The following is a 123,780-nucleotide window of genomic DNA, read 5'->3' on the forward strand; positions in this document are numbered from 1 at the left end:
AGACTGTCCACACCAGGATCTCTGCCACCTGCCAGAAACAATTCTGCCAGCAACTCCGCCCCCTTAAGGTCCCAGCTGGACCCTCCCCAGGCAGTTGACTCACTACTTGGTGCCACTGGAGAAACAGGGGTCGTGGGAAGCTCTGCCCAGGAATCTGTGCCCAGAGCAGGGGCCAAAGCAGAAGCTCCCGCCGAATGCGAGACCTAACACAAGGGAGCGCAGTCTCTAGGCCTGGGACAGAGGGACAAACTGTGCCAGCTGTTGAAACCGCAGAGCGCTTCTCCCAACCAAGTTCAGCCTGGGCTGGGTGTGTTCCCGCCAGACGAGCACCTGAGGGGCTGAACGCGAGGGATCGGGGGCGTTAGGGCACCGCCGGGGCCTCAGGCTGCGGACAGGACAGGCCTGAAACCTAAAGTGAGTCAAGCAGTTGTCTCCCTGGCAAACCCAGGAGGACCACAAGAGCCGGGATCTGGCTAAAGCCCTTCCCGTCTGCAGGAGGCCCCGCCCGCCCGCGCACCCGGAGAGCGCCGTTCCGGACGGGCACACGCTGCTGCAGAGGTGGCTCAGGCGCAGGCGCCGCTGTAGCTCTGCAGACTCCTCTGGGTCCGGCTGGGAGGGCCTGAGGGGCCCCGGCAGGGACTCCACTACCAGGGAGGACGCCGCCCCGGCTCACCCCTCCCACCACCACGACGCACGCAGGCTCAGTTCCTCTGTGTAGACCGCCGGCTGCTCCCACGGCGCGCCGCGCTCCGCGGGACTGCACTCCTTGAGGGGCCGGAATCTCCGGATGGCCCAGGGCCCGAGCCCCGCCTGTCGTGGTCCCGCCTGGGACGGACAGATCGCCTTCCGCGCGAGGGCCCTCAATTGCTTACTCCTGTCCGACTCTTTGCGATCCCAAGGACTGCATGCAGTACGCCAGGCTTCCCTGTCCATCACTGTCTCCCTGAATTTGCTCAAACTCATGTCCACTGTGGAGAAGGAAATGGCAACCCACTCCAGTGTTCTTTCCTGGAGAATCCCAGGGACGGGGGAGCCTGGTGGGTTTCCGTCATGGGGTCACACAGAGTCGGACACGACTGAAGTGACTTAGCAGCAGCAGCAGCAGCATGTCCACTGAGTCGGTGATGCCATCCAAACCTTTTGTCCTCTGCCGTCCCCTTCTCCTCCAGCCTTCAATCTTTCCCAGCATCAGGGTCTTTTCCAATGAGTCAGTTCTTCGCATCAGGTGGCCAAAGTACTGGAGCTTCAGCTTCAGCATCAGCCCTTCTAATGAATATTCAGAACTGATTTCCTTGCAGTCTAAGGGACTCAAGAATCTTCTCCAACACAGTTCAGAAGCATCAATTCTTTCCGCACTCAGCTTTCTTTATGGTCCAACTCTCACATCCATACATGACTCCTGGGAAAACCATAGCCTTGACTGGACCTCTGTCGGCAAAGTAATGTCTCTGCTATTTAATATGCTGTCTAGGTTGGTCATAGCTTTTCTTCCAAGGAGCAGGCGTCGTTTAATTTCATGGCTGTGCTCACTGTCCACAGTGATTTTGGAGCCCAAGCCGCCTTCAAAAATCGCTTTGACTTGCATTTCCTCGTTTGAAATTCAAATGAGGGGGAAACTAGCACCCTCACTTTACGAACGTGGCTGTGAACACTGAGTAGGTATCCGTCATGCAGTAGTGGCGGCCGGTTCGCGTTGGTTGGGCTCCTCCAGTGTCGGCCAGGGCGGAGTGCTTTACGCACACACACAGCCCCTCTGTGGGGCCGACACTACAGTAAAGCCCATTTTACAGATGAGGTGCTTAAGTCACTTGCACAGGTCAGAGGGCTTCTTGGGGAGTCCACACACCCATCCCCGCGGTGCCCACCTCCTCCAGGAGCCCGACCGCACGCAGTTTGTGCTGGAATTTACCAGTGTTGTTGTGAGTCGCTGCCGCTAGGCGGGCCGCGGGGATCGAGGCTTCTACCACAGTCCCTTCCATCACGGCGGCAGGAGGGCGGTTAGGGACGGGGTGACCCACCCTATCCCCACTCCACCCTGGGCGGAGAGCTGGAGCTGCGTTCATCAGTGCCCCTAAGGCCCAAATTAAGCGTGAAGATGGGTCAGCGTGTAAAGAACCTGCCTGCAGGGCAGGAGATGCAGGAGACACTGGCTCGCTTCCTGGGTCGGGAAGATCTCCTGGAGAAGGAAATGGCAACCCACTCCAGTACTTTTGGGTGGAAAATTCCATGGACAGAGGACCCTGGAAGGCTACAATCCACAGGGCTGCAAAGAGTCGGACACGACCAAGCGACTAAGCATGATCAAGGCCCGCTCACAACAGCGATGGGGGCTGGTTCGAAGGAGGAACTCATTGCAAGAAAAGGGCGGCATTCCTCGAGGAGGTAAGACCTCTCCTACCTCTTGGCTACTCCTGCTGCTGGGGGGAAGCAGATAAGAGTCCTGCCTGGCCCCAGCCTCACGGACTTTGATCGGCCCGTCCTGGATAAAAAGCTGCTGCTGGAGTCCGTTGCAGATGCTGCCCGGGAGGCGCAGCGCTCCAGGTCCCCCAGGTCCTGGTCTTCTGCACTGTCCCCATCCCCGGCGCAACAGGGCCGGTTGAGGGAGAGGCCCCCAGGCAGGAGCAGAGCCGGAAGCTGCCCCAGGACCCAGCTGGACCCCCTCCACCCAGCAGCCCCTGCTCCCGGCTGAAGGTGAAGCGCGTTCGGGGCCGTTCTGCGTCTCCTCCACTTGCTGTCCCTCCCCACACGAGGAGCAATGGTGCCGAAGAGCAGCCAGCATTTGCTGGGCCTTCGCTCAGGGCCTGGCCCTGCGTTTCCTTGTTCCAACTCAGAGGTTAAGTGAGGGGAGCTACTGCTTTCTCCATCTCACAGATGAACACAGAAGTAAAGTGAACAATTCAAAGTCACCGTTTCCACCTTCCTTCTGGGTCACTATCCCAAGCCTCTGTCAGCCTCCTTTGCTCCTAGAAACCACAGCTCTCCCCTTCACCTTGCCCCCACCATCCCAGCCTCTGGGTCTGAGGTCACAGGGAGGGAGGGGTCCCCCTAACACCCCCTTGCATGCACGCCTGCCAAGTCCCTTCAGTCGTATCTGATTCTTTGCGACCCCACGGACTGCAGCCCGCCAGGCTCCTCTGTCCATGGGATTCTCCAGGCAAGAGTTCTGGAGGGGGCTGCCACACCCTCCTCCGGGGATCTTCCTGACCCAGGGATCGAACCCGCATCTCTTAGGTCTCCTGCATTGGCAGGCGGGTACCACTAGCACCAGCTTACCCCCAGCTTGGACTCTGGTGATCTGCCTCCATGTACAACTCTAACTTGTCCTGGTCCTTCAATGCCATGCCCCACTCTGGGCACTGTGCCCCCCCCCAGTCTGTTCCATGGCGAGGGGAGGAGTATAGGGGTGGGGTGGGGTCACAGCTGCCACCAGGGTGCCCAGCGGGTAAGGAGACCCTGGGCAGGACCCGGAAGCCACCCGTCTGGACTCACCCGTGATTCTGGAGGCTTGCCTGGCAGACTCTGCAGGTCTGGCCCCCTCCTCCCCTTCCTCACCCCGGAACCAGGCACCTTGCCGGGGGCTCCACATTGTCTACAAGGCCAGGCTTCGCTGGCAACCAGTGGGAACCTCACCTACCTCATCTGCGGCCTGGGAAGGGTGGGGGAGGTACAGTGTTGTATTTTCCCTCCTGCAGGCAGCCCCAGGCTTCTGGCTGGAAGAGCAGGACCAGGTGGGATCCTGAGGAGCAGGACCCAGCAGACGCCCCTGGAGGGTGAGGGGGTCAGTCTGGGGGGACGGGGCACAGCTAAGAGCATCAGAGCGGCTCCGCAGCCTCGGAGGAACACCTGACTTAGCATTCCACCCTCAGTCCATTGAACTTATGTAACAAACCCACAAACTACGTGGCTTATAAACAACAGAAATGTATTTCGCACTGGAGGCTGGGAGTCCAAGAGCAAGGCATCACCACCACCCAGCTCTGAAGAGGGCCCTCCGCCTTGTCCAGTCAGCACTTTTTCTGTGTCCTTATTGACGGTGGAAGAGTCTAGGGGGCTCTCTGCGGTCTCTTTTATAAGGGCACTAATCCCATTCATGAGGGCTCTGTCCTTATGACCGAAAAGTGAAAGTCACTCAGTGGTGTCTCTTTGAGACTGTCGTCTGTCCATGGGATTCTCCAGGTAAGAACACTGGAGTGGGTAGCCTATCCCTTCTCCAGGGAATCTTCCCGACCCGGGGATCGAAGCTGGGTCTCCTGCATTGCAGACAGATTCTTTACTGCCTGGGCCACCAGGGAAGCCCCCTCATGACCAAATTCCATCCCAAAAGCCCCTAATGCCATCACAGTGGGGATTAGGACTTCAGTGTATAAATTTGGGGGGACGTAACCATTCATGCCGTTCATGATGCCATCACTGAGCCAATGGGCACGAGCTTAAGCAAGTCCGGGAGGTGAAGGACAAGGAAGCCTGGCGACTCTTCGAGGTCGCAGAGTTGGACACAGCTGAGTCACTGAACAACAAATCATTCAGTTCAGAGCATTCCCCATCTCCAGGGAAGGGGGCTGGGGAGGGAAGAGGAGCGGTCTGGGGGTCTTGACAAACAGCGCCAGGGTGGGCTGCAGCACACAGACACACCCATCCCACCCGGGAGAGAACAGTGCCTCCTCCCACCAGCTGCCCGCCAGAGCCCTCGTGTCTGTGGGCTCAGGGCCCCGAGGGGCAGACATGGCCACTCTCTTCCTGAGGGTCCCTGTAGTCAAGGCTCAGCCCTGAGCTAGCCTGGAGCACCACCCTTCCCTCAGGGCCCACAGAAGGAGCAACAGGATATCTGGCTTTGAGCTGTTGTGAGGTTTAACCTAATGCTGGAATTTCTGGCACCAAAATGGGGAAGTCACCTGGGGTGAGTTGCCATTTCCTAGTCCAGGGGAATCTTCCCGACCCAGGGGTCAAACCCATATCTCTTGCCTCTCCTGCACTGGCAGGAGGATTCACAAACACTACAGCGGCTCGGGGCATGGGCTTGGAGGGGCTAAGAGAGCAGCTGGGTTGTCAGGTGGCCTGCTCAAGTCCCAGCCCTGCTGTGGTCTCCGCTTTCTTCTTACCCAGAGACGGGAATTGTCAACTCTCTGAGTGGAGCAGTGCTAGCCAGTGCCCTGCCCCGCTGTGGGGAGGATCGGAGTTACTTCTCCAGAACAGCCTCTGCTGGTGGAGCCGGTGCCCAAGAAAGATGCTGAAGAGATAACTGGCCGGGATGCGGGGCCCCCAGCACGGGTATCCGTGGCTGCAAGGTCACATTCAGGTCCAGAGGCCACCTTGCACTGCCTGGTGGGTAAAGTCTACTGGAGCCAAGAACACAGAGAAACGGGCCACAGCAGAGCTGAAGGCTGCAGTAGGACATGCTATGGCCCAGGAGCGGGCGTCGGCCTGTGGGCTGTGCAGGCTGCAAGGCCTGGGTCCTGCCCAGGGACATTCCTGCCCTGGGGCGCGGGATAAGCTCTGGTCTCAGCTCTGAATCTGAGTCAGGGGTAAGAAGGTGCTAAAATCAACGCTTTAGGGCCTGGGAAGTGTTGAGAAGCCTGCAGGCAGTGCCCAGGGTGGACAGACTGGCAAGCAGTGCTGGGCAGGCCACCAGGGTGCTTAGGAGCCTGCTGTGTGCCGGGGGGAGAGGGGAAGCATCTGGTGAGGTGTGTGTGGGTCTGTGAGTCCACATGGTCCGGTGGGCCATGCCTGAGAGTGTGCAGTGTGCAGAGCGGCCCTCTCTCTCTCGAGAGGGGCCTTTGAGGGTCTGCGGGCTGCCTGGCCATCCAGGGCCCTTCCAGCTGGGTCAGACTCAGGCTAGCCCTCTGCCTAGGGGCCCATCTATGGACCGAAGACGGTGTCATCTGGGAGAGAAATTCTAAAGGCCGGCTTGTAGGCACCTGTCCCCAACTCCACCACGAACTTGAGCCTGCATTCTCTAATGTCTGGTTAACGCAGGGACGCAGGTTTGATCTCGAGTCAGGGAACTGAGACCCCATGTGCCGCAGGGCAGCCAACCCACACACCGCAACCAGAGAAGGCCGCAGGCCACAGCGAAGACCCAGTGCAGCCAGAACAAAAAGGCACCAGAGCGCAGAGTGCCTTGTGGACACACAGGTGGACTCCATTTCCCAGCGTCCCCGCATCTCTCCGAGGCCATGTGACTAGGCTTTAGCCAATGAATGGCGGGCAGGAATGAGTCCCGCGGCTGCGCCAGCCCTAGGCCGGGTTACAGAGACCTGGGGGGCGACCTCCCACCTGCGCGCTCCCCTCCTGCTGACGGGGTGTCGATGGCCCAGGACAAGCTGGGAGGAAGCTCACCCAGGATCTCAGGCCCGGTCTCTGAATGCATGCTCGGAGCGGGGCCCACACCCATCTCCACCTCCACGGGGGCTGGGACACAGGAAGGGAGAAATCTGTGAAGGGAAGCCACGGAGAGCGCAGGGCTTATCTGGGACAGCAGACGGCGTCACCTCAGCCAACACCGGCTCCCGACTGCAGGCGCTTGAGATGCGGGGCCCAGCTGAGGCACCCGCTCCTGCCACCCTCTGAGGCGCTGCAGGCGGGACTGGAGGAGACACGTGCGCCCTCGGGCCTGCGCGAACAGGGCCGCGGTTTCCAGCAGTCCGGCGCCCGGGGCGAGGGAGGAGGACCTCGGACCGCTGCTCTGAAGGGCCGTGTGCCCGCCTCCCTGCGCTGAGCTCCACGAAGAACGAGCCTTTCCAGGCCTCCGCCCTCCCTGACAGGCCCCCTGGCCGGTCCTGGGGGGAGATCCGCTTTTCAGCCCCAGCCCGGGGCCCGGGTCCCGGGTCCTGCTCCGGGTCGCCCGCCGGTCGGAGGTGCCCGTTCACGAGCCCGCCACCCCCGGGCTGGGGCAGCCCTCTGCGGGGAGCAGGCCGGCTGCCACCTGATCCTGGTGCCACAGCTGCTCCGCCAGGCCGTTGAGCAGGTGCGCGACGTCGGCCAGCCCGGCCCGGCCGTCCAGCGTGCGTCCGTCCGCCAGCCGCCGCCCCGTCACGCTCTTGACCCGCAGCAGGGGCAGTGGCCAGGCCTGCCGGAAGGCCGCGAGGTCCCGCTCGGGCACGTCCGTGTGCACGTACTGGTCGAATCTGGAGGCAGGTCAAGGAGCCTGTCTGCGCGCCTCGGCCTCCGGGTCAGAGCCAGCCTCCTCCCCGTCCCTCGTCCCCTGCACCCCGGTCTGCGGCAGGCCCTGATGCAGCCTCCAGAGACCCCGCTGGTTGGACCCCACCGCACGGCCCAGGCAGGCTGCCGGAGCCCCGCTCCGCGCCTCCCCAAAAGTGGCCTCTTAACAGTCCTGGGGCCCCCGGAGGATACTTGGAGCCGATGACCATCCTGACCACGCCAGGGGCCTCGCCGGCTACTCGCGCCAGCTGTCCAGGGAGGTCTTCAAAGGAGGCCCGGTCGGTAAAGGAGAAGAGGAAGAGGAATGCGTCTGCGTTCTCCTTGCAAGCCTGGGGAGGGGGAGGCCCATGAGAGGCTGCTGAGAGGTCGTCACCTTGGGACCAGAAGCTGTCGGCCCCAGAAGTCTTCCCTCTGTCCGTCCGTTCACAGCTCGGGAGACTGAGGCCCTTTGCGGCGGCTGCTCCCGGGGCTGGGCCACGTCCTCGGCCCTCCCGTCAGCCGTGCCCCACCCCAGCCCCCCGCCCGGCGCCTGCAGACCGGGGCTCAGACGCCCCGCCCCCAGGCCCCCAGGCCCCACTGCCCGCTCACCGGCAGCATGTGTTCGAACTTTTTGAGCGCAGACTCCCCGCAGTCCCAGAACTCGAAGCGGAACATGACGACACGGTCGCTGGCCTGCAGCTTGGCCGGCCAAAACACCACGGTGGTCTGGATGCCTGGGGGGCCAGGTGGGTCAGGCGGCGGTGGAGGGGAGGAGGGGGCCGGGAAGAAAGTTCTCAGTCTGATGGGGAAAGCACAGTCCCTGACGGGAGAATTCCTGCCCCAGGAGCCTCCAGCCTTCCAGGGAGAGGCAGCCCTAGCCATAACCATATCGAAGCACTGCATCGACCAAAAAGTTCGTTTGGGGGCTTCCAGGGTAGCTCAGCTGGTAAAAAAAAATTCACCTGCAATGCAGGAGACCCTGGTTCGATCCCTGGGTTGGGAAGATCCCCTGGAGAAGGGAATGGGTACCCACTCCAGTATTCTGGCATGGGGAGTTCCATGGACTGTATAGTCCATGGGGTCGCAAAGAGTTGGACGTGACTGAGTGACTTTCACTTGCCATAAGGAGGTGCAGAAAACTTGGAATGAACGTGTCCAACCCAATAGTTTGTCTTTTATGCACTTGCATGCTAAGTCACTGCGGTCATGTCGGACTCTGCAACCCTATGAACTGCAGCCCGCCAGGCTCCTCTGTCCATGGGATTCTCCAGGCAAGAATACTGGAGTGGGTTGCCATGCCCTCCTCCAGGGGATCTTCCCACCCCAGGGACCGAGCCCAGGCCTCCCACATTGCAGGCAGACTTTCCCGTCTGAGCCATGGGGGAAGCCCGCTCTAGTACTGACCCCACTACAGTCCCAGGGGGCTGGTCCTATTATCCCTGTTGGGCAGAGGCGCTTGTGCAGGCTCTGAAAGGTGCAGTGACTTTCCAGGGTTGCAGAGTGACAGGTGGGGCTAGTTACAGAGTCCGACTCCTGTGGTCCAGGGCGCGTCTTTTCTCCACCCCAGGGAAGGCCTCCTCGGAGGGGCTCACCAGTGGTCTCGTGGTGCGCCACGGGCACCTCCAGGCCAGCCAGCTTGGCCACCAGCGCTGTCTTGCCCACGCCACTCTTCCCAGACACGAAGATCTTGTAGCTGGCAGTGTCGATGGCCACAGGCGGGGGAAGCACTGGTCGCTCGAGCAGCCCTGAGGCAAGGAGGGAGCCAGGTGGAGTCAGGGGGCCAACCTGGGGCTTTCTGGTGCCAACCAACCCTTCTCTATACAGTACCCGTGACAGAGGCCTGCCATACGAGCAGCATCCCCAGAGGAGAAGCTCTGCTGGAACCCAGTGCTCCCTGAACCAGGCCAGTGCCTACTCCAGATAACACCTTTTTTTTTAAAGTTCGATGCATGAGGTGCTTTTTGTTATTTTCTGCTGCACCACAAGGCTTGTGGTATCTTAATTCCCCTACCAGGGGTTAAACAGGCCCCTGCAATGAAAGAACTGAGTCCTAACCACTGGACCATCAGGGAATTGCCTCAGATGGTTTTTATTAATATTATTATCACATATCCCAGGTTTTTCACAGGTGAAAGCAAGGTTTTTCCTAATTTTTCCTCAATGGAGAAATAGCAGCAAAAGTATTCTTCAGTTCAGTTCAGTCGCTCAGTTGTGTCCGACTCTCCGCGACCCCAACTGTCAGATCTTTATGAATGTTTTAAATTAGTTAATTAACTTAATGAATTTAGTGTTTCTTTCTTTTTGCCAACCCATGTAATTTGCAGGATCTTAGTTTCCTCACCAGGGATTGAACCTGGGCCCACAGCAGTGAAAGCACTGAGTTCTAACCACTGGACCGCCCTGAGAGTTTTTAATTTAAAACTTGCAACAAAAAAAAGTATAAACAAGGAGACACCATAGTGTAGGACCTGGAAGTCTTAAAGTGTGGGCTGCCCTCTCACTCTCCGGTCTCAAGCATTCTGGCCGTTTGTGTCTCCTGGCCAAAGCTGGACTCGGTTAGGGTTAGGGTTAGTGCAGTCCATGCCAGGCCCCTCTGCGGGACTGTCAGCTGGATGAATTAGCTTCCTCCTGGGGAACAAGGGTGTCTTATTCTGGAGACAGCAGGATATGGAAGAGGCTTGTGTTTACTCACTAGGGGAGCTTGGACAAGTCCTATTGAGAAGGTTAAATTGGCGTCCAGGGTACAAAGTGCCCAGCAGAGGGCCTGGCGCCGGCTGAGGGCTCAGTCCAACAGCCTCTCTGGTGACAGGGGTTCCTGGCAGTGTTTTGTCTCTTTCCATGTTCCTGGCTCTGCTGATGGAATTAGCTCTAAGGAGATTTGGGGGTGGGGGCCCCAGGATGGGGCTTCTAAGGTTCCCAAGGATGGGGAGAGCGGTGGAGCCGGCCCTCATTGCCCTGTCTCTGCCCCCAGCCCTAACCCCCAGGTGACGCCCCCGACCCGGGACAGGCAGGGGACAGGCAGCGGAGGGGGCGCTCACCAAACACTCGACGGCGGCTCTTGCGCAGGACGCAGGCCAGGTACTCCTTGCCCTGAGCGCTCTCGTGCCAGTCTGGGACAATCACCGAGCCCGGGGCGGCTGGCCTGGCCATGGCTGGGCGCCCTGACGCGGAGGGAAGGCGGAAAAGGGCACGGGGGGAAGGAGAGGGAAGCTGGGTCTGTGGCCTTCACCTGCCCCCGGGCTCCTCCCTGGAGCCCCCCGCCCCCCGGAGGACGGGGCGATCGTGGAGCCCTAGCTTCTTACTGTTCCGATTGAGGCCTCTGGCCTCCAAGCCCCCTTGCAATACCCCGGCTCCCTCTCATCGCGCAGACCGCGCAAGACGGTCACCCCATCGCCGCCCCAGGCGGTGTTCGCACGGCCCCCGAGCCGCTTGTCACCTGCGGAGAGGTCACACGGCCTCGCTTCTCCTCCGCCTCCTCGATCTCAACTCCGGAGGCCACCAGCGCTCACATCTGCGGCCCCCGCGGAGCCCGCTTTGAAGGCCGGCCGCGCGTCCAGCAGGCCAGGGCCGGCGCTCGAGGCGCAGGCGCGGAGGCTGTCGTCATGGAGACGCGGGGCGGGGCAGGTCTGTCCGTCCCTGCGACCGCGCGGGCTCCAGGGCCGGGCCTTGCCTTCTCCATTGCTCTGTCCCAGCCCCAGTCTTCCTTCCAAAATTTGACCAAATCCCCCTCCTGCCTCTTTGCGCCTCAGTTTCCTCTTCTATAATGTGGAGGTAAAATGCTATTACCTCCTAGGATTCTTTACAACAGTGACAAGTCCTTAGCAGTGTTCAGTGCGTTTACTTCTTATTGTTGTAATAATAATATCATTATTATTGATATCGCTCGGCAGGAGCCCGACATGAATTAAACACCTGTGGCTTCACCGATGGGGAAACAGCTGCTGAGAGTGGTCAAGGGACTTGCTCAAGGCCTTAAAAATGAGTCTGAGTCTTTCCAGTCACTCATTTCTCGATTGATTGATTGATGTCACTTATTCAACAAATAATTACAGAGCGCCTGTTTTAGGCCGGGTTTGTTCTAGCTGCTGGGAATGCAATGGCCACGAGAAGTCTCTGCCCTCCTGGAACTGACATTCCATTCCATTCAGGGGCTGTGAGCCCTCCCTAGCGTCCCCACACTGGGCAACAGGCCTGTCACCCAGATGGGTGCTCAGTAAATGCCCCTTAGCTGGACAGTATGCAAGATAGCTCATTACTGAAAAGTTGTCTACTACACTTTTTACCAGTACCTTCTCGCCATGCCTTCAAGTAGGGCAAATCACTGTTTTGTAAATTCTATGAATTAGCCTTCCCAGGTGGCTCAGCAGTAAAGAATCCACCTGCATCAATGCAGGAGAATCAGTTTCAACCCCTGGGGCAGGAAGATCCCCGGAGAAGGAAATGGCAAGCCGCTGCAGTGTTTTTGCCTGGAAAATCTCGTGGACGAGGGAGTCTGGTGGACCACGTTCCTTGGGGTCACAAGGAGCACACACGCTATGATTAACCTTCACTGGAGGCCAACTGAGTGCCAGACGGTGGGGGCTTTAGAGAGGTCAGTTATTACTTCCATAAGCAAACTTGTGTAGGAGTTACTATTACCCTTCTTTTATTTTACAGATGAGGAAACTCAGAGGCAATGGGATTATCTGAAGTCACACCACATAGGTGGTCAGTGGGAAAACTCGACGCAGAATCCAGGGTGCCTGGACTCTGAAGGACGTCTCTGGTCTGCCGCACTGAGTCTTGTGTCTTTGTTTTTTAATTATTTACTTATTTATTTGACTGCACCAGGTCTTCGTTGAAGCATGTGGGATCTAGTTCCCTGACCAGGGATCGAACCCAGGGCCTCTGCATTGGGAGCTCAGAGTCTTAGCCACTGGACCACCAGGGAAGTCCCTGGGTCTTGTTTTTAAAACTTTGATCCCCAGTCCCTAGGACGGACATTCCTAGCAAAGCTGAACGCAGCCAGAGGGCCATGAGCCCATAAATCATTGAGGCGGGTTCTCAGGCCCCGGCAGGGAGTGGGATAAGGATGTGTAAGCCGGGGCACTTGCCTTCAGCTTGCTTACAGCGCAGCAGAAAGACATGCTCGCAGCCACCCCTCAAGAGCTCCGCAGCTGGAAGCCACTGCCTGTGCTCCCAGGCTGCTCAGTTCCCTGTCCCGCAGGTCCTAGCGCGTCTGTGTGGAGTCCTCACAGTGGACCAGGGGAGCCTCAGTCATGAGACTCAGACCTGATGTATGTCTAGGTTTCTGGACTTCGCAGCCAGCCCTGCCCTGGCTTGGCTTGTGGAGAGCTCAGGGAGTGTGAGGAAACAACTTAGCCATGTGAGCTGGCTAGTTAACCTGGATGTGCAGTCCTCCTGGGCACAGACAGGGAGGCTAGAGGTTGGAGAGGCTCATGGCCAGAGGGTCGGGGGGATCAGTCTTCACGGCCTCGGGAGCTCGTGGAGGGGACAGTGCAGTGAGCTGAATCAGGAACCTGTTCAAAACGCAGATTCTTGGGCCCGGACCCCCAGAGAGTCTGCTTTGGGAGGCCGGGCAGGTCTGTGAGCCTGCATGTTTAACAAGAGCACTCGGCAGTTAGAAGCCAGGCTCTGCATCAGTCTGCTTGGGTGCCACAGACTGGGTGGCACGAACTCTCTCCGCAGCTCTGGCAGCTCGCAGTCCATCACGGCACCAGCAGGGCTGTCTGGTGAGGACGGTCCTCCTGGTTTGCAGGCAGCTGCCTCCTTCCTCCCTGCATCCTCATGAGCCCTCTGCTCTGCTCACACACACCCTTGGTGTCTCCTCCTTTTCGTAAGGACACTAGTAATATCGGATTAAGGCCCCACCCTTAGGACCCTATTTAACCTTAATTGCCTCCCCAAAGGCCCAACCTCCAAATAAGTCTGCTTGAGGGGTTAAGGCTTTGATCTATGGTGGGGGTGACACGTTTCAGCCTGAATCAAGGCCCAGGACCTCACTTACACAATCGCCACTGCTCAGCTCAGGACAGGAACTGGTCACAGTAGGCGCCTGGCCTTGCAGAAGGATGCTGTGAGCACAGTCTAGGGAGCCCCGCTCCCGTGCTCCTCTGACCCCTAAACTGCATGTCCCATAAGGGTCTCCTCTGTGAGTCTCGGGTGAAACAGGGAGACACGACCCACTTAACGGCCCTTCCAGTGTAGAACCTTCTGATTAATCCACTCGTTTCTTCATGGTTTGGACTTCTCCCCAGACTGAGCACCTCCTGGACAAGGCTCCACAAGGGCTCACGAGGAAAGCTTGTCACGGCAGGGACACGGAGGGCCACGTGAGCAGACAGATCAGAGGACCTGCAGGGCGGGAGGGCGGGCAGCCTCTGTGCCATCGCGCTGGCCGCGGCCGCTGCTTCCTTCAGGGCTTCCCTCCTCCCCCCGGCCCCCGAGGGACCTTTTTGCAAATAAATCACTGCTGTCCCTCCCATGACTGCAGCCTCCAGTGGTCCCCACGGCGCTCAGAGTGAAATGCGAACTCCACGTCTTCGAGGCCCTCCGTGACGGACCTGCCCACATCCTGCTCTCACTCCAGCCACTGCCCTCCTCCCCGGCTGCTGCACTCAGCGACCCCGGCCTTTTTCTGCCCCCACTGAGGGACTCTGTGTTGCACTTCCCACCCCCTGGAACTCCCTCCACCACCCCAGGGCCTCATGAGGCTGACTGACTCAGGTGAGCCCTTGCCCAGGTCTCGGGTGGACGTCGCCTGCACAGAAGTGCCCCCTCTGCCACTCAGGGACTTGCCCATACACCCCAGCTCCCTCTCACATCGTTCTTTCTTGATCCTGAAATTTTATCTATTCACTCACTTGTTTCTGGCTGTGCTGGGTCTTCACTGCTGCGCACAGACTTTCCCCGGTTGCGGCGAGTGGGGGCGACTCTCCAGATGCGTTTACGAGGCTTCGCTTGTCTCAGAGCCCCGGCTCTGGGTGCACGGGCTTCAGTACTTACGGTGCAGGGGCTTAGTTGCCCCGCCGCACGTGGGATCTTCCCAGCTGCTGCTGCTGCAGCTAAGTCGCTTCAGTCGTGTCCAACTCTGTGTGACCCCACAGACGGCAGCCCTCCAGGCTCTCCCGTCCCTGGGATTCTCCAGGCAAGAACACTGGAGTGGGCTGCCATTGCCTTCTCAGGGGATCTTCCCAGACCAGCGATCAAAACTGTGTCCCCTGCGTTGGCAGGCGGATTCGTAACCACTGAACCAGCAGGGCAGTCCTGATCGTGAAATTTTAAACTGTATTGTCTGTCTCCCTCACCTTGGCCATGCGCTGGGGTTGGGGGCCTTGCCTTTTCTGTTCTGTCCCTGTGCTGCCACAAACTGGGTGGCTTAAACACAGACATGTATTTTCTCGGTCCAGGAGGTTAGAAACCTGAGATCAAGGTGTTAACAGGGTCAGTTTCTTGGAGGGCTGAGCGGGAAGGACCCACTCCAGGCCTCTCTCTGGCTTGGCCACCTTCTCCGTCATATTCCTTCCCTCTGGGTAAGCCCCTGTTCCGTTTATCCTTCTTAGGATGACACCAGTCCTGTTGGATTGGGGTCCACCCTGATCTCATTTTAACCACTTCAGTAAAGATCTTATCTCCAGGACTTTGCTGTGATCCGGGGGTTAAGATTCTGCTCTTTCACTGCAGGGGGTGAGGGTTTGATTCCTGCTTGGGGATTTTCAACACATGTCAGAGAAGGCAATGGCACCCACTCCAGTACTCCTTCCTGGAAAATCCCAGGGACTGAGGAGCCTGGTGGGCTGCAATCCATGGGGTCACCAGGAGTCGGACACGACTGAGCGACTTCACTTTCACTTTTCATTTTCATGCATTGGAGAAGAAAATGGCAACCCACTCCAGTGTTCTTGCCTGGAGAATCCCAGGGATGGCAGAGCCTGGTGGGCTGTCATCTATGGGGTCGCACAGAGTCAGACACGACTGAAGCAATTTAGCAGCAGCAGCAGTACATGAAGTTTTTCCAGGGTAGGGGAGATATAATTCAGCCCATAATCATCCCTACTACCTACAATATGTCTGAAATAGAGTAAAAACTTAATAAAAATGTGCTGACTGCCTGCCTATGGCTAAACATGAAGAATGGCTTGCAGAGGGAAAGCCTAGAAGGACCCGTTAGGAAGCAGGGTGAACATTCTAGGAACAAGTAGTGGACGTGCATTTGTCAGATATTTATGAGCCAAGAGTGGGAAGACAAGAGTGAAAGCGATACAACCGCTGCCCTTGTGTGGCCCACACTCTGGTGGAGACTGGTGAGCAGGGCGTAGGGTGGACAGGAGTCTGGTTGGTAGCTTTCAAATGTCCAGATTCCCCTGCCGTGCCGACTTTGCCGGAGCTGGGTCGCGGCCGCTGCGCACCTGGCTTTCTCTGGTCTCAGCGAGCCAGGGCTGCTGTCTGCTGCCGTGTGGGCTTCTCACTGTGGGGGCTTCTGTCACTGCAGCGTGGGTTCTAGGCAAATGGGCTTCAGTGGCTGTGGCCCATTGGCTCAGTAGTCGTGGCGAGTGTGCTGAGTTGCCTGGCAGGCTGTGGAATCTTAGTTTCCGGACCAGGGATCGAACCTGTGTCCCCTGTACTGGCAAGCGGATTCTTAACCACTGGATGACCAGGAAGCCCCCCAGATCCCCTTTAAACACAGAATTTGGCCAAATCACCCCCCAGAGGTGGGGATCTTTTTTTGGCCCACCATGCGATCTTAGTTCCCCGATCGGGGATCCTACCTGGACCCTCGGCAGTGACAGCAGAGAGTCCTAACCACTGGAGCACCAGGGAATTCCCCGAAGGAGTTCTTTATCAGCTGAGATGTGATGGGCTCGGCGCCAAGGCTTGTGTCCTTCCCCCGGAAAACCTGTCGCTCCCTGGCTTCAAACTCTCTGCCTGCCTCCCGCAGGCCTGCCGTGCACACTGCGCCCGATCAGCAAGGCTGCCTGAGCACCCTGCCCTGGCTCAGCACGCCAGCCACACGGGCCTTCCTGCTGCTCGCTGGACTTGTCAAGGTCACGCCAACCTCAGGTCTGTCTTCCCGCTCTTCTCCCTGCGTGGAAGGCTCTCCGCCCATCTCCCCGTGGCTGCTGTTGTTTACTTTCAGGTCTTAGCTGAAATGTCACCTCCTCAGAAAGTCCACGCGGATGACCCCAACACCATCACACTTTGTCACGGCCCATCTTAATTCTCTTCATCGTGTTACTCAGAGTCATCCTGCTGAGTTCTTTACGCATGTCTGTCCCTTCTCCCCACCCTCCACTGAAACATAAATTCCACAGGGCAGGACAGGGCCTGGCAGTGCCCCTGACAGAGGGAACTACACAGACGTGAGTGCCACGTCGCTTCAGTGATGACTCTGCGACCCCGTGGACTGTAGCTCGCCAGGCTCCTCTGTCCGTGGGATTCTCTGGGCAAGAAGACTGGAGTGGGTTGCCATGCCCTCCTCCAGGGGGTCTTCCCAACCCAGGGGTCAAGCCCAGGTCTCTCACGTCTCCTGTGCTGGCTGGCAGGTTCTTTACCACTAGAGCCGCCTGGGAAGCCCAAGATGGGGCTACAGATCTGCTTAATGCAGGGATCCGTGCTGGCCAGACATCCCCCCTCCAGATGTCAGCTGCGAGGCTGGTTTTTCTCCATTTCCCACAGCCTCTCTTCGCTGCCCGTCTGGGTTCAGGCCCCATTTCTGGGCCTCCAGCTCATCCTCCGGTTCCACCCCGTCCCCTCCGGTCACACCAGACCTCTGTGCCTTCTCACAGGCTCCTCCCTCCACGGAGGGCAGCCCCTTCCTTCCCACCCTGCAGCACTCGCCAGGCCCCCTCTCGTCCTTGGTTCTCGTGGACCCCAGGCTCATTATCTGCTCCTCTCCAGGTGGAGCAAGTTCAAGTGTTGCCTCTGCTGATTCATACACTTCAGAAGCGGGGCTTTGTTTCCCGTGACTCAGTTTAGTCTGTCTCTGCAGATGTTATAATTCAGTGATTTCCTGGTAAAGTTAAATTCAGTGATTCTTCATTCGTACAGCTTCAACACTCAAGTCTCCTCAAAGCTGTCTGCTCTCATCGCCGCCTCCTCTGGCGCTGGGTTCATGTTCAGTGGGGGGGCGGGGGGCATCCACCTGAACAGCAAGGAAGCACGGTGGGGCGTCCTCTCTGGGCCTCTGTGGCCGGCTGCCGTGGCCTCACCCGTGTCCTCTCTAGGCTCTGTGACTGGCTGCCATGGCCTCACCCAGCTGGCCCATCAGGGGTGTGCTCTCCTCCACTGTGGGTCCTGGTCATGAGCTTCTCTCCCTGCTGCATCCGAGACGATGACCTCTGCTCACACTGCATGGTCCTCGACCCTGAATGCCGGCTCCTCTGGACAGGCCAGACACCCCACAGCTCTTCCGCACTCTTCCTGGGACACAGGGGTCTGTGTTCCCGGTCTGAGACCCACAGGCCTGCACGTTCTGTGTTCCTGACTGCCGGAGGCCAGGCCTGGACCCCACCGACCTGGGGTCTCCCAGAAAGGCTGTCTGCCCCTGCCTCAGTGTAGCAGGGTGAGGACCGGACAGGGAGAACGACTTCGCAGATCTCTGGCTCCTCGTCCACCCTCTTCTCGCGTTTCAGTGACATCATCGGACACTCTTTTGGCCCTGGAAGCTCAAGACTTGTCGTTGTTCAGCCGAGTGACACTCTCTGGTGTGTGATGAACCTGAGAGCTGCTCCCAGGGCGGGTCTCTCTGCCTCGTCTGAGCACAGAGCCTTAGGGACGAGTCCACACTCAGGGGACACGCAGAGAGTGAGTGACCCCCAGGGCAGCGCTGGGCCTCCCTGGCCTTGTTGGGTGGGGGGCGGGCAGCAGCCCAGGTCCCCGGCCCCCGGGCAGGAGCTTGCTTTCCCCCAAGGCTTCTGCCTGATTAGGGCCCGGCCCCCACCCTCCTTCCGTCCCTGCAGTGGGCGGGCAGACAGGCTCCCTAGCGGGGGCACGACACATACCCCCAGGCCTCTCAGGCGTCTGGAACATCAGCTCCGCTCTGTGCGTGCTGACAGGGTCCGGGCCAGAGCCTAGCCCACGGGGAGAAGGGCCGGCTTCCCCACAGCCGCGCCGGGGCAGAGAGCCAGTGGGCCGGCAGGGGCCGCGCTTGGAAGGAGACCCGCACTTCCCCGGTGCCCGCTTCCTTCTTAGGAGGCTTCGGACGGGGTCTGGGACCCAAAGCCTTTCCCAGGGCGCCCCCCTGCTGGGCTTTTGAGGAACCCGTGGTTCGAGACCAGCAGCGTCACAGCCACGTCTGCCCTTCCAGCTGAGGCTCAGGGAGGCAGGAACAGCTTTTGAACCGATGCTCCCCTGGTCCGAAGTCCACGCCTGTCCCTCACCTGTAGTCTCTCTGGGAACTCCTTTCTGAACCCACAGGACCACATCTCAAGGGTTAGAAGGGCAAACGGAGGTCCTGTGGTCTCACTCCGCTCTGTCGTCTCCTCCCACGGGCTTTATCAGTCTCTGGCTCAATACTTGCATCAACAGTGAGATCAACAGAAAAGGGAAAAATTCTGTAAAGCAATTATCCTTCAATAACAAATAAATTAAAAAAATACTGAGATCATCACCTCACAAAGAACCCACAGGCACGCTGGACTGCTCCTCTCCACGGTACAGAGTAGGGAGGAGGGGAGCAGGGTACATACCGCAGCCCCTCTGGCGCCGTCCCAAGCTGGCCAGCCTCAGGATTTCGGGGGGCCTTTCCCAGGCTCCCCAGGTGAGGGCGACGCGGGGCCTAAGCGCAGGGTGGTGACAACATGCGCAAGGCTGTGGTCTCCTGAGTCGGGGATTCCCGCACACCCTCCCACTGGACGGCCTGCGGAGCCCTGGGAACAGGAAGGACATCCGGTGTCGCCCTTTTGCGGGCTGGGTGCTGCAGTTCAGACCCAGACGGACACAGGCCTCTGGCCCTTCAGCAGCCAGGGGCGGGGTGGGGCGGGGGCTGTGCTGGGACCCCCACAGGCCTAGGGGAGCCACGCTCTGCACTGAGCTGAGCTCTCACTGAGGATTTCTCCCCAGACTGGCACGTGTCCTCCTCTGCCCCACACAGCCTCTGACCTGGGGTCGCTCACGCTGCCTTCTGCAGGCTCCGACCCTCCCGAGCTGGGGCCTGCTCCCCCACCGTTACTGAGGCCCCTGGCCTGGGTGGACTGCGTTATGAAGCTGGCGGGAAGCCTTATGGGACTGAGCTGCCCTGAAAGCCGGGTCTTCCCCAGGACCAGCAATCACCACAGGCACCCTACCCACCAAACATCACCTCCTCTACACCCCCTAGTCTGCATGTCCAGGCAGTGCTGGAACCCCGCCAGTGACGCCACACTGGCTCCAGGCCTTACACAGGGCTCTCACTGCTGAAAGTTCTTCCCAGTGACCCTTCTCTAGAACTCCTACCTACTGACCCTGGTGAGCCCAACAAGAGGCTAGAAGGAGCCGCAGCCTTAAGGAGCAAGTCTGCTCTTCCATAAGAGCAAGTGTGGAAGCATCCAGAACAACCATTCTCCCGCTTACCACCAGCAAATCAGTGACCTGAGACCCTTCCGTACACTACAGTCTAGTTTGCCAGATGCCTCAAAGTACGGAACACAGAGCAGACAGCATCAGACCACACGTTGTTAGACGTGGAGAAGTTTCACCCTACAGCTTGGGAAACACAAATGGGCAGGCAGGATGAGCGCTGCAGGCTCACAGCACCTTAACCCGAGACAGGGCTGATCCTCAGTCTGCGCTGCATGAAAACACGACGGCGCAGAAACCCAGGAGTGTAAGAGGCAAGTGGCAGACCACGGAAAGGTCCAGAGGGGGACGCAGCTGCCGAGACCATTCTGACCCAACTGACGGCGGCAGCTGCTACGTTCTGCTCGAGGCAAAAAGTCTCAGAGGTTCCCATGGGGACGGGTTACGAGATGACTCACACAGCTGCGGACGTGCCTAACCCTTAGTCAGGGGCGTGATCCTAACAGTTTACACACTGTGGCCAGCGCTTTCCTTCAAGATCACATCTTTTCTTCAAGGGCTAATTGTAAACAAAAGCCACCAATTATTAAGTGCCAGTCCAGCACTGGGCTAGTGCTTTTCATATACAACTTCCAATTAATCCTCATGATCCTATAAAGATAGAAACAACTAGATTTATAAACGAGGAAACTGGTATCCGAGGTTGAGCAGTAAATAGGGGATGGCAGGATGGGCCACAGGGCTTCAGGCCCATGCCTCCAACCCCCATCCGCTATTTCAAGAGCCCGAGGCCCTCATCTTTGCTGAGGCGGCCAGCGATGGCACAGATGGCGCCCTGGTCCCTGGGTGTGCACTCCAGGCTCGTCACCTCTCTGGGGCCCCACTGCAGGGTGGCACTGCGCATGTGAAACTGTGCCCTTCAAGCACGCTGGAGAAAGCTGCTCTATCATTACACGACGTCCTCGGGGGCGCGCCACCCTCCTGGAGGAAGAGTATCTTTCCCACTACTTTGCTTCCAACTCCAGTCTCCAACTGCTTTTCATCAGGGCTTTCTTTCTTTCTTTTATACTAATGAAACAGTTAAGATAATTCGGTCCATTTTGTTTTATTAAATCGCTAAAAAGTCATCGGGGGAAAACATTAACAAAAAATAAAATCGACAAGAGATTTAAATATCAATGAAATCAAATCCACTTTTCATTCCTACACTGTTATGTGCCTACAGTGATCATCTCAGAGTAAGCCACCAGGACCCCTGAGTCGCGTGGGAAACGTCACTCACAGCACCAGCTTTGTCAGGCAGGACACTGCACGCGTGCGCTGACGGGAACCCTGGTTGTGGGAGGGGAGAGAGTGAGCAGAGAGCACAGCGGCGCTTTCATCTGACAACGATCACTGGTGACTGTGCAGAACATGCCTTCTGCAGTTCACGGGGAGGCTGCCTGGGGTGCGGGCCTGGAAGTCCAGCTGCCTTGCCCCTGGGTGTGTTCAGATCCCTGCCACTGACTTTTGCGCTGGTAAGAGACCACAGATAATGCAAAGCAGAGCACGTCACCATGCCAGGACCACCACAAGGACAAGGACAGACAAACCAACCAACCAACCAAGAATGTCACTCTGAAGGGGAAGGAAAGAAGCGAAGCAGACGGAAACCCAGAAAGATCAACTGAAATGGAAGGGAAGCATCCCCTTGTTCTCCATCAACTGGCGGCTTTCTGTCCTCCGAAGTCGACTTCAGTTGCTTTTCTTCCTTCTTCCTCTTCTTTTAAACAGCTTCAACATGGTTCCTAGGATAGTTCATGGTTTCAGCTCTTGATATTAAACTCAAGTGTTAAAACCAAATCAAACTGTAGAAGGCTGGGAGGAAAGTAAACCCAGGATTGCTTTACAACTGAAAGTTAAGCTTGTTGTGACATCAAATTTGTGCTCCCAAAAGAGCGGGGTGGGTGCAGTGGGGTGGGGGTGGTTTTTGGAACCCACCATTAAAGCACAGAAGCAGGGCAGAAATATGAGCAAAAACACCGAGCCCTCTCTGCTGCACAGCCTGCAAAGTGAGGGGACAGGAAGCTCTGTTCAGAAGGAAAGAAGAGACTAAGCTTCTCATGAAGTCAACGCGGTGGCCAGTGGTGTCAACGTGACGGCCGGTGATGTCAACGCGGTGGCCGGTGAGGTCAACGTGACGGCCGGTGAGGTCAACGTGACGGTGTGGGGCTGCCAAGGCACACTTGCAGGAACGGAAGGGGTTAAAGCTTCAAGTAGAGACAAATGTATCTTAAATACTTAAATACTGATAAATATTTACTTTAGGTGCTCCTGAGGGTTTAAAAATATATTTTGTCTCAGCTTCCTCGGTGAATCTTAAGACAAAATTGGCATCACGTCAAAAGCGGAGTGGTGGTTCAGTCGGATCTGACTGAAGTGTCCGCGGCGGTGCGGAAACGGCCCCTTCGGCTGGGACGCCTGGAGCCCCCCTGCACCGGAGGCGGCGGCCACCGGGGCTGTGCCGCGTCGCTCTCCCCGGACACATGCCCACAGTGCCCAAGAGCCAGCGGGACCAACGCAGCGGGGGCGGCAGAGGCAGAGCTTTCCTAAAGGAGCTGTAAACAGTCTGGTTCCAAGCGGTGTGGGTAATCCTGGGAGGCCACGGAGTTCCAAGGAGCCAGGCTCCTTTCTACAAGGAGCATCAGCTCTGCTGCCTGCCTACTTGGGGACAGCAGAAGGAACCGACAGGTTAACAGCTGGCTTAGGAAGGCCACAGGACAAAGCAAAAGATCTCCAAGTTGAGACTCAGAACTTTCGGGTTTCCAAACACTTTATATTTAAGTAGGAACTGAGTGAACTCGGAGGCACTGTCCGCGCACAGACGCAATGTCATAAGCAAGGTTCAGTAACAGCAGTAACGCCAAAATTGCTAATCTTCCAGGCTAGATTTCTCTTGTGAATAAGGACCCCCGCACGATCTAACTGTCTCTGCCAAAGAAGGCCTGGCAACGGGCCCAGGGTAGAGAGTCTGGGAAGCTAAGTGCTGAGCTGTGAGCAGCTGGACACCTTAGTAAGTAGGCACATGGTAGTTTCCTCACCCGAGGGAGCACGCAGAGAGGCCTCTGGAACACATACCCCTCCCCGTGAGCTGGCCCTTTCCCGGGCTTGGCACCAAGGGCGCTTTCCCACCAAGACCACATTGTAAAAGGTAATGGCTAGGGGAAAGGATTTAACATGATGTAACAGGAGAAAGCACACTTATCAGACAGGCTGCTGAGAGCTGGCTGGGCGCCAGGACCCAGGGCCAGCTGCAGCACGCTTCGGCTTGGGAAACGCCGACAAGAAAACGGGGAGAGTGGGGCTGAGAAACGAATTCAAAACCTGCAGGCAAAAGAACCCTCTTCTCCTGATGAGAAATCTCCAAAATGATCCACACTTAAGTGGTGCCAATGCATGTTTGTCCAGGTCATGGTTTAGAGACTGGTAAATTATAATTTCCTGTGTCAATCCCCAGCCCCCCACCCCACCAACACTGCTCTGGTTGGAAATGTTATCTCAGAAATGACATGAAAGTGAAAACCCAAGCCGTGTTTGGGCGACAGCTGAACAAAGAGCTGCCCCCGAGGTCAGCCACGCTTCAGAGAACCCAGCACCAGTCCACAGTCAGGCAGAAGAATGCACACCACAAACAAGGGCAAAGACCGTTCCAGAAGGAACTGCTCTGCCAAGATCAAGTCCACAAACATGGATGGGTGTGTCCAATGTGCTTTGGAGATAAACAGAAGCCCACAGCACCTACTGACGCGTCAAGGATTTCTCATGATACTGGTATCTCAGAACTCCCTGCTGGTCCCCTAATGACTCAAGAAAAAGGGTTCCAGAAATATTTCTGAGAGATTTCTCTAGACATCCAAACTTAATAAAAGAAAGTGAGAAAGGTTTTAGGGCTTAAAAAAATTTCACATATCAAAGAAAAAGAGGGCGGGGGAGGGAGGAGGGGAGAACAGCAGCTGTAAACAGAAAAGGCGGCCTCTGAGCATCAGGTTTTAAGGGAAAGAAAAAGAGAACAAATACAGACTTTGGAAACTGCGATGAGATATGATTATTAGAAAATTCCACAATCAGACCCCAGAGTGTTTTCTTAGACATGGAGGGAGCACGCAAACAGGCGCTTCTGCGTGAACGCTGTTTCACGGTGACCCTGGCACACACGTGGAGCAGATCCCCGCTGCGTAACTTTCCTCAGGGAGAAGTGGGCCGGGCAGAGGGCATCCCTGCAGAGAGCAGCGGCCACAGGTCCTCTGCGGGCAGAGAGCAGATTTCTACACGTCACTTTACCTACCAGCACCGAAAGCCTGTGAATCGGAAACCTCTGCTTGTGCATTTCACACGTGCCCTTTCTTTATCTAACTCTGAGAAGGCCAAATAAGATTTACAGGTGGCTCTTCAGTTTCTGTAGGAAGGTTCTGCCATTAATCTGTGCCCTAAATTCTTGGTCTAGTTACCAGTAAAGTAGAAAAAGGCGGCAGAGCCTCTGCTAAAACACAGCAACAATTTTATCTGAACCAGGATGGAGCTCTCTCCCTCTTTGTGAACAGAGTTGGCTATATAATATTTCTTTATAGATTTATATAATTTTTTTTTTCTTAATGGAGATTTGATCCCAGCCTGGAGTGAGTGAGGCTGGGAATTGGGGTTTGGTTTATGAGAGTAATTTTGTCCTTTGTTTTCTCAATTCTCAGTCCAAATGCTTGCACGCTGGAAAATTCCAAATTAAAAGCCACAGAAAGGGGAAAGGTTTTAGAACATATTATCTCTTTGCTCGCACAAAGTACAAGGCATTTGTTTTTGGATAGTACTTCACATTCTGTTTCTTGTCCATGAGTCCTCCAAATATGATGAGTTCACCCCTGCCTTGTACCACTGTGTGCAGGCTGGTTTCGGGAGGTCCGACCACAGAGCTGCTATTAAATACTTTCCACTTGACGCGGCCCTTCTCCTTGGTGTCCTTGATGTCCAGCACGTACATCTGCATGGGCTTGCAGTTCATGCTCTGGTACAAGGGCTTGCCCACGTTCAGGGACTGCGGGGGGTGGTGGCCCAGGCGACGGGCAATGGGGGGCAGGGCGTGTCCATCTCCCTGCGCGGGCCCGGGGCGGGGGACAGGCACTGCTTCTCCGCTGCCCAGGTTCTGGCTCCCAGGGGAACCCGGAGAAGACCCCAGGGGAGGGCTCAGTGCTACGGAGGCGGGGGGGCCTTTGGACGACATCGCTTTGATGGCTTCCAGGCTGCGGCGCAGGGCGCCTGGGGAAACGGCTCCCGTGAGGGCGCTGGCCACGTGTGGCGGGGTGTGCACACCGTTTGTCTGCTCAGGAGGGTGTCGCAAGCCTCCACCCGCTGTCCTGCTGTCCACGCCATCCACGTGATTGCCACTGGAAGCAGGTTTCAGGTCCCAGTTCAGATCTATTGACCCTAACCTTAGATCCTTCTGATCGGGGAGTGATCCTCGTCGAGGGGCCAGGGAGAGCCCCATTTTCAGGTCATACCCTTCAGTGGTGGACGGGGTGCTCGGAGACACAGCCTGCACAGGGCTGTCCAAAGAAGAGCCACTCACAGCTGCTGATCCCGGAGATAAACTCCCACCATTCAGGATGGGCGAGCCATCGCCCCTGGCTGGGGAAAGGCTTCCTTCTCGGGAACTTGAGGGGGTCTGCCTTTGCGCTCTGGGCCTCAGTGTTCCCCAGCGGCCATTAACACAGGGCGCTTCATCCATACTCCTTACGGGAGACTGTGAGCGGTATTCTCGGGTTTCGGGAACCAGGGCTGGAGGGGTGGCACTGATAGGTGACGGGCGGGAGTTCAAGCTGGGGCTAAGTGGTGCTCGCCCACTAGGCGCCTGGCTGAAGACCACCACACACTGCCCGACCTGGAAGACAGAAGACCTGCACTCAGCTCTGATCATTTATTCAACTATCAAACATTTTACCATAAGCGTCGGGGACGGGCCAGGCATTCTGCAGGTATCTGAGATCCCTACAAAGATGAAAAGAATACAGCCTGCCCTCCAGGATAGATGGGATAATTTATATATATAAAGTGGTTGGTTATATATACATAAAGTGCTTTATATATATAAAGTTGGTATAGTGAGACATGTGCTATCATTTGAATTATGTCTATAGAACAGGGGTAAAGGGAAGAACCGAATATTTGTGTGGGGGACCTGGGGCAAGTTTTATAGACAGAGATGCTTAAAGCTAGGGTGCTTAAAGGATGGGTGGGCCCCATATAGGTTTTCCGTCCAGTGGCTCATGTCTGTGAGAAATGCCTGAAGAGCTGTGGGCAGTGTCCACCTCTTTGGGGACATCAAGGTGTTTTCAGTTTCCATACAAAGCTGCTTAGCCATCTCACCAGTTAACCTGGCTTTCGCGTAGAGGGCCTCCCCCTCTGCTGGCCCGCCGGCTCTCCACTCACCCGGCAAGCTGGATGGCACCACAGCTCTGGGGCCCCGTGGTCTTCGTTCTCCACCCTGAGCGGCTGCCAGGCCCAGGGACCTGAGTGCATGTGCAGCAGCCAAGCATCCTTGAACAGCTGCAAGAGAAGCACCAACAGCAGGGCTCAGCTGCGGCACAGGTGACAAACACACACACACGCGGGGCCGCGACCTCCAAGCGGCACGCCTGTCACAGCGTGAGCGCTGCGGGAAGAAGGCCATTCATTCCTTCGTGCGTGACCACTGGCCGGGTACATCAAACTGTACTCGGGACCCCATGAATCAACTTTACGTGGTTTTGAATTTTGCCTGTGGTTTTGTGTGTGTGTGTGCGTTGATAGAAAGGGGAGTAGATAAGACACACCCACAACGTCTGAACCTGCATTCTTAAGTAAATTTCACGTGAATTCTGGCCACGATCCTTACTTCTCTCTACTCCTCTTCGCAAACCTCACAGCCTGAAGCCTCGTGGAAGCAGGCAGACTACGGAGATGAGTATTTCAGAGACAAACGTCTCCAATGAAAAGCTCCCCCTCCTCCCGCAAGAGTGGAGAAAAGGGCCAGAAACACAGAGACGACACATCCAATGGAAAAGGCATTTTCTAAATGAAAACGCTACTGAAAGGGCCTTGCAGTTTTACAAGGTGAGACAGGGGAAGCAGGTTCTGAAAGCTCAGCGGCGTACGCATGGGAACGCCACAGCAGCCATACTCACAGCATTGGGACCGCCACACCCTCCAAGGATTAAAATAGTTGCATCATCTATGACGATCTGGGAGAGGAAGAAATTTAAAATAAACCTACAAAGACACAGGCGTCCGACCTCTGCTACCTCAGTGGTAAATGAAAATAGTCTACTCGGCTCCCAAATGAGAGCATTCTATTCACCACAGGCGCCCCAGTCCCCCAAACCACGTCAGTTCTGATCCTTGTAAACAAACTACTGCTGATTCACCTGAATGAACTTTTTGTTGATTAAATACTACTAACACAAGAGTGCCAACCACAGAAAATGCAGAGTTCTCTCAAAAAATAAAAAAGCAAAGTAAATGCTTTGGGGAGAGGCACAATATAAAGCCAAAAAATTATTATAACCCATTAGAAGCTGAAGAATCAATGCCAGCAAACGAGAATGGCACATTCTCCCTGGCCTGTGTGCTGGCACCTCAGCTGGCCCCTCCTCCCTCTCCTGTCCTGACGGGCGCTGCAGCGCTTGCTGAACAGCTATCGGAACTCCCGAGCACCTGGGACTGGCCGCCGCGGGGGTGAGGACCGGGCCCGGACACGCTGGGCTTGGACCACGCCCACTGCTCGAGGTCCAGGACCCAGACGTCGCTGCTCCTGTGAGAGAAGGACACGAGTGAAGGAAGCGGGCAGGCCCGGGGCCGCGAGAGCCGACACGAGGGGAGGGGCGTTCATCAGGCTGTCTCCCACAAGGCCACGCTCACAGTCAGCACTTAACCACAGGAAAGCAGACTTTCAAACCTTTGCTCTTTCCATTAACCCTTAAGGCCGAATTTGAGTCGTGTCTGTAGCCAAACGGTAACTAAAGGAAGTTACTTAATTGGTGACAGCACAAAATAGCTACTTGCTGTGATAGTCTTTCAAAGGGAAAACCCACAAGGAAGAGAGCAAAAGTACTCCAATGGCAGTTCTATCCCTGTCCAGGAGACAGAGGGTTATCGAATTTGGCTACAGAAGGTATCTCACCACGGTTAACGGAAGCTGCAGCTTTTGTGTCAAGGACAAACGGGCATCTGCAGCCCTCAGGGGACCAGTATGGCAAGGACAGACTCCTCCACGGCAGTCTCTGCTTTACGGCCCCCTCTCTAAGGGCATTTATTTACCCCTGGGGACACGGGAGTGAGAACCCCAGGACCTTAAGCCCTAATGCTCTGACCTGGAGGGTAGAGCTCACACACTCCGCTCCACGAGTGCTCTAAACTAAGAAGATGCAGAGGACCCTGAGGGAGCAGAGGCTTGGGTCTGGACTGGTTTGACTGCCGTTTCAAAACACAGGGAAAACGACCACGCCTGCTGCTGCCACCACAGCAGACGAAGCACTGCAGGCAGACTGCTCTGGGCAGAGCGGCAGGGCCGCAGGGAGCAGGAGACAACCTTGCAGAGGGCGCCAGGTCGGGCACAGCGTTTTTGCTCCCACCCATCCTCCCAACTCACGCCACTAGGCCTCTCTCCTTCTCTAAAGCTCCAGGGGGCACGGGCTGGGCCTTAAGGAACAAGGGAAAGTTCTCTGCTTCTTGGAAGGTGGCCTTCTGAGGGCACAGGCAGACACAGACACAGTGGAGGCCCGTCAGAACCTGATCCCACTGAACTAAACCACATACTGGACAACACAGAGATTCTACATAGCCCTGGTTTTCTTTTGACATTTGAAAAATGAGCTTTATTTTAAAATTAAAGACACACTGAAAACAAATACTTTTTACAATTTATATCAAACACTGACAACATAATTTAGGAATGCTGAACATTAATTCTTAATTCAAAGTAATGACATTCATAGAATACATCTTGGTGCCAGCCAGTATGGGACTGACAAATCTAATATTTCATATCAGCTTAACCATTAATCCCTGCTAAAATTCAGTGATTATGATTCAACTTTATAAGTTAAGCAAGTCTTCCAGGCATTACCCTCATATAACTTTTTCAAATACAAACATTTATAACAGCAAGGCAATTATTAAAATATATATAAATTATGCTGAGGGGCTTGATTAAAAGGTTGTCTATATAGAGATGCACCTCACCTTAGAAAGGACATACACACAAAAACACTTAATCGACTATAAGATGCCTGTAGCCCTGATTTTACAGAGCAAGTTTCTCAATTTATTGGTCTGTGACTAGAACCAAAAAACAGAACACCAGGGTGAGATAACTAACTGGAATACTCAGAACCACGCTCAGGAATCTTGACCCTGACTAGTTTACTTTTCTGCCCGAGTTGACCTTTCCAGGAGTATTTATCTTTAGGGTGACAGCGAGCTAACCAAATGTACTTACATCTGCCGGGATCCTAGGGAGCCACCAAAGACGATCATTTTATCATCTATCACACAAGAGGAATGTCCGGCCATGGGAGGTGGGCCATGGGTGGTCACAATGCAGTTCCACCTAATACAGAGAGACAGGGGGAGGTCAAGAAGTCAGCGCCTCTGCTTCTGGCCTTCCGTGTTTAAGACAGAAGACAGGAAGCAGGCATCCATCTAAAATGACAATCCTATCACCTTCAGTAGAGAAACTGTTAGACAATAAATGCAGGATGGCACAAGGCACTTATGATGCCTTTTCTACGATCTGCTGAAGTTCTATTCATTCGGCCTCCCAGTGGGTAAGGCTGGGACAGGAGTGGAGAGATGAGGAAAGAATGGCAGGGACTCCACCTCGACTAAGCCATTTCAGCCTTGCTGGCTGAAGGGGCACCACTTGCTCTTCCTTTCTGCAGGTCTGATTTTTGGACCAGTAGTAGCTGCCAAGAGCCCTGTACTGAGAAGCTGAGCAGTCCGTCACAAGGAAACAGAGGTGACTGTCATCTTAAAAAGACAAGTTTGTACAACAACTGGGAGTCAGCCTGGGGACAGAGCAGGCAGTGTCCTCTGGATCCACAGCACTCCCAGGGCGCTGGCAGCCAGAGCTGAAGAGCTCTCTATTCTTCAACTGGCTCATTCATTTTTCTTGGAAGAGGAATACATGTCTTTTCTCTTTGGAATGCGCATGCTTAACTTCAAGTTCTTGGGAGGGTCCTGTAAACCCTCTGAAATTGTAGGCAAAATCTGTGCATATGTAAAAAAAGTTTTATTTTTCTGGGAAGAGTCCAAAGCTTTCAACAGATTCTCAAAGGGATTTCTGGACACACACAAAAAGATAAGGAATCCAGTCATTTTAAATCTTCCTATTCCAGATTGAAAGGATCTTATCTTTGTGGCTTACCAGTTTTTAGAGGGTGAATAAGTGTGTATTTCATCAAAGAACCTCTCTGGTTGGTGTAGGGGGTAAGGGCTTGGCCGTGTCCAGCCACCAAACAGCACCAGCAGGTCCTTGTATACAACCAGAGTCGCTCCAGCTTTGGGGGAAGGATAGGACCCTGGGAGAAGTCAACAACAGCATGGTTAGCATCAGCGCCTCACGACAAGCTGCAGGCAGGTGGTCTACAGATCACCTTTTCCTGACAGAGTGACAGAGCAGGAACCAGTACTACAAAGCGTCAGGGAGAGGGGGAGACAGAAGTGGGTTTGCAGGTCTGAGAGAAAACCATCACCGACTCACACTTCTTTTATCACGGACGTAGAGAAACCTGAGTGAGCGCAAAGCTGCCTAGCCTCTCCCAGACTTAGTTCCTGAGTGCGCTGCCCTGAAACCAGGATGAGAGTATCTGTCCCATCAGGTTGCTCCATGTCACTGAGCAGTGGACTCAGAGCACCGAGCCCAGTGCTGGGCACTCAGCTGGTACTCAGTGAACGCTGGCTCTCCTGTCCGTGCCTCCAACAAGCCTGACAGAGGCCAGAGAGGAGGGCACGCACAGGACCCAGGGAGGAGTGCACGCAGAGGCAGACACGACTGGCAGAGAACTGCCGCTGCCAACCACCGTGAGAGGGAGGGCAGAGTGCAGTGCTTCTTTGTCCCGCAAGTCAAGCGGCAGCAAGTGACCTCTGCGCCCCGAGCCACGGGCCTCACCGGCACCAACGGAAGCAGACTGTCAAGGCTCCATGTGAAAGTGTTCCAAGGACACTGCAGCCAAGCGTGGCTCCTAAGGCCTCCAGGCTGCACCTCTGAGCTATTCTGACAGAATTTCAAAGCAACAGAAATCCGGCTTATACTGGAAAACTTTAGGGATAACACATGTCCCATGGAAGCACCACTTTTCTGAGCGTTCTGCCTTTGATAAAACTGCTGAGTTCTCCCAACCCCTTACTCTCTGCCACCTGCAGTTTGCTTAAGACAAAGCAATTTGTCCCACCCAGCTATCAGCAAATACTGGAATATTAAAAAGTACTTTTGCTGTTGTTAAAGCTAAAGGATCTATTTTTCAAAGGAAATCTCATGCAGAAAGAACCCCAGCAGTATATTAACCTGAGAGCAGGTGAGGCGCTCTGACTGACATGAGCAACTTGGCGCACCCCTTCAGCAAGGCTCACGGGAGTGCGGTGTGAAAAGCCCGCTCAGACTGCTTTACTGCTTTTGACTACACAGCTCTGAGGCTGACAGCTGGCGATGGGGACTGTCTTCTGTGGGATCCAACTTAAGAGTAACAACTTAACGGAAGAACTCCCTGGTGGGCCAGTGGTTAGGACCATGAGCTTTCACGGCCGAGGGCCCAGGTTTGTGCCCAGGTCAAAAAGCAAACCAAGGTTCCCTCAAAGAGCAAAACATGGAAACACACAAAACAGAATCTTTAAGGTACTTTAAGCAGTTGGTTTTAAAAATGTTTAAGTGCACATGCTTTGACTCCTAAATTCCATTTCTAGGGATTAATCTCATGAGAAAGCTGGGCAAATGAAAAAAGAAAAGATACAAGGATGCTTACTTGCAGTGTTTAAATAGAACAAGGAATAGCCATATAAGAGAGTGGTTGTGAGAATTAAATGACTTAAATCATACAAGGCATCTCGAGCAGTGCCTGTTATTATCATTGCTAGAGCAAATTAATATGAAGTTCACACCAGGCCAATTAGCCAGAGGCATCGAACAGAACTGTTTTCCACATGGCACAGAGCTTACGGGAGCAGAGCTGAACCATTGCGCATGCTTCCCTATTAGAAAATGGTTAGAGGATTCCTGGCAGAGCAAGTATTTAGCTCAAGAAAGTACAACAGAAATAACATAGTAAGTGACGCTTCAAGATATGAGAGGAGGCTATGATTGGAAACAATAGTTAACATGATGAGACTAGTCGGGGTTTGCTCTTCCACGTGTACTATGCATTGCCTGTAATACCTTTTGACATAAATTACCAATACTTCGTGAGGCGAGGCAGACCAGTGTTCACCAAGGCTGGGCTCAAAGACGTTACACGTGTAGTATAAGAATACAGACCTCTTTGAGGGACAAACTAGTCACAGAATTAAAAAGAGAGTGTTTGAAAAACATAATGATAAGTAAAATCAAACCCTGAAATGACTTCTCAAACATGACCTTTGAGAAAGCCAAAATATTTCCCTCTACTTCTTACCCAAAGCAACAGGAGAATCCCCTCATTCAAGGTCTGCTTTATGTCACAAGTGGAGGCTTTAATTTCAGCATCTGACTACCTTTACAGGGATACAGGGTCATACTAAAGTTAAACTCTGCTTCTCCACCTCAGTTTATGAAGAGGGGTGGGTTGCCCTACAAGAACAAACAAAGGGGAGAGGGGAAGGGCACAGAATCCAACAGCACAACCTCTGCACGGTCAGTTCAGCAACAAGAGGCCACTCAGTGCTGCATCAAGTGTTCTGGGGGCCAATCGTGCACGTCACGTTTACACGATTCGTTGCAAACTGGACACTAAAATTCTTATTACTTGAAGAATTCAGTATTGTGACTTTGCCAAGAGCCCCTAATTTTATCATGTTCGAAATTTATTTCCTAGTTTGAATTTGTTTAAAGCAAACGGTCTTCAACTCCCCTCCCAATTATCTTAATGCAAGGTCCACAAGTGAAATGAATCAAATTTATGGTGAGATCAGAGACTGCAGAGGTCAACGAATTTTAGCAATTTCTTTACCTTAAAGAATAAACACTCTCTAAGCAAATTCTGAGAAGCAAATAATATCTTTACCAGAATTCTTAGAAAAACAACAAAATTTATTTTCAAAGTACATACCTTTATTTGTTGCTTTAAAGTCCCAAGAAAAGCAAGCAATTTAAAGAGTAGCAGTATTTACAAATTTAATTAAAAAAAAAATACAACACACGACCATACATTATTAGACAAGGAAAATAACTTTTATATAGACTAGCCCTCAGTAAAATATTAGGTCTTAAACTTTCAAGAACTGTACCGATGAGCAAGCAATTCATTCCATACAGTAGCTAGAATGGTAACACGCTGTTTAACACATTTTCGTGAAAACACACTTATGACATTGGAGAGGGAATGAGTCACTGGAAACCTTGTACAATATAGGATAGTCTGACAACAGAAGACCTTCCATGGTTAAAAGGCGCCTCATCAAACTTATAAATGAAGGTTTTCTACTCTTTAGGATACTCCTTGGCCTGTCTTTAAAACATGAGGCCACTGGGCCTCTAGACAGTCTAAATATTATTGTATCACAAAAGTGGAAAAAGAAAGGGTGTCACTCCAAGTAGGTTTTCATCGAGCACCACCAAAGGACCAAACATGCCCACATCAAACTTAGACAAAACACTACATAAGCCTTTCCTCCCAGAGGCGGTAGTTATCCTCATACACTTCTTTCCCCAAATACCAAAAGCCTCTAATCGCACAGCAGATATGATCAATGGAGCAAATTTCAAAACAAGCCAAAAAGGCATTTGTGGGAAACCGGATAATCAGATAGGCACCCTACACACAGAACTAACATTCCCCAAAATCACTAACTGGCTCAGATGTTTCCCAAGGCTCCCATGAAATCAGAAGAGATTTTCACATATGAGAGACAGTGGTAGAATTACAAGGCCCTCTCATTTACTTTGCGAAGAGGATGGGAAAGCAGCGAAACAACGCCAAATTCTGGTTTGCTTTCTACGCCACTATCCCACAGCTGTAGTTTCCACTCGTGTAGAGAACCCAGCACTAGAAGAGAAGCTCAACTGTTTGATACAACACAAAACAAGCATTTGGTTTAATTGGGGGTGTCTGCATTTTATGCATGACTAAACAGTAATTTTACCTCTCCATACTAAGACCATTATTTCTTGATACTATGAGTTTATTATCAAGACATTAAAGTTCAGTTCAGTTGCTCAGTCATCTCTCTTTGCCACCCCATGGACTGCAGCACGCCAGGCATCCCTGTCCATCACCAACTCCCGGGGTTTACTCAAACTTATGCCCATTGAGTTGGTGATGCCATCCGACCATCTCATCCTCTGCCGTCCCCTTCTCCTCCCACCGTCAATCTTTCCCAGCATAAGGGTCTTTTCCAGTGAGTCAGTTCTTTGCATCAAGTGGACAAAGTATTGGAGTCTCAGCTTCAGCATCAGTCCTTCCAATGAATATTCAGGACTGATTTGCTTCAGGATGGACTGATTTGATCTCACTGTAGTCCAAACGACTCTTAAGAGTCTTCTCTCCAACACCACAATTCAAAAGCATCAATTCTTCGGCGCTCAGCTTTCTTTATGGTCCTACTCTCACATCCATACGTGACTACTAGAAAAACCATAGCTTTGACTAGATGGACCTTTGTTGCCAAAGTAATGTCTCTGCTTTTTAATATGCTATCTAGGTTGGTCATAACTTTTCTTCCAAGGAGCAAGTGTCTTTTAATTTCATGGCCGCAGTCACCATCTGCAGTGATTCTGGAGCCCAAAAAATAAAGTCAGCCACTGTTTCCCCATCTATTTCCCATTAAGTGATGGGACCGGATGCCATGATCTTAGTTTTCTGGACGTTGAGTTTTAAGCCAACTTTTTTACTCTCCTCTTTCACTTTCATCGAGAGGCTCTTTAGTTCTTCTTTGTTTTCTGCCGTAAGTGTGGTATCATCTGCATATCTGAGGTTATTGATATTTCTCCCAGCAATCTTGATTCCAGCTTGTGCTTCCTCCAGCCCAGCGTTCCTCATGATATACTCTGCATATAAGTTAAATAAGCAGGGTGATAATATACAGCCTTGACGTACTCCTTTCCCGATTTGGAGCCAGTCTGTTGTCCCATGTCTGGTTCTAACTCTTGCTTCTTGACCTGCATATAGGTTTCTCAAGAGGAAGGTCAGGTGGTCTGGTATTCGCATCTCTTTCAGAATTGTCCACAGTTTATTGTGATCCACACGGTCGAAGAATTTAGCATAGTCAATAAAGCAGAAGTAGATGTTTTCCTGGAACTCTCTTGCTTTTTTGATGATCCAACAGATGTTGGCAATTTGATCTCTGGTTCCTCTGCCTTTTCTAAATTCAGCTTGAACATCTGGAAGTTCACAGTTCACGTACTGTTGAAGCGTGGCTTGGAGAATTTTGAGCATCACTTTGCTAGCGTGTGAGAGGAATGCAATTGTGCAGCAGTTTGAGCATTCTTTGGCATTGCCTTTCTTTGGGATTGGAATAAAAATTGACCTTTTCCAGTCCTGTGGCCACTGCTGAGTTTGCCAAACTTGCTGGCATATTGAGTGTAGCACTTTCACAGCATCATCTTCGAGGATTTGAAATAGCTCAACTGGAATTCCATCACCTCCACTAGCTTTGTTCATAGTGATGCTTTCTAAGGCCCACTTGACTTCACATTCCAGGATGTCTGGCTCTAGGTCAGTGATCACGTTATCGTGACTATCTTGCTTGTGAAGATCTTTTTTTGTACAGTTCTTCTGTGTATTCTTGCCACCTCTTCTTAATATCTTCTGCTTCTGTTAGGTCAATACCATTTCTGTTCTTTATCGAGCCCATCTTTGCATGAAATGTTCCCTTGATATCAGAGATCTTGAAATCTTGAAGAGATCTCTAGTCCTTCCCATTCTACTGTTTTCCTCTATTTCTTTGCATTGATCACTGAGGAAGACTTTCTTAGCTCTCCTTGCTATTCTTTGGAACTCTGCATTCAATTGGGTATATCTTTCCTTTTCTTCTTTGCTTGTCGTTTCTCTTCTTTTCACAGCTCTTTGTAAGGCCTCCTCAGACAGCCATTTTGCCTTTTTGCATTTCTTTTTCTTGGGGATGGTCTTGATCACTGCTTCCTGTAAAATGTCATGGACCTCTGTCCATAGTTCTTCAGGGACTCTAGCAGACAGATCTAGTCCCTTGAATCTATTTGTCACTTCCACTGTATAATCTTAAGGGATTTGATTTAGGTCATACTTGAATGGTCTAGTGGTTTTCCCTACTTTCTTCAATTTAAGTATGAATTGATCTGAGCCACAGTCAGCTCCTGGTCTTGTTTTTGCTGACTGTATAGAGCTTCTCCACCTTTGGCTGCAAAGAATATAATCAATCTGATTTTGGTGCTGACCATCTGGTGCTGTCCATGTGTACAGTCTTCTCTTGTGTTGTTGGAAAATGGTGTTTGCTATGACCAGTGCGTTCTCTTGGCAAAACTCTGTTAGCCTTTGCCCTGCTTCATTTTGTGCTCCAAGGCTTAATTTGCCTTTTATTCCAGGTATCTCTTGACTTCCTACTTTTGCGTTCCAGTCCCCTATGATGAAAAGGACATCTTTTTCGGGTGATAGTTCTAGAAGGTCTTATAGGTCTTCATAGAACTGTTCAACTTCAGCTTCTTCAGCGTTACTGGTTGGGGCATAGGCTTGGATTACTGTGATATTGAATGGTTTGCCTTGGAAACAAATAGAGATCATTCCATCGTTTCTGAGACTGCATCCAAGTACTGCATTTTGGACTTTTTTGTTGACTATGATGGCTACTCCATTTCTTCTAAGGGATTCCTGACCACAGTAATAGATATAATGGTCATCTGAGTTAAATTCACCCATTCCAGTCCATTTTAGTTCCCTGGTTCTAGAATGTCTGTGTTCACTCTTGCCATCTCCTGTTTGACCACTTCCAATTTGCCTTGATTCATGGACCTAACTTTCCAGGTTCCTGTGAAGTATTGCTCTTTACAGCATTCGACCTTGCTTTTATCACCAATCACATCCACAACTGGGTGTTGTTTTTGCTTTGGCTCCGTCTCTTCAATCTTTCTGGAGTTACTTCTCCAATGATCTCCAGTAGCATATTGGGCACCTACCGACCTGGGGAGTTCATCTTTCAGTGTCCTATCTTTTTGCCTTTTCATACTGTTCATGGGGTTCTCAAGGTAAAAATACTGAAGTGGTTTGCCATTCCCTTCTCCAGTGGACCACGTTTTGTCAGAGCTCTCCACCATGACCCGTCCGTCTTGGGTGGCCCCACACAGCATGGCTTAGTTTCATTGAGTTAGACAAGCTGTGGTCCATGTGATCAGATTGGTTAGTTTTCTGTGATTGTGGTTTTTAGTCTGTCTGCCCTCTGATGGAGAAAGATAAGAGGCTCATGGAAGCTTCCTGATGGGAGACTGACTGAGGGGGAAACTGGGTCTTGTTCTGATGGGCGGGGCAAGGCTTCAGTTCAGTCTTGTCAGTCAGCCGTGTCTGACTCTTTTTGACCCCATGGACTGCAGCACGCCAGGCCTCCTTGTTCATCACCAACTCCTGAAGTTTACTCAAACTCTGGCCCACTGAGTTGGTGATGCCATCCAACCATCTCATCTTCTGTCGTCCCCTTCTTCTTCTGCCTTCAATCTTTCCCAGCATCAGGGTCTTTTCCAATGAGTCAGCTCTTCGCATCAGGTGGCTGAAGTATTGGAGTCTCAGCTTCAACACCAGTCCTTCCAATGAATATTCAGGACTGATTTTCTTTAGAATGGACTGGCTGTATCTCCTTGTAGTCCAAGGGACTCTCAAGAGGCCAGGCTTAGTAAATCTTTAATCCAATTTTCTGTTGATGGGTGGGGCTGTGTTCCCTCCCTGTGGTTTGACCTGAGGCCAAACTATGGTGGAGGCGATGAAGATACCGGCGACCTCCTTCAGAAGGAGTCCCATGCCGCACGGCCACACTCAGTGCCCCCGGCGACCCACGCCTCCGCCGGAGACTCCTGGACACCCCCGGGCAAGTCTGGGTCAGTGTCTTGTGGGGTCACTGCTCCTTTCTCCTGGGTCTTGGTGCACAAGGTTCTGTTTGCGCCCTTCAAGAGTCTGTTTCCCCAGTCCTGTGTAAGTTCTGGCAGCACTATGGTGGGTTAATAGCAACCTCCTCCAAGAGGGCTTATGCCACACCCAGGTCTGCTGCACCCGGAGCCCCTGCCCCTGTGGCAGGCCACTGCTGACCCGCACCTCCTCAGGAGACAGTCAGACACAGCTCCATCTCAGTCTCTGTGGGGTCTCTGGGTCCTGTTGCGCACAAGGTATGTTTAAGCCCTCTGAGCGTCTCTGGCGGGTATGGGGTTTGATTCTAAATGTTAAAGTTACCATTCCCCCAGCTGTAGTTTTCAAATTTCAGTTGTGTCAGAAGTAGCTGAAGGGCTTGTTCAACGCAGCTTGCTGGGACCCACTTTTGAGTTTCCTGTCTAGTAGGTACGGGTTACGGTCCATGAAGCTGCATTTCTAACAAGTTCCCCGGTGGTACTGATGTTTGATGACTAGACTTTGAGAACCACGTTGCAGAGAATTAAATAATCTTCAGGTGAACCTGTTAGACCAGTGGTCCCCAACTTTTTCAGCACCAGGGACCGGTTTCATGGGAAAAAAAAAATAAGACAATTTTTCCAAGGATTGGGGTGTGGGATGAATCAAGCACATTACATGTACTGTGTACTTTATTTCTATTGTGATTACACCAGCTTCACCTCAGATCACCAGGCACCAGCCCTTGGAATCTGGGCACTCCTGCAGTTAGACAGTGCTCCAATATGACATTAAAGCCCATGTGGCCCTCCTGTTGCCCTTTCCCCAGTTTGGAGGATTTTCCTGAACACGGACTCTGACCAGACTCTGTTCTGTGCGTGTACTCTGTGTACGACCACACGAACAGGTGCCAAAGCAGGTTTTCCCGGACAAGTGCTTTGATTAAAGGGGCACTGAAAGGAGCTACTTTAACAGTTTCAATATATAAACATTTCCCTGGTCATCCTCATCTACATGTTACTGAACCTACACTGCAAAAGAAATGGAAAAAAGTTATTCCACTTACTGCTTTCAGACCAATCACTTTTAGACTTATTTACAGCAACATAAATGACTTGCTAATAGCTCTCCATGACTATGAAAATAGATCCAATACTAGGAGTTAGGTACTTATAAGAGGTAAAGTTTGAAAACAAGAAAACTATGAGTATGAAAATTTTTACTATGAGAGACTCACTAGCATGCCAGTGAATCCAGAAGAAAAGTACTGGACCAAAGAACCTCCACTTTGTTCATGGAATGCTCTGGTGTATGATTTGCTTTTTTAAAAAGGGGGACATGGTCTAAACTGCTTTTTAACTGGCAGTTAAAAACTTCTCCCTGGACGCTTTCAGACAGTTTTATTTTACAGTAATGATTCCAAAGAGGACATTTACAGAATGAATAATAGGACTGATGTCTGACGCCATGCTCTCCAAGTCACATTAACAGCCCTTCACACGCACTCACTTCTCAGGGCAGGTCCGATGAAAGGCATTCACTCGCAGCTCCAAAGGAGGTTCACTCGTCCTTCCCACACAAAACTGGCCTTGAGGGCAAAATAAGACCAGACAGACCAGATTAACCAACAACCCTACCTCATGGCTTCTTTTGTGTGGGTACTTCTCAGTGGTAGTGAGAAGCTTGAGTTGGTGTGTGTGTAGGGGGGTGGGAGAGATGAATTTTGCTGATAAGACCCAAGTTGGGTCTTGGGAAGCAGACCAAGCCTTTGGTGAACAGAGCTGTTACTATGGTAGTGTGTGAAGTAACTGACCTTGATAGCAAGAGTCAGAGGTCAAGAGAATAATTTGGAGAGCCATTTCCCAGAACATCATATTAGCATCTGAATCAGAAAACCTACAGGGTACAAGAAGCTAAGCTGGCACTTATAACTTAGGAGGCAGGAATCTCTTTAAAGGAAAACTACTGAAGTTATAATTTAACTGTGTGTATCTCTAAACTGGTTTGATTTTATAGGCAAAACTTTGTGAGTAGAACAAGAAATGTATGTTTCATGGTTTTATGGTTTGAGGAAGGGGGAGAAAAAAGGAAAATTGAGAAGAACACAATTTATGAATATAACGTCTGTTGTAGGCTATAAACACCTTGAAGACAAATAACTATTCAGAATGGTCTCCAAAGTATAAAGCCAGGACCACAGAGGTTCTGTTTGGAACAGATAGATCAGTTTCTCTTCAGCTGATGAAAATGTTTCCAATTTAACTTCAACGTGGCCAATAATAATTACGCCGAAATTACTCAATATTTAGATGTCCAGGGAAGATGCAAAACTATAATGCTAAATTTAAAAAACGAAACTTTAAATATGAATTTACTCTTTGGCAAAGTCACTACAAAACCCCTGAAGCCCTGCTTTCCAAGACTGGGTTCCAGCCAACTATGCTCCTTCCTTCAGTCTAAAGTAGGGGTTTAAACTGGTCGCCACGGACATGGTACTGGACACAAAGGAACGGAATTCTTCCAGACGTGGCTTTCCTCAGGACCTCTGCCAGCAGAGCCCTCCCCAAGCTGGGCTAAAGACCCTCCTGGAGGAGGGAGGGGTGAATGGAGAGGGATGTCCTGTGTCCAGCCTCAAATCTCAGTATACGCCGTATTTAGTACAGTGCTGAAATGATCCATTCAGAGCCTCCCAATAAGGTGTTATTATATTTAGCCTAGAAGACAGGAACTATCTCTTATGAAAATGCTTGTGGAACTGAACCCATTCATGGAAGCCAAGTGGTTGTGGATCCCTCAGGGGTTGGGATGAGACCTAGCTCCAGTCAGTCACAACCTCCCGGGACGTCTTTCACTGGGGGAAAGGCCAAACGCTTCTTTGGGTGTTCCCCTCACACTTCTTTTTTTTTTTGCTTTTCCTATTTTATTCTTCAATTGTAGCATGGTCAGAAAGTTACTAATTGATATCAAAATAACTCACCAATAACAGACAAAGCTAAAGCTTGTCTGGATAGCAAGCCTCTGGGCACACAGTTTCATTATTGCTATTATACCCACATCTGTAACAACATTGCCCATTGGGTCATCTACAGAACATCCAAAACTAGAGGGACTTTTGTAATGGGCATGAGAAAATTTTAGATACTGTATAACTATATATGCTATGGCTTCCCCAGTGGCTCAGCTGGTAAAGAATCCGCCTGCAATGCGAGAGACCTGGGTTCTATCCCTGCGTTGGGAAGATCCCCTGGAGAAGGAAAAGGCTACCCACTCCAGTAATCTGGCCTGGAGAATTCCGTGGACTGTGTAGTTCACGGGGTCGCAAAGAGTCGGACACGACTGAGCGACCTTCCCTCACTCACTCACAACTATATATGCTACAGGCACGAATAAAAAGAAATGCCCAGTTGGCATTGTTTTCACTTCTAAACAAACCCACATGAAAGACCACTTGATAAACAGGGTGGCACTTATCAGCTAAAAGTTAACATGAAAACCAGTGACAGTTCCTTGTTTCTATTTCAAGTAGTCTTTTGATTCAATTTCTGGGGAAGGAGACAAGGTCCAGAATCTGAATTTAATCTGATAACTTGTTAATTGCAGTTCTGATGGTAGGAGTGTGTACCCTTTTAAGTGGCTCTGTTTAGAAGTGAAAACAATGCTGCTAGTCATAAAGTTTCTGGCCTGGTATCAAAACAGGAAAATCTCAGGCAGGAGAGAGCTAAACTGAGATATGGTATGAACGGACTTCCTCTCCCCCTTGGAGGACCAGAGCTTACCCAGGTCTGTGCTGCATGAATTTCTCCACTCTTCTCTCCACCAGGAGAGAAGGTGCATCCACCTCAGAAAAGCATGCATTCTTGGAAAATCCCAGGATCTGAACTTTATAAACAAACAGAAAGCATGCCTTCCTTTCCCAGGGGAACCCACTGGCTCTGTTCTCATTCACATCTCCCGGGACCACCACAGATCCAGGCTGCTCAGGACCGCGTAGGGCTAGAGAGGACAAGGAGAAATCACTGGCTCAGAGAAGAGTAACCAGGAATGGGGCCCAGGAATCAGGAAGGAGCTAATACAGCAAAGAGTTTAAGGCAGTCACTTAGGTAACACCCTACACCTTCTTTGTAACAACTGGCGCATCTAAGTGGTATCTGGGCCCCAGATGTCTTCCTCCTATGAAAACAAAAAACTGGAGCTGGAAATTCAAATATTTCAGAGTCATTTTAAGCAAAAGCATATAACCTTAATAAAAAAACAACTGGTCTTTAAAAACCAAATTATAATAGGGAATTCTGCCGCGGTCTGGTGGTTGGGACTTGGTGGTTTCACTGCCAGGGCCGGGGTTCGCTTCCTGGTCGGGGAACTGAGACTCTACAAGCCACACAGTGTGGACAACTGTGACCAGAGCCCTCTCCCATCAGTTTACTACCGCTCTCCTCAGAGATCACAGTTTCCTTTAAAACCCATCCATCCGTGGAAGTCCCGGCTCTACAGCCATTTATAACTTACCTCCATCTACTTTCTTGTAGGTCTTCATATTTTCTTTGTATTGATTTGTTTACTGTCTTATAGACCCTGCTGCTGCTCACACCTACAGCTGCAGTACTCAGAACAGCACTGGGCATAAATACTCAATTAATGGGCTTCCCTGGTGGCTCAGATGGTAAAGCATCTGCCTGCAATGTGGGAGGCCTAGCTTCGATCCCTGGGTCAGGACACCCTGGAGAAGGAAATGGCAACCCACTCCAGTGCTCCTGCCCGGAAAGCTCCATGGACAGAGGAGCCTGGTGGGGGCTGCAGAGTCGGACACGACTGAGCAACTTCACTTTCACTCAGTTAATAAAGGCACGGAAATGAACACAGAAATGAATGCAGGCACTTCTCTCAAGCTCTGGGAACTCAGGGACGGCTTATGACCGGTCACTCTCCTTCTTGCCCAGTCCTTCCATAATGCATATATAAAGGTGTCTGCTCGATCAGCTGCTCCAGCTGTGCATTGTGTTGTGTGTAATACGGACAAACACTATGAGAGGTAGACAGCACCATGTCTGCTTGAAGGCGAGGCGAGTGAAACGCTAACCAACCTAAGGCCATCCAGTCACCAAGCAGCCTCAGTGTGAGGAGACCAGACGCAAACCTGCTTGCTCGGCACAAAAGCCGCATCTCAGCAGGACAACCAACAAACTGCCCTCCCTTCAGCAACACGCTCCTTCCATTTCTTCAGGCCATGTTCAGTTCAGTCAGTTCAGTCACTCAGTCGTGTCCGACTGTTCGCGACCCCATGAATCACAGCACGCCAGGCCTCCCCGTCCATCACCAACTCCCGGAGTTCACTCAAGCTCATGTCCATAGAGTCGGTGATGCCATCCAGCCATCTCGTTCTCTGCCGTCCCCGTCTCCTCCCACCCCCAATCCCTCCTAGCATCAGACTCTTCTCCAGTGAGTCAACTCGTCGCATGAGGTGGCCAAAGTATTGGAGTTTCAGCTTTAGCATCAGTCCTGCCAATGAACACCCAGGACTGATCTCCTTTAGGATGGACTGGTGAATCTCCTTGCAGTACAAGGGACTCTCAAGAGTCTTCTCCAGCACCACAGTTCAAAAGCACCAATTCTTCGGCGCTCAGCTTTCTTTATGGTCCAACTCTTGCATCATGAGGCCCTGATAATACATACAACCTTTACCACTAGCTGAGTGGTCTTCCCTCCTCAAACCTCTAAAATACTCAGTCATATCATCACACTCTCCTACTTAGAGCAGGAATAAGTGAGCAGAGAACTCTCTGGGCACTGACCGCGTCTAGAATATTCCTGAACGCTGACAAGGAGACCTTAAGTAAGAAATGAGTGCATATGTTCACAAACTTATATAAGAATGTTGACTCCAGCTCCATTCAAAGTGGAAATAACCCAAGTAGCCATCAACAGAAGAATGGGTTCAAAGAAAGGTGCTGTATTCATGTTATGGAACACTCAGAGCAATGAAAAGGAACAAGCCACGGATAGATGCAGCCTATGCATGAATCTTAAAAAAAAATCTCTTAGCAGTCACAACGGTGGTTCCCTCTGTGAGGAGCGGTACTGACAGGAAAGGGCCACAGTGGAATTTCATGAAGTGATAGAGATATTTTGCGTCTTGCTCTGGGCGATCATCACACGGCTGTATACGTGAGTGGGGCACTGAAGATTTGTTCGTTTTCCTACATGTAAACTGTCTCAGTGTATTAAGAAAGAAAAAATGGCTGATGTCAAAGCTAATGTCACACTACTGCCCCTTGGCATCACCCACTGCTTTTACCAGTAAACAGAAACACCAGCCATCCATTGTCAGAGCTAGCATTCATTACGTGTCTGACAGCCCATTCCTCACTTAATATCGAATCACACCGTAATATACACAGAGTGATTATATATTACATATATATATATATATATATATAAAATAGCAAGAGACATTTTAGGACTGGGCAAGGGGGTTTCAGAAAGCTTACTAAAATTGGAAGAAGATCCAAAAAAGGAACACAGTGTAAAAGTCAACAAACCACATTCAAAATCTAGAGCCCATAATCACTCTCAAGAGAACTATGGAAAAGAGAATTATCAGGGTACTACCATCGCCAACCAGGTTCTTGGCCGTCATCAACCGACAGAAACCGACTGGAGGCCAGGCAAGAAATTCAGGACAGACTTTGCTGGGCCCTGATGAAGCGGGTGGGCTGAGAAGAGACAGCAGCTTCCCCTCTTGCTCACTGGCTGAGGGCGGGCTGGGGGAGCAAGCTTCTTATATGGGGTGAAGGTAGGGGTTTCCGGGGTCTGACCAGAGGGGTGGCTCAGGTGTTCTGCCTGCCCCTCTGGTGGTGCTGAGTGCAGGGGGCATACTCAGTACCCTGCTGTTGCTCCCATACCCTATTTTGCTCCTGGCTCTTCAGAAACGGCAGTGGGTTGGTTTTTTTATTTTTTGGTTTTTCTGCAGCTTTTGTCCAGAGTTTGCTCCAGCTGAGCATGTAGTTATTTTTAGTTAGTCCCATACAGTTTCTTTGTACTTCATTGCTGGAGGAGAGGTTTGTCCCGGTGCAAGCACCACAGCAAAGCGAACTAGATCCCGGCCTGTCTCACTACTTCTTTGATAAGCAGAATCAATTAAAGCTCAAGAGTTCATCTCCCAAAGAAAAGATGAGAGGTAGCTTCTGAGCTTTCAAAGGATAGTTTTCCAGAAGTTTTTAAGTTAATAAATGACCAAACACCGCTTTCACCCACCTAGGAAGAGCATCCTGTAGATTCTTTACAAAATCTCAAGGTAGTAAGACTTGGAAAACTTGAGAAACTGGCCTGATCCTAGATTTCACAGAGAATAAACAGACAAACCAGTGTGCATGGGGCACGAGCTGGTACACAGCACTGCTGGATGCCCTGGAAACCAACAGTGTCATTCATGGAGAAGGAGTGAGAAGGACTCAAGGACAACACCTTTTGTGTTCCCTCATACAGGACTGGCTCTCTAAAATTTCATTCAGGACATAATGTTAATAAATCACACAAAGTGAAGTTTACTGTGGTCATAAGACATGAAATGCTGTTGTGGGAGGTGGAGGGGGCGGGGCAGGGGGTATGTGGACGCCCGACAGTAACAGAAACACTGGAGGGTCTGAAAGTCTCGCTGCACAAGGAATCCAAGAGCAACCAGACACTGCTTGTCAAGACAGCACACATGACCCACGAGGGCGCAGGAGTCTAAGGAAGCCCCTGCGCATTCTCAATGACACTCTGAACTTCTGTCTAACATATTAGATAGAAGAAATCAGACGGTTTTAAGAAAGAACAGAAAAGGCTCATGGATTGGACCAAATGAATAAAGTTGAAGGATGCAGAATTTCCAAAGTGGAAGACTCAGACTAAGGACAGAATGTAATGTATTTTGGTAACCAAGGAAAGACTCGCAGGGAAGCACCAACTGGGATTTCTTCACAAAGGAAGTACTTAAGCAGTGAGAGCAATGATTTGTGTTTAAGACAGAGGACAGAGGCTTGAAGCGCATTTGAAAGGCAGGACACAGCGTCCTGTTACTACAGTATTTACCAGTTGGTAAGCGTGGGAGATCGATCCTGGGTGTTCATTGGAAGGACTGATGCTAAAGCTGAAACTGCAATACTCTGGCCACCTCATGCGACGAGTTGACTCACTGGAAAAGACTCTGATGCTGGGAAGGGTTGGGGGCGGGAGGAGAAGGGGATGACCGAGAATGAGATGGCTGGATGGCATCACCGACTCTGTGGACATGAGTTTGAGTGAACTCCGGGAGTTGGTGATGGACAGGGAGGCCTGGCGTGCTGTGATTCATGGGGTCGCAGGGAGTCGGACACGACTGAGCGACTGAACTGAACTGAACTGAAGCGTCCACTTCTCCCCCATCTCCACAGACGGGCATTCTCAGAACACACCTGCACATCATGTTGATTTAAACAAAATGTATCAAGCGTTCACATGCAAAATGACGCTAAAAAAGCAGAACCCAATGCCTGTGAGTAGTGTGCTGTGATTCATGGGGTCACGGAGAGTCGGACACGACTAAGCGACTGAACTGAACTGAACTGAATGCCTGTGAGTACACTTATGTATTTTTTTCTAAAAAAACTTCTACACCTAGCTATTTCAATGTCAGCACTGACATCTGGAACCTAAGGCAAGGGAAGCATTGGGTGATCTTCACCAGAACAGACTCTCTGTCAGCTGTTTTGGTTACACCTGGGGCTAGGTACCCCAGACACCTTCCATTCTTGGTGATATTACCACAGGCTCAGGGAAGGGCAGTAAAAAACTAGACAGAACAGAAAGCTTCCTCAATGGATGCAAGAGCCCTATGTGTATCATTTGTAAGGCATCACACAGAATAGAAACAGTGACAGTCTGGGCAGTTATTTCTGGACAGTTCCAGCACTTCCCAGCTTCTAAGGATATTCTGGCCTTCCTAAAGACATCTGATATGACCATTACTTTTTCTTTTTCCTGCCCCTGACTCCAAAAGTAAATTGGCTGTTCTGCAAGATTACTCAGTGATTTTGTAAAATGTGATTTTTTTTTCTCTTGGGGAATGGTCCTAAGGAAACAAAATTATTTCCCGCAGAGCTTCTGACTCTGGATAGTTGTAAGGATCTTGATTTTTTAAGATCATAATATAAGGTCATAATATAAAACAGAGATTCTGTCTTCAGCAAATTCCAGCCTGCCACCAAAAAATTTAAAAAGGCAAATCATGTTGATATTTTAAAATTTTCTATGCTATGAAAAGGTTTCTGCACTGACACACCCTCTGTTCACCATCCTTTCCTGACTCTGATGATAGACATAACGGCCAGAAAGTTATTATTATTATGTTAGTAATATCTAATAAACACCACCTCAAGCCAAGTGATAAGGTTAACACCAACAGTGAAAAGTCACGTTGACAGTGTGTACCCGTGTTGGGATATGATGGAAAGGGCACTGTGCACTGCAGTCTTCCTCTCCCCAATCCATAACTCTAGTCTAACTGTAAGAAAAACATCAGTAAACCATAACTGAATGATAGTCCTCAAAACATCTGACAGTATCTCCAACACGGTCAAGATCATCAAACAAGGGAGTTTCTGGGGAACTTGTCATAGCTAAGAGGAACCTAAGGAGACATGAAGAATACACGTAATGTGTCCTGGATGTAAAGTTTCCCAGAACAGAAAAGGGACATTGAAAAAATTAAGGAAATCTGAATAAAGTACAGATTTTAGTTAATAATATATCAGGATTGGTTCATTAGTTGCCATAAATGTACTAGATGTTAAGAGGAAAAACTGGGTGTGAGAATTCTGTTCTAATCTGAAACTTCAAAGTCCATTTAAACAGTGAAACTGAATGGGGTGGGAGGCGGGAGGGGCGTTCGAGAGGGAGGGGTCTGTGTACACCTACGGCTCACACTGACTTACGGCAGGAACCGACACAATTCCCTAAACCAAACATCCCTCGACTACGATAGATAAAAACAAAAGTAAACTTGATCCTGTGAGACTAGGAAACTACAGAAACAACCAAAACTGCTCACAGCACATTACGGTCTGAGAAGCGCACACTTTAATGACAAAAACCTTGTGTTTCAAGCACTGCTCCAGCACTTACTGACTGTGTGATCGCAGGTAAATTATTCGCTGGCTCTCTGAGCTTCAGTTTCCGCACCCGCAAGATGGGGATAACAGAAGAGCCAACCGAGTGGGGTTGGTTTGAAAGTTAGTGCGTAGCAAGAGGCTGGGGCGACAAACACTCCACCTCCAAACCCTCCTCTACAGTCATTTCCTTGCAGGGTCGGCTACTCTTGACTAGGGTGCGTGTGTGCACGCTAAGCCGCTTCAGTCAGGTCCAGCTCTTCGCGATCCTGTGAACCACATGCAGCCTGCCAGGCTCCTCTGCCCATGAGATTCTCCAGGGAGGAAAACTGGAGTGGGAGCCGTCCCTCCTCCACCTGACGAGGCTCACAGGCAGCTGTTCCTAGAGAGCAGTAGCTCAGACAGCACGGAGTGGCCATCCTTAAGAACAGCTCGGGAGTCCCGTGTGGCACACACTCACTAACAGACTGTGAGCACAAAGGGAGATCACAGTCTGCCCAGGAAGAAACCAAGGGGTTTCACAGCGATCCAGGGTTTCCAAATGTAGCGAGGTTTGGAATCAACTGGGACGTTTTCTCTTTCAAAATGCAGATCTACCACTCTATCCCCAATCCCTTGAGATTAGGTGACTGACTCTGTTATGAGGCTGAGGAATCTAGAATTTTAGGAATTCCCCAGGTGATCTGCTGTGTGGTTTTACAAACAGTGGTCTTATCTTTTCCTCTTTACAAAGGGAAGGAAATTGAGGCCCAGAGAATGCAGATGTGATTAATGTCAAAGGCTCGCAGCTCTGGAGCAGCAAGAAGATTAGAACAGGCATCGAGTTTGTGTACACTAGATGGAGGTGTAGACTATGATGCCTTTTTCTAAAACAAAGGGTCTGAACCACAGGCCATCATTTGGGATTTCATGTGTGGCTGAAAGGGAAGAAATTGGAGGGATAGGGTGGGGAATTCTTGGGAAAGAAGATTCTATGGGCAGAACGTGATAGGAAAATCAACTGTGCCCAGGCCTAGAGTTGACAGGATGTGCTTTATGATATCATAGGGCTTCCCTCATGGCTGAGATGGTAAAGAGTCTTCTTGCAATGTGGGAGACCCAGGTTCGATCCCTGGGTGGGGAAGATCCCCTAGAGGAGGGCATGGCAGCCCACTCCAGTATTCTTGCCTGGAGAATCCAATGGATGGAGGAGCCTGGCAAGTTTACAGTCCATGCGGTCACAGAGTCGACACAACTGAGAGATTAACACTTTCACTTTCTATGATATCATATATTAAACAGATGCCAAAATTAGCCTCAGTATGAATAAAGGGTATTTTAGAAAGAGTGGTTTAAACATTAGTCTTTTGAAGTACCTATAGAACTGCTCATTTGCTTTGTGAACTGAACACAGGCTGAGTCAAACAAACTGATTAAGAATGAAGGTGTTACCTTAACACAATACCAAAAGGTGAAACATTCAACTTGCTAGAACCACCTGGCAAAGACTACAATGAATATAACTGTACACTGAGAATCGCTGGCCAGGATTTCCAACAGCTCTGTTCTCTTCCACCCTTAATTATTTTATCTGAGTATGATAAAGCGGTCAGGAGAGAACTTCCACCCGTCCCCACATCTAGCCTCCCACCAGCATCTGTTATCATAGACTCCTTGCTCCATGGATAAAGGGTCAATGCTCCTGTCCACAGTCAGCCCTCTCACCTGCAGAGTAAATTCTGTTTTGTCACTATTCAAAGACACTGTCCTAGCAATTATTTCTTCCTCTCTATCCAAGTCAGTTCCTCTCCCGAGATTCCCATCAGCATATAAACATGCTGTAACTCCCCTCTTAAAACAAAACCCTCTTAATTCTACATTAATTTCTACTAGGCAGCCCACTCTCCTGCTCTCTTTCATACAAACACTCTTAAAAAACTGGTGGACTGTTCACATCACCTTCAGCTCCTCTCTTCCCATTCTCTTAAAACCATTCCAAGCAGGCGTTCATCCCTGCCTCTCACTGAAAAGACTCTTGGCTGCATTCAAAGCCAACTCTCAGTCATTATATGACTTGACTGCTTAGCTACATTGCACACAGCTGACGATTTCCTCCTCCCTGGAAAGGAAACGTGCACACAGGGCAGCTCGCAAGATGCCGCACGCCCCCGATTTTCTCGTCCTGACTCCTCTGTCGCATCCACATCCAAAGTGTGGACTCGATCTAATGCAGCCAATTTTTATCTTTCTGTTAATAGCCTCATCCAAATCACCATCATTTCTTGCCGAGATTATCGCTACCATTTCTTAACTGATCTCATTTCTATACCTGCCCACTTACAGTCTTCTCAGCAACCTAAACGACTAGCCATTTCACTCAAAGAATATGACACGACCCACAAAGTCCTTGTAACAGCCAGAAAGCCTTGCGTGTATGAAGCTTCTCCTGCATTAACCTGAGTATGCCCTCCTTCGTGTACTGCATTCCAGCCACGGAGGGCTCCTCATCATCCCTTGACTGTCCCAGGCACACCTCCGCCTCTGAACCCTCGCACTGGTCTCCCTGTTTGGAATGTTCTTTCCTTAGATGCCCTCGTGGTTCACGCCCTGTGCCCATCAAGTCTTTGCCCTGCTGTCACCTTCTCCGTGAGCTCCACCCTGATCCCTGGTTGGAGTCTCCCCTGTCCCTCACCCCTTCTCTATGCTGTCGTTTTGTTTCGAGAGCATTAATCGTCTTCTATTATATACTACTATTATATTACTTGTCATTTAAATATGTCTTCCCTTATTTGTGGCTCAGCTGGGAAAGAATCCGCCTGCAATGCGGGGGACCTGGGTTTGATCCCTGGGTTGGGAAGATCCCCTGGAGAAGGGAAAGGCTACCCACTCCAGTATCCTGGCCTAGAGAATCCCATGCACAGTTCAGGGGGTTGCAAAGAGTTAAACACGACGGACACAACTGAGCGACTAAACTGAACTGAACTGAGTGACTTTCACTTTTACTTTTCCCTTATTTGAATTTAATCTCCGTTAGGAGTAGGATTTTTGTCAGTTTTATTCACTCATGAATCCCCAGCATCTAAAGGAATACTGGGCACAGAGTAAGCAATCCATAAATATTTGCAGCATGAACAAAATGAAGAATGACAGCAGAATTAACTGAGCAAAAGGACTGTGCCATCATTTAAGGGAAGTCAAGCCCTCTACTTCAAATGCCAGGCTCCCCATAACAACGAATTACCTGATACCACCACTTAAATGTTTAAAGAGATTAAAAAAAAAAAACCTCTTCCAAATATTTCTTCTGTTTCAGCAAATGGCCCCACTATCGACGTAAGTGTACATGTCAGCCTTGATTGCCCTTCTCACCCTCCCATATCTAATCCATCAAGAAGTCCCATCAATTTTAACATAAAAATTCAGCTCAGATTCATTCACTTTCTCTTTGTCTCCACTGCGGAACTCTAGTCCACGCCATCACATGCTCTCACCAGTGCTATTCTGACAGCCTCCTGTCTGTTCTCTCTGCTTCATCTTCTGGCCTTCCTTTGATTCGTTTCTTAAGTAGCAGCAGCATTGTTCTTTAAAATGTATGTAGGATCACAATACCCTTGGCTCCCAACTACACCTCAGCCCCGTCGATGCCACGCCGCCCCTTGGCTGCCTCCAGCTCCTCCAACACGCCCTGTTCTTCGCACATGCCACTTCCGCCACCTTCCGCTCTGCACCCCCCGTCTCAGCAGAAAAGGCTGTCCCCCTTTCTTATTTTACACCCATTCCTCGCTTACCGTTTCTCCCCCATCACTGTATAAGCTGCACGAAGGCAGGACTCAGCTACCCTCATGTAAAAGGGAGGAGGCGGTGCCTCAGCGGAAGTGTTGGAGAAGTACCACAGGTCTCCCTCAACTCTAAGAGCCGTCATGCCAACATTCGTCACCACCACCCTCCCTCCAGATGCCCCTCCTCCTATCATTTCAAAAGAAAGGCAGGACAAGATTTTGTTGACAAAACACATTATTTCCAACTGCCATGGACTGAGCTGTGTCCTCCCCAAACCCACGTGCTGAGTCTGAATCTCAGTGTGACGGCGTATGAAGGTGAGGGCTTTGGGAGATGATTTGGTTTCTAAAAAGAGGAAGAGATACCAGGACTCACTCTCTGCTACATGGACACACAGCAAGCTGCCTGGTTCTCCGAGCCAGGAAAACAGCTTCACCAGCACCCGGACCTCGGACTCCTAGCCTCCAGAACCGTGGGAAACAAGTTTCTGGGGTTGGAGCCCCCCAGACTATTGTATTTTGCTATGGCAGCCTGTGCTAAGACACCAAGCAAACTGAGATGCTCCAGTCTCGTGTGCAATATAACCAGCCACACAGGTAAACAGATACCTGATACAGGAGTGTTCTGTGTCAAGACTCTGCTCCCAACCAAACTGAGCCACTGTTTGTTTGATGCCCTTTTCCAAAGAGCTACACTTGACGACTGAACATGGTGAAAACTATCACTCAAGACGATCTGCATCTGCAGACACTCAAATGCTGGAAGACTTTGCATCTGGTGCCAAAGGGCAGTAGGCAGCACCCTCCCCTCGGGCGCCATCCAACTCGCCTGCCTCCAGGCGCTCACGTGGGCGAGTCAGGCACGTCAAGACAGACCGAGGACTGCGCTTCACTCAGCAAGTCCCTGGCGTTTGGCTGGGACTCGTAACAGCACAGAGGAGCATTTCCTCAGGCAAGCTTCCCACAGGGTTTCTGCCGACCTGAGAGTCTCACGCTTCTGTGTGAGTGCGCTCAGTCGTATCTGACCTCTGGGACCCCGTGGACGGTAGCCCGCCAGGCTCCTCTGTCCATGGGGTTCTCCAGGCAAGAAGACTAGATTGGGTAGCCAGTCCCTTCTCCAGGGAATCTTCCCGACCCAGGGAGTGAACCCAGGTCTCCTGCACTGCAGGCAGATTCTTTACCATCTGAGCCATCAGGGAAGCCCCAGAGGCGTAACGCTTAGTTACAAAACAGAGAAAGGCAGTATTGGTATTTTGTTACTGGGACATCTGAAATGGGGCCTGGACAATAAGTACAATGGCAATAAGATGCTTAAGCTAAAAAGACCCTCTGCATTTTATAATCCATGATTCTATGTATGAATCAATGCTGTGTTAAGTGCAACAGGGGTTACAAAGTGCTAGAAAAAGAAATGCTCCAAAGTACAAAGTTCTGTAGGCTCTAAAATAGTCCTAATGTTCAAAAAATTTTAAAGATTAACACTTTTTCATCTTTCCAATAATTTTAAAGAATTTCGTGTGTTCGAAGCCCGGCTCCAGCTCTGCGCACCTACTGTCACTGTGTGCTTCCCTCCTACATCGTCTGCTGCAGAGGGAAGCTACAGGGGCTGACAGCTTTGGGAAAGCAGAATGCAGCTTCTTCTCACAAAAAGATTTTAAGTGCCTGGCCTAGACACTCAGAGCAGTCATTACGGAAACACAGGGAGACACAACGCAGCTTTCCCAACTCGTTTAAAAACAGGACCTTCTGATCCGCCTGCACACGCCTCCCAGAGAGACACAGTGGCTTGGTCATCGTCACGTGCAGGATTGGTGATTTTTCCCAGGAAATGCAACTCACGTCTCCTCACTCTTAGTCCAGTGCCCTTTCTAATATACCATGTTGCTTTCCGTTTAGTAATCAGAGCAAACAAGACCTAAATAAGTACGATGAAATGCAACCCTGCAAGGCGGAAAGAAGAATGTTTGGGAAAAGCTTGCCAACAAGCCAAGCAGGATGCTTCACACTCAGTGGACTCTCTTCGTCCGTCACCCGGGCCCTCCAAGCTTGTAACTGTGCCTCTCCAAGTCATCCGGCTCTGTGCGTGCAGAACAATCGTGTGTGTGTGCGTTTTTCTTCCCCAAGAAAGGTTAGGTCAAAACAGAAAATGACCCAGTGGCTTCCTGCCCGGATTTTGGCGCAGAGGGACGATGCTGGACCACACCGATTGTGGAATCTTCCCACACTCCTGAGTAGTTAGGAGGAACCAGCAGAGGCATGTTTCATACACTCCCCAAATACCTGAGCTGGCAGCAACAAAAGACCTTCAGAGATCTTAGCCCTGGGACAACAGCTCCTGTCACTCAACTGCAGTTCTCATGACTGTGCTGCTGCTGTTACTTCACTTCACACCAAACAGCATATCACACCTGTACAAGCACTTGAGAAAACCACACAAATGAATTCACACAGTAGCACAGCAATCCTGGCAGGGTACCAATACTAGTGATAAAGTATAATTTAGGACAGATACAAAGACCTTACCAAGAGTATCACTCTTTAGCATTTACAAGTGGGTTTGACAAAGGACCTGGGGCCCCAGTGATTTGTTCCTGAGACCAACAGCAAAAGGATCATGAGTTTCCATGCAAAGCGAGTTACCTGGTAAGGGGCAAAGAGCAGCATTTTCTCTCTTACCTGAAGCCAAAGGTCGGATCCACTCTTTGCTATTTAGGTCAAGTCTCCAGAGGTCATTGAAGGCAGCATTGCAACTGCTCTGGGTACAGCCTCCAAACACATACATAGACTGATTGGCATCATAATAGCACGCACCTAGAAAGAAAACAATTAATGAACAACTGGTGTCTAATTCTGAAGGTACTCTAACACCTTAACTATAGTCTGTATCTTTCAAAGATCAACTATTTCACGCATATTGTAACTGTCACCAGGTACCAACCTTTCCATAACCAGCCTCGCGTCTTCAGGTTCATCAATACTACATCAACCTTTAAGGACCAGAGAGAAGCTACGGAAATGTTATTTCTGAGCACACTAAGCAGGCTGCCAATGATATTACATAAGACAGCATAATTCTAGCAGGCGCACACGAGAACTTAGATTCGGGGTGCTCCATGCGTGAAACGTCGGCACAGCCCCGTAACGAATCTGCATCTGCACCCTCATCCTCACGGGCTGGCGGAAGAGCGCCACTGCCAGCAGAGGAGTCAGTCCTCCCTTCTCTCCACCACTCCTCTTACTGCTTTCGCTTTCAAATGAAATGTGAAGAAACAAAACAATAAACATGACTTCATATGAAAGAGAATGACAGAAAACAATTTTAGTCAATGCCACAAAGTAACCACACATACGGAACCAACGTAGCGCAGGGATCTCAGAGGCAGTATGGTCCCCAAACCACCAAGAGAAAAAACGTGAACGTCATTAAGCTCCTTGGTGTATCCAAAAGCCACGAAGGCTGACTGGTCAGTGCCGAACAGAAAACCAACGCGGTGAGTAACATGTAAAAAGCAGCAAGATCAGCCTTGCCTGGTGGAACAGCAGGTAGGAATCCGCCTGCCAGTGCAGGGGACACGGGTCCAAGCCCTGGTCCGGGAAGATCCCACATGCCTCAGGCAGCTACAGCCCCGGCACCACAGCTACAGGAGCCTGCGGGACCCAGGGCCTGAGAGCCCCAGCTGCTAGGCCCACACGCCTGGGGCCCCGCTCCACAAGAGAGGCCCACGCACAGCAACAGAGACCCAGCACTACCAAAAGCTCTCTAAGAAAAGCCTTTTTAACCAGGTGATTAGATACACCTCACCAGCGGACACTATTCTGAAGGCTGTGAGAGGGGCTGTTCGCCTAACACCAGGGAGACCAGAGCCAGGGCCTGGACAAGACCCATGGAAGCTCAGCTCTGCCACCGCGCTTCTCCCCAGAGAGCGCATGCGGCCTCTATCCTGCGGGACAGATGGCCATGCTCCTCAGAGCTCTGTGTTCACCGTCTTGGGTTTTAGGGGAAAGAGCAGAGCAAAGCTTTTCATTCATCCCATGCATATCAGTGGGAAAACCAGACCTCTCAAAGTGAAGCTAGGCTAAGACAGCTAAGCGTCATGTAAAAGGAAGTGGAAAGAGAAAAGGAATTCAGAGGTTCAGCCCACTAGGGCGGCATGGCTTTGGTGATCATCCAGCCCATCGGTAGGTCCAGCTGTTTAGCTCACCACTGTTTCTAAGATCCCTTCTGAACTCTGGCACCATTACTCAAGTTCAGAAAAAGGGAAATGCTACTGCTATAATTACCTCCTGTGATACACAAACGCTCTGGGAATAACCCTCCTTTTTAATTTTTTCTAAACTCAGCCCACTTGATAGCCTTTAAGGACTCTCCACACTAGGAAAGCCACATCTGAAAATTGGATGAGTTGAGAGATAATAAAAGCAATGTGTTCAGTCACCTATACCCTGCGGTCTCAGCCAGTGAAAGGAGTAAGTCCGAAACATCTGACCTCTAACACTGCACAGTAACAGAGCCACAGACTTTTCAAATTAACAACGAAATTAAAGAAACCAGAGATGTGAGGAAATGAAATGCCACTTAATTGTCAATAGGCTCACATCCGCCAAATACTTAATTACTCCCCGAACTCAGACATGCTACGATGGAATATGAAGGGAAACATGATTTCACACTTTCCACTGCTTTCTTTCTTTCTTTTTTATTTTCTGATGATGCCACGTAGCTTGAGGGATCTCAGTTCCTTGACTAGGGATTGAACCCAGGCCCCTGCAGTAAAAGCATACAGTCCTAACCACAGGGCCGCCAGGGAATTTCCCCACTGACTTTCTTTGCCTTGAAAATAATTTGCAATCCACATCTAAATCAGTTTTTACATTAACAGCCAATAAGAAACTATTAAGGAGTGTGATCCTGGGAATTCCTCGGCAGTTCAGTGGTTAGGACTTCATGCTTTCACTGCCCACACACTGTGCAGTGGGACCCCCCAAAAAGGAAAATTCTATGTAATTCCATTGCTCATGTTTCAGAGTTGTTAAGCACTGCAAATAACAGTGGATCAAGTTAGATGACATTCAACAAACAAAAAGGATAATGACTGAAGCCACACTTTCATCTCCACTAAAGCCGTTAAGCTTCAAGTATCTTGATCTTATTACACCTTTTTTGAACTAGCTACTCCAACAAATCAGGGCAATTTTAAACTGACCTGACTGGTGCCCAGCATAAGAGAACATTTTATTCCTCTGGATAATCTGGAACCCCAGAACAGAAATTAGCCACATCCCTTGTTTTCTGAAACTCTAACTGAGGTCCATTATAACAATGTTTGATAAGACAAATCCATGATTTCATAACTAAAACAGTCAGGGGCTCATTTGTGTCCCACTATTCCTCAAAGACCAACTCTCGGCAGCTGCTTCCTCCATGTAGTAAAAGAACACAGCGCCTTTATTTTTCAAAGAGGTAGCAAACATTCTTCTGCTCTATTTGGATTGAAAACCTAGCCAGCAGCTGGCCCCGTGAGATCTTCACCACGTGTATTTTAATCCTATACTAAAATAAGGCAAATGGCATTTTCCTGCTTTCTTTGAGCAAACAAAGGCTTCTGGGAGAGGAAGGCACAGCCCAAACTCCATGCAAAGCTAATGGGACTGAAACGACAAGTCTCACACACTCTATTTTCAACGTCCAGCAGGCATTATCAACAAAGCTGGGAGAGGAAGAGAGTCAATTTAGGTGGCTATGTTTAGAACTCAGATATAATGAGAATGAGAAAACAGCCATCAATAACACACTCAAATATTTTAAGCATCCTATTGAACTATGTGTGTCTATTTTTATTTAAGGCGCCTACATGTTGGCCTGAGTAGGGGTTGGGGACCCAACAAATTCAATGGGCCTTTTAGAAAAAACTAAGAATTTAAGCAAATACCAGTGCTCAAGTAGATATTTCCTTTTACCAAAGTTCTCCACCCAAACAGAACATTTTCCTTTCAGAACATACAGACCATTGGAATGTGCTATACAGAAGTTACTGTTCATTGTTAAGGTATGATTACCCTGCTAAAAAAAATTAATAATATTGAGAATATGATTATTCCAACTGCTAAATCTCTTCAAATTTTCTGAAATGTGCTTGACTGCTCCATGAACAACTACTAAAAGTCACATGCCTAAGTTAGAATCTAATAATTCCTATCTGAAGACAAATCAAATATTCACAATTACACATACAGTAAGCAAAGAGTTTTCAGTGTTCTGAATACTATCCTACTATACTATAATTCTCTGAAGTTCAAGGTCTTCCGGTTGTTTCATATTTTCCATGGTGCCTGGTAGTCACTAAATGTTCACTGAACTCCAATTTTTGCACTTTCAGAGGTTAAATTCTCCAGTTTCCTCTCTTGTGTCCAGGGAAAGGTCCTGAGGCATTTATCCCATGGTTAGGTTGTCACGTGTCTAGCATCTGCAAGCCAGGACATACTTGATAAGGCCTGTAATTACATAACTATGGAATAAGACAGGTTGGTTATCCAGTCTGGGCCTGCTGGCTATTGCAGGAACAAGATTAGCATGTGTATGGAATGACTCGACCATATATGCAGCCTGAACACCAAAAGGTTTTTCAAAACATAATGCTGGGTACTCAACAGACCCCTATGTCAGTCTGAAAGGGACATTCTACCTTAGTCAAGAGCTGCACGTCTGGCCATACAAACACTCATCAAATAACTAGCGGAACTGGCTTCATTTACTTCCCCTGCATTTTCTGTCTCGACTCTTACATAAGAAAGAAGCTCTATTGCTCACATCTTTGCTACACAATTCCACAGAATTAACAGATGTCAACTATGAACCAAGTGTTGTGAAAGGCGCACAAGATGTCTAAGACATGGGACCAGAGTGTTCTCAAGTAGACAAGAACCTTGTGGAGGAGACACCATCACTATCCTATCTTTTTGCAGGTTAAAACGTATTTCTACAAGTGTTTCCTCAATTAAATTTCCTAGTAACCTGTGGCACAAACAGAATTCGTTATATACATTTTGTGGAAGTGTGGATTAGAGAAGCCAGGGAACTTGCTTCCCAAGTCTAAAGTTCTTCTTTGGCATGTAGCCTCTCCTACACAGATAATCATGGTCAAAGGCAGATGGTAATAAACATTAAGAGACAGACCACCTTACATGTCTCTTGAGAAATCTCTATGCGAGTCAAGAAGCAACAGTTAGAATCAGACATGGAACAAATGACTGGTTCACAATTGGGAAAGGAGCTCAACAAGGCCGCATATTGTCAACCTGCTTATTTAACTTACACGCAGAGTACATCATGGGAAATGCTGTGCTGGATGAATCACAAGCTAGAATCAAAAGTGCCACGAGAAATATCAACAACCTTAGATATATAGATGATACCACTCAAATGGCAGAAAGTAGAGAGAAACTGGAGTTTCTTGATGATGGTGAAAGTAGAGAGTAAAAAAGCTGGCTTGAAACTCAACATTCAGAAAACTAAGATCATGGCATCCAGTCCCATCACTTCATGGCAAAGAGAAGGGGAAAAAGTAGAAGTAGTGACAGACTTTATTTTCTTGGGCTCCAAAATCACTGCAGATGGTAACTGCAGCCACGAAACTAAAAGACGCTTGCTCCGTGAAAGAAAAGCCATGACAAACCCAGACAGTGTATTAAAAAGCATCACTTTTTCAACAAAGGCTCGTCTAGACAAGGCTGTGGTTTTTCCCGTGGTCATGTATGGATGTGAGAGTTGGACCATAAAGAAAGCTGAGCGCTGAAGAATTGATGCTTTTGAACTGTGATGTTGGAGAAGACTCTTGAGAGTCCCTTGGACTGCAAGGAGATCCAACCAGTCCACCCAAGGGAAATTAGTCCTGGATGTTCACTGGAAGGACTGACGCTGAAGGGGAATACTTTGCCCACCTGATGCAAAGAACTGACTCACCAGAAAAGACTCTGATGCTGGGACAGAGTGAAGGCAGGAGGAGAAGGGGACGACAGAGGGTGAGATGGTTGGATGGCATCACCGACTCGATGGACATGGGTTTGAGCAAGTTCTGGGAGATGGTGAAGGACAGGGAGGCCTGGTGTGCTGTATTCCATGGGGTGGCAAAGAGTTGGATACAACTGAGCAATTAAACAACAACAAAGGGTTCCAACACTATTTGTTTCAAAACACCATCCTCAGGCTTCCATGGTAGTCTAATATTTAAGAAGCCACCTGGCAATGCAAGGGACACTGGTTTGACCCCTGGTTCGGGAAGATTCCACATGCCTCAGAGCTACTAAGCCCGTGCACCACAACCACTCAGCCTGCATTCTGGACCACTCCAGCCCCAACTACTGAGCCATGGTGCTTAGAGCTGCTCCGTGCAATGGAGAAGCCACCCCCAACGAGAAGCCTGTGCACGCCACCCGAGTGAGCCTTGGTGCGGCCACAAAGACCTACCACAGCCAAGAACAAATAAATCTTGTCTCTGCTCCTCATACCAAGCATCTGTAGACAACTGAAGTTACCCCTCCTTCAACAATCATAGTGGACCTAATATGGATCCTCCCGCAATTTCATTAAATATTTTCAGCAAGGATCCGTCTAAATTTTACTGCAAAGAATACGACTACGAACTCCTGAAAACATTCGAGACTCTTTCAAAACTGTTTCTGTAATCATAACAAGTAGCAGGAGTTGAAGAAGTAGTCACTGTCTTTCACTGTGCTGACAGCTGCACTGAGGTGCCAAAGCAGCGCCAGGGACCTGCTATAGCCTGTGCACGGCTCAGACACAGGAACACACACCGTGACCACATGCTCACAGACAAGAACGCGCGAAAGCCAGTCCTGACCTCACAGACCCCCGGAGTCTCACAGATGCCACCCTGCCCCAAAGTCCAACAGTCACACTTTTGAGCTCTACTGCTCCAGGGGGTTACAACAGCATGAGTGAAAACAGCTCCCTGAGAGAACTGGAAAGAGCCAACAGTTCGACTCATTCCTTTCATCTATTTAGATTCAGTTCAAAGACAACGATGAGCCCTCGTTTTTCACGGAACACCTCTGGATGTAAGCATATGGCGTATGGTCTGGGGTAGTCAACCTCCAAGAGACCACCAAGGATCCTCACTTACACCCTCGGTCAACCCCTGTGTGACCTACAGGATAGAGCAGAAAGGACGGTATTCACTTCAGAGATCAGGCTGTAGAAAACACCATGGCTGCCACCTTAGCGTCTCCGTTTCTCTCTCGGATCATTCATTTCGTGGGAAGCCCGCTGCCAAGTTGTGAGCAGCTCTGTGGAGAAGTCCACGTAGTAAGGAGCTGAGTCTTGTCTCAACAGTTACTAAGTGAGCCTGGAAACAGATTCCCTAGGCGTCGGTCGAGCGCTCAGGGGACGGGAGCCCTGGCTGACAGACTGACTGTAACCTCACGAGAGACCCTGACTCAGAACTTGCAGCTAAGCCTTCCCACAGTCTTGACCCTGAGGAACTCTGTGAGACAATAAATCTCGTTTTAAGCCGGTAACTTTGCAAGTAATTTTCATGTAACACAGATAACCAATAACTCTCCTTCCCCTCAAATTTCAAAATATGGCTTAAAAAGAGACACTAATAGAACAGTTAACAGTGGAAGGCGATCTAAAGGGCCAAACCGTACCCCAGACGTAAGTTCAGATCAGGAAAAACATTTCCGTGGCCCAGAGAGCTGAGAAAAGCTTTCCCCGAAGAGCTAGAACTTGAACTGAGCTTTCAAGAAGCAGGCTTCAGCTAAGTGGACGAGAATACTCCAGGGGGAAAGAGATGAGTACAGCAAAGTGACAACTTAAGATGCGGTGAGCTCTTGGGAAAAGTCAGGAGATGAAGCAGTAACTGTAGAAGTAAGTCAGCTTAAAGAGGATTTTAAACATGACCAAGTTCAGCTTCTATCACTGGACAGACACTCAAGGCTTCTGAACAGGCAAGCAATATAACTAGAGCCGTAATTCCGAGAACCTTCTCGAAGGCTTCCCTCTCTTCTCAATGAACTTTTGTAAAGCCACTGGTAAGTGTACACCTTTCCTGGCCTACAGAGCAACGCAGCTCAGTCTCACTCCGATGGGCGGATATGAATCACCAATGGGCTTCCCCTGGTGGCTCTGGGTGAAGAAGTCACCTCTGCAGTGAAGTGATACTGGGAAGTCCCTGGCGGTTCAGAGGTTAGGATTTAGTGCTCTCATCACTGGGGTCCGGGTTCCATTGCTGGTCAGGGAACTAAGACCCCGCAAGGTGTGGGGCACAGTCAAAGGAAAAAACACATAAAGTGGCATCTATAAAATCAGCTAAAATGGAGAGCTAAGCAAGGAGACCCAACCAGTCCATTCTAAAGGAGATCAATCCTGGGTGTTCATTGGAAGGACTGATGCTAAAGCTGAAACTCCAATACTTTGGCCACCTCATGCGACGAGCAGACTCACTGGAAAAGAGTCTGATGCTAGGAGGGATTGGGGGTGGGAGGAGACGGGGACGACAGAGAATGAGATGGCTGGATGGCATCACCGACTCGATGGACATGAGTTTGAGTGAACTCCGGGAGTTGGTGATGGACAGGGAGGCCTGGTGTGCTGTGATTCATGGGGTCGCAAAGAGTCGGACACGACTGAGCGACTGAACTGAACTGAACTGAATTCTAAAATAAGTCAAAAACTCTATGTCTATTTGCCAGAACATTTTACTTATAATTTTATTACTTAAACTTGTATTTTATAATCAATATCCTTCATGTTTAAAATCTGTGTGTGACCCCAGTTAAATTCCGTGTTTGTCGAACACACACCATGTTAAAATAAACAGTTCTTGCTAAACTCTGGCTACTCCCTAAGCAGGATCACAGAAACACCCTCATGAACACCTTCCGTTCATCCTTCTCTTACCTGATGTCAAGTGTTTAAAAGCCCAAGCATAACACCTCTTTGGAGTACAGATACTAGAAAAATCCAATGAAAAAGCGGACCAGAAAATTATACCACAGTGCCTACAATACATTTAGGCTCATGCTCTTCCCTAATTCTGGCTGTAAAATTAATATGAATCCTCATTTTATATTCTCTTCATTAAAAAGTCAGACAAAATACAAGCCTCAAAAATAGTTCTTGCAAACATGACTGCTGGCAAGATGGGACCTGCTTTCATGATAAATACTTACTGTGTGAGAAGCGCTGGGTGATGGGGGTCCCGGGATAAGGGTATGTCCGACTCTCCCACTGGATGTTTCCTTCCTGAACAGCCTTTATGAAGCCATGGTAACACTGGTGGGCTACACCTAAGGACAAAAGTAACGAATGCCTCAGCCTGGACTCTTCACTTGTAAATCAAATGATTAAAATTGAATCCATTGTCTTGTCACTTTTTTAAAATATAAGTTTCTCTGAGGAACTCCAAATTTCTTTGATTTTTTTTTTTTCATTCAAAGACAGAAAACAAAATCACGTAAGTTCAAAACTGGAAGATCTACTCTTTAGATTTTAACAAGGTTAAATGACTCCCTCAAGGTGACAAAATCAGCTCATACTTTAACTCTGCTCCACTTACGCCACATCATGAGGAAACATATCAAAATAACTGGTGCTATTTACTCCAAAACAAAGAGACCTGGGAGATAATTTAGTTTTGCAAGAAAAAATATGGTAACACGATCTCTGGAATATAACAGCTGTGCAGTAAGTATCTATGGCTAGACCACAGACTCTCCGTATTAAACAAGGAGATAACAATTAGCTGACAGTGGATTACAAAATGATGAATTGATAACTAAGGAAAGTTGTTTAAAAAAAAAATCAGAGTTTTTACTATAATGCTGAATACATGTCATTATATACATGTCCAAACTCACAGAATGTATCCCCTAAAGTAAACCACAGATTTCGAGTGACAATGATACATCAGTGTTATCAATGCAGGATCATCAATTGTAAAACGTACCACCCTGGTGAGGATGTTGAAAGTGGGAGAGGCGGTGCGTGTGTGGGGGCAGAGGGTATATGGGAAATCTATGACCTGCGCAATTTTGTTGTGAACCCAAAACCACTTTAAAAAAAAAAATAAAGTCTATTTTTTTTTAAGTGAGAGCTTCATACTTCTGGAACAATCTGTTTTTCCAACACATGAAATTACTATCTTATTTCAAAGAGAAGCATTTTGAATGAAGTGTACAATCAATTATTTACATTTTGAAAGAATATCATTCTGAATTTATGCCATGTTGTGGATCCTTAAGCAGGATCAGAGAACATGTTTTCCAGTGATGATCATTCTCCCTTGGTTGAACTCACAGATAAGAACTGGAGTAATAAAAAGACACGGCCATTTTTAATGTGTGACCATACTGCCAACTATACACTGGTGAAGTAATACAGAGTTTCAAACCCTGGATAGAGAAAAGGCAGTAATGAATAAAAGAGATACGTAACGACTGGGGTGGAGAAGGCGATGGCACCCCCTCCAATACTCTCGCCTGGAAAATCCCATGGACGGAGGAGCCTGGTGGGCTGCAGTCCACGGAGTCGCAAAGAGTCGGACATGACTGAGCGACTTCACTTTCACTTTTCACTTTCATGCATTGGAGAAGGAAATGGCAACCCACTCCAGTGTTCTTGCCTGGAGAATCCCAGGGACGGGGGAGCCCGGTGGGCTGCCGTCTCTGGGGTCGCACAGAGTCAGACACGACTGACGTGACTTAGCAGCAGCAGCAACGACTGAGGAGGGAAAATCCTGTCCTGTCCTGACGCCCCCAGAAGAGCTAAGACTGTCAGTACTCGGCTAAGGGTCTTTCCTCCTAAAAAAGATCACAGTAAGAATGCCAAGAATAAATAAATATCTTTGATTGGATCACCACCCCGATGTACGATTCCTCCTCTATTTTAGAGGTGCAACCATCCGCCTCCATCGTGCAGGAAGCCAGTCTCTCTTGCAGAGTTCATTAATTCTGCAAACAGAAGCAGGCTGTGCAAACTGATGTTACCAGTTGTTTGAGCAGATGTGCGCAGGGCCCGGGGCAGTTTCAACACAGCTGGTCCTTATTAGCCATCAAGGCTGCACTCTGGACAACTGATAAAGACCCTACTCCTCAGAGAACCACTCTGGTTCTAGGAAAGATTTTAAGACTGATTCTGATCTAAACGTTTTTCTTCTCTCATAATCTCTGGCTGCCTTGTTCACACCAGCAAAGAAAAAGTCAATACAACCCTTGCTCTGATCAAAGATTATTCAACTGGCTTGCTCATCTTCATTCAAAAAAAAAAAAAAAAGGTCCTTTCCACCTAAAATGGAATGAAACAAAAAACTGTTATTAATTAAAAATACAGGGGACTGCTCTGACGGTCTGGTGGTTAGGACTTCAGTCTCCAGCGCAGGGGGTGCAGGTCTGATTCCTGGTCAGGGAGCGAAGACCCCACATGCCTCACGGCCAAAAAACCAAAAACAGAAGCAATATTGTAACAGATTCAATAAAGACTTGAAAAATGGTCCTCACAAAAAAAATATTTGAAAAAATATGGTATAACTAGTAACCTCAACATTTAGTTAAAGCTGAAATCTTGATTAGAAAATGGAGGGGGAAAAAAAGAAGAAATTCATTTTAAAAAGTAAAATACACACATAGGACCTGGGCTGTTTGGGGAGAAAACCAAGCATCAAACGCTTTCGTGACGCCACATCTGCCATCAACAGCTGCTTTAAGCTGTCCCCAGTTTGCTGTGGCGACTGTAAAGCAGTTGCAGGCGTCCTGACAATGGTAAGAGTCACATGAAGGTTAGCTCTGACTGTCAATCCATATTCACCCCTACTCTACCTACTCAAGAATAATACAATCTACCAGATCAACTTAAAGAACATGCAGGAAAAGAATCCTCATTTTAAAACTGCAAATTGGCTTAAAAACTACAGTATTCAAGTTGTTCATAAAACTAGGCAGGATAAAGAGAAAAGAAACATGTACAGAGCTGACTGTTGCTAAGTTTTAGAACCAGAATAAATGGACGGGAAAAGAGAGAATGAAACTGAGAGATTAAAAACCACCCAAAGAAATCCTCAGTAAGTAAACGAACCGTCCCCTTCCCGCAGTACCTTTAATCAGCCGGTACCACTGCTTGCAGACCAGGGCTGCGGTTTTGTGCTCCTGGTACGGGGAGAGGAAGGACAGGATGTACTCCAAAACCTCTTCCGGCAGCTCCGACATGGACCTGGCGTGTCGAGTCCCCTCAGCCGCCAGCACCGCGCGGGGCTCCTCGTCATGCTCCATCGTCCCTTCCAGCACGCTTTCCTCTTGGTCCACAGCCATGAAGCTGTCATCTTCGCTGTCTGAGGAGCTGGCCATGACATCCCACTTGACAGCTGCAGCAGGAGAGAAGCCCCCATCAGCGTACTCGTGCTGACGTTCTGAACTAGCTCAGGCACATGCAGCCAAGCTGGCCATGATTTCTTTCAGATGCTCAGTGTGAAACCTGTCCTTCAGCACTTCCCCACACTAGTTGCGAGCTACCTTAATTTGTCAGGCACAGCTCAAATACCAAGCCCATCCCAAATATCTAATAAATCTCTAGAGGCTTTCTGATAGCGCTTTTTTTCCCTCTTCACTGAAAACCTAGACTGTCAGCCAAGTTCTGGTATAACCATAAAACCCAAAGACTTGTTCTCAACAACTCCTCTAACTCAAGGATATGATCGGCAATAGTAAAGGGAATAGCAACTAGCTTCCCTTAACCAGTGATATGATTTAAGACCTCAAACTTAGAAGAAAAAACTAACAGTGTATCCTAAAAGAGTAAAAAGAACATTCTGAGGATATGGGACTAAGAAATGATAGGCTGTTTTTTTTAGGTTTTACACAAGACAGTTCACTTAAGAGGATAATAACTGTCCTAATAATAAGCTTCCGTTCCGTTCAGTTGCTCAGTCGTATCCGACTCTTTGCGACCCCATGGACCGTAGCCTACCAGGCTTCTCCGTCCATGGGATTCTCCAGGCAAGAATACTGGAGTGGGTTACCATTTCCTTCTCCAGGGGATCTTCACGACCCAGGGATCGAACCCGGGTCTTCCGCATTGGAGGCAGACGCTTTAACCTCTGAGCCACCAAGGAAGCCCAATAATAATAAGCTTAACTAGCTGTAATACTAAATACAAGGCGATATTTAAAATAGGAAACATCGAAACAGATTCAAGGAGCTAAGAACTGAAAACAATATACATACCCATCAACAAGCAAACAGACAGACTGTGCTGTGTTCACACAACAGAACACTGAACAGGAAGGAACCACAGACGCTCACACGGGCGAGCCTGCATGCTGAGCAAAGGAAGACAGAACCGCACAGACTGCATGACCACGCGTCCCTCAGACTGAGCACCAGGCAGAAACAATTTATGGACGGCATCTTACAAACCCGAAAGAGTGATCACAGCAAGAAAAACACGAGTCAAAACTCATGAAATTGCTCCTAACATAACGCACCTGCCACATTAGCTCATGATACTGCAACGCATCCTAACCAAGTGGCTGCCGATGAACTGATGGTAATTACAACTGGGGCTACTGAGAAGCAGGGGAGCAGCCTAAGTGCTCATGGCCGGGAGAGGGGAGCGCTGGCAGAGGAAGGGCAGCAGCAATCCCTTCCATTCCTCAGAAGCAGAGAAGAACTGTGATGGGTTTAGTATAAACTGTGCTAAATAAAGATCCTAGATAGCCACCTCTGCTCTACTCTGAGCGAACTCTTTTCCACATGCTTAACTTGCTGGAGGAAGGCCTTTCCATTTCCAGCCCTAACTCCTAGGCTAAAGAGTACAGTTACATATCAAAATGACTATACTACCCAAGGCAATCTACACATTCGATGCAATCCCTATCAAGTCACCAATGGCATTTTTCAAAAAACTAGAACAAAAATTCTTAAATTTTGTATAAAGACATAAAAGAATAGCCAAAGCAATCTTGACAAAGAAAAACGGAGCTGGAAGAGTCAGGCTCCCTGACTACTCTCTATTCAACAAACCTACAGTAATCAAAACAGTATGGTACTGGCACAAAACCAGAGACACACGTCAATGGAGCAGGACAGGAAGCTCAGAATAAACCCATGCACCTCTGCTCAGTTAATCTATGACAAAGTGGTGCTGGGAAGACTGGACAGCTCTATGTAAAAAAAAATGAAATTAGAAAACTCCTTAACACCATACAGAAAAATAGACTCAAAATGGATCAAAGATAAATGTAAGACCAGAAGGAAAACAGTCAGACCACTTTTTAACATGAATCACAGCAATATATTTTTCAAGCCATCTCCCAGAGTAATGGAAATAAAAACAAAAGTGAACAAGTGGGATCTAACTAAACTCAGTAACTTTCACACAGCAAAGAAAATCACAAACAAAACGAAAAGAAAACCCAGAGAACAGAAAGAAAATGTTTGCAAATAATGTGACCGACAAACGGTTCAGTTCAGTTCAGTTCAGTTGCTCAGTCACGTCCAACTTTGCGACCCCATGGACTGCAGCACGCCAGGCCTCCCTGTCCATCACCAGCTCCCAGAGTTTACTCAAACTCATGTCCATTGAGTCGGTGATACCATCCAGCCATCTCATCCTCTGTCGTCCCCTTCTCCTCCTGCCCTCAATATTTCCCAGCATCAGGGTCTTTTCAAATGAGTCAGCTCTTCACATCAGGTGGACAAAGTATTGGAGTTTCAGCCTCAGTCCTTCCAATGAATATTCAGGACTGATTTCCTTTAGGATGGACTGGTTGGACCTCCCTGCAGTCCAAGGGACTCGTAAGAGTCTTCTCCAGCACCACAGTTCAAAAGCATCAATTCTTTGGCGCTCGGCTTTCTTCATACTCCAACTCCCACATCCATACATGTCCACGGGTAAAACCATAGCCTTGACTAGACGGACCTTTGTTGGCAAAGTAATGTCTCTGCTTTTTAATATGCGATCTAGGTTGGAGAAGGCAATGGCAAGCCACTCCAGTACTCTTGCCTAGCAAATCCCATGGATGGAGGAGCCTGGTAGGCTGCAGACTGTGGGGTCGCTAAGGGTCGGACACGACTGAGCGACTTAACTTTCACTTTTCACTTTCACACACTGGAGAAGGAAATGGCAACCCACTCCAGTGTTCTTGCCTGGAGAATCCCAGGGACGGGGGAGTCTGGTGGCCTTCCGTCTATGGGGTCACACAGAGTCGGACACGACTGAAGTGACTTAGCAGCAGCAGGTTGGTCATAACTTTCCTTCCAAGGAGTAAGCGTCTTTTAATTTCATGGCTGCAGTCACCATCTGCAGTGATTTTGAAGCCCCCCAAAAATAAAGTCTGCTACTGTTTCCCCATCTATTTGCCATGAAGTGATGGGACCAGATGCCATGATCTTAGTTTTCTGAATGTTGAGCTTTAAGACAACTTTTTCCCTCTTCTCTTTCACTTTCATTAAAAGGCTCCTTAGTTCCTCTTCACTTTCTGCCATAAGAGTGGTATCATCCGCATATCTGAGGTTATTGATATTTCTCCTGGCAATCTTGATTCCAGCTTGCGCTTCCTCCAGCCCAGCGTTTCTCATGATGTACTCTGCAAATAAGTTAAATACGCAGGGTGACAATATACAGCCTTAAAGTACTCCTTTTCCTATTTGGAACCAGTCTGTTGTTCCATGTCCAGTTCTAACTGTTGCTTCCTGACCTGCATACAGATTTCTCAAAAGGCAGGTCAGGTGGTCCGGTATTCCCATCTCTTTCAGACCCCTTGAGTTTAGCCACATCTTTCATGTTTGAATTAAACACAGAATCTGAAACACAACTGCCCCCTTACGCATCTTGACAGACTGTGAGCTGAGGGTCTGCTTCTGAACAAATCCAATCAATGAAGGCTGCAAAAGGTTCTTTATATAACTATTTTTTCCCCAAGCAAAATAAATCTGTTTGGCTCAATAAAATAACTTCTGACTCTCTTTCCAAATCTTCTCAAAGAACAATTACCAAGCCTAAATAAAGGGACTCACATTTTTGTTTAATCCCCAGTTTTAAGCATTCAACCTGAATGAGTTGAATTTTCTCAACTGAATTTTCAATTCAATTGAAATTTCTCATCATTCAACCATTCTGCTGTCCACGAAAGTATCAAACCTGACACCGCGAGGGCATGTTTGCTAACTTGGCCCTCAGCACAGGTGCTGAGGAGAACGCACAGGCGTGGCTCAGACGCAAGTCCTCTGTGACCACAGGCGCAGCGGCGGTCTGCGGCCTCCCACGCCCACCGTCAGGTGCTGAGGGCGCCCTCGCACTCCGAGAGGAGACAGACGTTCTGAGACAGTGCTTCGTTTTCTCATGCCGAAAGAAGCCCTGCTGCTGCTGCATCGCTTCAGTCGCGTCCGACTCTGTGCGACCCCACAGACAGCAGCCCACCAGGCTCCCCCGTCCCTGGGATTCTCCAGGCAAGAACACTGGAGTGGGGTGCCAGTGCCTTCTCCAAAAGAAGCCCTACAAAACACTTTACATGGAACTGTATTAACTCGATGAATGTGGTTTTCATGAAAGTTTTCAAAAGAAACCTTCCTCACCCTTCACATTTGGGTTAGGCCTTCTTAGTTTTCCCAAAGTGACCAAGTTTTTGGGAGAAACCACAAACTGAAGCTAATTTACTAGCATTGCCTAGGCATCTTGTCTTCTTAGCACCAGACATTCAAATAAGGGCAAAGCTTATTGACATTTCTACTCACAACACACTTCTCATTATTTTATAATAGAAATTACATCAATAACATCAACACATTCAGGAAACAGCAGACCCTAGCCTCATTATATGTCACTGGATGCTGTTAAGATAGCTTATTGGTCAGAGAGAATATACCCCTCTGATTCCATGAATTTTGACCTTTAAAAAGCAAAGACATCACTTTGTCAACAAAGGTTCAGATAGTCAAAACTAAGGTTTCTCCAGTAGTCATGTATGGATGTGAGAGTTGGACCATAAAGAAGGCTGAGTACCAAAGAACTGATACTTTTGAACTGTGGTGTTCAAGAGAAGACTCTTGAGAGTCCCCTGGACTGCAAGGAGATCAAACCAGTCAATCCTAAAGGAAATCAACCCTGAATACTCATTGGAAGGACTGATGCTGAAGCTCCAACACTTTGGCCACCTGATGAGAAGAGCTGACTCACTGGAAAAGACCCTGATGCTGGGAAAGATTGAAGGCGGGAGAAGGGGACGACAGAGGATGAGATGGTTGGAGGGCATCACTGACTCAATGGACATGAGTTTGCGCAAACTTCGGGAGTTGGTGATGGACAGGGAGGCCTGGTGTGCTGAAGTTCATGGGGTCGCAAAGAGTCGAACACGACTGAGCGACTGAACTGCACTGAACTCCTTGAGACTGGGAGATGTGGTTACTGTTTCTAGCTATAGTGCTGTGTGACCCAAGGTAAGTCACACAGAGTTAAGACAGGAAAAATCTCTCTATCCCTAGGAAATGAAAGTTTCCCTCCTGCTTCATAAAGATTCTGTAAAGACAGCAGATGGCAACAAACTAATCTGAATTTATTGGCGGAAACAGATTAACTTGTGAAGAGTTAAAATCGATTCAAAGAAATTCAAGATGGGAATGAGATTACTTTGCTATTCATGTAACAATCACTGCCCAGAATAATATGTGACCAATTGTACTTCTGGTTTCTACAGAACTAGACATGTGACAATCCTCTTGGAGTTAACACACTTTCTTTTCTTAAGAAAATCAGAATATACTTCACTTACCTAAAAGGAAGCTGAACATTTAAAATGTAATCAAGTTTATTCTTTACCATTTCAAAAGGTGAAAAAAATGCAGTTAAGGAAGAAACTTAATGATGATGGTAAAATAAAGCACTGAGACTTTAAGCACTGAGGCTTTCCTGATTGAATGGAAAACACCCACAGTCATCTGTCAGCATGAGGGCCTCTCAAACTTCAAGGACAAAGAAGCAACCCTACACAGATATCATTATGAAACTTGTGAAGTTACCACAGTCACACTAATGTGAGCTAAGGATTAAATACTATTCTTGGAAATGTAAAATACTGCTGAATGAAGATTTACAGACCACGATATGATCCAATCTAAGATGACAATGTCTTCCTATTTTCCACCATTATCATCATTGTACTAGGTCAAATGAAAAAGTTACAAAAAAAAAACTGTCAAATTATAAATTTTACCTTACTTCGCGCACTCAGTAAATACCAATGGAACATTTGCTATATGTGGAAATACTGTACTTAGATCCCAGTTCAGTCGCTTAGCCATGTCTGACTCTTTGCAACCCCATGGACTGTAGCACGCCAGGCTTCCCTGTCCATCACCAACTCCCGGAGCTTGCTCAAACTCAAGTCCATTAAGTGGGTGATGCCATCCAACCATCTCATCCTCCGTCGTCCCCTTCTCCTCCTGCCTTCAATCTTTCCCAGCATCAAGCTCTTTTCCAAAGAGTCAGTTCTTCTCATCAGGTGGCCAAAGTATTGGAGCTTTGCTGTGGAAACACAGCAAAAGGACACAGAAGCCAACTCAAAAGAGGCTTCCACTAGCCAAGCTCTTTTCCAAAGAGTCAGTTCTTCTCATCAGGTGGCCAAAGTATTGGAGCTTTGCTGTGGAAACACAGCAAAAGGACACAGAAGCCAACTCAAAAGAGGCTTCCACTAGCCAAGCTCCATTCGGTTAATTCAGTTCAGTCCCTCAGTCGTGCCCGACTCTTTGCGACCCCATGAATCACAGCACGCCAGGCTTCTCTGTCCTCCACTATCTCCTGGAGTTTGCTCAAACTCATGTCCACTTAGTTGGTGATGCCATCCAACCATCTCATCCTCCGTCGTCCCCTTCTCCTCCTGCCCTCAATCTTTTCCCAGCATCAGGGTCTTTTCCAATGAGTCAGCTCTTCACATCAGGTGGCCAAAGTATTGGAGCTTCAGCATCAGCATCAGTCCTTCCAATGAATATTCAGGACTGATTTCCTTTAGGTGGACTGGTTGGATCTCCTTGCAGTCCAAGGGACTCTCAAGAGTCTTCTCCAACACCACAGTTCAAAAGCATCAATTCTTCAGTGCTCAGCTTTCTTTATAGTCCAACTCTCACATCATTACAGGACTACTGGAAAAACCATAGCTTTGACTTAGATCCCACAGGAGTCATAAAAAGAAGATATGCCACTAACTCATCTCAAAGAGATTAACCCAGTAAGAGCCAAAGACACATAAAGAATACCAACACAAGACAGACTGTGGTACCAAACAAGAAGTTCTAGCAGTTCAGGGAAGGAAGAGATGGCTTCCAACTAGTTTGAGAAGGAAGTTACACAGAAGGATGCCTTTGGGCTTTGAAGAACAGGGTTAGAGTTAGAATCATCCCAGAGAATGAAATGGGGGAAGGTGGAAAGATGAAAGATTTTCAAGTTACTGTCTCCTGTACCAATGTTCTTTGTCACTTACAGAATTACTTTTAGGACAAAGGGCAAAAGCTATTTTTTACGTGATGGGCATTTTATCACAAGTACAAATTACTTAATATCTTACGTACATTAACATAAGTTCATAATCTACAGACTCCTTAACTCCTGACAGTCAATATTTTGACCAAAAAAAAGTCTAGAAATAGAGAAATCTGGCATAACTACAGTTGCTATTAGCAAACTGTAAGCTATTCTGACAAGCAAATTCAGAGAGCTGTTTCTAGAAAGCATTCCAAGTTTAATATCAGCTACAGTGAGGTTGTTTTTTAAAGGTTAACTCATCTCTCTGTGTTACCTAAGAGTCCTTTTAATGAAATAGAAAAATGAAGTGTTTCCCCCAAGTACTCATCAGGATACTTTATCACTCTTTGCAATGGCTGACGTTAAATGAAAGTGGTTCACGACTACCAGAGAACAGTAGCAGAAATGCGCCATTTCTCAGGGCCACGCCCCATGTCCATATGCAGCCAGCAGATTTCACTGCGTATAAATGGCTGAGGAAAATGTACTGGTTTCAATCAATGAAGATATTCTAGGTTCTGAAAATTCCATATATTCTAGGTTCAGCAAAATGTTTCATGTGGTATAAACCGAAAAAGTATAACGGAACTTTAATGCCCAAATTTGTATTTTGTGAGAGCTTGAATTTTTAGATTTTAAGCAATAAGGTACAAAGTACAGAACCATTCTAATTGTGTAATTTAGCTATAACACTGATGTGAGACAAAAGACTTCATCGGAAGTCCAGTATGAGTCAGAGGAGAGTCAGAGAGCAGGCGCATTAAAAGGTGCAGTTTTCTCGGCTTAGAAATTATTCTTCTCTCGAAAATAATTATTTAAGAAAGACAATGAAGAAGAGGCAGATAGTCATGCTGTAACAGCAGTGAGCGGCATTAGCCCAGAGTGGTCCGCCCCAGGCTGCTGCGAAGCTCACGGCGGCCCCCTCTCCCCTGCCTTCTGCAGCCCTGGAGACCCGCCTTCACTCTAGCGGCTACGGCACTGCTGCCTGCCTCCTCCCCCTCTTCCCCAGGGCACAACAGCAAACAGCTCGTGTCCTGTATCCACATACACACTCAGCACAAGGCTGCTGAATGAATAACCAGACACAGTCTCAGGAATTCATTTCAGAGTCAACAACAAAACCTAAATGTTCACTTCCAGATACTGTGGAAAAAAACAGAAACTTCCTATCAGAGACTTAAATAAACCTAATAAAATCAGAGATTTCAGATAGTTAAAAGAAACTAGAGAGTAAAAATGAAGCATGAGGACTTCCCTGGTGGCCCAGTGGTTAAGACTCTGCACTTTCACTGCAGAGGGCATCGGTTCCATCCGTGGCTGGGGAACCAAAATCTTACAAGTTGCTTGGTGCTGCCAAAGAAATTAAAAAAAAAAAAAAGATAAAACGTACAGTTCCTAAAAAAATGCATACTAAATTTAAAATGTTCTCATGTTTTCTGCTGTTACATATCCTCACTTTGACAACGAGACAGGAGTAAGGACAATCCACTGCATGCCAAGATTCTCTTAGGCTTTTGGGGAGAGGTTCTATTGCAGTGGTTCTCAGACCTCTGAATTTCACAGATCAGCAAGTTTTTTTGGACTCATATAAGGTCAACAAATTTTTCTTTTCCCAAATAAGGCAAAAAAAAAAAAAAACCCTCCAAAAAGCGAAAACAAAAAAACCACATACACACACACAAGTCCTACCACCTAATTGTCACAGTTTCATAGAAAGGTGTTTAAAAATTTAAGCTGGAAAATCATAATCTCTGAATAACGGCTTTTACTTCCAAGAAAGGAAACCTGGACTTCCCTGGTGGTGCAGTGGTTAAAAATCCACCTGCCAATGCAGGGGACACAGGTTCGATCCCTATTCTGGGAAGACCCCACATGCCACAGGGCAGCCAAGCTCATGCACAACTGAGCCCATGCACTGCAACCACCGGTGCCCGTGCACCCCGAGCCCGTGACCCGCAGGGTCCCCTCGAGGAGAGACGCCCTTGCACCATGACGGGAGAGCAGCCCTCCACTTGCCGCAGCGAGAGAAAGCCTGCGTGCAGCAAGGAAGACCCAGCGAGTCAGAGAAAGAAACCTCAGAGAAACACGCGTGCATAAACCCTCCAGACAACCTGGACCTGGACTGCGACCTCACTACCAGGTCATCACACTAACACTTTGGTTCACTGCTAATCTGATTTGTGAAGAAAGCCTACAACTTAAACAAGTTATATAGTCTGAAGCTATTAAAAGGCTAATTTGAATTAAAACTCCCAGTATGCTGGGAAACCATTTCCTAATGCTAGAAAAAGACAGTGATGGCTACTGGCAAGAATGCATGAAAGATGAATGTAACCTAGTTTCTTTGAGAAATAGCTTCACTGCTCTTTTGTTTCACTGGCTGGTAAGTTTACAACGCTTTTTACTCTGTGTTTCCCCTACTAAATTCTTAAGGTCTATATTTTTAACAAGACTTAACGGTAGCACTTTTCTTCTTTAAACTGCAAAGAAACATATCAATTCTTATTACTGCTATCTAGGGGTGTTGCAGTGAAACTTATAATTTCAAATTTTCCACAGAAGCTAAAGCTTAAAACATAAGATACTATTTTAGGCTACATTTAAAAAAAAAAAAAAGTAAGAAAAGAATAAAAAGGAACAAGTCCTAACCTCACTCCAAAATGATTTAAGTTGGAAAACTCTTCAGGATCCAGAGGAAAGTCTAGGAAATAATATGGAAAACAAATGTCTCCCCTGGGGTAAGGATGGCTGGAGCAATCACCACTTCACGGCTTCAGCTTTAAGAAGGGCTAACATCTTTCTAGTTCACTCATCCACTACAGAGCTATTTCATTGGAAGGAACACATTTTTAAAGTTTTATTATTATCATTGTGGCCGTGCCATATAGCTTACAAGATCTTAGTCCCCTGACCAAGGATACCACCCCTGGCCCCTGCAGTGGAAGAGCTCAGTTCTAACCACTGGACCACTAGGAAATTTCCAGAAGGAATAATTTTTTAAAAATCAGAAGAACTGAACGAGATCTGTATACTCATGTTCAGAGCAGCACTGTTCACAACAGCAAACAGGTGGAAACAACACAAATGTCTATCAGAGGATAACGCATAAATTCAACAGCAGAACATTATTCAGCCTCAAACAGGAAGGGGATTCTGACACGCTACAAGAAGCCAGAAGACACTACGTATGCTAAGCGAAACAAACCAAACACACCATTCTGACGCTACGTGGCACCCAGAGCACTCAGGTCATACAGCTAAGGAGAGTGGCAGCTGCCAGGGGAGACAGCGAGCTACTGTTTAACGCGCACGGAGTTTCAGAGGAAGACTAAAACATGCAGGGGTGAGTGACACAACAGTGCCAATGTACCAGTGTCACCTAACTGTAGTTAAAAATGATTAAAACGGTAAACTTTGTTACATAAATTTACAATTTAAAAAGCTGCATAGAACACAGATGCACATTTTTTTAAAAAATTAAATAAATCACTGTGTACCCACATCTAAGTCAGAAAGCAGAACATCACCAGGACCTTTGGAAGGCCTCTGCATGCCCTGCTCAACCTTTCGTTGTTGCTGTTTGGTCGCTCAGTCATGTCTGACTCTCTGTGACCCCATGGACTGCAGCACGCCAGGCTTCTCTGTCCTTCAGCATCTCCTGGAGCTTACTCAAACTCACGTCCATTGAGTCGGTGATGCCAACCAAACATGTCATCCTCTGTCGTTCCCTTCTCCTGCCTTCAATCAGGATCAGGGTCTTTTCTAATGAGTCAGCTCTTCACATCATGTGGCCAGGAGTTTCAGCTTCTCACCATCAGTCCTTCCAATGAATATTGAGAACTGATTTCCTTCAGAATTGACTGGTTTGATCTCCGTGCAGTCCAAGGGACTCTCAAGAGTCTTCTCCAACACCACAGTTCAAAAGCACTGATTCTTTGGTACTGCTGCTGCTAAGTCACTTCAGTCGTGTCCGACTCTGTGTGACCCCATAGACGGAAGCCCACCAGGCTCCCCGGTCCCTGGGACTCTCCAGGCAAGAACACTGGAGTGGGTTGCCATTTCCTTCTCCAGTGTGTGAAAGTGAAAAGTGAAAGTGAAGTCACTCAGTCGTGTCCGACCCTTAGCGACCCCACGGACTGCAGCCTACCAGGCTCCTCCATCCATGGGATTTTCTAGGCAAGAGTACTGGAGTGGCTTGCCATTGCCTTCTCCGGATTCTTTGGCACTGAGTCCTCTTTATGGTCCAACTCCCACATCCATACATGACCACTGGAAAAACCATAGCTTTGACTATACAGACCTTTGTTGGCAAAGTAATGTCTTTGCTTTTTAATATGCTGTCTAGGTTTGTCGTAGCTTTTCTTCCAAGGAGCAAGTGTCTTTTAATTTCATGGCTGCAGTCACCATCTGCAGCGATTTTGGAGCCCAAGAAAACAGTCTGTCACTGTTTCCATTGTTCCCCCATCTATTTGCCATGAAGTGATGGGACTGGACGTCATGATCTCAGGTTTTTAAAGGCTGAGTTTTAAGCCAACTTTTTCACTCTCCTCTTTACCTTTACCTCCTTTCAAACTTCACCCTGACTCATCCAGAAGTGCCACTTCCCTGGTGGCTCAGATGGTAAAGAATCTGCCTGCAATGCGGGAGACAGGGTCCTGATCCCTGGGTCAGGAAGATCCCCTGGAGAAGGAAATGGCAACCCACTCCAGTACTCCTGCCTGGAGAATCCCATGGACAGAGGATCCTGGCAGGCTACAGCCCACAGGGTCGCAAAGAGTTGGACACGGCTGAGCGACTGACACTTTCACTTTCAACCGGAAGTAGTCACTATGCTATTGTAGTTATCAAGCCCTTACTTTTCTTTACAGTTTCACCCCATAAGGATGTGACATAAACAAATACGCTGCTTAGGTGTTAGACATAGCTGCAATTCACTGTAGTGTAAAATCTCGTGTATGAATCAGTCATAATTTATCTGTTGAATGAAATCAGTTACTTCTTATGAACTAACAAGCATTTATAGCTTCTCTAGAATAGTGGCTTTCACATTTTCTTGACAGCAACCACAATAAGAAAAGATAGTTTACCTCACAGTCCACCCACATATACAGATACACAACTAGGAAAAGTTTTCACAAAATAATACCCTTACAGTAAAGTACACTGATGTTTTCTACTGTATTTATCATTTAAGAAAATTGTTGGTCAGATGCCACTAAATGGTCTTCATTCTAATGCGCTACAAGCCCAGGTTGAAAAACAATTCTCTAGAGTATATATTCAGGTGTGAAATTGCTGGGCATGGGTAATACATATTTACTAGATAATGTCAAACTGTTAAAGTGAGTGTTCCAATTTACACTCCCACCTGCAGTGTATACAGCCGTTAATTTCAATTTGATTTTAAAATCATAAAATGGGCTGTAAAAGTTTATTAGGGGCTTCCCAGGTGGTCACATGGTTAAGAATCTGCCTGACAACGCAGCGGGCATGGGTTCGATCCCTGGTCCGACCAGACCCCACAGGCCTCAAAGCAACTAAGCCTGTGCCCCGCAACTCCTGAGCCAGGGCGCCCGGTGTCCGTGCTCGGCAAGCAGAGAAGCCACTGCAGTGAGCAGCCCTCGCACCCCAAGTAGGGCAGCTCCGCCTGCCCCAACTAAAGAGAGCTTGTAGGCGGACAGAAAGCCCCAGCGCGGCCAAAAATACATTAAAAACAAAATAAACAGCGGTAACCTCAGCTTCATTAAAAAAAAAAAAATCAAGTATGCTTCTGGCCTTCTATTCATTCTGTATATCTTGATTATCTGAGAGTTTTATAAATATTTGTTGAGTTAGGTGGCCACCAAGACCTAAGCCAACATTAGATAAATAATACAGATAGTTACTACTTTTCACCACTTCACAAGTTACAACTCCCCTCATTAATAACTTACCTAATTAAAACTCATATTTCACGTCTTATTTCTAGGACTTCCAATAAAGTCCAGACAAAGGCAAGAGCACAAAAGCCAATCAAGACGCAGCATGCCCAGCCAGATTCTCGGTTTTCGGCAGAAAATGTGCCTTAAGACAGAACGTCCAGGAATAAGTGAAAACTGCCAATGCCAACAGCCCTTTTTATGTGTTGTATCATACCATATTCAGATGGATAGTGTGATGGCTAAAAATCTTTTTAACACCCTAATTTAAGAGTCCACATTTAAAAGGATGGAGTGAAGGAAATTAACTTCTATCTTTGACTTTCTTTAAATTTGCTATAATCTCAGGGAAACTGATTCTGCATACTATATCAATTGCCTGTTTTTTTAAAAAAAAAAAACAAGAAATGTCAAAATACAGTACTTTGTACCACTTTTATAAAAATAAGACTGTACAGAATACAAAAAAAGATTGTAATATTAAATTCCAGGTAGAAAGAAATATGCGATGGTGAGATTCTGTGCTTGGAGCCAAAGGTCAACTGAATGATCTGTTCTAAACAGCTGACTTTTTAAAAAATAATCTTATTTACTTATTTACATATATTTTTCAGTTGTGCTGGCCTTTGCCGCTGCACGAGCTATTCTCCAGAGCTTTTTTCCAGTCCTGGCGAGCAGGGGCTGCTCCTCAGCTCCAGGTGGCTGGGCCCCTCCCTGCACTGGCTCCTCTCCTCGGGGAGCAGAGGCTCGAGGCCTTGCAGGCTTCAGGCTTGAGTACAGGCTCAACAGCTGTTGCGCATGGGCTTAGCTGCTCTGAGGGATGTGGGATCTTTATGGACCAGGTATCTAACCTATGTCTCCTGCACTGGCAGGTGGGTTCTTTGCCACTGAGCCACTAGGGACAACAGCTGACTGTGAAATATTCTTTTTAAAAAAATTTTATTCAAATATAGATGATTTCCAATGCTGTATTAGTTTCTAAATAGCCCTTCAAAGAAATCCACAAGTGAGAACATACATAAAACTAAATACCCGTAATTTAACTGCTTCACGTTACTACTTCTCATCAGTTCACAAATTCTAAAGCCAAAGTGACTGACACTAATAGAGTTCCCAGCCACACAGTAACAGGATCATACAAAAGAAAGATAATACATAGTTTGCTAGGAGTTACATACTTCCGTCACTTCTTTTAAACTGCAAACCGTAATCAACACTTCAAAGAGGAGGCATGTTAAATGGAGAAGGCATGAAGATGAGCTAAACAGACAAACAGGCGCGCGGGAACAGTAAACTGCTCCGGAAGAAAGTAATGTGTTACACAGAGCTTCAGGATGCAAACAGTGATCCTGAGAGACTATCAAGGCAGAAACACTTGAAAAACACTGTCACACTAACTGTGCAGCGAATAGGTGGCATAACACCACGGAGACAGAAATTAGCTCAAGCAGCTTTAAAAAGCAGTATTTCTTACTACACATCACTTGTCCGTTTTAATTTCAACACAAAAAGCAACCCATAAGGAAGCTGCATTCAGCAGTCTTACTTACAGTAACAGTACTGCCACTGTTCTTTATTTTTTAAATACTTCAGGTGCAGCGTAAAGCAAATAAAGAACGGTGTTCGCTCCATTAAAAGCTAAACAAAAACAAAACCAAAAACAGACACAAGCATAAAATTAGAGAGATAAAATAAAACTCCTGCAATTATAAATATACATCAAAAGTATCAGTAGGAACTCTTTTTTTCCCTTCTTAAAAGAAAGTATTTCCTAGCTTGGTTCATTGAAAAAGACTCAGAACACAAACGACGACGTCTCAGGGGCAGTGAGCACCCGACCACCTGGACTGTGGCCTCTATATAGTACGTTCCCACTAAAAGGAGGTAGGTCTCCTACAGAAGGGCTGTTTCTACAAGTTGGGTAGGAAATGCACAAGAAGAACCTGGACTATCTTCCTGTGTCCCAAAGCAAAGAGACTATTTAGGACAAAAGCTGTCAAATCAAAAGGGCATAGGACCCAACTTGAAGGCGCTCCCATACCCCTAAAGGAAGACAATCTGAGCATAAAAACACAAAAGCCTAAGAAATCTATTATGGATTTAAATGTAGCAAACATATTAAAATTTATCAGTTCACATGATACCAGAGAAAATTCACTGGTCACCAGGAGAGACTGCTAAGGGATTAACTCATGATTACTAAAACTCAACAAAGGAAAAGAATCAAGTTCTTTTCCTGCCTTTCCTATACTAACCATAACCAAACAGTTAATACAGGAAAGAACTTTGGGAGGAATTCTACCTAGATGAAGAAGGAATGACAGAAAATCACCATTTTGTAAACTCTAATAATTTATAATCAATAAAGGGTGCTAAAAGCTATTATATAAAAGACTGATGGAAAACATTCTCATGAGAGAGATCAGGCAATAAATACCATCTGAACCTAGAGCTCAATCTGTGAGCCCACCGGAAATTACACCTCATGAGTAATACAACGGGAAGCATGCAGAACTGACTGTGAAGCACGCTTGCTCTAACATTTTAATTGAATCATGGCTCTAAATCAAGCCAAAAAGACTAACTGCTGAGGCCTTCTGCCTGAAGGCAATTTTTGGACCTCGGTAAAAGTGAGGGGGAGCGGAAAGAGACAGCGGCTTCTCTGAGTTGAGGAGACAGACAAGAGAGTTCAGGGATGCTGAAGAGGCTAGACCACGTGGGGCAGAATTCCAGAAAGAAAAGAAGCCACACAGAAAAAGAACTCCAGAAATGTCTCCTGTCCTCCTAAATCTTTGCTTAGTCCTCCTAAATCTTTCACATATATGGTGAAACTCCACAAAATCAGGAAAAGAATTACAAAGAAGTTGAAATCTGACCAATTCCCACAGCTCAGAAGCAGAAGACACTCAAGTTCTACCAAGTCAGGCTGGATAGCCCTTAGTAATCACCTGGAATACTCAGTGGAGACCCCAGAGAGCTCACCCCAGGGAGAAGGCTAAACTGTCCCTGAATTGAGGAATAGATCCACCTTCAGTTCAGTTGAATCGCTCAGTCGTGTCCGACTCTTTGCGACCCCATGAATCACAGCACGCCAGGCTTCCCTGTCCATCACCAACTCCTGGAGTTCACTCAAACTCACGTCCATCGAGTCGGTGATGCCATCCAGCCATCTCATTCTCTGTCGTCCCCGTCTCCTCCTGCCCCCAATCCCTCCCAGCATCAGAGTCTTTTCCAGTGAGTCAACTCTTCGCATGAGGTGGCCAAAGTATTGGAGTTTCAGCTTTAGCATCAGTCCTTCCAATGAACACCCAGGACTGATCTCCTTTAGAATGGACTGGTTGGATCTCCTTGCAGTCCAAGGGACTCTCAAGAGTCTTCTCCAGCACCACAGTTCAAAAGCATCAATTCTTTGGTGATCAGCTTTCTTCACAGTCCAACTCTCACATCCATACATGACCACGGGAAAAACCATAGCCTTGACTAGACGGACCTTGGTTGGCAAAGTAATGTCTCTGCTTTTTAATATGCTATCTAGGTTGGTCACGGAGAAGGCAATGGCAAGCCATTCCAGTACTCTTGCCTAGAAAATCCCATGGATGGAGGAGCCTGGTAGGCTGCAGTCCATGGGGTCGCTAAGGGTCAGACACAACTGAGCGACTTCACTTTCACTTTTCACTTTCCACTTTCACACATTGGAGAAGGAAATGGCAACCCACTCCAGTGTTCTTGCCTGGAGAATCCCAGGGACGGGGGAGCCTGGTGGGCTTCCGTCTATGGGGTCACACAGAGTCGGACACGACTGAAGTGACTTAGCAGCAGCAGAAGCAGCAGCAGCAGGTTGGTCAAAACTTTCCTTCCAAGCAGTAAGAGTCTTTTAATTTCATGGCTGCAATCAGCATCCGAAGTGATTTTGGAGCCCAAAAAAAATAAAGTCAGCCACTGTTTCCACTCGTTCCCCATCATGAAGTGATGGGACCAGATGCCATGATCTTAGTTTTCTCAATGTTGAGCTTCAAGCCAACTTCTTCACTCTCCTCTTTCACTTTCACCAAGAGGCTTTTTAGTTCCTCTTCACTTTCTGCCATAAGGGTGGTGTCATCTGCATATCTGAGGTTATTGATATTCCTCCCGGCAATCTTGATTCCAGCTTGTGCTTCCTCCAGCCCAGCGTTCCTCATGATGTACTCTGCATATAAGTTAAATAAGCAAGGTGACAATATACAACCTTGACGCACTCCTTTTCCTATTGGGAACCAGTCTGTTGTTCCATGTCCAGTTCTAACTGTTGCTTCCTGACCTGCATACAGGTTTCTCAAGAGGCAGGTCAGGTGGTCTGGTGTTCCCATCTCTTTCAGAATTTTCCACAGTTTATTGTGATCCACACAGTCAAAGGCTTTGGCATAGTCAATGAAGCAGAAATAGATGTTTTTCTGGAACTCTCTTGCTTTTTCCATGATCCAGCAGGTGTTGGCAATTTGATCTCTGGTTCCTCTGCCTTTTCTAAAACCAGCTTAAACATCTGGAAGTTCACGGTTCATGTATTGCTGAAGCCTGGCTTGGAGAATTTTCAGCATGACTTTACTAGTGTGTAAGATGAGTGCAAAATGGCTGTCTGAGGAGGCCTTACAAATAGCTGTGAAAAGAAGAGAAGCGAAAAGCAAAGGAGAAAAGGAAAGATATAAGCATCTGAATGCAGAGTTCCAAAGAATAGCAAAGAGAGATAAGAAAGCCTTCGTCAGCAATTAATGCAAAGAAATAGAGGAAAACAAAAGAATGGGAAAGACAAAAGATCTCTTCAAGAAAATTAGAGATACTAAGGGAACATTTCATGCAAAGATGGGCTCGATAAAGGATAGAAATGGTATGGACCTAACAGAAGCACAAGATATTAAGAAGAGGTGGCAAGAATACACAGAAGAACTGTACAAAAAAGATCTTCATGACCCAAATAATCATGATGGTGTGATCACTCACCTAGAGCCAGACATCCTGGAATGTGAAGTCAAGCGGGCCTTAGGAAGCATCACTATGAACAAAGCTGGTGGAGGTGATGGAATTCCAGTTGAGCTATTTCAAATCCTGAAAGATGATGCTGTCAAAGTGCTGCACTCAATATGCCAGCAAATTTGGAAAACTCAGCAGTGGCCACAGGACTGGAAAAGGTCAGTCTTCATTCCAATCCCAAAGAAAGGCAATGCCAAAGAATGCTCAAACTACCGCACAGTTGTACTCATTTCACACTCACTATACATGAATAAACAGTAATGTATTCAGCCCTGCACAGGGATGATAAATACCCAATTCATTATGGTTATTTTAGAGAGAGATAAAGACAATTGGGATTGGAAGGGGAACACACAGGGTTTCAGCTATTACCTGTGTCTTATATTTTCCTTTAAAAGAAATTTCTGAATCAAATATGGAGAAAGGAAACTTGATAAAGCTAAATTGAAAGGTTAAAAAAACTTACTGCCCCCTAAACTATTTTTCTGTACAATGTGGAATAAAATATAAAACATTATAGTTCTTTTTTAAAAGTCAACAAGGAAAAAAGAAGTACTTTAAAAAATTTTTATTGAGGTGTAGATGTATAACATGTTAAGTTTCAGATGTACAATACAATTTAAAGGGTGCACTCCGATTACAACTGTAAACCGCTGGCACTACTTCACAGGCCACACAACAGACCCCTCAGCTCGTCTCCTGTGTTTTTATTTTACAGACGTTGGCGCTGCTTCATCCCCTAGCCTCTGTCACGGTCCTACCCCCCACAGCTTCCACTCCCACCCCCGGGTAAGAGCTGTTCCCAGTCTCTCTGAGTTTGCTTTTTTGTTATATTCGTTAGTTTATTTTAGTTGTTAGATTCCACACAGAAGTGACATCATAGAGTATTTGTCTTTCTTTTCCTTCTTTCCCTAAGTATAATACTCTCCAAGTCCATCCATGTTGTTACAAACGGCAACATTTCATTCTTTTTTTTTTAAGACTGAGTAGTATTCCAATGTGTGTATATATATCACATATAATCCCTGAATCAATCCACTGCTACTGCTGCTGCTGCTGCTAAGTTGCGTCAGTCGTGTCCGACTCTGTGTGACCCCATAGACCGTAACCCACCAGGCTCCCCCGTCCCTGGGATTCTCCAGGCAAGAACACTGGAGTGGCTTGCCACTGCCTTCTCCGAATCTACTAGGTACTTCAAATTTAAAAAGTTAAACTTTATAGTGAAATTAAGTAAAGAGAATCAATTTTCTATGTGGGAAAGATGAAAAACTGTTAGGCAAGAGGTTTGACTTAAAAAGCACTAAGCAATCTCCCTGCTGGTGCAGTGGATAAGAACCCACCTGTTAGTGCAGGGCGGTCGGGGTAGAGTCCGTGCACCTCAGAGCAACTAAGCCTGTGCGCCAGAGCTGGAGAGCCACAGCTACCGAGCCCACACCCCGCAACTGTCAACGCCCGGGAGCCTAGAGCCGAGCACCGAGAAGCCCCTGCCATGAGAAGCCTGAGCGCCGCAACCACAGAAAGTCTGCATGTGGCAACGAAGACCCAGCACAGCCAAAACTAAATACAACTGTAAAAGCAGTAAGAACAGATAGAGGTTATTATTACATTAAAAATGTGAATACGCTTAATGCCACTAGACACGTAAAAATGGCTAAAATGGTTGATTTCATGTTCTGTATATTTTACCACAATAAAGAAGTATATTATGAGCTAGGCCAATTTAGATTAAAGGAAAATAATATTTTAAAGGTTAAAAACTAAGGACTAAAGTTCCAAGTAGGAACTTCTGCTGCTAACAGCAGAAATCCAAAGCTGGAAGCACAGCTCACTGGCACACTAATGTAACTCTATCTCAGTTATAGATCAAAAAATATGAAAAATCGTAAAGAGAAAAAGGAAACTTAAGATTACACTGTCATCACTGCTGTGGACAAAATAAAGTCAAATAGCAAAACTTCAAATTCATTTCACAGAAATTTCTCAAATTTTCCAACTTCATTTTAGCACTGTTTTGATTCTTCAGATTGGGCTTCCCTCGTGGCTCATATAGTAAAGAGTCTGCCTGCAATGCACGAGACTCAAGCTTGATCCCTGGGTTGGGAAGATCCCCTGGAGAAGGAAATAGCAATGCACTCCAGTATTCTTGCCTGGAGAATCCCGTGAACTGAGGAGCACAGCAAGCCATGCTCCATGGAGTGGCAAAGAGTCAGACACGACTGAGTGACTAACACTTTCACTTTCAAATTCAATTTACTTTTAGATGGCTATACATGTTCCCCTTGGTCGCTACTGAGAAAAGAAGCTAATATAGTGAAAGCTATGGTTTTTCCAGTAGTCACACATGGATGTGAGAGTTGGACTATAAAGAAAGCTGAGTGCCAAAGAATCGATGCTTTTGAACTGAGGTGTTGGAGACTTTTGAAGAGTCCCTTGGACTTCAAGGAAATCAAATCAATCCTAAAGGAAACCAATCCTGAATATTCATTGGAAGGACTGATGCTGAAGCTCCAATCCTTTGACCACCTGATGTGAAGAACTGATTAATTGGGAAAGACCCTGATGCTGGGAAAGACTGGGGGCAGGAGAAGGGGACGACAGAGGATGAGATGGCTGGATGGCATCACTGACGTGACGGACGTGAGTTTGAGCAGGCTCCGGGAGCTGGTGATGGACCGGGAGGCCTGGCATGCTGCGGTCCACGGGGTCGCAGAGTCAGGCAGACGGAGCGACTGGACTGAAGTGCACTGGTCTCTGCTACCTCTCTCACCCCTCAGTTTCTCCTCTCATACTCTGAAGGTGGAGGTAACCCACAAAATCCCAGATTTCCTTGCCCTTGCTCGGTCTTCTCCTTAGGGACTGCCATGGTCTCAGATATGACTGCTAAGGGTGGCTCGCTGGACTGTGAGATCCCTGAGGTTAGACTAACTGTGTTCATCTTCTGTGCCTGGTATAAGGCAGATGCCATAAAATATTTGTTCAAAAAGATGGATGGATGGGTGAATGGATAGGTGGACAGAGGGACGGACTAATTAATCCCTCCAAATGCTAGGCCTAATTTTCCTGAACTACCTCTCCACATTTTGATTATTCTCAATTGCCTTCTAGACAGCTGACACCAAACTCATTTTCCCAGGCATCCACTTATCTTCCTTCCTTCCATTTACCTGACTCAGAACCTAGGAGTCATCTTTTATTTTTCCTTTTCTCTTTCCTCTCACATCTAATTAACAGATTTCTCTCATATTATCCCTTCCTTCCAATTACCTTGCTGCTGCCCTAAAGGCAAAATCATCTCTTAACTAAACTATTGCGATGAAGAGAATTAGCTGATTTTTCCATTGCTTACTCCTTCCTTTCTTCTCCAATCTACTTTCATTTCACTTCAGGATTAATCTTCACAGTGCAAACATACATCAAAAACCCTCACTGATTCTTTAGTGCCAATTCTTTAATATTTACATTTAGCATTACTTTTTTGGTATTCATTTTTATTGTAGTAAAATACACATAAAACACGTTAATCAGTTTAAAGTATACATTTCAATGGCATTAAGTGCATTCACTTTGTATTATCATCACCACTATCCATCTCCAGAACTTTTTCATCACCCTAAATGAAACTCCGTATCCATTAAACACTAACTCCCTATTCCACTCTACTCCCGCTATTCTACTTTGTCTATGAACTGTTCTCTCGGTATCTCACATAAGTGAAATCATAAAACACTTGTCCTTCTGTGTCTGGTTTATTTTACTAATTAACGCAACATTTTATAGCTTTATCTGCGTTGTATGAAGCCAGAATTTCATTCCTTTCCTTTTTTTTTTTTTTTTGTTTAATCCATTCATCTATTGATGGACGTTTGCAGTTTTCACCACTTGGCCACTGTGAATACACTACTATGAACACTGACAGATAAATACCTGAATTCTTGTTCTTAGTTCTTTTGTACAGACATCTACCGGTGGAAAGGGTATATCATATGGTAACTCTTTGTTTACTTTTTGAAGCACTGTTTTCCAGAGCGAGCGTTATCATTTTAGAGTCACCACCGGTCTTTCCTGGTGGTCCAGGCAGCAGACAGGATGCCGCGGAGCCACTGCGCCTATGCGCCACAGCTACCAAGTGGAGCGCCTAGAGCCACACGCCGCCGCCAGACGGGCCCCGCCCACGGCAACCGGAGACAGCGGCGCACAGCAGAGACCCTCAGTAAGCAGGGTCACCGCAAGCCGAGTCTGACCCTTCTGGGTGCCGCTTTCCACTGCAGCCTAGGTCTCTATCACCCAGCCAGACGGAGTCTCAACAGAGCCTCTTCCTTCCCACCCTAAACCCTTGTCCCTGGTCTTCTTTGTTTGGGATACAATCTACACGCAGACCTATCGTCCTGTGAAGGCAGCTCAAGCACCACCTACTTCGGAAAACATTCCCCAATCTCTCCAATTAGAAGGAATCTCTCTTTCTTAATTCTCTTTATATTTCTTCTCACTTTCTACCATGTATAATAATCAGGCACACATCTTTCTTAGCAAGTATATGTAACTGCTGCTGCTGCTAAATCGCTTCAGTCGTGTCCGGCTCTGTGCAACCCCACAGACGGCAGCCCACCAGGCTCCCCCGTCCCTGGGATTCTCCAGGCAAGAACACTGGAGCGGGCTGCCACTTCCTTCTCCAAGCAGTAAACAATGGGTAAATGAACAGAATGAATTAATGACGAAGGAATAAAGATAAATTTTAAGATCAAAATAATTTAAAATTTCCAATCAAGCTGAAGACTGTCAAGGAACACTAACCATACTTATTAAAATCTCTTTACAGTATCATCTTTCAACATTTTAAAAGCACATGTCAGATGACCCAGACATTCTAATTTTAGAAATATGTCTGAAGTAAACCCGGGCACAGTTGCAAAAAAGATGTTCTATGCAGCACTGTTTCAACAGCAAATGTTAACAATAAAATGTCCATTCATGGGAAGTAGACGAATTATCGTACAAACAAACTCTCAAGGAGCTATTAAAAGGTGGGTTCATATGCAGTAACAATACTAACTCCAACATACGGCTGTTGTAGCTCAGCCATGGAGTCACGTCTAACTCTCTGCGACCCATGACCTGCAGCACGCCAGGCTCCTCTGTCCTCCACTAACTCCCGGAGTTTGCTCAAATTCATGACCACTGAGTTGGTGATGCTATCTCACCAACTCATCCTCTGTTGTCCCCTTCTCCTCCCGCCTTCAATCTCTCCCAGCATCAGGGTCTTTTCCAGTGAGTTGGCCCTTTGCATCAGGTGGCCAAAGTATTGGAGCTTCAGCTTCAGCATCAGTCCTTCCAATGAATATTCAGGACTGACTTCCTTTAGGATGGACTCGTTGGATCCCCTTGCAGTCCAAGGGACTCTCAAGAGTCTTCTCCAACACCACAGTTCAAAAGCATCAATTCTTCAGCGCTCAGCTTTCTTTATAGTCCAAGTCTCACACCCATACATGACCACTAGAAAAATCATAGCTTTCAGTATATGGACCTCTGTTGGCAAAGTGATGTCTCTGCTTTTTAATATGCTGCCTAGGTTGGTCATAGCTTTTCTTCCAAGGAGCAGGTGTGTTTTAATTTCATGGCTGCAGTCACTGTCCACAGCGATTTTGGAGCCCAAGAAAATAAACTCTACCACTGCTTCCACTTTCCCCCGTCTATTTGCCATGGAGTGATGGGACTGGGTGTCATGATCTCAGTTTTTTTAACACTGGTTTCAAGCCAGTTTTTTCACTCTCCTCTTTCTCCCACATCAAGAGGCTCTTCCATTAGACTGGTATCAATTGCATATCTGAGGTTGTTGACATTTCTCCCTGCAGTCTTGATTCCAGCTTGTGACCCATCCAGGCCAGCATTTCTCTTGATGTACTCTGCATGCGTTAAATAAGCGGGATGACAACATACAGCCTTGACGTACTCCTTCCCCAATTTTGAATCAGTCTGTTGTTCCCTGTCTGGTTCTAACTGTTGCTACTTGACCTGCATACAGGACAAGTAAGGACACGAAGACAGGACAGGTGGTCTGGTATTCCCATCTCTTTAAGAATTTTCCACAGTTTGTTGTGATCCACACAGTCAAAGGCTTTGGTGTAGTCAATAAAGCACATGTTTTCCTTGAATTCTCTTGCTTTTTTCTCCATGATCCAATCAAAGTTGGCAATCTGACCTCTGCTTCCTCTGCCTCTTTGAAACCCAACTTGCACATCTTGAATCTCTCAGCTCATGTACTGCTGAAGCGCAGCTTGAAGGATCTTGAGCGTAACCTTGTAGCATGTGAGATGAGTGCAACTGTACGGTCGTTTGAACACTCTGTGACACTGCCCTTGAGACTGGAATGAAAACTGGCCTTTTCCCAGCCTGGGGCCACTGCTGAGTTTTCAAAATTTGCTGACATATTGAGTGTGCAGCACTTGAACAGCATCATCTTTTAAATAGCTCAGCTGGAATTCTGTCTCCTCCACTAACTTTGTTCATAGTGATGCTTCCTAAGGTCCACTTGACTTCACACCCCAGGATGTCTAGCTTTTGGTGAGTGACCACACCACCGTGGTTATCCAGATCATTAAGATCTTTTTTGTACAGTTCTTCTGTGTATTCTTGCCACCTCTTCTTAGTATCTTCTGCTTCTGTTAATTAGGTCCATACTGTTTCTGTCCTTAGTGCCCATCTTTGCATGAAATGTTCCCTTGGTATCTCCAATTTTCTTGAAGAGATCTCCAGTCTTTCCCATTTTACTGTTTTCCTCTATTTCTTTCCATTGTTCAGTTAAGAAGGCTTTGTTATCTTGTCTTGCTATTCTCTGGAAATTTAAAAAGCCATTTCTGCCTTAAAATATAGAGGTGAATTTTTTGTATACTAAGTCGGGTCCAACTCTTCTGTGAGTCACAAAATGGAAATATATCCTTGCAACTGGTTTATTTTATACAAGGTATATTGTATATCTGTATATTGTATACAATACTATCTATAATCTGCATATTGTATATCTGTACTTCGTACTTTCCTACCTCAATTTTGTCCCTCTCCCCATGGGTAACCACTAGCTTCTTCTCTATGAGTCTGTTTCTTTATTATTAAATTCACTAGATTGTCACATTTTTCAGAATCCACGTATGATATCATACAGTCTTTGTCTTTCTCTAACTTATTTTACTAAGCATAAAACCCTCCAATTCCATCAATGTTGTTGCAAATGGCAAAATTTCATTCTTTTTTATGTCTGAGTAGTATTCCATTGTGCGTGTATGTACGGAAACCACATTTTCTTTATCCATTCATCCTTTGATGGACACAGGTTGCTTCCATATCTTGGCTACAGTAAATAGTACTGCTGTGAACATTAAGAGGCCTATGTCTTTTTGAATTAATGATTTTTTAAAAAATCAAGGTGTAACACTACAGATAAAATTATTCAACACTTGCTAGAATTTTGGGGGGGTCTTTATTACTTTAAAAAGAAAATCTATACAATAAATGGATACATCTCTAACATGAAGCAAACATAACAAAAGCATGATTCCATTTATGTAAAGCTGACAAACAGGCAAAACTAAACTACTGTTTAGAGATACACACACAGGTGGTAAAACTATCAAGAAAAGCAAGGAAATTATCACAAGACAAAACAGCAGTTACTGCTAAGAGAGGAAATGGTTGCAATCAAAGAAGGGCACCCTGAAGTACCCTGAAGCACTACAATACTCCATCACTTGACCTGGGTGGCAGTTCCACAGATGTCTGCTTATAATTATTCTTTAAACTGCACATATTTGTGTGCAGTCTACAGAATTTCTCACACTAAAAAAAACACCATTGAACAACAATAATGTAAATAATTCTGCAGGTAGATTTTTATTCTGAACATGTGCTTACATATTGATCTAAAATAGTTTCAGCTAATAGTGTACAACAAAACCAAACTGCCAAAGATACAAAGAATGAAATCATTAGGAACTCAGACAAAAAGAAAGAGGAAATCTCTCTGGAAATCTCTTAAGGTTCCAACGCTTTTCAGATTTTACTGTGGGTCTCAATCTATAGATAGAGACTCAGTGGGCCTGGAGTGGGGCCTGACGCTCCGCACTCTAACCCTGGTGACGCCAAGGTCGCCAGTGCACGGACTCAGTGCCAACACTTCAGAAGCCACTAAAATCTGGCTGATGTGAAGGCCAGCTCAGAGGAAAGGGAATCAGAAAGTACTGGGAGCGTGTGCCAAGCACCGTGTCTCATTTAAAGTCAAAGTGAAAGTCGCTCAGTCGGGTCCCACTCTTTGCGACCCCATGGACTACACAGTCCATGGAATTCTCCAGGCCAGAATCCTGGAGTGGGTAGCCTTTCCCTTCTCCAGAGGATCTTCCGAACCCAGGGATAGCACCAGGGTCTCCTGCACTGCAGGCAGATTCTTTACCAACTGAACTATTAGGGAAGCTATCTCATAGATAAGGATAATGAGGCCCAGATAAATTAATCTGCCCACAATTAGCCAGCTCTGTTCAAAAATAAAAAAAAAAGGAACCACAATTGGAACCCAATATGTTCTGAAGTCTCTAGGAAAGAATTTATTAAATGTGAGTAAAGGAGAAGCATGGTGAAAAGTGTTTCAGGAAGCAGAATTCAAAGCACTATACAATCGCACAGTATTCCTGTCACATCTCCCAGTTTGCATATAGAGAGCCAGCTTCCTCACTGACACAAAAATATTCTGCAGAGAACATAATACATTTTGACAAGATGCTGTAGGAGAAGGGAAATTTTCATTTCCACTTATATTTTTTCTGGTGGTGGTCAGAGCAAAGGAATTCATGAAGAGTAAATAATGTCCCGACTACTCCCTATCCTCAGGAAACCTAAAGGACAATAGCATATGCACATGAAGTAACTCCTGTTTCACAAGCTTGCTTGATCATTAAAAAAAAAAAAAAATCACCTAGTAGGTACATTTCCTAGAGACTGTTTCAGAAAACAGGGGTGGGTCCAGGAATCTGAATTTTTTTAACAAGCACCCGAGCAGATTCAAGTCCAGAAAACTCTCAGTAGTACTTCTAAAACTTAACCTGATGCTCTCATTCATACTTTTCCAATGCCTTATATACTCTACTGAGTAACAGGTTTAAAATATGGCGAATAAAACTTTCAGAAAAATATAACATATTATATATAGCAGGCAACCTTACAGATTATGGAGCAATTTAACCTTTATTTTACATATGAGGAAACTTGAAGTCCGAAAACAGGTCATATATTTAGTGTCAAAACAGAACCTGTATCGGCTCAAAGCTCCTTCTAACACACATACGCACATACCAACATCTATTTTAAGTAGTGAGGTGGTCTTTTTTTTTTTGGCCATGCCTCATGGCCTGTGGGGTCTTTACCTTGACCAGGGACTGAAATCTAGGCCCTCAGCAGTGAAAGCGTTGAGTTCTAACCACTAGACAACCAGGGAATTCCCACCAAAATTTATTTTTAAAAGATCAGCAATAAAGCATTAATTACTGATGACCATCAAAAAGTGACTAGTTGGGACCTCCCTGGTGCTCCAGGGACTCTGCACTCCCAATTTAGAGGGCCTGGGTTCGATCCCTGGCTGGGAAACTAGATTCCACATGCCCCAGCTAAGAGTTTGCATACCACAACTAACCATTCTGCAGGCAGCAACTAACGATTCTGCAAGCCACAACTAAGATCCAGCACAACCAAAACAAATAAATGTATATATATTTTAAGTAACTAGTTGAACAAATCTGGCACATTCGCAAAATGAAGCTGTGGAAATAATTAGGCATTACCTCTGTTCCAAGCATGATCTCCAAGATACATTAACTGAAAAGAACTGCTGAACAGTGCACATAATATGGCAATCTTTTATGTAAGAAACAATAAAAAAAAGACTATACTTAGATATTTACTTTCGTAAAAAGAAATACTGAAAGGATACACTGAAAATTACTAAAAATTAGGTAGAGATGCAAAAGAAAGTGCTCACGAGACACCTGGAGTCACAGCAACTTTGTCCTTGGAGTACAAAATGAAGCAGGGCAAAGGCTAACAGAGTTCTGCCAAGAGAACACACAGGTCATAGCAACACCCTCTTCCAGCAACACAAGAGAAGACTCTACACATGGACATCACCAGATGGTCAACACCAAAATCAGACTGATTATATTCTTTTCAGCCAAAGATGGGGAAGCTCTATACAGTCAGCAAAAACAAGATTGGGAGCTGACTGTGGCTCAGATCATGAACTCCTTATTGCCAAATTCAGACTTAAATTGAAGAAAGTAGGGAAAACCACTAGACCATTCAGATATGACCTAAATCAAATCCGTCATGATTATACAGTGGAAGTGAGAAATAGATTTAAGGGACTAGATCTGATAGATAGAGTGCCTGATGAACTCTGAACGGAGGTTCATGACGTTGTACAGGAGACAGGGACCAAGACCATCCCCATGGAAAAGAAATGCAAAAAAGCAAAATGGCTGTCTGAGGAGGCCTTACAAATAGCAGAAAAAAGAAGATAAGCTAAAAACAAAGGAGAAAAGGAAAGATATAAGCTTCTGGATGCAGAGTTCCAAAGAACAGCAAGGAGAGCTAAGAAAGCCTTCCTCAGCGATCAATGCAAAGAAATAGAGGAAAACAGTAGAATGGGAAAGACTAGATATCTCTTCAAGAAAATTAGAGATACCAAGGGAACATTTCATGCAAAGATGGTCTCGATAAAAGACAGAAATGGTGTGGACCTAACAGAAGCAGAAGATATTAAGAAGAGGTGGCAAGAATACACAGAAGAACTGTACAAAAAAGATCTTCACAACCCAGATAATCACAATGGTGTGATCACTCCCCTACAGCCAGACATCCTGGAATGTGAAGTCAAGTGGGCCTTAGAGAGCATCACTACGAACAAAGCTAGTGGAGGTGATGGAAATCCAGTTGAGCTATTTCAAATCCTCAAAGATGATGCTGTGAAAGTGCTGCACTCAATATGCCAGCAAATTTGGAAAACTCAGCAGTGGCCACAGGACTGGAAAAGGCCAGTTTTCATCCAATCCCAAAGAAAGGCAATGCCAAAGAATGTTCAAACTGCCGCACAGTTGCACTCATCTCACAGGCTAGTAAAGTCATGCTCAAAATTCTCCAAGCCAGGCTTCAGCAATACATGAACCGTGAACTTCCAGATGTTCAAGCTGAATTTAGAAAAGGCAGAGGAACCAGAGATCAAATTGCCAACATCCATGGGATCACAGAAAAAGCAAGAGAATTCCAGAAAAAACATCTACTTCTGCTCCATGGACTATGTTAAAGCCATGACTGTGTGGATCACAATAAACTGTGGAAAATTCTTAAAAAGATGGGAATACCACCCACCTCACCCCCTTCCTGAGAAACCTGTATGCAGGTCAAAAAGCAACAGTTAGAACAGGACATGGAACAACAGACTGGTTCGACTGGGAAAGGAGTATGTCAAAGCTTTACACTGTCACCCTGCTTATTTAACTTACATGCAGAGTACACCATGAGAAATGCTGGACTGAGTGAAGTACAAGCTGGAATCAAGACTGCCGGGAGAAATATCAACAACCTCAGATGTGCAGATGACACCACGCTTATCACAGAAAGTGAAGAGGAACTAAAGAGCCTCCTGATGAAAGTGAAAGAGGAGAGTGAAAAAGCTGGCTTAAAACTCAACATTCAAACAACGAAGATCATGGCATCTGGCCCCATCACTTAATTGCAAATAGACTGGGAAACAATGCAAACCGTGACAGACTTTACTTTCTCGGGCTCCTGCAGACGGGGACTGAAGCCATGAAATTAAAAGACGCCTGCTCCTTGGAAGAAAAACTATGATAAACCTAGATAGCATATTAGAAACCAGGGACATTCAACAAAGGTCCATCTAGTCAAAGCTATGGTTTTTCCAGTAGTCATGTGTGGATGTGAGAGTTGGACTATAAAGAAAGCTGAGCACTGAAGAATTGATGCTTTTGAACTGTGGTGTTGGAGAAGACTCTTGAGAGTCCCTTGGACTGCAAGGAGATCCAACCAATCTATCCTAAAGGAAATCAGTCCTGAATATTCATTGGAAGGACTGATGCTGAAGCTGAAGCTCCAATACTTTTGGCCACCTGATGCGAAGAGCTGACTCATTAGAAAAGACTCTGACGCTGGGAAGGATTGGGGGCAGGAGGAGAAGGGGACAACAGAGGATGAGATGGTTGGATGGCATCACCAACTCGATGGACATGAGTTTGAGCAGGCTCTGGGAGTTGGTGATGAACACGGAGGTCTGGTGTGCTGCGGTCCATGGGGTCGCAAAGAGCCACACATGACTGAGCGACTGGACTGGACTGGACTGACGGAGGAAGACATGATCCAAGCAGCAGCCACGCGGCGCATCTTGGCAGTTCCCCACACGGCCCCAGGCCTGAAAGGAGCCGCCAGCCACGCTGCGCATCTTGGCAGTTCCCCACTCGGCCCCAGGCCTGAAAGGAGCCGCAGCGCCTGAGGTAGTGGGGCCCCTCCCCTCGGGATTCTTCACAACTTTTGTCAGTGCCTTTTGTTCCCAAGACCCGAGGCAACAGCGTCGCCCTAGTTCTCAGTCTCTCAGCTACACAGCCCTACTCTATTTTGCTCTCTGAGTCTTGCAACCTATATTAAATATCCTCTATCTGAAATACCTGGTATGTTTTTCATATTCCTGACTGGATCTTGACAGAATATTCTAAAGATAAAAAGAATCACAAATAAAATTCAAATTTACCTTAGTAATTTTGTTAGTAACAATATGAATACTATACTTTTAAAAGTTATGTGTACAGTAGGATAAAGCAAATAAACATGAACAATTCTAGAAAATAAGACTGTCAGTTTAAGAGAGACAAAAAACCTAAAGAAAAGAACCCTGTAATATGTTCAAATTAAACTGGAATGTCAACATGAAGTTTTGATTTCTAAAAAACATATTTTCTGTCTCTGCCTACTGAAAGAACCTAGAAATAATGAAGACCCAGTGGCACTGAGCATCCCGAGTCCTCAGAACTTGGTTTCTAATGGCATTCTCTATAAAGGAAACTAGGCCTCCCTAGAAAAACGACTGATTTGGGGTCAAGAACAGAGAGAGCACAAGGCGCACCTGGGATGTCTTGTGACAGAAAACCCAAAACAGATGGCCCATCAGAAGGACACAACACTCATATCGGCCAGAGGTCCGCATCAGAGAGACTGACGGCTACAACTAACTGTGAAATAATGAATAAATACAAATTCTGTGCCTATAGCGATATAGAAAGTAGCAGAGAAACTCATTTGCTACCACAGAGGTGACCAAGTTTCTGTGTGTGTGCTCAGTTGCTAAGTCTCATCTGACTTTTTACGACCCCACGGACCACAGCCCACCAGGCTCCTCTGTTCATACAATTTTCCAGGCAAGAATACTGGAGTGGGGTGCCATGTCCTTCTCCAGGGGATCTCCCCAACTCAGGGATTGAAACTCCATCTCCTGATTTGCCAAGCTGATTCTTTACCAATGGGCCACCTGGGAAGCCCCAATTCTTTACCAACAAAATTTACAACAAACGGCAAAGAATCAACCAAAACACCCTGCCTTACTAGGACAGACTTTTAGTAGTTAATTCCTGGTTGATGGTTATCCTGCCAGCTAATAATTGTGAAAACAATCACCCGTCTGCAACCTCCAATGAAACTGACTCAGGCAAGGATCACTGATGGACATTAAAACCAACAGGTGAAAGAGAATATAGTAAGTGTGTTAAATTGCTGCCCCACAGATTACCTGATCCACATAAAGGGAAACCTTTACAAAGGAAAGATCGAGGACTCTCAGGTTAACCAAGTGATCAAACTCAGTATCAAAATGGCAAAAGCTGACATCAAGAGTGATACAATATGAATACACAGTATCACACAGGATTGCAAACAGGAATGCTGTCAAGCCTTTAGACTTGTCCTAAAAGGGGATAAAGGCAGGGATTAAGTGACACGCGTAAACAGTAAGACAAATCACAAATGTGGAAGACTCCACCAAAGAGCCAGACTGGCCTCTTCAAAAAGCAATGTCTGGACCTCCTTGGTGGCCCAGTGGTTAAGACTCACGTCCAATGCAGGGAGCATGGGTTCGATCCCTGGTCAGGGAAGTTCCACACGCCACATGCAGCAAGAAAAAAAGAATAGCTAATGTCACTGAGGCAAAGAAAAAAGGGTAGGAGGTTTTTAGATGATGAAGCAAAGACTAAGTAACAGCCAAATGCAATCTGGGAATCCTGACTGGATCCTGGTTCCTACCCTAGACCTTCACACTAGCTGTTCCTTACATCCCCAAACTTACCGTTAAACGTCCTGCCTTGTATCTTTCAGCCTGAACATCACCTTCTCACTGAGGCCTTCTCTAAACCAATTTCAATTAGTTTTCCCTTCAAGCTAGTTCTCTTTCATTTTCTTTGAAGTACTTATGTGAAATTTTGTTCATTCATTAACTCCTTTCTTCATTCTCAAATATAAGGTCCTGGAAATCAGAGCCCTTGCCTATTCTGTCCACTGTGACCCTAATATCTTGAACCATGCCTAGCACATAGCAGCATTCAATAAATGTTTGTTGAATGGATGGACCAATAAACAAAAAGGCAGGAAAGACTCAACAGACACTTGGGATTATGCAATGATTCAGAAAGATCATGAAGAACATCAGCCGTAAGAATCAAATGCCCACACGGAGTGAGTATGCCTGATACGGAAGGACTAAATGTGCCTATGACACTAAAAATATTACATGTGAATTATACTGCGTGATATGTCCCCTTTAAGGTATCTGGTGGGAGTCAGCACAGTATTTTTCTTTTTGGAACCTATTTGTGCGAGGACAAACAGGTGGAGCATACAAGAGTTACTCTATAGAGCTGGACAGAGTAGTTAAATGAAAAAAAAAAATGGTTTCCATGTAGGAAAATGAACCTTTCAGTTATAAAAATGAACATGATTTACATGAGAGGCAGTGAGACAAGTCTGGCTTTAACAAACTGCATGATAAGTGTCGTGGAAAATAGGGCTGAAAAGGTACAAAGAAGGCCAAATGGAGAGCTTCACAGATAAGTGTGTGTGTGTGTTAGTCGCTCAGTCGTGTCTGACCCTTTGCGACCCCATGGGCTGGAGCCCACCAGGCTCCTTTGTCCATGGGGTTCTCCAGGCAAGAATACTGGAGTGGGTTGCCATTTCCTTCTCCAAAAAGGCTGATGAAAGTGTGTAAGTCAAGATGATAACCGTACTGAGCAGCACAGTCACAGTAAAGCGTCACTGAGACCCGAGGAAGTGTTGTCTTCTCATCACACGTAAGTGGTGGTTTAGTCGCCAAGTCACGTCCCACTCCTGCGACCCCATGGACTGTAGCCCGCCATGCTCCTCTGCCCATGGGGTTCTCCAGGCAAGAATACTGGAGTGGGTTGCCATTCTCTTCTCCAGGTGATCTTCCCAACCCAGGAAACGAACCCGGGTCTCCTGCATTGCAAGCAGATTCTTTACCAACTGAGCCACCAGGGAAGCCCCACAGATAACTAAGCAATGATGAGTTACCACAGGACCCCAATCAGAGGAGAAACATTCAGAGAGTAGTTCTTTAAGACTGGTCTGTCATAATACTGTCACTTCAATCTTAATCATTTCCAGAAACTACCAAGAAGAAAAACTCAATTAACAGCAACTACTTTTCATGGAGTATTTACCATGTGTTAGACATTTAAATATTTTATGAGGCAGAAACTGTAACTCCCTTCCTGAAGATGAGGGAGACTGAGATCACACAACTAATAAACAGCACAGCCCTGGCAACAAGACTACTTAATTTAACAACTGTATCAGCACTTCAGCCTGCCTTCAGCTCATGGAAGCCTGGCCTAGAGTCACGTCAGCAGATGTAACGATAAGCAGGGAAATCTGAGGAATGTTGAGGAAGATAATACAGAGCTACACAGGACACACACACAAGTTTGTTTTAGTAGTAGTAACAAGTGAGTCCCAGTTTTATGGTTTACCAGATTAGAATAAAATTATTCTACCTAGAGAAATGGAAATATTGAGATGGGAACCTACTTAGTAAAGGTGTTTTTATCTTCAGAGAGGTGCGAGGTGAAATAACGGACTTAGCTGTGAATACATGGGCAGCTGAATTAGAGAACATGCTGTATAAAATCCCTGGAAAATTAAGAGACATAAAAGAAAGATCACATCTAGATGTATCTGGGAAACGTCCGGGCGGTGGTGTCAAGTGAAGACGTGAACAAGCCCGCTCTCCAAAGACAGAGAGAGGAGCGCAGGGGAGACGGGGGAACACGTATTCCTGCTACAGGAGTGCCCGCACACGGGCCAGGCATGACCTGGGATGGCGAGGGAGCCAGCAGACAAGGTCCCTTGTTCCAGCTTCAATGCTTCATAAAACACTGTAGTTAGTAACAACGTTTAAGACTTGAGTGTTTACCATGTGCTGGGCAATACGCTCATTCTGAAACTTAATTGTCCCCAATCATTGGCATTACCCTCATTTTATAGACGAAAAAACTGAGGGTTAAAGAACCTAAGGTCCATACCCAAGGAAAGTAGCAGAACTAGGTAGGACATGAGCCTGGGTCTCCCCGGGGCCAAAGTCTATGATCTTAATTACTATACTGAAATAAATAATTATCAATCCAGCCCACAGAGCATATGTAAACCATTAAGCTTCCTCTGTGTGTGTTTATACATTACATAAAAACTGTCATTTTAATCATTTTCAAATATGCAGTTCAGTGGCATCAAGTTGGGCAACCGGCCCCTCCATCTACCTCCAGAACTTTGATCCCAAACTAAAATTAAGCAGTAAATCCCCTTTCCCTCTCCTCCTCTGCCCCAGCAACTGCCATTCTACTTTCTGTCGCTATGAATTAGGACTATTCTGGGGAACTCATACAAATGTAATCATACAGTATTTGCTCTTTTGTGGCTTATTTCACCTAATGCAACATCTTGAAGATTCATTACCATTAAGTTACTTTTAAGTTAAATAAAATGTGAAATTCTAACCCACATACATTATTATGCATCTCTACAGGGAACTACATTCCAAACTTCCATTATGATTTATGAAACACGCTTGGAAGAGAGAACTACATTTACTGGGGAAGAAAAAAGGTGGGCAGAGTTAAGGCAGACTGACACATCCAACTTGAAGGACCCACAGGAAAGTAGGAAGAGAGCAGTGTGCTTGACTGTGACCAGGCCAAATGGTCTATTTGGAAAGATGCCATGACGCATCTCAAAGCAAAGGCAAGAAAGCAGGCCTTAGACCAGACCGCAAGCAACACTGCTGGATCAACCAAGGAAAGACAAGACACCGTTGCTTTTTGGCAAGAGAAAGCAAGAACACTAGGAAAAAGCTTTAAAATAAACACTGAAAAAGAAGGATAAGCTCCATTTCCCCTTGGAGCTTATCCTTCTCTTTCTGGAAAGCCAGCAGATGGGAGAGGAGACACTTAGTAAAACTGTACTGATCAATTTATAATTAACATCAACCTTTCTCCAACAATGCACCAAGAGGTTCATTCTGGGAAAAAGATGTCTTGTTCTCTATATGATAACATGAAGCAAACATTTAAGATGAGAATAATAAAGGAAACAGATTTGGGAGAGTATGCCATACTAGGGAATTCCTTAAAACAGCTGAAATAAAACTATCCTAAATATTAAATATTCTAAGAGAATATTAGTAGCTAAAACTAAAACTTGTTTGCCTTTAAAGAAACTGTATGAACTACCTGAAATCTATGTATTCAATATTACTAGCAGACAAGAGAAAACACGTTACTGTCTAAGCCAAGATACTGTCCAGAGTAGTAAAATTTTACACATAACTATTGCTTTATATAATATCTGTACATTTATCAGATTTATGAATACAAACAAGCATTAAAGTATAAGATACTTCCACTTTTGAAGCAAAACAGAACAGTAACATTGGAAAAAAATTAAATGCCTAGGAGAAAACTTTTGAAACTAAAAAGTAGAAACTTAATACAGGAAGAATCAGAACTCAAAGCAAATTTGCCTTCTGGGACATATATGAGTAAGGAAACACAAAATTAAGCTTTATAAGAGTACCACTAAGTCATAATTTCACAAGACATTTAAAATAAGAATGTCACAAGAAACTATCTTTAAAATAAACCATAGTGTTATGAGCTTAATACCAGGAAATTTTAAAATGACTTGTCCGTAGGTTCTACCTTTCTACATGTAAGCTAGAAAAATGAATGCATCACCTTCACTCTCCTGTCAGCCACCACTGAAAGCACTCATCATCGGTGAAGATACAGACGGTATGTGTCCAACACTGCACCACTCACAGATTCCATTCAGACATCTGCAAAACTTTTGCAGTGTGGGTAACAGCATGCTACATTGATCATAAAATACCACAGCACTAAGATGAGAAAACTGTATTGAACAGAAGTTTAAGATCAGAGATGCTAAGCAGCCTCAATCTACATAAATAGATTTTACAAAATTGTTCAGTATGGTCCTGGCTTAAGTTGTCAGCTTCACCTCAAAAGGAGAAGGATGTTCTTGCTTTATCTATTATTGGGAAAAGAGGCAGTATTAATAATCACTAGTAATCAACATTCTAAGGGACAGACAACTGAACATTGATTAAGTGTGATCAAATTAAAATCATACAGTACTGCTTGTGCCCGTTTATAAAACACAAACAAAAGCGTCATCACTCTAAGGTTGTCACCGCTTAGCAATTTGAGATATTTTAATGCAGCTGCAATGTTTGTGTTTATTTCTTGTGCATATGACTCACTCTCAAAAAGATTCTCCCGAGACCCTGGTGGATTTTTGAGAATGCAGAAACCATAACTGGAGCACACTGCGTGGGAAGTGCCATAACAGTGAACGAATAAAAGAGGAAAGAACTCATGACAGAATTTGTTTCTAAGTTTTTATAAAAAGCAGGTTGCTCACAAAAGGGATATTTTGCTGCAGAATAACAGGAAAGGCTGGGGAAACCCACCCTGGCTCTGAGAAGACTTTCTCACTCCCTTGGTTGGATTCAGTGCATTTTTTACACTGCAATGTATTTAACTAATTTCTTAGACTGGCTCCCAGACCATACTGCAAGCAACTTCAGACCAAAAGCTGTCTTGTCTTAGAATCATCAGGACCTACTTCCCAGATTGTCCAGCAAAGAGAAGGCCCTCAATAGGCATTTTCATAAAACTGATTACTGAATAATCAATTTTACATTCACCTTCTATTTTGCAAAGCATTTTCACAAACACTGTTGTTTCACGTAACAATCTTTTGAAGTGGGAAGGGCATAATTTAAACAAATGGCTTCTGGTTTTATACAGACTAAAACAAACCTGAAATCACAAAGACAATCATGTATTTTTGTTCATCTTTGGAGTAACTTCTTGGGACTTCACTATTCTTGTAAAACCTAGAGGTTGTACTAGAATTTTCACAATATGTAGCAATTACACAGCTCTGAGTCTTACAGGAGGGTTTTAACTATATAGAGCAGTTTTAGAGAAGGCTCTTCCAGAAATCAGACATTGAGAAGCATCCTAAGCGATTTTTCCTGATCCTATTTTTCTGTGACTGAGAAGAAATTGCAAAAGGCAAAATGCTGGAGAGTGAATGATGTCATGGATGTCATGAAGTTGCATCAATACCTGATGATGATTTAGCACAACAATGCAACACAGTATGCCAAGAAGTGTAATGTCAAACCACCAGGATGTTTACTGCATTAATCTCATGACTCTTTATTAGCAAATTGATACGCAGAGTGGTTCTCCAACTTTCTAAAACAGAGAAGTTGCTGGTTTAGGTTCATGTCCTTAGCAAAGGCACTGAGAAAATCTACAAATCCCTATGGAAGAGGCTTTAAGAGAAAAAAAAAAAAAAGGCCCGCAAATTAGCTAACATTAAACAGTTGTTCTTCTAACAATTAAAAGCTTCTGAAACAGGCTGAAAACCCATGGATCAATATAGATAAGAGCAATACCTATACCAGCCTTGTCAAAAGCGAACAGTTATAGGATATAAAATGACATCATACAACAGAAAGGAAGCCAGTTTATATACACGCATATGCTCAAAATGAGGGATCTGAAACAGAGCATCACTATTCCCAGTAAACGCTACAGACTAAATCTTAAACGGTCAACTCTAAACGATGCCATTGCCTCCCAGATTTTCTTGCCCCTTTAAACCCATGATGTCATCCTTCTTAAGCACTAGCTGAACAAACGTAAGTTACAGAAGATATGTGGCGTGTCCCAGCCAAGGCGATTGCCCCAACAGTTTCCTACAGCACAACTGCAGCTGAAACCGTCACTCCTCAAGGAAGAGGCCGCAAGGCTTCAAACCGGCTTCTCTGCTAGAGAGACATCGAAGTCTCCACATTAGCGTCCGAGCAGCAGCGACCAGAGTTGCTCTCAAAAAGGCTAAGTACAGTACAATGTCCCTGCCAGCAACCGAGAACTGGTAATGTGTTCTGAGCAACTGGAATCCCAGCACAGAAACGTCCAAAGGCTATGGCAATTAAGAAATAAAGCTTTTATTCTCTTAATAAACTTCAGAGATCAGAAGACAAAAGCACTTGGGTATCGAAACCTTAACAATCCAAAGGTTTCAAAGGAACGAGGGCTGCATTAGCACCGAAGTTACTCCGCAGAGACTATCAAGATTTTACAACTGTTTTTTCTTCGTTTCCAAATTGGTTCCCACCCTCCACGGTTCCCTTTGCACAAACAATTCTCGCCAGAAGCCTTCCAGTGTCACAACGTGGGCTGCTGTCTCAATCAAGGAGATTCGCAGTTCCTACTTCGCTGGGGGAAGCACTCAAAAAGGTAAAAGGGTAGGAAAGGCTGCTCGTGTTTCATTTTGTAAGGCCAATTCCAAAATCTTCCTTGTGCAGCGGCAGCTTCCGAGATGCTGGCTCCTCGCCGCAGCCCCAGTTTTGGAGAGCACCGGACTCCGGCGCCTCCCGAAAGGCGTTAAAGGTTGGGGGGCGGGGTGGAAGGTGATCTGACACCTCAAAGCCATCCTTACCCCGGGTCACACACCCGTCGTGGCCCCGGCGGGGGGACGAAAACGGCCCTGCTAGAGGGCAGAGGCCGGGTTCGCCTATGCCAGAGGCTGCCTGGAAAAGGGCCGTCCGCCCTGCCTCACCCGGGGAGGCCGAGGAAGACGACGGCGAGGCCCCCAGGCCAGCCAGCAGCGACGCCCGCGCGGGGTCCACGGCCCGGGCCGGACCCAGCGCATAAAGGGCAGAAGGCGCCGGCTCCCCGCCGCGGCCCCGGGGGAGGAAGAGGCCTCACCTGGCCTAGCGCGCGCCACGTTCTCGGGTACGCTCCGCTGGTGAAGGCGGTGAGGGAACCCGCGACAGGACGCGAGCAGAGGCGCTGCGCCCCAGGCCGCGCCCGCCGCCCTCGGGACTCCTCACAGCTGGCGGGACACCGAGCCGCCCGGAGCCGCCATCTTCCTCCACTCAAACGCCGCCGCCGCCGCCGCTCTGGCTGAGAAGACAGCGCCGAGCGCGCATGCGCCGCGGGCCGGCGCGGGGGACGCGCGCGCGCACTCGTCAGCGCGGCGGGCGCGCGCGGGGCGGCCTTGGGGCGGCGCCAGGTGGGAAGGTGCGCGCCGCCGCCGCCGCCTCAGCCCGGCCCAGCCCGCCTCGGCCCGCCGCCCCGGCTCGCCCCGGCTCGCCCCGGCCCGGCCCGCCGCCGCCGTCTCAGCCCGCCGCCGCCGCCTCAGCCCGGCCCAGCCCGCCCCGGCCCGCCGTCCCGGCTCGCCCCGGCCCGGCCCGCCGCCCCCGCCGCCCTCCCGCGCCCGGCCCTCCTCCGGTGCCGACACACGGCCTCGGAACTGCCCTCACCCGCACTGCTTGGGACAACCGAGCAGGTTTGCCAACGGCTTGACACTGTAAGAGATGTCAGACCAGCAGTTAAGTCACTTGTACTTCTCAGGGCCCGGTGAGCACCAGCGCTCTTGATGCCAGCTGATGGAGAGAAACTGAGTGCCCTGGTTATGCAAGCGAAGCCTCCCGTAACTGTGTAACAACCACTGTGTGACTTGTTACTGACTCCGTTTTTCAGGTGAGGAAACTGAGGCACAGGATGTATCATTTTCCCAAAGCCACATTGCAGGGTAGTTGCGGTGCGGAGATAAGATCTGAATTTAGGCGTAGCTGGTTCCCAGGCCCTTTTGTGCTTTCCATCATCATTATTGACATGGGATCGGTTCCAGCAAAGTCCCCCTTCAAGGGAGCAATCTGGTGTGTAGACGCGAACCCTCCTGAAGTATCTGTACGGCATGTGGTCTAAGGAAATGCCAGAGATACAGAAGACTTCAGTCTTCACCCCAGGCACCCAACAATGAAGCAACCATGCTGCCAACCCACCACCCCGGGATAAAGTGGACATTCTGGGACATCTCAGAGGACATGGGGCTAGATCAGAACCAAGTCTGCTCTCAAGGTGGGAAGCAAGACGCTATTGAATAGATTTGGGTCAAGATCATTCTGTGCTACACACTTGAATAATGCAGAAACCCCTGGTTAAACGCTCATGGAGGGAGTTTTCTGGTGGTCCAGTCGTTAGAAATCTGCCTTGCAATGCAGGGGACACCAGTTCAATCGCTCATGCTGGAAGGTCCCACTTTCCCTGGGGGCAAGTAAGCCTCTGCATGGCAGTTACTGACCCAGTGGGCCCTAGAGCGGGTGCTCCACAACGAGAGAAGCCCATGCACCAAGAAGAGTAGTCCCTGCCCACCACAAGCAGAGAAAGCCTGCGAAAAGCAGCGAAGACCCTCCACAGCCAATAAGTAAATCAATCTTAAGGGGGGAAAAAAGCCTTTCAGTTAGGAAATGTCACTGCAAAAGAGAAACTTGGTCGTTACATTTAAAAATAAATATTAAAATCATATCATTAAAAATCCCAAGCTTGCCTTCCTAGTTGGCTGGGTGGTAAAGAAGATGTCTGCCAATGCAGGAGACACAGGTTTGGTCCCTGGCCCAGAAAGACTGTGCATGCCTCGAGACAGCTAAGCCTGTGCACCACAACTGCTGAGCTTGTGTTCTCGGCCGGGGAGCCACAAATACTGAGTCCAGGAGCCACAAGTGCTGAAGCCTGAGTGCTGTAGAGCCGAGCTCTGCAGCAAGACAAGAGGCTGCGATGAGCAGAAGCCCACGCCTGACAACCACAGAGTAGCCCCACCCACCGCTGGAGAAAAGCCCTTGCAGCAGAAGACCCCCGCGTGTCAAATAAGTAAAATTTTTTAAATCTCAAGCTTAAAAATTGTCATAGAAAGTGTGAACAATTCCCCACCCCCAAATTCTCTGTAGAGCTCAGTGTTAGGAACACTGGACCAGCTTGTAAGTGCTTCCTTTTAACAATACAGGTTCTACCTTTTGGCTCTCTGGAGGTCAGCAACAACAAGCACCTTATGAAAGGCAGCAAAAAGGGAACCAAAAAGCAAGTGGTTGATCTGTTTTCTAAGAAATATTGGTATAATGTGAAAGCATCAGCTATGTTCAATGTAAGAAATATTGGAAAAACACTAGTCATAAAAACTCTGGGAACCAAAATCCCATCTGATGGCCTCTGGGGTTGTTGTTTTTGAAGTGAGCCTTGCTGATGTGCAGAATGATGACATGGCATTTTAAAACTTCAAGCTAATTACTGAGGATGTTCACGGCAAAAACTGCATAATTTCCATGGCAGTGATACCTGTGACAAAACATGCTCCATGGTCAAAAATGGCAGACTGTGATTGAAGCTCATGTTGATGTCAAGATTACTGACGGTTATTTGCTTGTCTGTTTTCTCGTGACTTTACTAAAAGAAAAAAGAAAATGAAACAATCAGATTCAGAACTCTTATGCTCAGCATCAACAGGTCCACCAAACCCAAAAGATGATGGAAATCATGACCCAAGAGATGCAGACAAATGACTAGATAGAATTGGTCAATAAGCTGATTTCAGACAGCATTGCAGAAGACCTAAAAGATTTATCAGTCTATTTATCCACTCCATGATGTCTGTTAGAAAAGTAAAAAATGCATACACACACACACACACACCTGCCCATGCAGGACACCAGGCTTTGACCCCTGGGTCACATAACTGAACCACTTTGCTGCACACCTGAAACTAACACAGCATTGTGAATCAACTATATTTCAGTTAAAATTTTAATATAAATAAATAATAAAAATGCTGAGGAAGGTCAAGTTTGAATTGGGAAAACACATGGAGTTTCATAGTGAAGTGGTAATTCTGGAAAAGCTGGGGATGAGATAGGTACTGAAGTTGAATGAGCCAACAGATGTGGGCCATGAGTCCAAGAATCTTTAAAATTCAGACTTTTAATGAAGATAAAGACTTCCCTGGTGGCTCAGATGGTAAAGCGTCTGCCTGTAATGCGGGAGACCTGGGTTCAATCCCTGGGTTGGGAAGATCCCCTGGAGAAGGAAATGGCAACCCACTCCAGTACCCTTGCTTGGAAAATCCCATGGACAGAGGAGTGTGGTAGACATGGGGTCGCAGAGAGTCAGACACGACTGAGCGACTTAAAAAAATCTTGTGTAAAAAACTGTAGGTTGGAACCAGTTTAGACACTGCCTCAGACTTCTTCTAAAGCTCCCCAGGGATTCTGATGGCCAGTTGGGTTTGGAACTGCTAGATCATGATAGAACAGGTTCAAATACAGAACAATTCCACCGTGAATCTCCTAGCTCAAAGATAGCAGGGACTTTTTATACACTGCTTTATCACCAAATAGAGACTGGCACACATTAGAGACTTACTAAGTATCTGTTGAATGAATAAATGAACTGGGAATTTGAAAACAAGGCATTCAGTCAGATATTAGTGAGTATCTATGGCAACCCACTCCAGTGTTCTCGCCTGGAAATTTCACTGCCAGAGGAGCCTGGCGGGCTACAGTCCATGGGTCACAAAAAAGTTGGGACATGGATTAGTGACTAAACAAGAACTGTGTGCCAAGCCATAGTAATGTACTTAAAAAAAAAAAAAAAGTCTAGTAATATACTTTTACATAAAACAACAAAGTCCTTGCCCTCATGGAGGCCCCACAGTTTACTGGGAGAGACAGAAAATATTGTGTAAAAAGGCCAATAGAAATTATCATTGATGATAAGCCCCAAAGTATTATTATTATAGCAATGACAGTCAATGTATAATGTACACTTTTATTATGTACCAAACACTGCTACTTTAGCTTCCCTGGTGGCTCAGACGGTAGAGTCTGCCTAAAATGCAGGAGACCTGGGTTCTGTCCCTGGGTTGGGAAGATCTCCTGGAGAAGGAAATGGTGACCTGCTCCAGTATGCTTGCCTGGAGAATCCCATGGACAGAAGAGCCTGGTGAGCTCCAGTCCATGGGTCACAAAGAGTTGGACAAGCGACTAACTCTTCTATGTTGTACAACTTCTAAACACTGCTAAGGAAGTGCCTTTGTTGAGCTTATTTTGCAGATGATGACCCTGAAGCACACTGGGATTAAGTGGCTTAACCTAAGGTCACAGTGGGCTTAAACCCAGGTGGTCTCTCTTCAAAGACTTTGCTACTGAACTCTGTACAGTGTTGCTTCTGACAAACAAGAGGAACATAAGATTAAGGTCAGTTAATATATGGCCTGGAATATCAGGAGAAAAACTGGATATTACCTCCTAGGTCATGGAGATTTGGGGGTAGGGAGGTATGTGATGAAATGGTGTTTTAGAACAATCTCTCTGCGCTGTGAAGACAGGCTGGGACGCGACTGGAGATGAGAGGGCACACCAACGCCAGGATGAGGGGGTGGCCATGATTCGATCCCTCTGGTATCATCCAGAGGCCACCACAACAATTACTGAAATTAATTTCTTATGCATTTACTTACTTAGAATAAATAATATATGCACATAAAACAAATTTCAAGGGGTACAAAAGGACATATAATAAAAATGAAGTCCATCCTACTGTCTCCCAGCTACCTAGTAAGCTTTGCCTGTCCACCAAGGTGACCACCATCACAAGTTCCTTATATCTTTCTAGAGATGCATACACAAATACATATATAAATTTAAAAACCTACAAAAAAGTAGCAAACTATACACACTGCTCTGTACCTTGTTTTTCTAATAACTATAGTTCTTCAAGATCTTTTGAAGTCAGTTTATTTAGAACCACCTAAGTTTTGTTAGTAGTTCATTCTATTCCTTTCCATATATTTTTAAAACAAATCCTCTAGTGATAGGCATTTGTTTCCAGTCTTCTGTGATTATAAACAAATAGCAATGAATATCCTTATATATTTATTTGCATATGAGTAAATGTATCTGTAGGAAAATCTCCTAGAAATGCAATTGCTGGGGGACTTCCCTGGGGAAGGACTGGGGCAGTCCAATGGTTAAAACTTCACCTTCCAATGCAGGGGGTGTGGGTTCCATCCCTGGTAAGGGAGCTAGGATCCTACATACCTCCTGACCAAAAGACCAAAACATAAAACAGAAACAATATTGTAACATATGCAGTACAATTTATAAAATGGTCCACATAAAGAAAATATTTTTAAAAGTGGAATTGCTGGGTCAACAGACATGTACATTTTAAATACTGGTAGGGGGTTCATGGGCTTTCCTGGCAGGTCAGCTGGTAAAGAATCCGCCTGCAATGCAGGAGACTCCAGTTTGATTCCTGAGTTGGGAAGATCCCCTGGTGAAGGGATAGGCTACCCACTCCGGTATTCTTGGTCTTCCCTGGTGGCTCAGAAATTAAAAATAATTTACCTGCAATGTGGGAGACCTGAGTTCAATCCCTGGGTTGGGACGATCCCCTGGAAGAGGGAATGGCAACTCACTCCAGTACTCTTGCCTGGAGAATCCCCAGGGACAGAGGAGCCTGGCGGGCTACAGTCCATGGGGTTGCAAACAGATACAACTGAGTGACTAAGCACAGCACAGCACAGGCGGTTCATAGAAAAATCAAGGGAATTCCAGAAAAACATCAACTTCTGCTCCACTGACTATGCGAAAAGCCTTTGTTGTGTATGGAGTACAACAAACTGTGGAAAACTCTGAAAGAGATGGGAATATCAGACCACCTTACCTACCTCCTGTGGAAAACTCTGAAAGAGATGGGAATACCAGACCACCTTACCTGCCTCCTGAGAAACCTGTATGCAGGTCAAGAGGCAACAGTGGAACTGTAGGGAAATTGGGAAAGGAGTATGTCAAGGCTGTATCTTGTCACCCTGTTTATTTAACTTATTTTTTTTTTTTTTGGTAATTATTTTTTATTGGAGGCAAATTATTTTACAATATTATATTGGTTGGTTTTGCCATGCGTTGACATGAATTCGCCCCGGGTTTACATAAGTTCCCCCCCCGAACCCCCCTCCCACCTCCCTCCTCCCTTTATCCTCCCTCTGGGTCATCCCCGCATGCCAGCCCCGAGCATTATTTAACTTATATACAGAGTACATCGTGAGACATGCCGGGCTAGATGAAGCTCAAACCAGAATCAAGATTGCCGAGAGAAATAACAACCTCAGCTATGCAGATGACACCACCCTAATAGCAGAAAGCGAAGAGGAACTAAAGAGCCTCTTGATGAAAGTGAAAGAGCATAGTGAAAAAGGTGGCTTAAAACTCAACATTCAAAAAACTTAAGATCATGGCATCGAATCCCATCACTTCATGGCAAATAGATGGGGAATCAATGGAAACAGTAACAGTTTATTTTCTTGGGCTCCAAAGTCACTGCAGATGGTGACTACAAGCCATGAAATCAAAAGACGTTTGCTCCTTGGAAAAAAGCTATGACAAACCTAGACAGCGTATTAAAAAGCAGAGACATCACCTTGCCAACAAAGGTCCATCTAGTCAAAGCATTAGTTTTTCCAGTAGTCATGTATGGATGTGTGAGTTGGACTATAAAGAAAGCTGAGCACTGAAGAATTGATGTTTTTCAACTGTGGTATTGGGAGAGGACTCTTGAGAGTCCCTTGGACAGCAAGGAGATCAAACCAGTCCATCCTAAAGGAAATCAACCCTGAATATTCATTGGAAGGACTGATGCTGAAGCTGAAGCTCCAATACTTTGGCCACCTGCTCCAGAGAGCTGACTCACTGGAAAAGACCCTGATGCTGGGAAAAGTTGAAGGCAAGAGAAGGGAGCAACAGAGGATGAGTTGGTTGGGTGGTATCATTGACTCAATGAACATGAGTTTTGAGCAAACTGGAGATAGTGAAGGACAGGGAAGCCGGGCATGCTACAGTCCATGGAGTCCCAGAGAGTCGGGCGGGAATGAGTGACTGAACAGTAAGTGGCCATTTATTTAATTGCCTACGTGGCCCCAGCTTGGAAATCAGATGGAAAATGTTCTCACTGTGGGCTCTACTCTTATACTTCTATCACATGCCAGATCGTTTCATGTCGTAGATCAAAGGTACCTAAGTTCTGAGTGCAAATCACTAAGCCCCAAACATGGCATAACGAACATATTTATAAGAGAGAGAAGCTCATGCTTTAGGGTCTCTGCCTGTGCCTGTTTATGCCACTGCATCAACTTTTGGGGCTTTCCCCCCAGAGGAAGAAACTGCCACCACCACTTCCTCAATTTATTCATTTTTGACCATGCCACACAGCATGTGGGATCTTTGTTCCCCCACCAAGGATTGAACCAATACCCCCTGCATCGGAAGCATGGAGTTTTAACCAATAGACCACCAAGGAAGTCCCCCACTTCATCAATTTTAGACTTCACTTGATTCTGTCCCTTCATTTTAGAAATGAGGAAAGGACTTGCCCAAGATCACAGGCCTACATGATTAGTTAGGGCTGGCCTCTTGATTACCCATTTGGTGGAACAAAAGCTGTTTCCTTTGCAGCATCCTCAAATGATCTCCAAGATATCTATCTTTCTTGTCTCCTGGAAGATTCAGTCAGGAATGCTCAACAAACTCCTTTGTTAAAGCTCCTTGCAAATATAACCCAATTGTAAAAAACTGTCTCCCTCTGCTGGTAACATGCAGTAACTTACAAAGCCTTAAGTGACTTTGCAACTAGGAAAAACTAATCACACCTCAAAAAGTGAGACTTGGGTGATGCCTGATTGATGGTCTCATTGACCATGTTGCTGCCAAGGCAGTTAGAATAATTTACTTAAAAGAATGAGTTCAGGGCTTCCCTGGTTGCTCAGTGGTTAAGAATCCACCTGCCAGTGCAGGGTACATGGATCAGTCCCTGGTCAGGAAAGATCCCACATGCTGCAGGGCAGCTAAGCCTGTGCACCACAACTTAACTGAAATCTGTGCTGCAGAGCCCACGAGCTGAAACTGCTGCGCCCACACACCTGCAGCCTATGCTCGGCAACAAGAGCCACTGCAATGAAGAGTCCACACATCGCAGCAATATAGTAGCCCTAAAGCCCATGCAGCAATGAAGACCCACCGCAACCATAAATAAGCCAATTAATCTTTTTTTTTTAAAGAATGAGTTCACAGGAGGATGCATTTAAAGTATAGTTCCAGAGAGTGAACAAAACAAAATCTTTGATCTTTCAAGTTGGTCAAGACTTTAATGGTATTAGTAGTACTTTAGAGTATTTAACTGCTGAAAAGTGAAAGTGAAGTTGCTCAGTCATGTCCGACTCTCTGCGACCCCATGTCTACCACACTCCTTTGTCCATGGGATTTTCCAGGCAAGGGTACTGGAGTGGGTTGCCATTTCCTTCTCCAGGGGATCTTCCCAACCCAGGGATTGAACCCAGGTCTCCCACATTACAGGCAGACGCTTTACCATCTGAGCCACCAGGGAAGTCATTTGAACTGCTAGTGGAATATATATTTAAGTGCCAGTAAGAAACCTAGCTATATGAATTGGAAACGTTAGGTCAGTTCAGGGTTGGAAAAGAACTTTGGGAGTCACCAACTGTGGGTGACCTACACCAGAGGCATCTTGCTAAAAACAATGGACTGAGGACAGACCAAGAGATGATTGAAATTCCAGACACAGGAAGTCATGAAACCAGAAAGTTAGTAAGCATGTTACTTTAACTTCTAAATAAAGACTAGTAACAGTTAACTCATGACTGCAATTTATAATAATCATTAGGCATACAAATGGCAACATTTCTCACTTTAGAAAGGAAAGAAAACTCACTTTAGAAAGATTAAAGGGCATGTTCAAAATATAAGAAACCTGTTCTAAGAAGCACATTCTAACTCAGGTAACTTGATTACAGCAGCCAAAAGCAACACTACACAATATGCGTTTTTAATACTGAGAGGCCCACCGGAGCATGTCAGTGAGAAGAAAACACAAGCTGTTTGCCTCTTCTCCTGCTTGCATGTTTTGGCAAAAAAAAAAAAGGATTAGAAAAGTGAGAAGTATAAATCTTCTTAAGGCAGGCAGGGGCTTCCCCAGTGGCTCAATGGGTAGAGTCCGCCTGCAATGCAGGAGACACAGGAGACATGGGTTCAATCCATGGGTCAGGAAGATCACCCGGAGGAGGAAATGGCAAGCCACTCCAGTATTCTTGCCTGGAGAATTCCACGGACAGAGAGCCTCATGGGCTTCAGTCCATGGATCACAAAGAGTTGGACACAAGTGAGCACCACTGACTTAAGGCTGGCAAGATACCTCCATAATGATAACAGCTAATCCGTAAAACTTTTAATGTAGGTTAAGAAATGGTATGGACCTAACAGAAGCAGAAGATATTAAGAAGAGGTGGCAAGAATACACAGAAGAACTGTACAAAAAAGATCTTCACGACGAAGATAATCACGATGGCGTGATCACTCACCTGGAACCAGACATCTTGGAATGTGAAGTCAAGTGGGCCTTAGAGAGCATCACGACGAACAAAGCTAGTGGAGGTGATGGAATTCCAATTGAGCTATTTCAAATCCTGAAAGATGATGCTGTGAAAGTGCTGCACTCAATATGCCAGCAAATTTGGAAAACTCAGCAGTGGCCACAGGACTGGAAAAGGTCAGTCTTCATTCCAATCCCAAAGAAAGGCAAGGCCAAAGAATGCTCAAACTACCGCACAATTGCACTCATCTCACACGCTAATAAAGTCATGCTCAAAATTCTCCGAGCTAGGCTTCAGCAATATGTGAATCGTGAACTTCCAGATGTTCAAGCAGGTTTTAGAAAAGGCAGAGGCACCAGAGATCAAATTGCCAACATCCGCTGGATCATGGAGAAAGCAAGAGAGTTCCAGAAAAACATCTATTTCTGCTTCATTGACTATGCCAAGGCCTTTGACTGTGTGGATCACAATCAACTGTGGAAAATTCTGAAAGAGATGGGAATACCAGACCACCTGACCTGCCTCTTGAGAAACCTGTAAGCAGGTCAGGAAGCGACAGTTAGAACTGGACATGGAACAACAGACTGGTTCCAAATAGGAAAAGGAGTACGTCAAGGTTGTATATTGTCACCCTACTTATTTAACTTATATGCAGAGTACATCATGAGGAACGCTGGGCTGGAAGAAGCACAAGCTGGAATCAAGATTGCTGGGAGAAATAACAATAACCTCAGATATGCAGATGACACCACCCTTATGGCAGAAAGTGAAGAGGAACTCAAAGGCCTCTTGATGAAAGTAAAAGAGGAGAGTGAAAAGGTTGGCTTGAAGCTCAACATTCAGAAAACTAAGATCATGGCATCTGGTCCCATCACTTCTTGGGAAATAGATGGGGAAACAGTGGAAACCGTGACAGACTTTATTTTTTTGGGCTCCAAAATCACTGCAGATGCTGATTGCAGCCATGAAATTAAAAGACGCTTACTCCTTGGAAGGAAAGTTATGACCAGCCTAGATAGCATATTAAAAAGCAGAGACATTACTTTGCCAACCAACGTCCGTCTAGTCAAGGCTATGGTTGTTCCCGTGGTCATGTATGGATGTGAGAGTTGGACTGTGAAGAAAGCTGATCGCCAAAGAATTGATGCTTTTGAACTGTGGTGCTGGAGAAGACTCTTGAGAGTCCCTTGGACTGCAAGGAGATCCAACCAGTCCATTCTAGAGATCAATCCTGGGTGTTCGTTGAAAGGACTTATGCTAAAGCTGAAACTGCAATACTTTGGCCACCTCATGAGACGAGTTGACTCACTGGAAAAGACTGATGCTGGGAGCGATTGGGGGTGGGAGGAGACGGGGACGACAGAGAATGAGGTGGCTGGATGGCATCACCGACTCGATGGACATGAGTCTGAGTGAACTCTGGGAGTTGGTGATGGACTGGGAGGCCTTTCGTGTTGTGGTTCATGGGGTCGCTAAGAGTCGGACACGACTGAGCGACTGAACTGAACTGAACTGAAGCATTTTCCCAAGTTTTTCAGCACAGTAACTCATAATCTTTACAGTCTACCTTCGAAGGAGTTATTATTATCCTTTCTTAACTTGGGGAAATTGAGGCGCAGAAAGCCTAAGTACCTTCCAAAGATCACACAGCATGTTAAAGTTGGAAGTGTCCAAAAACAAAACAAACAGATAAAGAACACTTTTGGAAGACACATAAAGTGAGTTTCTAAGGTGTTGTTAATGTACACATCTGTCATTGAAGACTCAGGAGAACATCAATATTCTGGTCATCCAGCTCAGGTGCAATTCTATCAACTAATGTTGATAAAACAACTAATGTTTTCACCTCACAGTAGAGGATATAGTGTTAAAAGATGCTTGGAATACTGCTTTATGAGGAGGAAATACTGTAGTCATTTTCACTCTCTCCGATAGCAATAATAAAGTGTTGTATGCATCAGTGGGTATTTTTCATCCTTTTTTTTTACCAAGCAAGGGCTCACTGTCTGACACACAGAGAAGCCAATACTATGACACCAGCTTTTAAAAAAAGAAAGACTTTTATTGTGAGGTCAATCAACAGGAGGCAGGGCTCAAACGTGTCTCCCCATCCAGTGTTCAGGGTGAAATGTAAGGGGTTAGGGGAATTTCAAACTTGGCACAGTCTTATTGGCTAGTACTGAAGGTCAGAAAGCCGATTGCAATCAAGCTACTTGGACAGCCGGAAGGTGGATTTTTCTTATTGAAGAACTTCTTGCTGGTAAACGGCTCCAGTGGCAACATTTCTATTTTATGAGTTCTATAAACTGAAGATTCTGGGTCCTGGGGTCATCCTGGAGACCTGGGTTCCCGACTTCCACATGTGCAGTGCTGTCTCTGTAAAATAACTCAAGGCTTGATTAATCAACAGCCAATTGAAGGAGGCAAGCCAGGGCAAACAGGTCAGTGTTTTCTGTGCTATTTCCGTCCCCCACCCCTGTTTCTTTGTACGTCCCTCAGTCTTAAGGGAAACAGGGTGACGCCAGCTCTGGCTGCAGGAAATGCTCTCCAACGGCGTCACAGGAATAAGACAGAAGATCGAAGTGGCACAAGGCAGGCTTTGCTCCCGCAGAGTGGGAGTGCTTCGGTTTTCATCCCTAAAGCGCAGGTTCCCTCCCTGCTTCCTCACAGGCTGAGGACTACAGAGTCGCAATCTTCCCGAACGTCGCCTAAGTTTTTATTGGCCGATGGGGGTCATGCGTGATACTTGTAAGCTTGAGTGGAGAATTTATATTAAATATTTCCTCCAGCCCTTTAGTTCTTTGCACGTGTCCAGGGTAAAGCCCACAAAATTAGCCTGCCAAATTGTTCTCATGAGGAAGAGAAACCAGGAAGGTAAGAGAACAAAAGACTGACGAGTCACCATCCTAGGAATCTTATTCACAAGCCGGACACACACACACACACACCCCTTCCTATTTACTATTCACACACACACACACACACCCCTTCCTATTTACTATTCACACACACACACACACACCCCTTCCTATTTACTATTCACACACACACACACACACCCCTTCCTATTTACTATTCACACACACACACACACCTTCCTATTTACTATTCACACACACACACACACACCCCTTCCTATTTACTATACACACACACACACACACCCCTTCCTATTTACTATTCACACACACACACACACACCCCTTCCTATTTACTATTCACACACACACACACACACCCCTTCCTATTTACTATTCACACACACACACACCCCTTCCTATTTACTATTCACACACACACAACCCCCTTCCTATTTACTATTTTCACACACACACACACACACCCCTTCCTATTTACTATTCACACACACACACACACCCCTTCCTATTTACTATTCACACACACACACCCCTTCCTATTTACTATTCACACACACACAACCCCCTTCCTATTTACTATTCACACACACACACACCCCTTCCTATTTACTATTCACACACACACACAACCCCCTTCCTATTTACTATTTTCACACACACACACACACAACCCTTCCTATTTACTATTTTCACACACACACACACACACCCCTTCCTATTTACTATTCACACACACACACACCCCTTCCTATTTACTATTCACACACACACACACACCCCTTCCTATTTACTATTCACACACACACACACACCCCTTCCTATTTACTATTCACACACACACACACACCCCTTCCTATTTACTATTCACACACACACACACACCCCTTCCTATTTACTATTCACACACACACACACACACACCCCTTCCTATTTACTATTCACACACACACACAACCCCCTTCCTATTTACTATTTTCACACACACACACACACACCCCTTCCTATTTACTATTTTCACACACACACACACACACCCCTTCCTATTTACTATACACACACACACACACACCCCTTCCTATTTACTATTCACACACACACACACACACCTTCCTATTTACTATTCACACACACACACAACCCCCTTCCTATTTACTATTCACACACACACACACACCTTCCTATTTACTATTCACACACACACACACACACACACACACCCCTTCCTATTTACTATTCACACACACACACACCCCTTCCTATTTACTATTCACACACACACACACACACCCCTTCCTATTTACTATTCACACACACACACACACACACCCCTTCCTATTTACTATTCACACACACACACAACCCCCTTCCTATTTACTATTTTCACACACACACACACACACCCCTTCCTATTTACTATTTTCACACACACACACACACACCCCTTCCTATTTACTATACACACACACACACACACACCCCTTCCTATTTACTATTCACACACACACACACACCCCTTCCTATTTACTATTCACACACACACACACACACCTTCCTATTTACTATTCACACACACACACAACCCCCTTCCTATTTACTATTCACACACACACACACACCTTCCTATTTACTATTCACACACACACACACACACACACACACCCCTTCCTATTTACTATTCACACACACACACACACACCCCTTCCTATTTACTATTCACACACACACACACCCCTTCCTATTTACTATTCACACACACACACACACACCTTCCTATTTACTATTCACACACACACACAACCCCCTTCCTATTTACTATTCACACACACACACACACACACCCCTTCCTATTTACTATTCACACACACACACACACCTTCCTATTTACTATTCACACACACACACACACACACACACACCCCTTCCTATTTACTATTCACACACACACACACACACACCCCTTCCTATTTACTATTCACACACACACACAACCCCCTTCCTATTTACTATTTTCACACACACACACACACACCCCTTCCTATTTACTATACACACACACACACACACACCCCTTCCTATTTACTATTCACACACACACACACACCCCTTCCTATTTACTATTCACACACACACACACACACCTTCCTATTTACTATTCACACACACACACACACACACACACACCCCTTCCTATTTACTATTCACACACACACACACACACACCTTCCTATTTACTATTCACACACACACACACACCCCTTCCTATTTACTATTCACACACACACACACACACCTTCCTATTTACTATTCACACACACACACAACCCCCTTCCTATTTACTATTCACACACACACACACACACACCCCTTCCTATTTACTATTCACACACACACACACACCCCTTCCTATTTACTATTCACACACACACACACACACCTTCCTATTTACTATTCACACACACACACACACCTTCCTATTTACTATTCACACACACACACACACACACACACACCCCTTCCTATTTACTATTCACACACACACACCCCTTCCTATTTACTATTTTCACACACACACACACACACCCCTTCCTATTTACTATACACACACACACACACACCCCTTCCTATTTACTATTCACACACACACACACACCCCTTCCTATTTACTATTCACACACCCACACACCCCTTCCTATTTACTATTCACACACACACACACACACCCCTTCTTATTTAACTATTCTAAAAAAAATTAATATGAATCCATTTCTTCAGTCTTTCTTCCTTGGTAGAAAAGACCATATTTTTCTTACAATTCCCACCCCCGTTTTATGATGGTCAATTATTCTTTTCTTCGAACGTAGGTAGCATCAAATGACTTTCATGTTCAAACTCCTCCAGGAATAGAAGGTTGTTGTGATCGGTTACTGCCTGGAGAATCCCCTGGACGGGGGAGCCTGGTGGGCTTCCGTCTATGGGGTCGCACAGAGTCGGACACGACTGAAGCAACTTAGCAGCAGCAGCAGCAGTGATAGGCTGCAGTGGACTGCTTGGTGAGAGCTGTTTCTGTTCATCTTTGCATTAGGCTCCTAACACAAGAAATGCTGCAACACCCTACCCGGGTGAGTATTTCAAGTGTGATAATAAGGTAGGCAAGACGGACGTCATGATGCCTCTCCATCTCCCAAACCACTGTTCCATCAAACCGGACAACAGGTCATCTATCCCTGAGTTTTCGGCCTACTCATAAGCCAAGGGGCTCAGACCTTGCGAGGCCCTTGTTACTGCGCCATCAGGGGCTGTGTTGCTGGGTACGAAAGTACGACACTGACACCCCACCAGAGCACACACTCCTCCCTTTTCTGCCAGAATCCTGTCTGAACGTGAAACTCATTCAGTCGTGTCCGACTCTTTGTGAACCCATGGGACTATCCAGTCCATGGAATTCTCTAGGCCAGAATACCAGAGTGGGTGGCCTTTCCCTTCTCCAGGGCATCTTCCCAACGCAAGGATGGAACCCAGGTCTCCTGCATTGCAGACGGCTTCTTTACCAGCACAGCCGCAAGGGACGCCCAGAATCAGGTCTAAGGCAGTCCCTTTTCCCCAAGCCATTTTGCTGGCAGCAGCTGACTGTTCTGCTGTCCCCTTAGAGCATCTCTGGTATAGTTAACAAACCTCTGTTGGTTACAGTAAATATAGTTTATCCAATCAACATTTTTATTATTGGTGGACCACCAGAATAATATCAACTCGAACCCTGCTGCTATTTGGTTTCTAGCCTTGGATTCATTAGGAACACCTCTAGGGACCCCAATAGAATATATATATATATGGATCAAATGACCCACCTGGGGCAAGAGTGTTCCTTTTGGCTCTATGGTTCATCTGCTTAAGAGATGGATGTGAGTGTCGAAATGCCAGGGTGAAAAGGATAGCCAATTGAACTAGGGTGCAAATTCCACTCCAGTTGGCTGGTTGAGTCTCAAGCAATGGTCTTCCATAACACCAGATGTCTTCCGAGGCCATAGTTAATGCAGAATGGTTGTTCATTCTCTCAAAGGACTGGCCTTCACTGCACCCGGACACATTCCCCAAGAATGCTAACTGTTCCCCCCACCTAGAGAGGCAGGAGGTATAGTTTGCATTATGGTATGGGGGTTTGACAGTCCTTGGGGGGTTAGGCCTAGGACCCTACACAGTCACAATCATTAGTAACAAGGTCCTGCAGGATTTACTAGCCCAGACCATATTGTCCTGAAAGAGGAGCATCATGCATTCTATGCCCATAGCATCTGAGGTCCGTCATAGTGATAGTGTACTCAACAGTACTCAACAGTACTACTGAGACTCCGGCCTACCTGTTGCGCAAGTGTAACAGTTGCTCTTATTTCAAGTACGCACAGAATATTTAATCCATTCCAGCCAGGCATTTGTCTCCTCGTATCCTGTCTCAATTTCTATGGTCTGTTGTAAATCCTTTACCTGTAATTTATTATGTATATGACCTTGAGTTCATGGGAATCCCAGGCTACACCTTCCTATCCATCCTGGTAGATGCCAAGGCTATTAAGTTACTACCACAAATCCATTGAGTTTCGTATCAATTATTCTCTCTAAGGGTAATAATAGGCATAGTTCAAAAAGTACCCAGCCTAGTTTTATAATAATACTAGGTTGATCATTCTTAGTATGATTTAATTGTTCCCAACATAAAGAACTTTTAAACTTAACCATAGCCTGGTGTTAACCATATAGATCCATCCCGTAATTGTGGGAATTTTCCTTTTCGTAGACAAGAGGTCACATTTTTTTTTGACTGAGACTTAGCTTGTTACTGAGTTTAAACGACCCTAAGAAAACACTTAAATCTATGGGCCAGGGTCAGAGCAGGTATTATTCACTGACCAAGTGAGAGGATCCCATCTAGTAATATCATGAATAGACAGAACAGGACTGAACTCTCTTCTAAAATAAACTTCCTAGGGTCTATCCAGTCGGAGCCCTGGAGAGGAGAAATCCACCAAGGTAACCCAGAAGTACTAGGCCACAACCCAACAATTGGATTGAGTTTGAAATCAGCATAGAATCGTGTCTATGATAGAAAACATTTGATTGATGTGCAAAGGTCCAAGAAATGAAGAAAACGCTGTAAATGATCCGGCGGGTCAGGCCCGTGTCTTGGGCAAGCCGTCCCCTTCTGACGCTGTCCTCTCCTCATCCTAGCATGGTGTCCTTTCCTCCACTGGACCATCGTGTTAAGGCGAGTTTGAGGTCAGCCAGTCCTCTTTATAGACCAGTCCAGTGTAGGGGCCTTTGGAAGTGGGAGTTAGTCCACGAGTCAATTTTCCTTCAATTTCACTGTGCATGAGCCAGTTAAGAGGACCTGATAAACGTTCCTTCCAGCCAGGTTGGAGACAGTTCCTTAAATTATGTCTTTTTCCAGTCTTGGTTGCAGGTTGCAAGGCATCTTATCTTTATGTAAAGACAGATTATCGAGCTAAGCCTCAGAAACAAACTGAGAGTGTCCTTTAATAATTCAATTAAATTTTACATTAATATACCCAGAAGCTGTATACAGTTAGCAAAAACAAGACCAGGAGCTGACTGTGGCTCAGATCATGAACTCCTTATTGCGAAGTTCAGACTGAAATTGAAGAAAGTAGGGAAAACCACTAGACCATTCAGATATGACCTCAATCAAATCCCTTATGATTATACAGTGGAAGTGAGAAATAGATTTAAGGGACTAGATCTGATTGATAGAGTGCCTGATGAACTC

At 46.9% G+C, this 123,780-nt stretch overlaps 2 protein-coding genes across 4 annotated transcripts in view; both read right to left on the reverse strand.

Annotated features, from left to right (window-relative positions):
• Nucleotides 1-10,710, reverse strand: part of CPLANE2 (ciliogenesis and planar polarity effector complex subunit 2) — a 12,111-nt gene extending 1,401 nt beyond the window's left edge. The window contains exons 1-6 of the mRNA XM_055397058.2: nucleotides 10,574-10,710; nucleotides 10,176-10,298; nucleotides 8,730-8,882; nucleotides 7,747-7,871; nucleotides 7,351-7,487; nucleotides 1-7,124 (exon numbers count right to left, since the gene is read on the reverse strand). The exon at nucleotides 1-7,124 is cut by the window's left edge and continues 1,401 nt beyond it. Of these exons, the coding sequence (XP_055253033.2) occupies nucleotides 6,863-7,124; nucleotides 7,351-7,487; nucleotides 7,747-7,871; nucleotides 8,730-8,882; nucleotides 10,176-10,287 (789 nt within the window). The 5' untranslated portion in view covers nucleotides 10,288-10,298; nucleotides 10,574-10,710 and the 3' untranslated portion in view covers nucleotides 1-6,862. The remainder of the gene's footprint in view (nucleotides 7,125-7,350; nucleotides 7,488-7,746; nucleotides 7,872-8,729; nucleotides 8,883-10,175; nucleotides 10,299-10,573) is intronic.
• A 10,011-nt stretch (nucleotides 10,711-20,721) lies between these two features.
• Nucleotides 20,722-108,122, reverse strand: FBXO42 (F-box protein 42). 3 transcript variants are annotated; one of them, XM_055397043.2, is made up of 11 exons: nucleotides 105,618-105,830; nucleotides 80,757-80,844; nucleotides 65,874-66,140; nucleotides 62,956-63,072; nucleotides 54,442-54,576; nucleotides 30,062-30,215; nucleotides 29,135-29,245; nucleotides 27,352-27,448; nucleotides 26,823-26,879; nucleotides 26,089-26,205; nucleotides 20,722-25,540 (listed from the first exon to the last, which is right to left on the reverse strand). In XM_055397043.2, exons 2-11 carry the CDS (start codon nucleotides 80,836-80,838, stop codon nucleotides 24,425-24,427), a joined length of 2,253 nt encoding a protein of 750 aa, XP_055253018.1. In that variant the 5' UTR covers nucleotides 80,839-80,844; nucleotides 105,618-105,830; the 3' UTR covers nucleotides 20,722-24,424. The 3 variants fall into 3 exon arrangements, with proteins under 3 accessions (XP_055253018.1, XP_055253020.1, XP_055253019.1); XM_055397045.2 differs by lacking the exons at nucleotides 80,757-80,844; nucleotides 105,618-105,830 and adding an exon at nucleotides 108,027-108,122; XM_055397044.2 differs by lacking the exon at nucleotides 80,757-80,844 and having other exon boundaries at nucleotides 105,618-105,829.
• Between the last annotated feature and the right edge of the window lie 15,658 nt (nucleotides 108,123-123,780).

The sequence above is a fragment of the Moschus berezovskii genome, chromosome 2, assembly GCF_049115385.1.
Source record: "Moschus berezovskii isolate FMDL1 chromosome 2, NW_MosBer_1.0, whole genome shotgun sequence".
Taxonomy (NCBI): Eukaryota; Metazoa; Chordata; class Mammalia; order Artiodactyla; family Moschidae; genus Moschus; species Moschus berezovskii.

Coding starts and splice junctions, on each gene's coding strand:
- FBXO42 (XM_055397043.2), bottom strand. CDS start 80,838: ATGGAGCGAACACCGTTCTTTATTTGCTTTACGCTGCACCTGAAGTAT. Junction 66,141..80,756: donor ACAGTGGCAGTACTGTTACT/GTAAGTAAGACT, acceptor CTCCTGCTGCAG/CTGTCAAGTGGGATGTCATG. Junction 54,577..62,955: donor CACCCAGCGCTTCTCACACA/GTAAGTATTTAT, acceptor TTTTCTTTCTAG/GTGCGTGCTATTATGATGCC.